Raw genomic sequence first — 140,094 nt, forward strand, 5'->3', positions numbered from 1 at the left:
CTGCCACTGGCTCCTCTGTCTTCCTCCTCATCCCTCCTCCCATTTCCTAAGAGAAAAGCATTCTTATCTCCATCCCACCACTCTGTTACCCCAGGCACAATGGGCCACACTTGAGCATGTGTACGCATGCACACACACATCCCCACATGCCCCTGCCCATACAAAGAAACACACTTGCCTGTACACCATGGCCTAGTTGTTGATTCCAAAAGCAAAGTCATCATGTCATTGCTTTCTCTCTGTCTCTCTCACACACACACACTTCTGTGTTTATGCACACTCTCCCTGCCTCTCACCACATCCCAACAGACACATCCTTCTCCACCAAACAGCCCTCCCCACCACACCTCTTCCTCTCCTGGACAGGAGGGATATTCCGGGTTCTTGCTTTAAGGCTGAAGTAACAGTGGTGGGAGTGGGGACCGAACCCCAGATTGAGGAGGGGTCAGGGATCCCTATCAGACAGAGAGACTGGAACTGATAGAGGATGCTACCGTTTCTCTTTTTGTTTTTAAAAATCTTTTTCCACATGTTCTAAGATACTCAGTTTTTCTTCCTTTTTTTTTTTTTTTTTTTTTTTTTTTGAGACAGAGTCTCGCTCTGTCGCCCAGGCTGGAGTGCAGTGGTGCCATCTCGGCTCACTGCAAGCTCCGCCTCCCGGGTTCACACCATTCTCCTGCCTCAGCCTCCTGAGTAGCTGAGACTACAGGCGCCCGCCACCACGCCCGGCTAATTTTTTGATTTTTAGTAGAGATGGGCTTTCACCGTGTTAGCCAGGACGGTCTTGATCTCCTAACATCGTGATCCGCCCGCCTCGGCCTCCCAAAGTGCTGGGATTACAGGCGTGAGCCGCTGCACCCGGCCTTTTCTTTCTTTTTTTTAAAAAAAGTCATTTTCTGCAACAAAACCCACATTCTTTTTTTTTTTGTTTGTTTGTTTTTTTAAGGCAGGGTCTTGCTCTGTCACCCAAGGTAGAGTGCAGTAGCTCAATCACAGCTCACTGCAGCCTCGACTTGCCTGACTCGAGGGATCCTTCCACCTCTGCCTCTGCAGTAGCTGGGACCACAGGTGCACACCACCACAACGAGCTAATTTAAGAAAAATTTTTTTTGGTAGAGATGGTGTCTCCCTATGCTGCCTAGGCTGGTCTGGAATTCCTGGGCTCAAGCAATCCTCCCACCCAACCTCCCAAAGTGCTGGGATAACAGGCTGAGCCACTGCCCCCAGCCAGTTACTCAGTTTTTCTAAAACTTGGGTGCCCGGGGGAGGCTGACACCCTTCCCACTCCTCTGAAAGGCAGTTTCCTAAGGGAAGGGTCTTCTGCTGCTCACCACCCTTGACAGCCCTGTGTCCCCAGTGCTCAGCCCCTGAGGAAGCGAAGGCATGCTGACAGGGTCCATGTGATCCATGTCCAGTGGCTCTGGCGACAGCAGTCTGAAGTCAGCTGGCTGAGAACTCGAGTAAGGCCAGTCCCGATCTGGTCCTCAGGGATGGAGAAAAGCCCCTCTTAACCTCCAATTCAATGATCCTAAAAGAGCAGGTGCTTCGGGGGTGCTGAAACTGCGCTTTTGGAGGGGGCTTTTGGGAAGGCCGGGCTGGGGACTCAGGTCTGGAGGGTGACAGAGCCGACCTCCCGTAAACCAGGGAGGAGGAAGGTGGGGGTGGGTGGGCCTAGGATCTGGGGGCGCCTCCTCGCTGCGGGGAGCTGGCTTGGGGCTAGGGCGTGACTGTCTCCCTGCCACCATCACCGCCCGCCGGCCGTGACTGCAATAAGAGAAGTCCGAGGCGGCTTCCTCCTCCCTGCCCAGCAGGGGCGGCGGTCAGAGGCGGGCAGCACCCCAGTTCTCCCCGCACGCCGGCACTCGCGGCTGCTGGAGCCCCGGCTGGCTCACCCCGGGGCCGGGCAGAATTGGGCTCCAGGTAAGCGACAGCGTCGGGTGGGGACTGGGCAGGTCAAGCAGTGCCCTCCCCCTCGAGGCTCTGGAGAGAGGACTGGGGGTACAGGGGAAGAGAAGCCTGAACCTGGGGGTGGGGGGACACCTGAGCAAGATGACAGCCAAAGGGACCCCAGCCCGAAAAGGCCTAAGGAGGAAAACGGGCGACCTGGAAAGCAAGGCTGATAAACCTGGGGGAGAGGGCGGAGGGGAGCACGGGGGAAGCCGACCAAAGGGACCCCCAAAAAGGTCTAGTGGGTAAAATGGAGGGGACTGATAAGAGTTTAGGAAGGGGGCTAAGGAGGGGGAGAAGGACTAAGGGGAATCCCCAGGAGGGTCTGGGGGAGAAACTGAAGGGATCGTGAGAGTGGGACTTTGGGGAGAAGCCGACGGGTCTGATGGGTCCGGGAGAGGGGAAATGGGTGGGGGTGCTGGAGGGAGCTGGCGGGAAGGGGGTTGAGGAGAACGACTTCTGGAGGACGGAGAACCTGGGGTGCAATTGCGGGTCCAGGAAGTTCCCCTCTTCCGAGCCGGCCGAAGTCGGGGTGAAGCCCACAGCCCGCAGGGTAACATTAGCGGCCGCGACCGCGGCCCCGCGACCCTCTCGGCCCGCCCTTGCGGTAGGTTCCGCGCTGCAGGGGACTCCTGCCCGGCGCGCGAGGCGTGGGTCCCCGCTTCCTGGGGAAGTCCCCGCCCTCGGCAGGGACTGGCCTCTCCGGGCGCCCCCTCCGCGCCCGCGGCGGTCTCGGCCCGCGCTCCCCGCGGGATCCGGGAATTGCTGCCGCCCCGACGGAAATCCTGCCTTTGACCGCGAGTGCCCGCAGGGGCTGCCTCCAAGGCAACGAGAGGGCGGGCCGCGCTGGGCCGCCGCGGGGCTCCTGGTGGGCGCAGCCCCCTTTGCTCTCCGCCTTCGCCCCCTTTTTGAATCCTCGGTCTGGTGGGTGGGGGGTGGGCTTCCCGACCGAGGTAGGAGGCGATGCCGCTGTATTCAGGGATCCTGGGGTGGAGGATCTGCTGTTTGAGAGACCTGGGTTCTTAGCAAGACTGGGCCCTTAATTGCTGTGTGACTGTAGGCAAGTTACAGGGCTTCTCTGGGCCTCATTTTCCTCATCTGAACTATGGTGAGAAATGATCCTTGTGTCCACCCTTCCCCCACGAGAATCAGGTGCAGAAAGCAGTTTTTGCTGAGTGTCCTGAAGGGTTAAGGGCTATCCCTGACTCAGCGAGCCTCCCCTTCACCTTCTCAAAAGCATGCAGAGGAGACCAGCCTGGGCAGCACAGGGAGACCCCCGTCCTGTCTCTACAAAAAAATATAGTTAGCCAGAAGGCTGGAAGTGGTGGCACCTGCCTGTAGTCCCAGCTACTCCAGAGGCTGAGGCAGGAGGATTGCTGGAGCCCACGAGTTCAAGGCTGCAGTGAGAGCTCCTGGATGAGAGAGTGAGATTTTGTCTGTAAACAACAACAACAACACAAAGCATGGAGGGGGACCAGACTGCCCGGCTCTCACTGACAGGGCCTCCAGGGACCAGCACACAGTTGGCGTCTAAATAGTTTATGGCTCTGATGAGAGCCCATACTGGGGAGGTCAGCAGAGTTGAAATCTGTCTCACACCCTCTCTGGTGCTGCATCCAGTTGGCCGCCCCTCGGGTGTGTACTCTCAGGGGCCCTGATGTCCTTGGCATCCTTCCGACTGTGGTGATGATGGGAGAGTAGGACCCTGTTCCCACTTCACAGATGGGAAGATGGAGGTTTGGGAGTTGGCAACCTGCCGGGCCAACAGTAGGGACCAGAAGTCCAGGACATCTCGTCTCTGATGTAGCCTGAGCTGAGGCCTGAATCCTTACCTCATCCCTACCAAGTTTCATGTACCCTCCGGGGAGGAGGGTGTGGGGTTTAGGGGCTTCATGACTACTTCCTGTTCCAGTGAGTAGGTGCTCTCACACCCTCCTCCAGTGAGGGTGTGAGTGTTTGTATGTTTTAGGCTCTGAGTGAATGAGCATGAACCCTTGAGCATATGAGTGGATGTTTGGGTGTTCTCTGCAGCCACCTGGGGCTGATGTGGCAAAGGAAGTGGCCAGACCTCAGGAGGCTGGGTAGGGAACCCCAGAGCTGGGGAAGTAGGGGCCAGGGCTCTTCCCACACAGAGCAGACTGGGCTGACCTAAGGTGGGAAAAGGCAGGATGTCCCCCTCACCGCCCCACTCCCCTGAGGGACCAGGGAGGGGGCTTCCTGTCTGGCCACACCGTGAAATCTAGACTCCCATCCCTTGGCTGCCCCTGGACCCCCGCCCCCCGCCGCCATGGCTTCCATCTCCTGAAAATCCTGAGTCCCAGGCCAGATGGCATCTAAAGAGCTGTGTTTTAGAGGCTGGTGGGTGGTTTTCAGCAACAGGTGGAAAACCACTTTTACCCACAAGAAGTGGAAAAAACTGCTGATGGCCTCGGGACCACATGGAGGGTAAAGGCCACCCCCGATCCTGCACACACCTGGCCTCACCACGGTGGTGGTGGAGTCAGACAGGGTTGGGTGGGTATGTCTTCTTCAGGAGGCAGTTTCGAGGCCTCAAGAAAGGATGGTGTGAGATGAAAGGGGGTTAATGAAGGCCGGGCACAGTGGCTCACACCTGTAATCCCAGCACTTTAGGAGGCCGAGGTGGGTGGATCACCTGAGGTCAGAAGTTCAAGAACAGCCTGGCCAACATGACTAAACCCCATCTCTACTAAAAATACAAAAATTTAGCTGGGCATGGTGGCAGACGCCTGTAATCCCAGCTACTCAGGAGGCTGAGGCAGGAGAATTGCTTGAACCTGGGAGGCAGAGGTTGCAGTGAGCCGAGATCGAACCATCGCGTTCCAGGCTTGGCGACAGAATGAGACACTGTTTCAAAAAAAAAAAAAGTAGAAGAAGAAGAAGAAAGAAAGAAAGAAAGAAAGGGAGTTAATGAGCAGTGAGGGCCTCAGCAAAGGCACTGGCATTCAGCCAGGTGGAGGGTCTCAGTGAGAGGACTGGGGGTGAGGGATGGAAGCCCGCCCGGTCTGAGGGATAGGGCCTAGTGAGAGATGCGGCACAGTGGGATGGGAGTCACCTGCAGACCTCAGCCTTGCTCCCTGCCCCTCCAGCCCTGGCCTGCCCCCGGCCAGCCCAGAGCCTGGAGGAGAAGCCGGAACTCTTGCAGGATGGTGGTTTCCTGCCCCTGCCCAAAGTCCCAGTTCCCTTTTGATGAAATCCCCCAGGCGGCTGGGTCAGCTCAGCCCTCTCACCTCACCCTGGGAACTTCTCTTTCTTCTCAGCCCTGCCCAGTCCTGTACCCTCTGGTCCCACACTGTCACTGCCACGGAGGACCTTCCTCAAGGGAAAGGAGGGAAGTGAAAGTTCACTGGGCACTTACTGTATGTCTGATGCTTTCAGTGATGTGACCCTATTTGATGCTGAGAAGCAACCCCAGGAGGTGGACATTTGTATTCTTATTTTATAGGCCAAGATGCTGCCGCTCAGGGAGATGAACTGACTTGCCCAATGCCTTAAGCTAGTTGTCAGGCAGGCTAGAATTTGAGCCTAAATCTGCCTCTAGATCCCACAGATACTTGGTGAGGGTTGCGGGGGCAGGACATCCTGTGTCTACATCAAAGAACTGGCATAGCTTTGGGAAGTGTGGGCCTCGAAAAAGGATGGGTGGACCTGGGGTTCCTATGTCCAGCAGTAGGGGTGAGTGGGAGGCAGGGTCCCTCCCTGCTGGGTGACCAGCTGCCATATGACAGGGGTGGTGTGTTCGACCGGAAGTATGACATTCACTAGTTAGGAACAGCATGATCTCCTGCTCAGGCTTTGGAGAACACAGCAGTGGGGGAGGGAACAGAACTCTGGACTTGAATTAATAGTCCTGACTTTGAATCCCTTGTCTGGCTGTGTGATCCTGGGAAAGTAACTTCCCCCTATGCAAAAGAGAAGGTGGAGTGGTAAATGGTCCCTGGGGGCCATTCTGGTTTTGGTTATTGGTCACACTTGGCCGCTGCACATCGGGCAAGAGCCACATGTCATGAAGCCCTCACAACAACTACTCAGAAGGTGCAGATGCAACAACTAAGGCTCAGAGGCTTATGTCAAAGATCCAAGGTCATAGAGCTACTGAAGAATGGAGCTGGGGAGGGCCACATGGCAGATGTTGAAGTGAGGAGCACTGCGGTCCAGGGTTGGACCTCAGTTTGATACTCGTAACCTGATTTTGACCCTGATGGGGATCTCGGAGGCAACTCCTGTAAACCAGATGTTCAAGAGACATATTTATAAACAGAACGAAGTGCCCAGAATGATGCTGTGGCTACTCTCTGAGCTGCCCCCTTTCTGGTATTAGCAGGCAGCAAAGTTCAGTGCTGAGAAAAGAGAGACCTGGCTTCTTCAGATTCAGTGACTGCCTGAGAAAATCTAGGTAGATATGGCTCTCTCTCTCTCTCCTGCACCCCTCCCTCCCCCCACCTGCGCCCTGCCTGCTGTATCAAGGATTTAGAGCATGAGGCACAGGGCTCAGTACACTAGGTGCTCCTTAAGAGACACACGTTATTGCAGGGGTGTCCAATCTTTTGGCTTCCCTGGGCCGCATTGGAAGAAGAAACATTGTCTTGAGCCACACATAAAATACACTAACACTAATGATAGCTGATGAGCTTTTAAAAATTGCAAAAAAGGCCGGGTGCGGTGGCTCATGCCTGTAATCCCAGCGCTTTGGGAGGCCGAGGCGGGCAGATCACGAGGTCAGGAGATCGAGACCATCCGGGCTAACATGGTGAAACCCCGTCTCTACTCAAAATACAAAAAATTAGCCAGGCGTGTTGGCAGCGCGCCTGTAGTCCCAGCCACTCAGGAGGCTGAGGCAGAAGAATCACTTGAACCCAGGAGGTGGAGGTTGCAGTGAGCCAAGATTGTGCCACTGCACTCCAGCCTGGGCAACAGAGTGAGACCCCGTCTCAAAAAAAAAATCACAAAAAAAATCTCATAATGTTTTCAGAAAGTTTACTAATATGTGTTGGGCCACATTCAAAGCTGTCCTGGGCTGCATATGGCCCATGGACCATGGGATGGACAAGCTTGCATTATTGCTTCTACTAGGATTACAGAATGGGCTAGTGGTTACAGTGGTTTTTGGCAACCAGTTGATCAGCATTGCATTTTAGTATCCTTTACTCACAATGTAATCTTGGGCAAGTTACTTAACATCTCTGTGCCTCAGTTTCTTCATCTGTAAAATAAGGGTAGTCATAAACCCACCTCACAGGTTCACCAAATAAGACCATGACTGGGAATTACTTGGCAAGATGCTAGTCACTGTGTAACTGTTTAATAAATTAGCTCATTTTTACTGCCACCTGGATTTCTAGGAAGTCAAATTACTCTCCAAAGAATTGGTGGCACATAGAGATCAGAGCAAGAGGAGGATGAAGAGTCCTAGGGCTATTTTCATGCAGATGTCTGAGCAGAGTGAACCCAATCTGCTCTCCCTCCGTCTTTTTCCCTCCTTGTCTCTTTAGCTCTCTCTCTCTCTTTCTCTTCATCTCTGCCTCTCTCTGTTTCTATCTCTTTCTGTCTCTCGGTTACTCTTTCTCCTTAATTCTCATTTCTGCCTCTGTCTCTTTGTCTCTGTTTCTTTCTGGCAGTGTGTGCTGGAGCCAGCTAGTTACTGGCTCAGGGGAGTTCATTCTGTGTGTCTCTTCCACTCCAGCTTTCAGGAAGTCACTTTGGTAGCTTTAAATCAGCCATTGTGGGAATATTTACACCATGGAAATCAGAAAATGTGACAAATCAGGGCTTTTTCTTCTCTTTTCTTTTCTTTTTTTTTTTTTTTTTGAGAGTCAGTTTACCAGCATACCACGCTGTGTTTCTCTGTCTCTGTCCCTTCCTTCAATCTCTCTGTCTTTCTGTCTCTCTGGCTCTTTCTCTTTATCTCCCTGTATCTCTCAAACTCTGCCTCTCTCTCTCTTTCTTTCTGCCTCTCCTTTTTCTGTCTTTCCCCATCTCTTTCTTTCCTCTGACAAAACAGGATGAACATGGCTACATGCAGTGTGGCCCCTCCCTGCCTTGGGCCATGCAGATGTCATACCCTGTGCCCTACATCCCCTGACCCCTCAGCATACTGGTCCCCAGAGAGCCAGGCCTGGCTAGGGCTTTGGTCTGCATCAAGTCTGGAAGTGATAAGACCCAAGAGCTGCCTACCTCTGCCTGCTGACGACACTGTCAGCCCTGCCAGGGCTCTTCCTGAGCCCACAGAGCTTCCTTCTCAGATGCTGATAGTCTCTCCCTTCCAGCCATACTGGGCGTGCAGAATTCAGGGATCCCCTCCATCTGATATAGATATGTTGTGGCAATATATACGTGGGTATTATTGGAAGTGGCAACATTGTATCTGTGTGTGAACATGAGAGATTGTATAAGTCTATGTTCTCCTATAGAGGAGAGCTCTATGTGGGTCCATGTCACCGGCGAGGGCTGCGTATATCTGTGTGTGTGTGTGTGCGCGTGTGTGTGTGTGTGTGTGTCCCTACATGGGGGCGGGGGGACAGTGTGGGGGCATCCGCATTTGTGCATGCTAGCAGGAATGGCTGCATCTGTCTGTATCTGTGATAGGCAATGGAGAGAAATGCTTGAAAGCTCAGATTCTGGAGCCAAACACCAGGATACATCATGTCTGTGGCCTTCTTTTTTGAGACAGAGTTTCACTATGTTGCTCAGGCTGGAGTACACTGGCATGATCATAGCTCACTGCAGCCTCTATCTCCCGGTCTTGAGTGGTCCTCCTGCCTCAGCCTCTCGGGGCACGTGCCACCATGCCAAGCTAATTTTTGGAGTTTTTTGGGGGTTTTTTTTGTTTTTTTTTTTTTTGAGACAGAGCTTCACTGTCACTCAGGCTGGAGTGCAGTGACAGGTGTAAGCCACCGTGCCTGGCCAATTTTTGTATTTTTTGTAGAGATGGGATTTGCCATATTGCCCAGGTTGGTCTCGAATTCCTGGACCCAAGCAATTCTCTTGCCTTGGCCTCCCAAAGTTCTGGGATTACAGATATGAGCCACTGTGACTGGCCAACCCTGGGCAGGTTTCCAAACCTCTCTGTGCCTCAGTTGCCTCATCAATAACAATAATACTTAGGCCGGGTGCAGTGGCTCACACCTGTAATCCCAATACTTTGGGAGGCCAAGGCAGGTGGATCACTTGAGGTCAGGAGTTCAAGACCAGCCTGGCCAACATAGTGAAAACCCATCTCTACTAAAAATACAGAAATTAGCCCGGCATGGTGTTGGGCGCCTGTAATCCCAGCTACTCAGGAGGCTGAGGCAAGAGAATGGCTTGAACCCAGGAGGCGGAAGTTGCAGTGAGCCAAGATCATGCCATTGCACTCCAGCCTGGGTGACAAGAGTGAAACTCCCTCTCAAAATAAATAAATTAATAATAATAATACTTAAATCATAGGGTTGTATGGATAAAATGAGATAATATAGGTAAAGTGCTTAATGCAGTGGCCAGCACATAGTAAGTGCTATAAATTTTGTATTTGCTATTCTTTTATAGAGGATGTCTGTGTGTGTGTGTGTGTGTGTGTGTGTGTGTGTGTGTGTGTGTGCGCACGCGCATGCGCATCTATGTGCAGACGGATGAGGGCTGGAGGTGTGTGTATATGGGGTGTGTGTACACTAGAAGATGTTTGTGCTAGGAATCTGTGCAGAGGAGCCTGGAGCCTGTGCATGAGGCAGCTGAGGTAATGTGCCAACTGAGAAGGGGTCTGAAGGGCTGTGTGGATCTGGGTATCAGCATGGTGCGCCATTTGAGGTGTGTATGTGTGTCTTCCTGTGAGAAGGCTTTATTCTCACCCTTGGTTTTTCTGTTTTCTTTTTAAAATAGAGACAGGGTCTTACTCTGTCTCCCAGGCTGGAGTGCAGCGGTGCAATCACAGCTCCTGCAGCCTCGAACTCCCAGCCTTAAGCAATCCTCCCACCTCAGCCTCCCGAGTAGCTGGGACTACAGGTGGGTGCCATCAGGACTGGCTAATTTAAAAAAAAATTTTTTTTGTAGAGACGGGGTGTCCCTATGTTGCTCAGGCTGGTCTCAAGCTCCTGGGCTCAAGCAATCATCCTGCCTCGGCCTACCAAAGTCCTGGGATAGCAGGTGTGAGCCACTGTGCCTGGCCTCACCCTTGTTTTTGTATCAGCCCCATCTCTCTTTTCACCAGTCCCTGAAATCCCTCCCGCTGGGCCCTGGATGGCTTCCAGTCCTCCACCTCTATTTTCTGCCCTGGCTCTAACTAGCCCTGTAGCATCCTGGGGCGTTTTAGACACAGTGGTTTCATCCCAGGGAGGGGTCCCGGGGCAAAGGTCTCAGGCAGGGCCCAGTGAACAGGGGCTATTTTAGGGCAGGCTTCTCACCACAGCCCGCCCCACAGTTCACCACATGGGTGTGATGCCCCCACCCCCACCCAACACACACATGAGAGATCACTTACAGCAAAGGGTGAGAGGGGCAGGTGGGGCTAGGGTGGAGACCAAAGCACTGATGTGACAGAACCATCAGCCAGGCAACTGGACCTGGTGGATCCAGGAGGACTTTCTGGAAGAGGTGAGTGGTGCTAGGTAGGAAGGATAGGACACAGAGAGAAGAGGAAGAGAACATCTGTAAGGATGACTGGACTGGGGATCGAGAGAGAGAAGCTGGGGGCCCTTGCTTCTAGGACCTTGGGGCCCCTCTGGGGCAAATCAGGGTTCACAAGGTTGGCCCCACCCTAAACTCTCCATTCTTCTCACATCTTAGGAAACCAAGCCCTCTCACCAGTCAGTTCCTCTCTGAGTGTTGCAATGGCAAAGTTTCTGGCAGGGTGTGGGGGACCCTTGCTCAATGACCTCCTGCCCTGTTGCTCAGAGGATACCGCTGCCAGAAAAGGGTTGGCTCATTGTGGGGCTTCCCAGGGTACTCTGGTAGCCCCAGCTTCTGACCTGGTCCTTTCTCTGGTATGGGGATAGGAGGAGAGCTCCGGAGGCAGGTATCCACTGTCACTCACCCACCACATGGAACCCTAGGGTGGCTGGGAGCACAGCAGGGTTCAGAGGAAGGACTTTTGTTTGTTTGTTTGTTTGTTTTTAAGATGGAGTCTCACTCTGTCACCCAGGCTGGAGTGCAGTGGTGCGATCTCGGCTCACTGCAAGCTCCACCTCCCAGGTTCAAGTGATTCTGCTGCCTCAGCCTCCCAAGTAGCTGGGACTACAGGCGCCCACCTCCACGTCTGGCTAATTTTTGTATTTTTAGTAGAGACGGGGTTTCACCATATTGACCAGGCTGGTCTCGAACTCCTGACCTTGTGATCCACTCACCTCGGTCTCCCAAAGTGCTGGGATTACAGGCGTGAGCCACCGCGCCCGGCCGGAAGAACTGGTTTTTAGGAGATGGTGACTGGGGACTGTGAGGGAGCTGAGCATGGCTTGATAGAAATCCCGTTAGAGAGATGATTATAATGTACAAAATCATGCGTGTCTGAGTGTGTTCATCTGTTAACCTGGCAGGCACCACATGTATATGTGCATGTGTATGTGTGTGTGCTAGTGTGAGCTTGGGCTTGTTAGAGCCTGTATTGGCGTGTGATGGGGTTGGCACGCACACTCATGCAGATATATGCTGTGAGTGTTATTGTGTGACTGTGCTGGTGGGTCAGGTGAGTATGAGTGTGAAAGAGAGCTGGTGTGGGTGGTTTGCCCTATGTGACGGGGGTTGTGTAAGTGTGCCAGGGGTGATAGGAAGGAAAGTGAAGGCAGAAGTCATGCTGGGGCAGAGCCCAGGCCTTCTGGCTTCCTGAAGAGGGCAGGAGCTGGGCAGCTGCTGACAGAAACATTGGCAGAGACTTCATCTTCCTTGTCCTTCTGTCTCACCCTCAGGTCTCTGACCCCTCCCAAGGATCATGCCGCAGCCCCACTGACCCAGGAGTAGGGGCCTAAGGGGTGAGTGGGGTACACTGAGGGCTTTCAGGGTCAGGAAACAGGGTGGGGGTGGCCTTCCTGAACCCCACAACTCCTCACAGCCCCCTCCTCCTACAAGGACCCTGTTGCTAGGTAACGGATGGGGGAGCCAGAATGAGGCAGCTTGAGAGGCTGAAGGCTGGACCCACGACAGGAAATGGCCTTGATCCCCCTCTGCAGTGACTCTCCAGGTGCAGACACACAGCCTCACACACACTCACACACAAACATGCGCAGATATATAGACATACATGCAGAGATACACACATCCAGAGACAGGCACACTGCTCCCACACAGAGATAGGTGCACATTCATAGACACACAGACACAGAGACACCCACTCACACAGACAGGCACATACATACTCACACAGAAACATGTGCACACAAACACGGTCTTACAGACATATACACATGCAGCCAAACACATACACAGAGACTTTTATACACTCTCATATACACACAAACATGCACACACAGACAGACATCCACAAAGAGCTGCACACACACGCATACCCACACAGGCAAACTCACCCATACTTAGAGACACACAAAGACGCACATGTACAAGCACACTGAAAGAGTCACAGAAACACAACGTATCAAAGCAATAGGACCCAACCTGAGCAATATAGCAAGACCTTGTCTCTACTAAAAATCAAACAAATTAGCCAGGGGTACTGGCACGCACCTGTAGTCCCAGTTCTTGGGAGGCTGAGACCAGAGGATCACTTGAGCCCAGGAGATCAAGGCTGCAGCAAGCTATGATTGTGCCACTGCACTCAAGCCTGGGCAACAGAGTGCGATCTTGTCTCAAAACAGAACAAAAAAAGCAAAGCAATAGGAGGCAAAAATATGCAAATAAGCATAGCAATATCCCAATGTAGAAAGCCAGCCCCAGAGATATAGACATGAGCCAATGGGAAGAGAAGCACTGAGGGGGGACATACTGTGAGGCAGACTGAACGGTACAGTAGGTGGCCCAGTTCCGCCTTTATCCCTTACAGGGAGGACCCCAATCTAGGCCCAAGAGGGAAAGCCACGTGCTTGTATGAGCTTATGAGCATGTGCATGCACGTGTGTGCACAGGGTGGTGCACCTGGCAGGGGCCCTTGAGTGAGGCATGCCCCATTCTGTAGCAGGGAACCTGGAATGGGCTGTGTGTTCTGCAAGAAATTGGAGCCGGTGGCCACGGCCAAGGAGGATGCTGGCCTGGAAGGGGACTTCAGAAGCTACGGGGCAGCAGACCACTATGGGCCTGACCCCACTAAGGCCCGGCCTGCATCCTCATTTGCCCACATCCCCAACTACAGCAACTTCTCCTCTCAGGCCATCAACCCTGGCTTCCTTGATAGTGGCACCATCAGGGGTGTGTCAGGTGAGTCCAAGGGGTCGGAGGCAGGAGCTGCCTGGATCCTGGGAGAAACTGAGGGAAGAAGAAGAGATGCGAACTTGCCCTTAGGAGCCTCCAGGAGGATGTGGCAGATACAACCCCGCTTTCAAGATCACATGGGCTGAGGGAGTCTGTACAGCCCTACCATCAGAAACCACAGTCTGCAGGGGAGGGTCAAGAAGCTCTACTCCCAGTCTGAGAGGGGCAGGATCCTGTGACAGATGCAAGTGACAAAGAGAAACTTCTCGCCCTTTTAGGTGCCACTTCCCAGATGGGAAGTCTTCTTGGTGGGGAAGAGGAGGAGTGGGCAACAAGGGGATCCTCCATGGTGGGAGGAATGGGCTTGAAGTTGTGTGTCCTAAGCTGTGGAGACCAAATCAGAAATTCCTTGGACCCCAAAGGCCTTTGGGAACCGGAGCACTAAAGGAGTGGGGAGGTGCAGCACCTGGCTGGGGAACAGGAATTTGGGGTGCAGCCCCCTTGGTGCTTCTGCCCCATGCCCTACCCTGCTGAGTAGCCCTGACTCTGCAGGGATTGGGGTGACCCTGTTCATTGCCCTGTATGACTATGAGGCTCGAACTGAGGATGACCTCACCTTCACCAAGGGCGAGAAGTTCCACATCCTGAACAATACGTAAGTGACCAGGCCACCTAGTTAGAACATTGCCTGGGCTGGGAGCAGGACACAGACAGGAATCCCACCTGGTCCCTAGCCTCAGAATGCTCCAGCCTAGTTGGGAACACATATACATAACAATAAAAACCCTGGGTGACTGCAACTGTGTGCTGGTTTGGGGGGGTGGTGTTGGGCCACTGCACCCGGCCTAGAGGAGATGATTTTTAAGCTGAGGCTATAAAAATGAAATAGACGGCCGGGTGCAGTGGCTCATGCCTGTAATCCCAGCACTTTGGGAGGCCAAGGCGGGTGGATCACCTGAGGTCAGGAATTCGAGACCAGCCTGGCCAACATGGTGAAACCCTGTCTCTATTAAAAATACAAAAATTAGCGGGGCATGGTGGCGCATGCCTGTAATCCCAGCTACTTGAGAGGCTGAGGCAGGAGAATCACTTGAACCCGGGAGGCGGAGATTGCAGTGAGCTGAGATTGCACTACTGCACTCCAGCCTAGGCAACAGAGGGAGACTCCATTTCAAAAAAATAAATAAATAATTAAAAAATAAAAAATAAAAATGAATAGACAGCGAAGGAAGAGGTAAGAAAAGAGGAAGAGAGTGAGAGAGAATGAGAATAAATGATGACTTCTGAAAACCACAAAGTGGTTCACCTTAGGTGGTTCATAAAATATGGGATGCAGAATGGGAGAGAACAGAGGCTAGAGAGGTAGGCAGAGGCAGATTCTGCCAGGCTTTTTTTTTTTTTTTTTGAGTTGGAGTCTCGCTCTGTCTCCCAGGCTGGAGTGCAGTGGTGCAATCTTGGCTCATTGTAACCCCCGCCTCCTGGGTTCCAGTGATCCTGGGACTACAGGCAAGAGCCACCACGCCTGGCTAATTTTTTGTATTTTCAGTAAAGATGGGGTTTCACCATGTTGGCCAGGCTGGTCTCAAACTCCTGACCTCAGGAGATCTGCCTGCCTGGGTCTCCCAAACTGCTGGAATTACAGGCATGAGCCACCACACCTGGTCTCTGTCAGGCTTTTTAAGCCACATTGAGAAGTCTAGATTTTATCCAGAAGGAAATCTGTAGCCATTTTCTGTGGGGAAGTGACCTAGTCAGCTGTCCACTGTATTCCCCATCCCCAGCCCAGCCCAGCTTGGGAGCCCAAGGAAGAAGCTAAGAGCCCTAAGTGCTCCCGAGCTTATTCCTTCTGCAGGGACAAGCCCTCCCAGGGAAGGTGCAGTGGCTGGGGCAGAGCAGACAAAAGCCCCAGTGGTGGGGGGTGTCCAAGATGAGGGTTTGGCAGGATTCATCTCTGCAGACCTGTGTGGCTCCACCTGGCCTCAGGGTGCCTTGGGGGCTGGGGGTGCTGCTGACCATGCCCTGTTCTGTGCCTACAGTGAAGGTGACTGGTGGGAGGCACGGTCTCTCAGCTCCGGAAAAACTGGCTGCATTCCCAGCAACTATGTGGCCCCTGTTGACTCCATCCAGGCTGAAGAGTAAGTAGGGATTGGGGCAAGACCAGCCCTATGGACAGGACCCTGGAGTCCAGACTCCAAGGCCACCTCTTGGACAAGTCATTGCTCCAGTCTGAGCCTGTCTCCTTATCTAATAATTTTGTAAGGTCATTGTGAGAACAAAAGAAGATTGTACTGATAATAATAATAGTAGATAATACTTATAGAGCATGTACTATGTTCTGGGCACTATTCGAAGTACTGTCTGTGTATTAACGGGGTTAGAAATTACTACTATCCTATTTTACAAATGAGGAAGTTGAGGCACAGAGAAAGTAAATATCCTGTGCAAGTTCACATGGCTAGTGAGTGGTGGAGCTGATGTATGAACCCAGATAATTGGGCTGCATTTGCTAAGCATTACACATATTGCCTCCCAGTAAAAACAACAGTGTATGAGCTTTAAAAAATTATAAAGTGCTGAAAAAGTGCAAGGGAGCATTACTAGGAATTAATTCTATTAAGGAGGCAAGAATTTTTCTTTTTCTTTTTCTTTTCTTTCTTTTTCTTTCTTTCTTTTTTTTTTTTTTTTTTGAGACAGGGTCCTACTCTGTTGCCTAGGCTAGAGTGTAGTGTAGTGGCACAATCTCAGCTCACCGCAGCTTTGACCTCCCTGGCTCAGATGATTCTTTCACCATGCCTGGCTAATATTTTTTTTTTAAGTAGAGATGGTGTTTCGCCATATTGCCCAGGCTGGTCTTGAACTCCTGAGTTCAAGCCATCCGCCCATCTTGGCCTCCCAAAGTTCAGGGATTACAGCCATGAGCCACCGAGGCCTGGCCCAAGAGGCAGGAATTTATCATTCATTGAATACCTTTATATACTTGAGCAAGTATACTACAGCAAGTATTTATCGCCTTGGTTCACTTAATTCTCACAATAACACCGTTAATATTATTAGTTTTTTAAGAGACAGGGGCGCGCTCTGATGCCCAGGCTGGGGTACAGTAACATGATTTTAGCTTACTACAGCCTCAAACTCCTGAGCTCAAGTGATCCTCCCACCTCAGCCTCCTGAGTAGCTGATACTACCGGTGTGTGCCACCATGCCTGGCTAATTTTTATATATTTTTTTATAGAAGCAGAATCTTGCTATGTTGCTCAGGCTGGTCTCAAACTTCTGAGCTCAAGCAGTCCTCTCATCTTGGCTTCCCAAAGTGCTGGGATTTCAGGCATGAGTCACCATGCCTGGCCTTGATATTATTATTTTAGACAGAGTCTTGCTCTGTTGCCCAGGCTGGAGGGCAGTGGCGTAATCTTGGCTCACTGCAACCTCCACCTCCTGAGTTCAAGCAATTCTCGTGCCTCAGCCTTCCAAGTACCTGGGACTACAGGTGCACGCCACCACACCTGGCTAATTTTTATAATTTTAGTAGAGACGGGGTTTCAGCATGTTGGCCAGGCTGGTCTCAAACTCCTGACCTCAAGTGATCTTCCTGCCTCAGACTCCCGAAGTGCTGAGATTACAGGCATGAGCCACCGTGTCCGGCCCCTTGATATTATTATTGTTCCCATTTTACAGATGAGAAAACTGAGGCTCAAAAAGCTTTTAAAAATCTATCCTCACAAATGTCATACATATATGAGAAAAGAAAGGATTGAAGAGACTTTGCAGAGTGAGAATCCAGGACTCTGTGACTGATTTGGGTTATGGGGAGTGGGAGGAATCAAGGGTGACTCAAAGTCTCCTTAAGGAGCTGGGTGGATGATGGCACCATTTGCTAAGGCGGGAAACACAGGAGCAGGTATAAGTTCATGAGTTCTAGGGGGTACTTGTTGGATTGTGGTTTGTGGAGAGGAACATCCAGGTGGACGAGGCTGCCAGCAATTCGATTAGGTTGTGCTTTGTATGGCAGGCAACCAGCCCATGCTAATCCATGCCCCTGAATCGGCCCAGAGGAAGGGACACCTTTTCTTAATTGCCACTAAAACTCCTCAGTTTGTTTGCTGTGGCCCTTGCAGAGGGCACAACAGGCTAGGGCAGAAATTTGGGACTCATGAGAGTAAAGATGATCATTAAGGCTATATAGGAGGGGGCTGGGAGCGGTGACACATGCATGTAATCCCAGCACTTTGGGAGGCCGAGGCGGGCGGATCACATGAGGTCAGGAGTTCAAGACCAGCCTGGCCAATGTGGTGAAACCTTATCTCTACTAAAAATACAAAAATTAGCTGGGTGTAGTGGCAGGCACCTGTAGTTCCAGCTACTCAGAAGGCTGAGGCAAGAGAATCACTTGAACCTGGGAGGTGGAGGTTGCAGTGAGCTGAGATCGAGCCACTGCACTCCAGCCTGGGTGACAGAGCAAGATTCCGTCTCAAAAAAAATTAATTAATTAAAAATTTTTAAAAAAGCTATATAGACGGTTAAGGAAGAGAGTGAAGAGTGCAAAAGGTTGGCCCTAGGACCCCACTTTGGGGAAAGCTGCCCTCGAAGGAGAAGGAGCCACTGGAGAAGAGAGGAAATCCAGACCAGGCCAAGTCAGAACAACCGAGAGAGCGGAGAAGCTTCAGGAAACAAGAGAGGGCGTGTCAGAGGCTACCGCTGGATTTGGCAGTGGGGGTGACCTTGGTGAGAGATTTCTCTGTGTGAGGGTGGGAGGTGGAGGCCAGACAGCAGAGCCTGGGAGGGAGTGGGAGGTGAGGAAGTGGAGACCCAAGTGTGAAGCACTTTTTCAAGTGAAGGGAAGGCGAGAAGATACAGCAGAATGTTGATGGCAAGATGGAACTTAGAATAGTTTCCTTTGGGGAAGGGAGAAATGTGGGCATGTTTAGGGGTTGTTGGAATAGACAGGCTGCATGCAGGTGGAGGCTGCTGGCAGGAAGTGGGTATCACTGAGCAGGAGCGGGTAGGCGAGGTTCAGAGGTCAAGTGCGGTGAGGCCCAAGTCTGGGGAGGTGGTAGGAGGCGTGAAGGAGAGGACGGACAATTATGCAGAGGACAGGAGGTTTGTGGGGAGCTTCATGCTTGTGTCCACATCTTGGAGCCAGTGTCAGCAAGCACTGAGAGGTGCTCAGTGCAGTGTTGTGGTTACGGGTAGTGTGGTTAGGAGCACAGGCCCTAAAGCAGACAGCCTGGGTTCCTGTTCTAGCAACTGCTGCCCTGACTGTCTAATGGGGGTTAACAATAGTAGCTATCTCACAACATTGTTAGGAGAATTAAGTGAATACATACGTGTATTAAGGCAGACCCTAACACGAAATATGTGTGTTATTATTATAGTGATTATTAAGGAAGTAGCTAATGTCATGAGTGTGGGACGGGGGAGGGCTTTGAAAAAACTTGACAATGTGTCCTGTCTATACAGTCCCTCAACACTTCCTCCGTCCCCCTCCTGCCTGCCCTCCTGGACACACCACTTGCCAATGCCTTCCCCTGTTTCCTGAACTGTGCCTAGTACCCAGGGGCGGACTGACCTTCCCAGGGTCCACCGAGACTTCCACCACCCTTGGTTTGAAAACACGAGGCTCCTTTAATTCAACCCAAGATGGCCACAGGCCAGTTTCATGATCATCTGAGTCTTCTATGGCACCTGTGGTCACTTCAGCTCCCCCATTGTACCTGCACAGTTGGTTTAGGGCTACGGTTCAATCCCAGAAAGAATCCCCAAGGGAGAGGAGTGATTGAGGCCTGAGGTTGAAGTTTAGACTTAGGACAACATCCAAGTCTAAGAGAGTGCAGGAAGAGCAGTAGCTGGGGTGGGAGCAGCCAGAGAGAAGAGAAGCAGGAGACTGTGTTGCTCTGGAGGCCAAAGGAGGAAAGAGTTTGGAGGTGGAGGTGGGAGAAGGATCTGAGTGATCTGATTACTGGAGTGGTGAAAAAAGAACTAGGGAGAGCGGCAGAGGATTTTAGGTAGAGCTCATTAGCCAGCCTGTGGACAGGTCACTTTCCCTCTCTGAGCCTCAACTTCCTCATCTGTAAAATGAGTGCACAGAGGGGCTACAGTGAGATGAACTGAGGCTCCATGGCACCCTGATGACTGGGACTGTAGCAATTTTAATTCAAGAGAAACCTAACGAGAAGAGATGCTAACCTTTGCTGGGCACCTACTGTGTGCCAGGCATTTTACACTCCCCTTCTCTGTAATCCTCCCAGCCAGGATGTGAAGCAGATGTACCAGCCCCATTGTACACATGGGGAAAATGGAGTCTTGACTTGTGAGGTGACTGTGCAGGAGGCTGAGGTGAGGTTTGAGCAGAGCGTACCTGACTCTTGCCTGCCTTTCCCGACAGGTGGTACTTTGGAAAGATTGGGAGAAAGGATGCAGAGAGGCAGCTGCTTTCACCAGGCAACCCCCAGGGGGCCTTTCTCATTCGGGAAAGCGAGACCACCAAAGGTAGGGGTGGTGCCACGCACCAAGGCGACTGGGAGGCCCAGCCGTTGGGGTAGGGCTAGGAGCGGTAGGCTGCTTGGGTCAAGGCCAAGACTGGGACCAGGTCCTAGGGATGCTGCTGTCGGGCCTCTCCCAGCTCCCAGACTAGGGCAGAGGAGAACAGCAGATCAAAAGTGATCCTTCTCCACAGGTGCCTACTCCCTGTCCATCCGGGACTGGGATCAGACCAGAGGCGATCATGTGAAGCATTACAAGATCCGCAAACTGGACATGGGCGGCTACTACATCACCACACGGGTTCAGTTCAACTCGGTGCAGGAGCTGGTGCAGCACTACATGGGTGAGGGCAGGGGCCTCAGATCCCTGAACCAAACACCTGAAGCATTGTCCAGATGGGGAGACTGAGGCCCAGAGAAGGGAAGGGACTACCAAGCAGTATTGGCCAGACAGAAACCAGAACCCAAGGATGGGGTCTGCCAGCCCAGGATCCAGCTCTGTGAGCTTCTGGAGGAAAGCAGTCCTTCACCAAGCAGCACCCCCTAATGACTGAGCAAGGCATTGGCCAGTTTCTTGCCTCAAGGCCTCAATTTGTGGAAACTTGATGGAGTGTTTGTGCCGCCTGAATGCCCCACCAAGGCACCAGGACTGCCCTGTGGGCAGACAGGGAGCCATCATCACAGGGCCCTGAGCAGGGGGTAACAGAGGCTGGTCTCACTTTTGTGAGAAACTCTGGCTGCTGGTGGAGCTTGGATGCTAGGGGACAAGGCAGAGTGAGGGGTCCATTAGAAGGCAGTGGCCGTTGTCCAGGTGAGAGGTGGTGGAGGCCAGACTAAATCGATGGCAGTGGAGTAAAGATGAAGCAGACGATTCTGAAGCTGGGTAGGAGGCAGAATAGGCCTGACTTGGTGGAGAATTGGCTGTGGGGTTGAAGGGAAGGCAGGAGTCAATGCCCACGTTTCTGCCTTGATTGGTTATGCCAAGGATGAAGTCCACGGAAGACCATGGGCCTCATGTCCACACCTTTGCCTGGAATCCCAACCCCATTTCCACCTGTGAGAATCCCACCTTATCCTTCAAGGCCCAGCTGGAGGCTACCTCCTATGGGAGGCCCCCAGTCCTTACAGAAGGTTTACAGGGATCATCTCTCCCTCTGGGTGCCACCCCCTTCTTTGGGCACCAACATGTTCCCCTATTTAGTGGGTCAGGTTGCCTTTCTTCCTGGCCTGTGACCTCACTTGGGGCCTAGTTCCTTATAACTGATCTTAGGGTCTGGCACCAGGCTGGGATAGGATAAGGAGTGGAGGGGGGTGTCCTGGCCCACCTGTGACTCTACTTCATGACCCCTCCCCTAGAGGTGAATGACGGGCTGTGCAACCTGCTCATCGCGCCCTGCACCATCATGAAGCCGCAGACGCTGGGCCTGGCCAAGGACGCCTGGGAGATCAGCCGCAGCTCCATCACGCTGGAGCGCCGGCTGGGCACCGGCTGCTTCGGGGATGTGTGGCTGGGTACGGAGCTCCCGGGGGCCGGGGCGAGGGCCTGGGCTCGGGGGAGAGGGTCCTGACAAGACAGCCTCCAAGCAGGCACGTGGAACGGCAGCACTAAGGTGGCGGTGAAGACGCTGAAGCCGGGCACCATGTCCCCGAAGGCCTTCCTGGAGGAGGCGCAGGTCATGAAGCTGCTGCGGCACGACAAGCTGGTGCAGCTGTACGCCGTGGTGTCGGAGGAGCCCATCTACATCGTGACCGAGTTCATGTGTCACGGTCAGGAGGCGGAGCCTGGTCGGGCGGGATTCGGGGTGAAGTTAAGAGGGGAGTTTTCAGGCGTGGGACCTGGGACGCGATCTGTGAGGGACAAGGGACAATGGGCAGAGTCCCACTAAGGGACCAGGTGTGTAAAACGACTGGAGGGCTGAGGTGGGAGCCGGGCCGAGTGAGACCACTAGGGAGCTGGGGCGGGGGGCGGTGCCTCCGGTGTTAGGCGGGTAGGGCTTGGGCTAAAGAAGGCAGAATCGGGAATGAGGGAGGGTCTGGGGCGGAGTCTGGGTGGGTCGTGTCCGGGACACCAAGGAACAGAAGAAACGAGATGTGGGCAGAGTCCGTGTCTGGCAGCAGGGCCAGGACGAGACAAGTGAGGGGTTGAGGCACCCGCGGGGTCCTAAGTGAGGGGCGGGTCCAGGTGGGAGGGGCTGAGGGGCGGGGCCAAGCAAGAGGAGGAGGGGCTGGGGCCCGGGGTAGGGCTTTGCCGCTGACTTTCTGGCTTCTTCCCAGGCAGCTTGCTGGATTTTCTCAAGAACCCAGAGGGCCAGGATTTGAGGCTGCCCCAATTGGTGGACATGGCAGCCCAGGTAACTGGGCCAGCAGCCTTTACCTCCCGGACCTCCCACCTATTAACTGTTCACAAATTCGCTGTCCCCTCAAACGCCTGGGAGGGCGGCCCCGCCCCCTGCATCAGCTGTGCCTCCAGCTGTGCCTGAGAGGTACTGCCTCTCTTTCTGGGTCTCAGTCTCCCCCTCTGGAAAGTGGGTTTTTCAAATGGTCCCTCACCCCTCAAACAGGCCACGGTGTTGTGAGTCCACATGAGCTCCCATCTCTCCACACTTTGGTCCCCCAGGTAGCTGAGGGCATGGCCTACATGGAACGCATGAACTACATTCACCGCGACCTGAGGGCAGCCAACATCCTGGTTGGGGAGCGGCTGGCGTGCAAGATCGCAGACTTTGGCTTGGCGCGTCTCATCAAGGACGATGAGTACAACCCCTGCCAAGGTGCCCTGCTTCACCCCACCTTCCAAGAGCTCCCCATGCAACAAGGGACTTCCATGGGGCCCCACGCATTCAGGAACCCTTCTTCACTCCACGTCGCCCGAGTCACCCCATCCTGATGTAGTATGAGAGGCAATTCTGGGCTCAAATCCCAGGTCGGCCACTTACCAGCCATGTGGCCTTGGGCAAGTCACCTAACCTCTGGGAGCTGCCGTTTCTCTTCTGTAAAGTGACAATATTCAGATAACACCAAATCAGCAGATGTTTACCAGGCACCTGCTATGTGACAGGCACAGCTATAATTCTTGAATGAAAGACAATGGCGTGTAACAGTGGGAATTCTGTAGCCAGAATGCCTGAGTATGAATCCCAGCCAGGTATTAACTCTGTGATCTGGGCAAGTTACCTAACTACTCAGTGCCTCCTTTTCCTCATCTGTAAAATGAGTCTCTATCTCATGGGGGTTTTGTGAGGGTTAAATGAGTTAATGCATGCATATCACTTAAAACAGTGTCTGGCACACAGGAAAGGCTAGCCAAGTATTGGCCGTTATTAGGATAAGAATTATTGCAATTTTTGGAAAGTGCCCATCACTATACTAGACACATAGTACGTGTTGACTAGATACCATGTCCTTTCTACTATGCCCAGAGACCCTTGTGCTCAGGATCCCCAAAATCCTCATCCCTAGAGTCCCCATTCTCTCTCTCTCTTTTTTTTTTTTTTTGAGATGGAGTCTCACTGTCACCCAGGCTGAAGTGCAGTGGTGCGATCTCAGGTTATTGAAGCCTCCCAGGTTCAGGCAATTCTCCTGCCGCAGCCTCCCTAGTAGCTGGGATTACAGGCACCCGCCACCATGCCCGGCTAATTTTTGTATTTTTAGTAGAGACAGGGTTTCGCCATGTTGGCCAGGCTGGTCTCAAACTCCTGACCTCAAGTGATCCGCCTGCCTTGGCCTCCCAAAGTGCTGGGATTACAGACGTGAGCCACTGCGCCCAGACCCCATTCTCTTAATCCAGCTGTTTCCAGGGACACCCTCACTAACTTTCCCTGCTCCCCCATCCTCTCCAGGTTCCAAGTTCCCCATCAAGTGGACAGCCCCAGAAGCTGCCCTCTTTGGCAGATTCACCATCAAGTCAGACGTGTGGTCCTTTGGGATCCTGCTCACTGAGCTCATCACCAAGGGCCGAATCCCCTACCCAGGTTTGCCTCGCCAGGGGTAGGGCTGGGGTGGGGGATGGTCATGGGGAAGGGCTTCCACCTGGCTGTCCCTTTGACTGACAGAGTCCCATCCTTCAGGCATGAATAAACGGGAAGTGTTGGAACAGGTGGAGCACGGCTACCACATGCCGTGCCCTCCAGGCTGCCCAGCATCCCTGTACGAGGCCATGGAACAGACCTGGCGTCTGGACCCGGAGGAGAGGCCTACCTTCGAGTACCTGCAGTCCTTCCTGGAGGACTACTTCACCTCCGCTGAACCACAGTACCAGCCCGGGGATCAGACATAGCCTGTCCGGGCAGCAACCCTCTCTGGCGGTGGCCACCAGTCCTTGCCAATCCCCAGAGCTGTTATTCCAAAGCCCCCAGGCTGGCTTAGAACCCCATAGAGTCCTAGCATCTCCGAGGAGGTGGCTGCTCTGACACCACCTAGGGCAACCTACTTGTTTTACAGATGGGGCAAAAGGAGGCCCAGAGCTGATCTCTCATCCGCTCTGGCCCCAAGCACTATTTCTTCCTTTTCCACTTAGGCCCCTACACGCCTCTAGCCTTTCTCACTCCATCCCCACCCAAAGTGCTCAGACCTTGTCTAGTTATTTATAAAACTGTATGTACCTCCCTCACTTCTCTCCTATCACTGCTTTCCTACTCTCCTTTTATCTCACTCTAGTCCAGGTGCCAAGAATTTCCCTTCTACCCTCTATTCTCTTGTGTCTGTAAGTTACAAAGTCAGGAAAAGTCTTGGCTGGACCCCTTTCCTGCTGGGTGGATGCAGTGGTCCAGGACTGGGGTCTGGGCCCAGGTTTGAGGGAGAAGGTTGCAGAGCACTTCCCACCTCTCTGAATAGTGTGTATGTGTTGGTTTATTGATTCTGTAAATAAGTAAAATGACAATATGAATCCTCAAACCATGAAATACCCTTGAACCTTCCTTTGGGAGGCGGGGTGGTCAATAGGGGGTGAACGGACAGATATGGCTACAGGCAGCAGCAGGGGAAGCTGGAGAGGGCCCTAATGCCTACCAAGCACGGGGCATCCAAGGTGTGGAGTTTTAGAACACCCAGAGTCCCACTGCTCATCTGCATGTGAGTTTAGAAGACAAGCAACTGAAGATACATTAAAATGTCCCCGTCGTTGCTGATATGGCCTTCAATCTGTGTATAATAGGTTTGCTAATTCTTTATCTGAGTTCATCAGATTTGCCATTCATCACAGGCGCAATGGGACAACCTTAGGCCTCCTTTGCCAGGGCAGGGAGGAAGACCACAGTGGACCCTCTGGAGCTGTCAGACTCTCCAAAAGAGGACAGAAGAGAGGGGAGGAGAGAGAAGAGGCCTGAGGGTTAGTCTAACTCACTGGATCTCATTAGGGGAGTTTTGCCCCCAAGGGAGCTTTTGGAGAGGTTTGGAGGCAGTTTGATTTGTTTGGATCCTACAGGTAGGGATCAGGGATGCTGAACAATCTGCAGTGCACCTGCGCGATGATGAATCTTCCCACTCCCTCGTTCCCCTTAGAGAAACTCTGGAAGCTGACATGCCTCCGTGTGGAAACAAGTGGAGCAGGGAATAAAGATTCCCACCTCTCCCATCAGAAAATGTTTGTTGACCATCTGACTTACTAAGGGAATGGACAGAGAAGGAATCTGGGAGCTGGGAATCACTGCAGCAATTGGCAAATCATTACTGAGCATTGACTCTGCAAAGCATTGACTCTTTGCTAAGGAGGACCCTGGGAACACAAACATGAATAAGACCTGTCCCTGCCCTGGAGGAGGAGTTCATAGTCAAGCAGAGGAGGAAAATTATAATAATAATAACTCACTTATTAAGTGTCTTCTGAATGTCAGATGTATTTACAGCCATCTTTTCAATTTAATCCAGTACTGAGCCTGGTTCTGTGATTAGCCCCATTTGTAGGTGAGAAAACTGAGGCTCAGGGGTTACATGATGTACCAAGAGCATGCAGTGTATGTGACAGCGCTAGGATTTGAACCTAGATCTTACACCAAAGCTCATGGTCTTTTCACTAGACTTCATTGCCTCTAGGCTTTGGGAAGAGAGCCTCTGTGGAGTGTGTGTGTGTGTGCGTGTGCGTGTGTGTGTGATCCTTCCTCCTCTAGTTATTGGTAGAAAGATTCCCTGGAAATCCTCCTATGCTGGGTGACCTAAAGGAAAGAAAGATAAGACAATCAATGCAGATTGAGAGTTCCCTGTGTCCTGCCCTGTGCTGGGGGTTGCTGAATGAGAGCAATAAGATGGAGAGAAGCCAAATGGCTGCTCACAGGGGTTGTCATAGGGGTGGGAGCCTTAGCTCCACAGAAAAAGTCTCAGGGGCCAAGGCTTCCCAAGGGCCACAGTTTCTGGCTGACCAAACTCACAAGATCCTGATGTATAAGCCAGAGGCCAGTGATTCTACCTGCCATGAAATAAGCAGAGAAGAGCACGGCTCTGGAGCTGTAGTGCCTGGTGTGAATCCTGCCTCCGCCACTCACTAGCTGTGTGGTTTAGTGCAAGTTTTTCACCTCTCGAAGCCTCAATTTCCTCATCTGTGAAATAGTAATCAAATGATCAATACATGTGAGCTCTCTCTGTCACTACCGTTTGCAAATTGTTGACTGTGTGCCAGGCATCCTGCTGAGTGCATGCATGCTGCGATTTTATCCTCGCAGATCCCTATGAGGAGGAGTTTGTTGTATCTTCATGTTGCTAATGAGGAAACTGAGGCACAGTGAAGTGAATCAGCAGGACAGAAGTGGCAGAGCAGGGGCTTACACCAAGTCTTCTGACTCCAAAATCAGTGCTCTCAGTCTCCATAGCCTTTTTCTGGGACCAGAATATTCTTGTCTGCCCTACAGGGCTCTGTCTGGTACCGGGATCCCCGTTTGGTTTCAACGAAAGCCCAGCAGGGCAGTGAACCACCTGGAGTTCACCAGGCCCCTCGCTGCTCCACAGTAGAGACCAGAGCCTCCTGAGCCTGGAATCCCTGTGTCTACTGGTGCCTTCCTTGTCTCTCCCTCTGAAACAGCTAGATGAATTCTCCCTTGCACCCCGTTTTCTGTGCAGCCTTCTGTTCCCTTCAGATAGAGCACAATGCAATTGATTAGGCTTCTGCTTTCTCAATTTCAATCACATCCTCGCCCTGCCTCCCTGAGATTACAGGCGGGTCACCTTGATTGCGGTTTGCACCGTTCACAAAACTCTTCAGTCGTTTACAAAACCATCTCTCGCCTCATTCACTCCCCCACCTGGCTCTTCTCCTCCGTGATGCGTGGATTTTACTGGTTTAAGACTCAGAGGGCAATTTTATTTCCAAGTTCATGGTGGGGGAGGAGGACACCTAATTGACTAATGCTGGGTATTTCACATGCATCATCTAATTTGATCTTCACCACAAGGCAGCGCAGATGTGTGATTATCCCCATTTTACAAAAGAGGAAACAAGACTCTGAGAGGCTACAACACTGGCTCAAGGTCATACAGGTAGATGGTACAGCCAGGATTTGAACTCAGAGTCTCATGTGTTCCCCGGGTCACATTTCTTTATTTGAAGGAGCAGCATGGGAAAGTGTCATATTGACCCAGAGTCAGGTCCAGGAAGGGCCTGGTGCAAATAGGGCTCAGGGGTAGCTCCCTACATGCTGAGGATTGTACTCGTAAAAGAACTAAGTCATTTATTAATTTCACACACATCTACTGATGTCTCCTGTAGGCTGGTCCTGTCTAGGAGGCAGAACAGTAAACAATGACAACACTTAGGGGCAAGGTCAGTCTGGGACCCAAGTCTGGGGGATTTCTTGGAGTCTGTGAAATAAAAGTCTGCCTGATGAAGCAGCCAGAGGGTGAGGTCATCTCCAGCAGAGGGAACAGCATGTGCAAAGGCCCAGAGGTATGGTAGAATAAGGCCCATTCAGGCCAGGCAAGTGCCAATAATTAGGCATGGGAGGGCTGAGGGTGCAGATGAGGCATGGAAGACGAGGGATGGAGAGTCAGAGGCAAGAAGCAGGAGGGGGAAAACCAAGGGGTATGGGCTCTGAGTTGTGGGGAAAAGAAAGAAGAAATCTGGGGGACCCAGGACTTATTGTGGGGAATGGAGTCTAGTCTGGATCCCACTGCTCTGGGACTGAGCTGAGTGGATCCTCTCTCCACTCCACCAGGTACAGTATCGAAGACACACACACACACACACACACACACACACACACACACACACACCCAGGTACAGTATCGAAGACACACACACACACACATACACACACCTCAGGTACAGTATTGAAGACACACACACACACACACACACACACACCCCACCAGGTACAGTATCGAAGACACACACACACACAGAGAGAGCCTGGATGGTCCTGCAGTGATGTTCACACCCTCTCTAGTGGTGACTCTGAGTACTACATCCAAAACTGCGAGAAACTTTCCCCCCCGGGGATGGGAGAACCAGGTCTCTTCAGAAACTTGCCACCACAGGACAGGAGATATGGCACAGTTCCTGCTCTCAAAGAGGTCACAGTTTAATGGTGATGGGTGCTAACGGGACAGATGCGGGCAGAAAATGACAATAAAGCTATGTGGGAGAACAGGGGAGAGTCCTAACTCAACTGGGCAGGGGGAAGTCTGGGAGGCTTCTCAGAGGCGGTGTTGATTCATCAGAAACAAGAGTAAGAGTTTGCTTGGTAAAGAAAGAAGCAACAGAAGGACATTCCAGACTGGACAGAATTAAGTGAGCTCAAAGGCAAGAAATGAGACTGCTCAGGGATTTACAATTAGGTAGGTGTGCTAGGAATGTGAAATTTCAGAGGGGTTAGTGGCTAAAGATGAAGATGGCAAAAGCAGGCATGGGTCTTGTCTACCATGCACTCGAGCTGGGATCCTAAGCCTTGGACAATGGGGAGCCACTGAAGGGTTTTGAGCAGGTCAGATTCACTTTTTTTTTTTTTTTTTTTAGACGGAGTCTCACTGTTGCCCAGGCTGGAGTGCAGTGGTGCCATCTCAGCTCACTGCAACCTCTGCCTCCTGGGTTCAAGTGATTCTCCTGCCTCAGCCTACCAAGTAGCTGGGACTACAGGCGGGAGCCACCATGCCTGGCTTATTTTTGTATATTTAGTAGACACGGGGTTTTGCCATATTGGCCAGGATTATCTCAAACTCCTGACCTCAAGTGATCCACCCGCCTCGGCCTCCCAAACTGCTGGGATTACAGGCATGAGCCACTGCGCCCAGCCAGATTCACTTTCGGAAGGAACCCTTTGGTGACAATGGAGAGGAAAGATAGGAGGCGAAGAGGCAGGAGAGGGACACCCCTCTTGGACACAAAGAACCATACCAGGTCACACTCATAGGACACACAGCTTTGACCACGCCTATGAACCAGACATAGCGATACAAGTAATGGCACCTACAGACATGTCAGTGGGATCCCAGGCTGAGCGCCCACAGACAAACATGCACTGCCTCACACTCAGACACAGAAGTCAGGCCTGCAAGCGAAAGCAAACCTAGGACACAGGGTTACCCCCCAGACACAGGCGCACAGCGGGAACCACACAACCCTGATGGCCACAGGAATTCACACACACTCAGTGTGGCTGTCAAGGGCCCGACCCTGCTCCCCCTCTGTCTCCCCCAGGTCCCTCACCACCTCCGGCAGGAACAAAGCTGACCTTTGCCCTCTGGCCTCTGGCCTCTCCTCCCACACCCCCTGCCCCAGAGGGAGGAGCTGTTTGAAGTCTGGGCTGCAGCTGGGGTTTCCTGTGGCCTAGAGGAATGTGGGAGGACTTGCACGGGGGAGGGGAAAGGGGCTGGCCCAGGAGGAGGGCTAACAGAGCCTGGGGGCCTTAGTCCCCACTGTACCACAATGAGGGAGGCTTCCTGCTTGCGTGGTCTCTTGGGCTCCAGCTTTGAGCTGTTCCCATCCAAAGAAGGGGAAAACCAGGGCCATAATGGCTCCAGTCCAATGGGCCTCCTGTTCCTGGATCTGCAGCTCAATAGCTTAGGATAGGCCCGCAACCTCTCTAAGCCTCCATCTCCTCTTCTGCATACTGGGCTGAAGCACCCTCTAGCAGTCCACACCTCTCCTGAGCAGCCCCAGGAGTAGGGCCACCCCCAGAACTTCTATATTCAGGGAGGGCCGTGCTAGTCCCTACCCAAGACTCACTTCATCCTGCCCTTTCCATGAGGTCTGGGGGCCTGGCTCCAGGCTGCTGGGACCTGTCAGTTATTGTCATTATTAGTGTGACTCATCATCTCTCTCCCCATGCCCTTGCCAGTTTTCACAGTGCTTTTACATCTATATGCTCAGTTAATCTTCTCAACAGCTCTGCTTCTATTTTACACATGGGAAAACTGAGACTCACACAGATTGAGGACACACAAGTAAAATCAAGATCAGGACCAGGCCTGTCTAGCTCCTGCTCCACATGGCCTCTCAAACCCAAGGCCCCATTCCAGACTCTCATCTTTATTTTCCAGGGTCTAGCTACACCACCTTCTGCTTACACTGAAACAAAAGCGGCTGGAGGGAGCTGAGCCCAGAGAGGGATGATGCAGGCTCTTCCAGAACCTGTGTCCTCTGCCTCAAGCCTCCTTTCCCTCCTGCTCGCCGACAACTGCTGAAGCAGAAACGAAGATTAGACACTAGGTGGCAGCAGCAGCCCACGGGAAGACAGCTTGAGTTTGGGGAGACCCCCCCCCCCCCAAACTCAACACAATTTGGAGAGGCTCCACGAAAAAGACCAGCCCCCAAATAACAGGGAGACTCTGCAATGCTTGGTTTCCAGTGATGATCAACACTTTAAGGGCCAGTGGAATTCACCCTCACAGGGGAAGGGGACCGCTGAAGTAGCCTGGGGTGGGAGGCGCATGCTCGGGAAACCCTACCTAACTTCTATTTCCTTCTAACTCATAGAGCCACGGGCCCTACTAATCTTGCCCTCTGCATCTCATTACTTAACCTCCCCCTCCCATGCTTTTCCCAAACTTCCCTTCATCTCAACCTACTGGGGCTCTCCACACCCCAGAAACCATCCTATATTATCCCACCCAACTCCCTCCTAAAACTTGATTCAAACTGAGTAGAGTCTTCATGACTACAGGCAGAATCTAATGGGTAATGGGGGAAGGGAGAGAAAGGAGGAGGAACCTGGGTCTCTTTCACCCTCCCCAACGCCGAAGTCTGTCTGTCCTATAGGGGGCCAGCTAGGGCAAGGTGCCAAAGCCTCATCTATTTGGGATCACTTCAGGCCCAGGCTTTGGAGCTGCAGACTCTCTAATGACTTTAGCCACTACTTTTATGAGCATCTGACCTTATATTTCCCATTCAATGAATAAATCTTTGAACCCAAGTCCTAACTTGTCTGCAAGGAGAAGCTGCTCCAAGATGAGGGCCTCTCCAGTCGGTCATGGCAGCCCCATGATGCCAAATCAATAGTGTCCCGTTTAGAGCCCTAGACCTCTCCTATTACTGCTGCACACACCCTCTGCCAAGGGCCAATAGAGAGTGTTCCCCAGATCTCCTCTCTTGTCCTCTGGGGGTACTGGACTGCCATAGAGAAGGAGCTTGGAAGGAGTGAAGGTGTGGGGAAGATAGTGACCAGGGAGTTGCAGTTGGCAAAATGTCACCAGCTGCCTTTGTCACACACTGGCCAACACTCTGCAAGGCCAAAGGAAGAGTCAGAAACAGGTAGGCCAGAGACAAAGGCACTGCTCTAGGAACTTCAGACCTGGAGCAAGATAGACAAGGCCAGCAGACGCAGGGTGTGGAACGTCAGACACACAAATGAGGTGGTCCAGTGAGGTGGGACCGCCGCAGGGCCAGTCAGGGCCGGCGTTGGTAGACACCTAGGACACAGGACACGACAGCCACTATGCATTATTCATCTCCGTGTCCCTTGCAAGCCCTGCATACCTCAGTTAACATTTGTTGAAGTGCCAAGAAAGGACACACAGACACAGGGAGAGAAGGTCAGTTACAGAAATGGAGGGAGTCACAACTCCCTGTCATAGCCCAGGGGTTAAGCTTGTGGGGTTTGGAGTTGGTCAGACCCTGGTTCAAATCCAGCTGGGTTCAGCCACTTGCTAACTGGAGAACCTGGACCTCAGTGCCCCCATCTCTAAAATGGAAATAACAGCACTATTTTACCGCAGCAGTTCAGCGATCTCTGGGGGCGGTAACAAGGCCCTCAAGCAGCGCACATTCCCATCTGTGGGATAGGCTAGGCAGGGGGCCCAGGAGCCAGGGGCTGGAGAACACATGTGACCTGAAGAGGAGGTAGGTGAAAGTGCTGAGCCCAGGCCCCGGCCGCGGCAGGAGGTCAGCACCGTTCAATCTGAATCCTTCTTCCTGACACAACGCAAATGCTCAGCAGAATTCGGAAAAGGGTGTGTGTGTTCTATCTGCGGATTATCCAGGACTTTTGAGCCCTCGCCGCCCTTGGACATATAGGAAAGCTGGGAGTTGCAAGGGCGAAACCCAGAGGTCGGAGTTTGAGAGGAGGGGTCACTGAGTGAGGAAGCAGCGCTGGCTGGGTCTCCCCCGCTCCCCCGCCCCAGCAGCCCTCCCGCCATATATACTTGAGCTTTACTCAATAAGAAACCTTTTCAGAAAAGGATAACGTCCCCAGATTGAGAGAGCCGGTCCTCTCCTCTGTCCTCTCCCCCTCCCATTTAATTGGGACGCCCCAGAAAGTCGCAGCCCCTTTGGCTAATCCCCTGGTTCCCTATTCCACTCCCATTCCACTCTCAGACCCCGCCCCTTCACTCCCACCCGCAACCTCCGCTCGATCCAGAGCCCCCCGGTGGAGACAAGGAACACGGGGACCATTCTTAACCCTTGGGGAGGATCTTTGCCCGTTGGTAAACGAGGACGCGCTCCAGCCAGACGCGCCCCAGGCGCGGGGTCCCCGGGGCTCCTGGCCGCGCCGTCGGAGCAGCCGGCGCGGCCCCGCCCTCCCCGCGCGCGGAGCGGCCGGGGCGGGGACTACAAGTCCCGGCGTGCCGCGCGCGCGCTCCCCCCTGGGGTTCCGGATGGTGAGCGGCGAAGGTAAGGCGAGCTCGCAGAGGCAGCGGCGGCGGCGGCGGAGACGGAGAGAGGCAGGCAGGCAGGGCGAGGGCGAGAGACGGAGGGAGGGAGCGAGCGAGGCGGACCAGACAGACAGACAGGCGGGCGGGCGGGCAGAGCGAGCCACCCGCCAGGCTGCGCTCAGCCCCGCTCGCAGCGGAGAGAGCAGAAGGCAGGAGGAGGGAGGGGAGGAGGGGGAGGGAGGGAGAGAGGGAATCCAGCTACCACCACCCAAAGCCAGCGTCTGCTTTCTGTCCTCATTTCCTTTTCCCACCCAGCTTGGAGAGCAGAGAAAGGCAGAGAGAGCGAGAAATAGAGACAGTCTGAGAGACAGACAGACAGCCAGAGAGAGCGGGAGGGAGGAGGGCGGAGGAGGAGGAGCAGGAGGACTACGCGGGGCGCGTTCCCTCCCAGGTTTGCTATTGGGGGGGTGGGGGCGGGGGTGTCCAGGGCTGGGAGAGTGTGTGCGCGGCGGGAGGGCGAGGGGGGCGCAGAGAGAGCGAAGGAGTGATCGAGGTGGGGGGGCGCCGCGGGAGCGAGGGGCCGTGTCCAGCGGAGTTAGCGGCGGAGAATGTGAGCCGAGGCGCGAGCCATGCTGTCAGCGACGGCGGGCGGCTCAGGGCTCCTCCACGACTCCTCTCCTCAGCAGCCGGGCGCCCGCGTCGCTGCCACCGCCGGAAGACAGACGTCCCCCAAAACCCCTCGCCTGGCTCGGACCCACGGAGCCGGCAGCCCAGCACTCCGGTGAGTGGCGCCTCCTCCCCAGCCCCAGACCCCCGCTGGGGACCGGCCGGCCAGGCTCTTTTGTGCAGCGCACGGGGGGGGGCCTGCGTCCCCCGGTCCGGTCCGCTGGACCCGGTGGCTGCGGTGCCCGCGGTGCGATCGGTCTTTGTTTCCACCGGGGCCCGCGGCTCGGCTGGGCTCGGCTCGAAGCCTGGCAGGCAGAGCCGGGAAGGGGGAGGGGGAGGTGGACGGGGAGGGGGGGCGGGGAGGGGGGGTTCTCGGGTTTCCTGGCCGCCCCGCGGCTCCCCCGGCTCGGGGGCGAGGTGCGCGCCCAGCGCTGCCGCGCGCCCCCTCCTCCTTCCCCCTCCCTCCGCCTTTGGATTTAAAACTGCAATTTGCTCTCCAGCTTGCTGAGAATGGGGGGGGGGAATGAAGGGGGGACCGTGGGAGCGGAGAACAAGGCTGGATTTTAGGATCGGCGCTGGGAAAAGGGGAGACTGCGGAGGGAGGAGCCCCTCCCCTCCAACCCCCAAATCCCTAGGATCCACTGGCTCTCGGGGAGTTGAGGGGCGGGGACCTAATGACCCGGAGGGGGTGTGGGGCGGAGGAGGGATTTGGGGGCGGCTAGGGCTGGAGGGGTTGGGCCGCGTGCCCGGTTACCTGGCGAACAAAGTCGGCTCACTTTTGCATAAATAAATAAATAATCGCCTATCAATGCGTTTCCTCTGGGGCTCTGATTGAATCGGCCCCCTCTTCCCCAGGGGGTGGGGTGCTGAGTGACAGCTGTCAGCCCCCTAGGCAGGGAGCTGGGGTGAATTGCTGAATCTCTGCTCGCTGCTTGAGGGCGCCTTCCCCTGCTGGGTCTGGGTCCCCGGGCAGAGCCAGAGGGGCAGGGGGCTGGCTCTGAGTCTAGGAAATAACCTTGTTTCCTGTTCTACAGGAAAAGGGACAGCAACCCAGAGTTTGGGGGCTGGGGATGAGGACTGATGGGAGCTTGGGGGGGTTCCCCAGCAGCCTGACCCCCCAGCCTCCTGCCAGGCGAAGGGGCCAGCTGAGGGAGGAAGGATGTGGGCCTTGCTGGCCGGAGGCGGGAGCTGGGGCTGTCCCTGAGGCGGGCAGCGGGCACAGAGCGGGAGGAGGGAGAGAGAGAAGCGGGGGCGGGAATTCTCTACCGCAGACCCTGGGGGCCCGGGCCAGATGTGGAGGGGTGGGGAGTCTCCCCTCCCTCCCAGCTTGGGGGCCCTGGGGCTGGGCTGGGAGGGGCTGAGCCTGGTGCCCTCGGTTCTGCACCAGTGCCTGACTGGCAGGGCCAGCTGAATTTGGGCCCAGGCGTCACCCTGGGAGGCAGGGCCGGACTGCACCAGCCTGGTCCCTGAGCACAAGGAGGGACCCTTGGGGGGCCTGTGCCTGTCTGGCTGGGCAGGCGTTTCCCGCCGGACCAGTTGGTGTCAGGCGGGACTTGGCCCCAGCTCCCTGGGCAGAGCTCAGGGTGTGAGGACAAGCTTTGCCTCCGGGTCAGGGTGGCCACATTTTGTCCGCTGCTGCTGTCGCCGCCGGCTGGGCGGGGGCATGTGCCCGGGCCTGGGCAGAGTCCTGCCAGGGGCATTTGGGGTGTTTCTATTGTTGGCTTGTTCCTGTTCTGTGTGGCCCGGTGTGTGTGGCTGTGTGAGCTGGGGCTGTAAGTGAAAGATTACCAGTCTGTCCCCCAACGTGGGGTGGGGGGGCAGGCAGGCTGGGTTGTGGGGGGACCCCCCAGGTGGCATGTGCATGCTGCTTGCCATCTCCCTCCTTTGAGCAGATGTATATTTATTTTTATAGTAATGGAAAATCAAACTGGATAGTAAGTTGAATTCATTTTTTTCTCCTGCTGTGTCAATAGTTGGAGTAATCCCCAGAGACTGGTGAACTTCTGGCCCCAGAGCTCCCACTCTTCAGGGGATGCAAAGACCAGTAAGGGCATAAGCTTTGGGGGACCAGTGGCTACCAGCCCGAGTTGTCCTTCTTCATCCGGCTTTGGGGCAGATGCCCAGGTGGGCAGGCATTGCCCCCTCCCCAGGAATCCCCCACAAGCCCAAGGTGTAGTCTGGCCTTTCTAGTCTGGTCAGTGCCTAACTGTGCCCAAGCCCTCAGGGATGTTCCCCTGGTGGGCGCTCTCCTCCGCCTGGGCTCCCAGCCCACGTGCCGATATTTATTTTCTGTAGTAAAATCCATTTTTAATGCCGTTACTTTTGAAATAATATAGAGAGAAACAAATGTGATGTGTTTAAGTTGCCCTCTGTGAGTTTTTAATGTGATCTATGGCTGAGGTAGTGATGGAAGGAGCTGTTGGGCTTGGAGAAATTTGGTGTCATAAAGAAAAAGAGCTTGCTGTTTATTATTGTTGCTGGGCTGGGGGGTCTGGAACAGGGTCGTGGGGGCAGGGAGCCCCTACCACCCTCAGGCGCTGTGAATGGACAGCATAGCTTCTCAGTTTCAATGCGTGAGGGTTCTGGGGTTATTTTGCATTGCTCCCCAGACCTTGATGGGACCTTTGGGGAAGGGGTTTGGGAGCTGGGGGACTTTGTTACCCCCACTGCATGGGCTTAGATCTGGGCTGGGAGGCTTCTGGAACCCCCTGCTGAGCTAAGTGGAGGTGTACAGTAGGGAAGTTGGACTTGGATTCAAAAGATTAAAAGATGGGGTCTCCACTTGATTGCTGTGGTTGTGCTGGAGGCTTGAGGGGCAGACTGCCCCTGGCAGAAGACATTTGGGTAGGGGGAGCTGTTCTGGACTGGCAGAGCCCCAGAGGGACATTGTTGTTCTCCAATCAGCCTGGAGCACTGACTTTGAACCACTCCCACCTCTATGCTTCTTTTCCCCATTGGACAGGGGCTTCCTCCAGGCAAACCTGATCTCCCTCATTTCCCCCTTCCCCTCTTCTGTCCCACCCCCAGGTCAATTTCAATTTTTTTTTTTTTTTGGTTTGTAGAACACAGAGCTCTGTGTCTCATGCCAGCCACCCAAGACCAGGGGGTGCCATGCCTGTGTACCAGATGCCCAGGCCCTTCTGGTCTGGCTTGGTGAGGTCAAGCAGACTCACTATTATGGGATGGAGCCCAGCTCTGTCTCTGGGTCCCCTGGGTCTCTTGGGACAGAGTGGGGAGGCGGAAGCCAGGATGGAGTGGAGCTGGGGACTATGGGAGGAAGCAAGGGTAACATTGTTGCTAATGCCTGCAGATGGGCCCCCCCAGGGAGGGGGGCAGGGGAGCGACCCACAACCACATGCATGGTGAAGAGAGAGAAAGATGGAGACCAAAGCCAGTGATGAGAGTGAAAGAGAAAACAGGCAAGAAGAGCTGGGATTACAGCCCCTGGAGGTGGGGGCCGAGGACCAAGAAGGCCTAGGAATATACCACTCCCCTCCCTGGAGCCAGAGAGGAGGCAGCACTGAGGGCCTCTCACCCAAGATCAGATTCTGGGGTTGTTTTTGGAGGAGAGACAAGCAGATGTTTGGGAAGAGGGAGGAGGACAGGTGGGAGAGAGAGAGAGACTCTCACAGGAGGAGGGAGAATGGGGAGACAGAGGGATTCCAGGGTTTTCAACAAATGTTTCAGGTCCCAGGGTAGCATCTCCCTTCTGCCCTCCCCAAATGCCTGGAACAGAGCTGAGCTTTTCTTGGGACCGGGGGGGCGTGGCCTGCGGCAGGTACTGCACCCTACAGGTTGTCAGGTGCTCTGTGCCAAAAGACACCCAGGTTATAAAAGTGGGAAACATTAGGGTCCCAGAGGTGCCAGGAGCGTCATCCAGTTGGACGCCCCCCACTTGTTTGACGAGACAAAGCCAAGTCTAGGGAGAGGAGCCACTTGCTCAGGGTCACAGATACCTTTGGCAAGGCCAGGCTGGGACCTGGGCTGTTTGCACTCCACCTCACTGTAGTTAGAGAATTGGAACAGCTGCAGGGGGCCTCCTGGGAGTGGAGGGGGCCGGAGCCTGGGGAGAGAAGCAGGCGGGCACCCTTGTGGCCAGAGCCCCCCCAGGGGAGGGGGAGGCGCCACTGCTGCCGGGAGAGAGAGGGAGGGAGGCGAGAGAGGAGGGGAAACAGTGAGTCAGGCTTCCAAGAGCTGAGGATGAGAGAGCCAGAGCTGGGAGGGAGAGGGCAGGGAGGGCTGCTCAGAAGGGAGGAGAGGGAGGGGGCCCAACCAGGGGCAAGGAGAGCTCGAGAGGGAGGGAGCCAGCCCCTGGCCCTGGCCCTGGCCCTGGCCCTGTGGTAGGGCTGTGTGGAGGGTGTAGCCAATATGGACTTTGCCCGTGGTAGGTCAGGAAGGAGCCTGATTCTGCCCCTGCAGCATCTCTTTCTTCTTTCCTCATTTATGATCCTACCCCAGGGTCTCAGGAGGGATGACTGTGTCCTCCCATCCCTTCCTCTTGGGCCTCAGTTTCCCCATCCATTGTGGGATTTGGACTGTGAGCTATTGGAGAGGGAGTGGGGGACAGGGACAGAGTAGCCAGGGAGAATGTTAAGGGATGCTGTCTGAAGCTGCTGGCTTTGTGACGGGGGCGCTGTCACCAGTGCAAGGTAGGGTGCTGGTCTCTGCGTTCATGTCTTGACGGTGGATGCTGGTGTTGGGGGGCTTGGGCAGGCGGTGAGCACTGGGATGCACTGTATATATGTGTGTGTGAGGTGCTAGATTCAGGATGGCCAGTGCCTAGACAGGGCCAGGGTCACTACATGGCCAAAACCAGCCTCCACTGTTGTGGGGGTGACACTGGTGTGATCCCCCCACGTCCCTATGGGTAGATGGAGGTGGGAATGGCCCCAGTGCAGTTGGCAAGAACAACCCCTCATGCCTGGAACTGGGACCAGAGCAGGAGGGGTCCCCAGGGACTGCCTGGAAAGGAGGAGGGAAGGAGCCCCCCTCCAGCCCAGCTGACAGGAAGCCCTGGCTCCCAGCCCCTCCTTCCCCCAAGGCCTGGCCTCTCCTGGCCCCTCCCTCCTGGATCCCAGCATCTCTTCCATTGGCCAGGGGATGAGGAAGGTGGGCATCAAGTATCCCTCTCCTGCAGGGCCTGGCTCCGGGGGCAATGGTGAAGTGAGAGTAAAGTGAGGCCCTGCCTCCCTCCAGCCCCCTTCCAGCCCCCTCCACCACACACACAAACCCAACTGCAATGAGGCCCTGTTTTCTCTCCTCTTCTGCTCTGGGGTCCTTGGCCTGGGAGCCCAGGGGAGGGGCTGCTTCTGCAGCTGGCTGGCCCCGAACTCCCAATTCAGCCCAGCTGCTACTGAAGCTTCCAGAAGCTGCAGCTCTGCACCCCCTCCCCACCCCCTGAGCCAGGAGAGGCCTTGCTGACCTGGGGGAGGGTGCCTTGGGGAGCGAGTGGGCACCCTTGGAAGGACTAACACAGACAGCCAGACAGATGGGTGGTGGAACAGATGGACAGAGACACCCACACACAGACAGACGGAGAGAGACGGACAGATGGACTGGGACAGGGAGAGACGGACAGACAGAGGTGCTGGCAGAGAGAGGAGGAGGCAGAAAAATGGAAGACAGAGACTTAGAGAAAAGAAAGGAGACAGAGTGACTGAGATGGAGAAGGAGAGAGATGGGGAGGCTGAGAGACAGGAAGAGATAAAGAAAGGGGGAAACCCAGACAGACAGAGAGAGGGAGGGAGAGGGAGGGAGAAGACTGCAGGCTGCAAACCACAAACAGGGATTTGATGAGAATCTGGAAGGTGTTTTCTCCCTCTTCCCTCCCCAAACCCCCAGGCCAGCCAAGTCTCCATTCCTTCCACCCCCGGCTCAGTTTCCAGCTGCTAAAGAGGTCAGGGAGAAAGAGCAAGAGAGAGAAGCCGCCCAGAGCCCCTTGCTCCCTGCTCCTCTTTTCATAGGGGGAGGGGGTTGCTGAGAGGCCTGCAGCCCTGACCCCTGCACCAGATGCACATGTGCACCTCTCTTGTCTTGGGAAACACCCCCTCACATACACCCGGGGGATGCCCCTCGTATAAACGCAGCCCCCATGGTCACACCTGTCTACACAGGCCCTGCGTCTCTCTCTCTCTCTCTCACACACACACACACACACACACTCTCACACTGTCACACACACACACACAAATTTGTGACATGTAAATCTCCACCCTCACACTCATTCTGCATCTCACGAGCATAGCTGGTGAACACGCACCTGTGCTTCCTTCCCTGTACAGGTGTTGACTCACAGGCCCTGTCATGGGACACCCTCTCACATACAGTGGCAGTCACACCAGAGCACACAGAACCTCCCCCTGCCACCTGCCCCCCACCCCCATACTCTAACCTGGCTGGCAAGGTGGGGAGGCAGAAGGTCCTCTCAGTTGGTGAGAGCCCTTCTGGAAAGCTTCAGGGCCTGGCCTGGACACAGAGAAATGCCCAGTGGCTTGGGTAGGGGGGAGCTGTCTCAAAGGTGGTGAGGCATGTGTGTATAAACATGTGCTTGCATGTGCAGGTAGAAGGGATGGCGAGTGTCCTCATGGAGTGTGAGAGAGACTGGGTGTATGTGAGATAGGATACGGGTGTGACAGGGAGCTCCAAGGTGTGTGGAGTGTGTGGGTGTATGTGTGAGAGTGACTTGTCAGGTATGTATGTGTGGATGCACATTTATGTGATAGGTGTGTGTGTAAGATGGGTGTGTGTAACTGTGGGTTTTGCAGGGTGGGGTATGTGTGATGGGGGTACATATATGAAGGTTTAAGGGCATGGGGCAAACTGCATCTGTGAGCGTGCAGTGGCAGGCATGCATGTGGGAAGGTGTATGAGTGCGTGTGAGTGTAGGGACTATGCAGATATGAGGGTGTAGTTCAGGTGTGAGGCTGGGAGCCTGTTGCCTGGATTGGAGCAGTGTTTTCCAAGGCCTGAGTGCTACCTGAACAGGAACATCCAGCACAAGCACGTGGGAAGGGGCCCCCGGCCTGGAAGTTGGGCACTGACCCACACAGATGCACAAGGACAGACATACCCGCCCCTGTCCTCCCTCTTCCTCTCTTCTGGCGTCAGTGGTTTTTAAAGGAGCCTCCGTGAGGACTGTTTGCTGTGCAGTTCCCCCACCCCCAGCCTGTGTCTCTTCAAACACAGTGCTGCCCTCCAGGCAGCTTTGTGGAGGCTCCTGCCTCGACCATCTGAAGGCAGATGGGTGGGCTTGGATCCGCTGCTGCCCCCCAGGGAGCGAGGAGGCAGCTCTGCTCCTTGGGCCTGGGCACAGGCTGAGACAGATGGACTGCCTGTCTCAACACCCCCGCACAGGCATCCCATACCATAGGGGTTCTAGCGGGTAGCCCCCAGTTAGGCCCCGGAGCAAGGGCCAGGATGCTGCCCTGCATTCTCCCAGAGGGGCATCCCCCCTAACACACACACACCCTGCAGCCCCATCACCTCTCTGGGGTCCAGGGACTCAATTACAGCTCCCAACACCTAAATAGACAACTGCCCCACATACACACTCACAGCTCTAACACCTCTAAAACACAACTGCTCCACCTACAACACCCAGCCCACACACTTCCACAAACACACACACTCTACATACAGATACCCCCCGACATCCAGCTACCTCACATGCACATACCCCCAAACACACAACCACCACATGCTTACCCACAACCTGCAACACCTCCCTGACACCAGGAACCTGGTTACAGCCCTCATACCTGTGCATGCACGGACGATAGCCTGTGGCACATCTCTGATATCAGAGACCCATTCTTCCCTTCCCATGTATGGAGGGACCTCAGGTCTCTAACGCCTCCCCAGACCCTTGCAGGTACCCAATTAAAATCCCAATAACCTTTCTAGAGACACTCCCCAGCTCCTCCCCAAAACCACAGTGCATCCTCCACCAACCACAACACCTTTCCAGGCACATGTTCACAGCCCTAGTACTTAACCAAAACCCACATTTTTATGACCCCCCAATACATCCCTAAACACCCCAACACACACACACACACACACACACACACAGCTATCACACCCTCAGCAAATCAACCCCCTATCCAACCCCAACACTGCCAGATACACCCAGGACCCAGCTACAACCCTGCTACCTTCCCACTGACTCATACCCTCAAAGCCCTGACACCTCCCCAGACACACACACTCTGCCCACAGCCCCCAGCGTTTCTCCCAGCTATAGCTCAGCACTTCCCCAAACACCGGTATCATCCCCTATACCTTTCCAAACATACAGCCTCCCCCTACAACACACATACACTCACTGCTTCAAACACCCACTCAAACAAGAACACCCTCTGTAGCCACAACATTTGCCTCAAACACACAGACATGGCTTCGGTTCTAGTATATCTCTAACAGACCAGGCCCCGAAGCTTCTAATACCTCCTGAAGCTTGTGCACACTGCCTCCTGGATCCCGGCACCTCCTCGACAGGCAGTCCTAATGGCCCGGCCCCACCGCTTCCCAGACAGTCTCAGCTCCGGTACTTTTCCTCAGCCACCTAAGGGCCCAGGGACACCCCTACACCTCTCCAAACACCCCGATACCACACCTGTACACAAAGACAGCCTCAGCTAGTCACAACCCTGCACCCATTCTGTGCTCCGCCTGCACCCCACGGCACCCTGTCACATACCCCGCCTAATCCTTCTGCAGCCCTCACTCCCACCGTTGGCACATTCCAGCACACCCTCTCCCCCACCTTGTTCCCCTAGACAGCCTCAGCCTGTCACACACATTGCTCACTCTTGTGTGCTCTCGCTCTCTCTCTCTGCTGCCCAGGCCTCCCCCTCTTCCCAGAGCCTCCTCTGCCTGGGGAGGCATCTCCACCCCTTCACCGCCCCAGGCCTTTCATTCCTGGACAGTGAGGCTGGACATCTGGTTCAAAGCTGCCCCACCCAAGACCCTGTGCTCTGGGCACCCTGGCCTGGGCTTAAAGGTTTAGGGCCCCTTGGCACCTGGTCATCCTGGTCTTTCAGCCAGGAACTCTCAGTACCCAGCCCTGCCCTGGCTCTGGCATGTATGTGGGAGAGAGGGACAGGGGGAGTTGCCCCCAGCCCACACTTTTTCAAGTGCTTGCCAAATCACTGCCTCCCTCCCCCAACCCCTTGGCTCACCTGAGAGGGACATGGGGCCTGGGGCTTCAGGGAGAGGGATGGGGAAGGTGCTGGATTGACATACTCCCCCCCACCCCCAAATCCAGGCTGCTGGGCTTGGTCTCCCTGGGAGTTAGTTCCGACAGTGAAGGTTACTTTACTAGATGCATGATTTTAAACGGAATCTCCACCATCTGTTCCACCCCCTAATTACAGATGCACAGAATCCGCCTCAGAGGGCAGCATGAGGGGAGTGATTTAGAGGCTGAGCTGCTTCTGCCTGCATTAGGACTGGGGAGATAGGGGGGCTCTGGGTATTGTTCACAGCCCCCAAATCCCTTCTCTTTCCTAGGGGTCCCTCGTGCCTCCTCTCTTGCTGAGGGAAGGCTCACAGAAGGGCTCCACTGATCCCCAAGACCCTAAAGAAGAAGCAACTGCAGTGCTGTGGGAAGGGTCCCCAAGACATCGCCTGTGTCCCAGCCCAGCAAGTCCTGGGATGCAGGCTCCATTAGGGCCTTAAAAAATTCAGTGAATCGATCTCCTGCCTGCCTCTTGTGCCCTGGGGAGCCGCAGGCACTGGCTTAGCCCAGCTGTCTGCCCACCCTGGGGGGATAGCAGGGATTGGTGAGATAGGGGTTCAGAGCAGAGGTGGGGCAGCCAGGTTCTGGCAGCAAAGCCCATGGGCAGGCATGCCAAGACCCACCGGGGGTGTTTGCACATATGTGCCCATCCGCCCTGGCACAGCTGGCATGCCTGACCCCAGCTGGAGCCATGGCTGTGGGACTGGGGCAGCACCAAGGGCCAGAGGGAATGGGCCAGGGCCTGGGTCTTAGAGGGTTCTGAGGGACACAGGGCTACACCCTGAGAATGGGTCCATCTTTGCCCATGGACACCAGGGACCTGGGTCCCAGCCTGCCTGGGGGTAGTGGTGGCGGCAGCAGTGGGCACACTGCGGTAGACTCTGGAGCATTCACTGCAGGGAGAGAGGGAGAGAGGTTGGGCTGGAGGAATTTTAAAGATTGCTGCAGGCAGGAGGGTCTCTGGAACCCTGTGGAGCGGGCAGTCATGCAGAAGTAATCCTATCGCTGCCTGCCTGGAGGAGTGGAGGGGGAGGGGAGGGACGGAGCTGCTCCCCCTTCCCCACCTCAGCCCCTGCCCCAGCCAGCCCTGGAGGGAGCCCGGGACCCTAGGGGCCTTCCCTGAGGAGACACCGTGTCTTCTCCGTTCCACCGAGGCCTGTGTCCCCTGGAGGGGCAGCACCGCAGCTGTTGCTCAGCTCCTTGCTCTGGGTTTTATAAATAATGCAGCTCGGAGGTGGGGCCAACTCTGCCCCTGGTCACCTTGGGTCACCCAGTATGGCATCTCCAGCTGGCAGTCCTTTGGCAGAGCCCCTCTCCCGTCCAGCCTGCGCCTCCTCATCTGCTGTGTGAGCTTGGGCCAGGGACCCAAGCCTCTCTGAGCTGGGCCCAAGGTAGAGGAGTGCGGAAGAACCCAGAAACCCTGGGTCCTTTCGTCCCACCCCCAGCCCTCACAGGTTAACCGGCAGCCGGCTCAGCCAATCCAGGCTGGAGAGGGATGGCCTGTCTACAGGGGCCTCCTGCGTTCCGGCCCCTCCATTTTGCAGATGGAGTAACCGAGTCCAGAGGGGCGCAAGGGTGGTCAAGGCCAGCCAGCTGGGGAGCCCCCTCCTTCCTGCCCCATTCTGCTGTCACTCAGGCTCTTCTCAGCCTCAGCTCAGCTAAGAGCAGGGCCTGGGGGGGGTGAGGGCGGGGGATGTTTGGGAAAGTGGTTGCGGCTGAGAGGTTGCCATGGCGATGCTGCAGGATGCCGAGCTGAAGTGGGGGTCCCACAGGGTCTCTGGGGCCCCCAGCTCCGCACCCCTGTGGTCTTCTCCTCCCCATCTCCTGTCCCCCACCCAGATGTCTGTCAGGCGGCTCCGGTGACAGGCTGGGTGGGTGACAGGTGGTGCAGGTGATGGGCTGGGTGGGTGACGAGCTGGGTGGGTGACAGGTGGTGCGGGTGCGAGGCAGGCAGGTGACAAGCTGGGTGGTGACGGGCTCTGCGGATGACAGGCAGGGGGTGTGGTTGGCGAGGATGCTGTCTCCTGGCTGGTGGCCTGTTGCAGCCCCCTACCCTCATGTGTGTGCACACACATAGACTCTGGGCTCAGAGCTTGGGGCTAAGATACTAATGAGGCTTATTACTCATGGAGGGGCAGGTGCCTAGGCTCACTAATGAGAGGCCTTTAACAAATAGGGGAGACAGCTGGGGGGCTTCGAGGAATTCGGCTGGCCCTTCTGGGCTGAGACCCTGGGGGTCCTGACCTGGCTCAAGGATGAAGCTGGATCGCCTCCAGCCAGGTCGGGGATCCCTCTTCCCCCTTCTCCCTGGCCACTGGATTTGTGTTAATACTAACCACAATTATGATCACTACCATTGTTCAAGCACTTATTATGTGTCAGGCACTGTGCCAAGGCCTTTGCATGCATTTTCTCATTTCAACTCAACAGTCCTAGGAGGGAGGCACTATTACCCCATTTTACAGATGGGGAATCTGAGGCTGAGAAAAGGCACAGGACTTCATATAACAAGTTACTGGTGCAGCTAGGGCATTAATCCGGGTCTGTATGTCCCTAGAACATGTGCTCTTAACCACCCCACCAGTAAAACTCAGGTCTTGGTGCAGACTCCAGATCCTCTCTCAGGGACTGGAAAATGGGCATGTGGTGGAGGGGTGATCACCATAAACTCTTCAGCTCTGACTTGGGTGGCTGTGAGGACTCCTCCAGGTAGCTGCTGTGACCTTACCCCATCTGGGCCAGATTCTGGACAGAGGGCAGGGCTTAATGCTAAGGGGGGTGAGCCGAAAGGGGGTCACCTGGGATATCTGAGCCACTTTCTGCATTGTGCAGTGGGAAGGCTGAGGCCCAGAGAGGAGCAGTCACCACCCAAGGTCACACACCCTGTGAGCTGCAGGGCCCCGTGGGATCCCAGGTCTCCTGGCCTCTTGAAAGGGCAGGGCTGGGTGTGGTGCCAGAGCGGGGAGGCTACCTCCTCCTGGGCCCCACCCACCAGCCTAGTTTCCTCCCTGGATGTTGTGAGCACCCAGCTTCTAGGAGGGTGCAGGGGTCTGTTGGCAGACTCCTTAGGGCCATGCTCCCTCCCCATCAATCTGAGCCCCTAGTGTCAGTTGTGCCCCTCCCTTTGGAACCCAATGGGGTGGAAACTCCCTGGCAACAGCTGATGGATGGGTTAGGGCTTTGACATTGGCCTGGGGCCACAGCATGGCCCTGGAGGGACCAGGCTGGGGCTGGGAGGTGGGGGTTGGAGGGGAATTTAAGGGAAAAGAATTAGGCTCATAAATCATGGAGCATCTCGTTTCTCCTCCTCAACCTTAATCTCTTAGCAAACCTGCTCTCCAACTGCTCATCCAAGGTGCTGGGGGTTGAGGGAGCCCACCTGCCTGTTCCCCACTCCCTCCAGCTGATGCTCATCCCCTCCGGAAATTGCACCCTCCCACGAGAAAGAAAGAGCTGCAGCCACTATTGCTAGGCAGCATTAAGACAAGTCCAGATGACTGGATTTTGCCTCTGACTCATTGTGATGAGTAGGGCGGAGGGCTTCACTGCCTCAGTTTCCCCAACTTTGGACCTTAAATCCTCTCCTGGTGCCTCTCAGCCCAGCCAGGAAGGAGAGCTAAGACCAAGAGGGATTTAACAGATGCAGGACACACAGCCTTGTCCTCAGACCCCCCAAGTCTGAGAGAAGCAAAACACTCACCTTGAGAGCCCTCGGACTTGGAGGTGAGGTGCAGAACCCAGGCTGGGTGTGTGCTGAGGGGTGGTGGGGGTGGGTGGTGCTGGGTGGCTGGCCTGGGAATACTTTCTTAAGCTAAGGCTGGGGCTTAGGGGAGGCCAGAGGAAGGGTAATAGTTTGCCTGGGGGTGCTGGGAAGCCATCTTTGGTTGGGAGGTGTGGGCCTGGAAGGGTCTGGCCTTCCCACAGACCCAGGCAAACAGTAGGTTGGAGTTGTGGGCCTCCCCGCCCAGCTCCCCAGGGAACCCGCTGCTGCCTGGCCCCAGGGACCCAGGCATCCTGGCGGGTGAGGGCGGGTCTCCAGCAGGCGCCCTGCCAAACCCTGCAGCCTGCTCACCAGGAATCTTGTTGCTGAGAGATGGAAAATCCCGGCTGGGCCTGCAGCTCATCCCTCCCCTCCAGGAGAAGGAGGGGCCCGAAGAGTCCTTCCTGTACCCCCAGCTCTCATCTCAGGGCAGGGCTCTCCTCAGCAGTGGGTGGGGCAGGGGGCCCAGGACAGGCCTCTAAGGCCCAGTCACATGTCCTGGAGCCCTGCCCAGCCCACAGTGGGCACTAGGGCACTCTGGAGGCAGAATGAGCCTGGTGCAGCAGAGGAGGGGGTGGGGGTGCTGAGGCCAGAAGGCGGCCTGGGTGGGGGCCGGTGCCTGGCCCTGGCCCCACTGGCTCCCCCAGGGCGGAGGGTGAAGGGTTGGTTCTCTCCTTGGACAGGAAGACGAATGATCCCATTATGGGAGCGTGATTTTATTCCACGTGTCACGGAGTCTGAGATTAACTTGCTCACCAGTCTGTGACAAACCCCTCACACCCAACACACAGATACAGACACACACATATCCTTGGTCTCACAAACATCACACAGACCTAGATAAGCATCTCCATACTACAACACATGGCATAGTCTCCCATACAGAAACACAAGCACATGCTTAGATACACCGAGGCCTAGACCTACAGTCTCAAAAGCACAATGTGCCCTCACTCACACCGAGGCCGCATGGACCCACAAATGCAAACAGTAGTCCAGCAGGATGCTGGCACTCTCTACTTAGACATGCATGGAGTCTAGGACACACATAGACACCCACAAAACCAGACACTGCCATGCAGACAGGCATAGATCACCAGCCACACACACTGAGACAAAGGCCCAGAAACATATAGAGACAGAGACAGGCATAGACACACAGCCAGTGGTACTCACACGAGCACAGGCGTGCACACCCGGACACAGACAAAGACAAAGAAATGCCCAGAGGTTTTACTGTGGACAGATGTAGAGGCACACACACATCTGGGCCTCGTCCTCGACCTCCCTGCCTAGGGACATGGTAATCTGGCGCGTGTGGCTCCAGGGAGGACTCTGAGGAATCTTCTGCTCTGTCAGAACCCCCCACCCTGGGCCCAGGGCCAGCCCCCACCTCTGGCACCAGGCCTGTGGTCGAGGCCATGGCAGCTGCACCCTCAGCAGAGCCCTGAAACCTCTTACCTACCTTCCCCACTGGTCACACTCACAGGGACACCATCTCCTCATGCACATGTTCACAACAACAGCCCCCCCATACATAGTTTCTCACTCACTCACCCTTCCTTCATGTGTTCCCTCTTGTCTTTCTCAATCACTCCCTCCTAGCAGAAGTGCACAACCTCCATCATGTACACACACGGCATCCTGTGCACACACAGCCTTCCTCACACACACTCATACATACCCAAGCCGTCATGGCATGCGTACACAGCCCCCCTACAAACACACGCGTACATGTTTGCATACTTCCCTGCCTTCTCACACAGGCCAATTCACAAATGCAGCACACACATGCGTCCTCACCTCTTCTTGCCCATGTGCACACACACACACTGAGAGCCGCCCTCACACCATCATTTTCCTTCCTCTGTCTCTCATAAACACTCTCTCTGCCAAGAGTGTGGCCTGCTGCAGATTAGCCCTGACGGTATTTGTTACTGCTCTTCACCATGTCCTTGCCCTTCCTGGCCTCAGTCTCTCCCCGTCTACCTCCGGCCCTGCCTGCTGTGGCCTTGTATTCTTTTGTCATTCCTCTGTTTAGTCAGCAGGTCTATACAGAGCATTCATTGATTCATTCAACAAATATTGATTGAGCATTGATGATGAGTTAAGCCCTGGGGATACTGTGGTGACCAAGATGGACATGAGCCCTTCCCTCACAGGGCTCTCAGTTTTGTGACCAGCCTATTTGTTGCCTGTCTCTTCCAACTCCATTGTAAAGTAACCCTTGATCTTGGATGTTGAGAGATATGTAGGAATTCATAAGAGGAAGCGTGGAAGGGTGTTCCAGGCAGTGGGAATAGCATATGCAAAGCCTGGAAGTGAATCAAGTGTGTTATGCTGAGAAAACGGAGGGACGTTCACAGACCAGAGGAGACACTGCAAAGAGGCCAGAAGGCAGATGTCACGGCGTGTAGATGCCATGCTCTGGGGCTTCAGTTTTATCCAGTGGGCTTCAAGGGGTTATGGGAAATCTTTGCTGGCAGGACCAGGGGAGGGAGAGACTGGAGGCAGGAAGGCTAGTTGAGGGGCTTTGGAAGCACAAGTGGGAGATGATGGTCTAACCTAGAAGTGGTGAGTAGGATGGAGAGGAGATTCAATTAGGGTTAAGGATCAGTGGGGTTCCAGTTCCTGAGCTGAGTGACCTTAGGCAAGTCACACAACCTCTATGAGCAAGGTTCATCGTGCAAGGATGGGGCAGTACAGGTGTTGGGCTTGTAGTAGCTGCTCAATAAATAATAGCCATTATTGTCAGTTATCACTTGGACATGGGGGGACATCAGATGAAGAGATTTACTGAGCATCTTCTGAGGGCTGGGTACTGTGCCAGCTGCTGGGGCCCAGACTCTTTTCTTAGTCTACAGAAATCTCACCTGATAACCATATCACACAGACAGCAGAGAGGGAATCTTCACCTTCACCTCCACCCCAGAAGCTTAACGGAAATTGTCAGGGTTCTGGGTGGCTCATGGAGGAACTGGTATTGAGCTGGCTGGTAGAATTTGGGCAGGGAGAAGTTGGGGAAGGAGCTTCCAAGCAAGCTATGTGAACAGCAAGCCCGAGGGCAGGAACTGAGGTTGGTTGAGGTCTAACCAGTTGCTGCGTAGGACAGAAGGGAAAGTTGTGGAATGGGCCTATGGAGGCGAGGCCTCAGAGGCTAGGCTGGGAGAGGGCAGTGTGGAACTGAGCCGCCCTCTGAAAATCCAGTGTTGTAGTGTGACATGGAATGTACCCCTTAGAGAGTCAGCTTCAGGCTCTCCTACTAGGTCACTGGGTGACCACAAACAAAATGCCTTGTCTTCCCCGGCCTCAGTTTCCCCATCTGTGCAATGAGCCGATTAGTCTTGTGTAGGAGGGAATTCTGGCATCACGTCCTAGGGGTTGGTTGGTCTAGCCAACTGGGTCAGGCATTTTTCTGGCTTGGGATTCTGGGCCTCAGCAGTACTTTCTTCCAGAGCATCCTAAGCCAAAAGTGGAGGAAAGTGAGGGGTCCTCAGAGATGGATTTTGGGGCACTCCAAATGAGGGGCCAGGGACTCAGCACAGAAGAGGGGGGTCTTGCCGAGACCTGACTCCAAGCCCCAGAGGGGACCCAGAAGAGAGGACCAGGGTGCCTCTTTTCTTCTGCTCTGACCTGTGTGGTGGTAGATGTGGCCCAGTGTCCAACCCCCCGACCTAGAGGGTGTCAGGACCCTTCCTGCCCACTGACTGGGGAGAGGGCTTGGAGTGCCCTGGGGATAAGGAGCCAGGAGGCCAATCTGGGGTGGCAGAGCCAGGTGGATGCCTATGGGTAGCTGGGCTCTGCCGTTGATATTTGGGTTGCCGGGAGTTGTGGTGTAAGGCAGGTTTTGGTGACACACGCCCCCAGCCCAAGCTGCCCTGGATCCTGGCTTCAAGGGCCCCTTTAAGCATCTCACCTGTGAGGTAGGGCTAGGAGAGAATTAATTTCCTGTGCTATTTTAATTTTGCTGTATTTAATCTGCTGTTTATTTTAATTAATTAATGACGGGTAATCGCCTATCATAACTTACTGCCGCTGGCTCCTCTTCCTTTTCAAATGGGTGGAAGGCTGGGCCAGGTGATTACCGGGTTAGCTGTGGGGGAGAGGGAGGTCCTTGGAGGCCTGTCCCTCTCCCCTTCTGCCTGTCTCATCCCAGGGGTCCTCCCCACCAGGGGTCCTCTCCTCCCATCTCACCTGTGGCTCCTCCTTTCCCTCCCTCTTCTCGCCCAGGTCTGCTTCAGGGCCTTGGAAGTAGTGACTGTGGCGATGAGGGGCCTGACCTGAGGCCCCTGCCTGTCTCTCAAGAAACAGTATTTTGATGTCATAGGATGGTGGTTGGAAGGATGGGGAACTTGCCTTGGATGGTGCTTAGGCACCCTTGGGGAAACTTTTGAAGTTGGGGGTCAGTTTTTAACAGCAGCCCCTTTCCCCTCTCCCCCACCCCAGTGCCCAAACAGCATGCCCATCCACATTGTCAGGCCTGTGGGACACCGGCATGTCTTAGTATCTATGGACATATCTGGGGGTATGATTTCAGTTATTCATTAATCCCTAGGACAGACCTCCAGGGGCATTAACCCCTTGTATAGAGGAGATCGCTGAGGCTCAGAGAGGCTAAGTAACTTGCCCAGGGTCACACAGCAACTAAGCAGCAGGGCCTGAATTCTGGCCACAGTCTGATTGCATGGAAAGAGTTAACAGTTGGAGGAAGGGGAGGGGAAGTGGCTTGAGGACTAGGGTGGGGGGATTAGGTCAGAAGACTGATTAGGCCAGGAAATGGGGTCCTCTGCCTCTGGAGGATGTGGGGAGGAGGAGGGGGTCCCTGCCACAAGGGGCTTCTCGAAGGTGTGCAGTCTCTGCTACCTCTTCCCGTTTCCTTGTGTGTCTTCAGTTATCTGTTTGGAACAGGGGCTTTGTCACTAGCTCTGTACCCTACCACGGGGACCTTTCTAGAGCTAGGTGGAGCTCAACTTTTATTTATTTAACAAACACGTATATAGTGTTCACCATGTTCCAGATACTATTCCAACTTTATAAACAGATCTTCACTTAATTATTATTGCAGCCCTTTTATTAGTGTCTTTGTTTCATATATCAGAAAACTGAGGCATAAAAAGGTAAAGTGACTTGCCCAAGGTCACACAGTCAGTATGTGGTGGAGCCGCCCTTTGAACTTGGAAGGCTAGGATCCAGAGTCCTCGTTTGTTCATTTGTTCCTTCTTTTTTTTTTTTTTTTTTTTTTTTTTTTGAGACAGGGTCTTACTCCTGTTGCCCAGGTTGGAGTGCAGTGGAGCAGTCACGGCTCACTGCAGCCTCGACTTCCCAGGGTCAGGTGATTCTCTTCTCAAGTAGCTGGGACTACAGGTGTGTGCCACCACACCTGCCTAATTTTTTGTGTTTTTAGTAGAGACGAGGTTTTGCCATGTTGCCCAGACCGAGTAGCTGGGATTACAGGCACCTGCCACCACACCCGGCTAATTTTTGTATTTTTAGTAGAGACAGGGTTTTACCATGTTGGCCAGGCTGGTCTCGAACTCCTGACCTCAGGTGATCTGCCCACCTCGGCCTCCCAAAGTGCTGGGATTACAGGCGTGAGCCACCACGCCTGTCCTGTCCTGCCCCCTTGATGCCGTAAGTAGGAGATGGGAGCCCTGAATTCCTGGGAGATAAGGCATCTCTGGGGAGCCTCTAGTCTAGGCCGAAGGGGAGACCTAGCCCTGCCCTTCCCAACACTAAGTTTGATGGGGTGATAAGGCAGAGTGCTGTGGGGGAAACAGGCAGAGTGTCAGGCTGTGCCTCGCTAGGAGTGTGCAGATCAGTGGTTCAGAAGCCTCTATAGAGCACAGCTCACCCCGCTACAGTGCTGGCCACCAGTGGGAGAGGTGGAAGGGTTGGCCTCAGAGAGCTTGCTGCCCAACTAACTGGAAAAACAAGGCTGATATGTGTGGTCAATTCTCAACAGTGGGATAAAACAATAAGAGAAAAACATTGCAAAAAAATCATGTCATTTAAAGAATTTGGGCTTTGAATCCTGTGTGTCCTTAGTTACTTGACTCCTCTCTGAGCCTCAGTTTCCTCACCTGTTGAGGGGAAATAATAATAGCATTGATGCTATAGGGTTTTGTGAGGCTCAAATGAGATAAAACATGAAGGTTTAGCTTTGGAGCAGGGGCTCAGTGAGCATCCATCTCGATGCTAAGATCCAATACCTGGAGAAAGAAAGGGTCCCTCCCTGGGGTTGGCATCAGAGCAGAGAAGGATGGGAATGGTGAGGATGGAATGGGCAGTGAGCGTCCCGACTTTGGAGTCAGACTGCTTGGGTTTAAATCCCAGCCTCTGGGAGCTGCTTTCCCTCTCTGGGCCTTGATTTCCTTGTCTGTAAAATGAGTATAATACTAGTTCTCCTCTCCTCCATAGGGTGTTGTGAGGATTAAATTAGCTAATTAATTTATTCAACAACTAATATGAAGCACCTGCTGGGTGCCAGACATGTTTCCAGTCACTGCAGATCATAAGGGGTCATGTTAGCAATCTTATTGTTACCACCATAATCTGGAAAGAGGGGACAACTGCTTGGGAAGGAGGCAGAGAGGAGGCTGAAGCCTTCAGAATGGAGATAAGTGACATGATAAGATGCTATAGAAATAATAAAGAGCTGATACTTAGTGCTTACTATATGCCAGGCACATTTGCTAATGAAGCAGGGGCTCATATTATCCTTATTTCATAGATAGGAATCGGGTTCAGAGAGGTACAGTGACATGCCCAAGGAGACACAGCTAATAGGGAGAGGGTGGAGCTGCAGTGTGAGAGACTCAAAAGCCATACTATTAGTCACAAAGCTTTAAACCTGATTAAGAGACGGGTTAGGGGTGAGGGCATTGATCCAGCAGAGGAAGGAGGGAGAGACCTGGCCAGGAGAGGGACAGGGGGAATAGAAAGGAAGGACAGAGGTGGGCAAGGCCTTCAACTTCAGGAAACAATTAGAGAATGAACCAAATCAACATACACTCCCCGAGTGGGTTTTCTCAGCAATAAACAACAAGACATGAGCTCAGGGAAGGGAACAAGTGAAGTCTGGAGGGAGGGCTTCGCAGAAGAGGTGAATCTTGAGAAATGGGTGGTCGAAAGAGATGGGGGAGCCAGAGCATTCCAGGCAGGGTGCAGGGCGCCAGCAACGGCCCTGAGGTGAAAATGAACGCGGCTTAGGGCTCAGAAGCCGGAGGAAATTGCTGAGTGAGATCAGGATGAGGATTGGGAGGGCTGGTGGCCTCAAGGACATAGGGAGGGTGACAGATTCGAGAGGCTTAGCTAATGTAGAAATAGAAATAAACGGCCAGGCACGGTGGCTCACGCCTGTAATCCCAGCACTTTGGGAGGTCGAGGTGGGCGGATTACCGGAGGTCAGGAGTTCGAAACCAGCCTGGCCAACATGGTGAAACCCCATGTGGTGGCGGGCACCTGTAATCCCAGCTACTCGGGAGTCACTTGAACCCGGGAGGCGGAGGTTGCAGTGAGCCGAGAGTGCGCTACTGCACTGCAGCCTGGGTGACAGAGGAAGACTCCGTCTCAAAAAAAAAAAGTGAAATAGAAATAAACCCCCATCTGGACAGAAACTACAGTATAGTGATCAAGAAGGCAGGCTCTGCAATCCAATCCTAGCTAAGTTGTGTCCCACCACGTGACCAGGGCAAGTCAACTGAACATCACATCTCCAAAACACAGGGTCATCAAAGTACCTGACCCCTCCGATGAGTTGCTCTGTGAGGAGTGCTTAGCACAGTGCCTGCCATGCAGTAAGCACTTGACTCATGCGTTCATTCCTTAACCATCAAGTGCACACTTGATGTCAGGCACTTTTCTAGGACACACAGCAGTGAACAAAACAGACACAAATCCCTGCCCTCAAGGAGCTTACATTTAGAGGGTAAAACAGACAGTTAATGTAAAAACAAGTGAAATAAATGGTCGTTAGATGGTGATATGTACCAAGGAGGAAAATGAATCAGAGAAGGGGCATTGGGCATGCCCACATTACAGGGTTACTGCAGTTTTAAATCAATGTACAGATGGAGGCTGTTGTTACTCTTATTTGTATAGCAGGTTTTAGTAGAAAAAGCACCTTCCAGTTTACAAGGCAGTTATTCCTTGTGAGAATCAAGTGAGATACAGGTATTGCGATCCCCATTTTATAGATAAGGACACTGTGGCTTGAAGACAACAATCTGACTGAGTCAAGAGTCATGACTTTGAGGACAGTGCTATACCTGCTAACTCCCTATGGGATTCGCTGTTCTGTTCCTGAAAGTCTAGAGGATAGATGAAAAGAGATGGGAATTGGAGGGGTGTGGGCAGTGCCAAGGTGGGTCAATGTCCAGGGATGGAGCTGCGCTGGAGAGCAGGGGCAGAGGCCTGTTTCCTGGAGCCAAGCCTGGCCAGCTTCTGCTGGTCTGGCGGAATCAGGGTGAGTTCAGAGGTTGGCTGGACCCAGAGGCAATCCCAAGGGCATAGCAGGGGAGGCCTGAGACACTGTGTGATTGAGCAAAGGGGCAGAATCTGTCCAGAAGGGAGTGAGTGTGTGGGTGGTGTTGAGACTCAGGGGAGGGGAAGAGAGGAGAGGAAGAAGTCAGCCCCGCTGACCAGATGAGAGAGAACAGCCAGGAGGTTGGTGGGGCCAAAGCTGGCTCTGAAGGCCCTTGAATGTCAGGCTAAAGACCTTGGCCTTGATGTTGTCGTCAGCAGTAGGGAGCTGTTAAAGGTTTCAGGGCAGAGACGCAGAGTCATGAGAATGGGATTTGAGGCAGATGTAGCTAGCTTGAGGTGGAGGAGATTCAGAGGAGGCGACTGGAGGTGGGGAGCCCACCGGGAAGCTGTCATGGCCAAGTAGGTGAGACATGATGAGGTCAGATCAGAGAGACCACTTGGACTGGAGGAAGGAGTAGGGCCTGGGAGAGGATACCCCTGGGTTCTAGCCTTGGATCTGCCCAGATTTTCTGAGGGTCCCTTCTTTATTATGCACCTCTGTTTTCCCATTTGGATTGAACTAAAGGCGTGCCTGCCTTTTTTTTTTTTCTCTTGGTTACCATTTTGGCTAAGGACCCATTTTGAGAAGATGATGAGACCTAGGGGCTTTCTTTCCAGAAAAATTTAAAAAAAAAAAAATTTTTTTTTAAGTTTTGAGCCTGGGCAACATAAAACATTAAGTAGCCAGGTGTGATGGCACATGCCTATGGTCCCAGCTACTTGGGAGGCTGAGGTGGGAGGATTGCTTGGGCCCAGGAGGTTGAAGCTGCAGTGAGCTATGATCACGCCACTACACTCCACCCTGGGATACAGAGCGAGACCCTGTCTCAAAAACAAAAACAGGCGGGACGTGGTGGCTTACACCTGTAATCCCAGCATTTTGGGAGGCTGAGGTGGACAGATCACCTGAGGTCAGGAGCTCGAGATCAGCCTGGCCAACATGTGAAACCTCGTCTCTACTAATACAAAAATTAGCTGGGCATGGTGGCATGCACCTGTAATCCTAGCTACTCGGGAGTCTAAGGCAGGAGAATCGCTTGAACCCGGGAGGCGGAGGTTGCAATGAGCTGAGATCGCACCGCTGCACTCCAGCCTGGCGACAGAGCGAGACTCCATCTCAAAAAAAAAAAAAAACCCAAGTTTTTGGTTGGTTAAAATGTTGTGAGGTTTATAAACCTGTGAAGTCCATCTACGGAACTAAGCTAGATGATCAATAGTAACAAAATAGCAGCTAGCATTAAATGCTTATTATGTGCCAGGTACTGGGCAGAGCGATATACCTCATGATCTTGTTAAACCTATACAACAACCTGTGAAATAGTTACCATTTTACAGACGAGAAAACTGAGGAGGCCTAGAGAGATGAAGTGGCTTGCCCAGAGTCAGGGTTGGAAGTTAAGCCTGGGCTTGTCAGATCCAGACCCTGAGATCTTAACCACAAAGGTTAGCCAAGGATTCTAGGATTCAGGAAGAAGAAATGGCAGGGAAGGGGACAGGTATGGGAGAGTTTTCAAAGAAAGCCGTGGAGATAGCAGAGCAGGAGAAAAGGGAAGAGGGGTAGTGGTGCCAGCTCAGCTCTGAGGGGAGACGCATCAGGTAGTTGGAGGTAAGGGGCTGGAGATGCGGATTTCATTTAGAGCCCCCTGGCCTGGCTTCCAGAGGGCTTGGTATCTGTCCCACATGACCCCCAGCTAAGTGACCTGCTCTGGAGCCTGCTGGGAAGGGGTGGAGGTGGGGCCACTCTATCTCTTGGCCTCATTATATTTTGCCCCCTTGTTCTGGAAGGGCTTACCCCTGACTCTTTGACTCAGCCTCCAGTGCTGTCTCTGGAATCTACCCTCCCTCCCACATCCCAAGGCCATCAAGAAGGGCCCATGGGCCTTGATCTCTCTAGGGGAGTTAAGAAGTAGAGACACCCTTTCCATCCCAGAGAGGAGTCCTGGGGCCCATCTGCCGAGATCAGAGTAGGATTTGGAACCCAAGCACCAGGGAACCAATGTTAGGCTCTGGTTTTAGATCCTGGCGGGCAGCACTGTCTAGAACCACAGCAGGAGGTGATCTAGATTAGACTAGGCCATGGTCTTGGGCTGGAATCTAAATTTATAGTGGGTTGGATTTGTTGCTCATCTAAAATGGTCATTCTGGAAAGTAAAAATTTTAGACTTTGTAAGCATTCAGTCTCTGTCATGAGTAGTACTTAACTCTGCCATTGCATCTTGAAAGCAGTCATAGACAGTGCATAAGCAAATGAGCATGGCTGTGTTCCAATCAAACCTGAATTATAAAAACAGACAACAGGCCATGGACCATAGTTTGCCAACCTCTGATCTAGAACCTTATTCCTCCTGAGGGGTGTGTAGATTTTAAACCTAATTAGACAGTGATCTAAGCAAACAGTGTTGACATGTCAGGCTGGAACCTAGATCCATGGCAAGTTAACATGAAAGGTGATCTATAGTCACACTCTTGCTGGGATCTAGATATTGGGGATTGATGAATAAGAAATGCACTAAATAGTGTGTATAAAGCAGACTAAGCCATCATCTCTGGCTGAACCTAGATTCACGGAAAACTGGGGTGGGGTGGTGTGGGGTGGTGAGATTTAGACTAACACATAAGGCTGTGGTCTAGATATGAGAAAGTGAGTGAGCTAAAGTCACACAGATGTTGATCCAGAGAAGGCAAAGCTTTAGTCCAAAGCCAGAACCCACAAGACCTAGAACACCAGCCTGGGCAGCGTAGTGAGGCCCTGTCTCTACAAAAACGTTAAAAAGTTAGTTGGGCATGGTAGCATGTAGTCCCAGCTATGCAAGAGGCTGAGGTGGGAAGATTGCTTGAGCCCAGAAGATTGAGGCTGCAGTGAGCTGTGATTATACCACTGCACTCTAGCCTGAGCAACAAAGCCAGACACTGTCTCAAAAAAAAAAAAAAAAAAAAATAGATTTAGAACAGGACTATCCAGTAGACACGTAATAGAAGCCATATATGTGTCCGGGTGTGGTGGCTCACGCCTGTAATCCCAGCACTTTGGGAGACCGAGGCAGGTGAATCACAAGGTCAGGAGTTCAAGACCAGCCTGGCCAACATAGTAAAACCCCGTCTCTACTAAAAATACAAAAAATTAGCTGGGCATGGTGGCAGGCACCTATAATCCCAGCTACTCGGAAGACTGAGGCGGGAGAATCGCTTGAACCTGGGAGGTGGAGGTTGCAGTGAGCCGAGATCGCGCCATTTCACTCCAGCCTGGGTGACAGTGTAAGACTCCGTGTCAAAAAAAAAAAAAGAGAAGCCACATATGTAATTTAAAATTTTCAAGTAGCCACATTAAACAAAGTAAAAAGACATAAAAGGAAGTAAGTGGAATTAATTTTAACAATTTTTTTTTTTTTTTTGAGAGGGAGTCTTGCTCTGTTGCCCTCACTGGAGTGCAGTGGCACAATCTCAGCTCACTGCAACCTCCACCTCCCAAGTTGAAGCAATTCTCCTGCCTCAGCCCCCCAAGTAGCTGGGATTACAGGTGCCCACCACCACACCCAGCTAATTTTTGTATTTTTTGTAGAGATGGGGTTTCACCGTGTTGGCCAGGCTGGTCTCGAACTCCCGACCTCAGGTGATCCGCCCGCCTTGGCCTCCCAAAGTGTGGGATTACAGGCATGAGCCACTGTGCCTGGCCCAACAATTTATCTTATATAACCCAATATATCCAAAGTACTAGCATTTTAATGTATAAGCCTTATAAAAATTATTAATGAGGTATTTTACATTTAAAAAATACATTAAGACTTCAGAATCTGGTGTATATTTTGTACTTACAGCGCATTCCAGTTCTGACTAGCCACACTCACATGTGGCTAGTGGCTACCATGTTGGACAGCACAGATTTAGAAACAGGCTTTTCTTTGGGACCAGGGTCCAGAGGAGTTATGAACCAGAATAATCTGGAACAAGTAGGGTTGTACTCGCCAGAGGTTACACCCTTAGCAGACTTGAACTGGGTGTAGTCTGACTGCCTGGGAGAACATCTGGGCTGTGGGCTGGGGAGTCAGGGGTTCCCTCCCCTGGAGTCTTAACTCCCTGGCCTCAGGTGGAATCTCTGTTGGGGCTCTGGCCTCTCAGGGTATTCAGTATCACCTCTGAGCACTGGCCCCCAGTTCCTGTCCCTTATCCCAGTGTCACCTCAGTCTTGTCTGGCCTGGCAGGTCAGGGGGAGGGGAGCAGGGTGGCAGCTGGACCCTTGAGAGAGCAGGAGCTCCACCCCTCCGAGCCAGCTGCTGCCAGCCTTCCTGGACTGACTCTGTGGAAACAGGGGGCCCAGAGACAGAAATAAACTGCCAGGTTTCCGGGGCGGAGTGGGGGGCCTGCCAGTCTCTGTGCTTCCTTGCTTGGGAGTGGGGGGAGCAGGAAGCAGCTCCAAGCCCTGTCCTAGGCTGTTCCCCCTGTATGCCATCTCCCCTCACCCCCAGATGCCCCTGCCCCCATGGCTCTGAGGCTAGGCTGAGTCTAGAATTTGATGGATTAGTGAAACCTAGGGGCCCATAGTCTGGGACTGACACTTGGGAGCAGAGAGTGGTCCTTAGGACTCTGGTCCCAGCTTGGTGCCCATTTCTAGAATCCTGTCCTGGGGGCCCCTCTAGCTGCCGCACGGCAGGAGCTGAACAGATTCAGAGGGCTGCAGTGGGGCAACTGACCAGGAGCTGAATGATTTGTATTGGATGCCCACATCTGTCATTCACTGGCCAAAGGCAATTTTCTTTCCTCATTTATGATCCTATCCCCGGGTCTCAGGAGGGATGACTGTGTCCTCCCATCCCTTCCTCTTGGGCCTAAGCTTCCCCATCCATTGTGGGATTTGGACTGTGAGCTACTGGAGAGGGAGTGAGGGACAGGGAAAGAGTAGCCAGGAAGAATGTTGAGGGATGCTGTCTGAAGCTGCTGGCTTTGTGACAGGGGCGCTGTCACCAGTGCAAGGTAGGGTACTGGTCTCTGTGTTCATGTCATGACGGTGGGTGCTGGCGTTGGTGGGTGTGGGCAGGCGGTGAGCACTGGGATGCACTGTATTTATGTGTGTGTGTGAGGTGCTAGACTCAGGATGGCCAGTGCCTAGACAGGGCCAGGGTCACGGGTCACCACATGCCCAAAAGCAGCCCCCACTGTTGTAAGGGTGACACTGGTGTGATCCCCCCCATGTCCCTACGGGTAGATGGAGGTGGGAATGGCCCCAGTGGAGCTGTTGAGAACAGCCCCTCATGCCTGGAACTGGGACCAGAGCAGAAGGGGTCCCCAGGGACTGCCTGGAAGGGAGGAGGGAAGCAGCAATGCTTGTCCTGCCTGTGTCAGGGTAAACACTGTGTTCAGTAGTTAACGGGTTCTGGAACCAGAGTTTTTCTGACTTTAGGCTCTGACATTGTGTGACCTTTGGTGGGTCACTTAACCTTCGTGAACTTCAGCTTTCTCATTAACAAAAAGGGGATAATATTACCTACTTTATGGAGGCCTTATAATTGAGTTAGCGCATGCTAATAATGCAGGGCAGGTGCCCTGTGTTAGCAGTGACCATTGGGTAGTCGCTAGGCACAAATAGGTGGTCAGTGAAAACGCATTGTTCAGATGTCCGGACGCTTTCCCTGCAGAGGGCCTTTTCAGACCCCGTCGTTTTAATAAGGAAAACGGAGGCCCCCAATTGTGACAGCGTTTTGCCCAAGGAGAGGCACACAGCAAACAAAACCTTTATATGGCACCTACCCTACAAAGCCGGGTAGCTCATCCCCAATTTACAGGTAAGGAAATCGAGGCCTGTGATTGGCCGCCGGTTCACGGTGGCGCTATCCAGTTAGGCCTCAGTCCGCCGCTGCGGAGGGAGCGCCGGGCCGCCACTGCTCTCTGGAGGAGGGGCGTGCAGGTAGCGGGCGCCCTGGAGCCACTGCCCGAGCCAGGCACGCTATTAATAACCCCGCCACTCAGCCCCGTCCGAGAGCGCAGGTCCGGACCGCTGCCGGGCGCCTCCAGTCCCCGGGCCGGGGCAGAGCCCGAGCCCGAGCCCGAGCCCGAGCCCGACCCGGATCGCGACGGCCCTCCCCTCCCCCCGCCACGTGACCCCGCCCCCCCCTCCCATTCAGCGGGCAGCCGAGGGCCCGGCCTGGCGGGCCGGGGGCCAGGAAAAAACCGAAAACACCGAGGCCGGGCCGCTCCCCTCCCGCTCAAAATAGCCCCCGGTCGGGGCTGCCACGCATTCCGCCGGGCCCGGGGCGCGGGAAGGGGCGGCCGGCTTGGCCCCCGCCCGGCCAGACGTGGCTACCCGGCCGGGTTGGACCGGGTGGGGGCCGAGGGCGGGCCGCGCGGCCGGCCGGCATGTGGCTCTCCTTCGGGGAGCCTTGGCAGCCCGGGCTGCGCGCTGCGCGCTGCGCGCTGCGCGGGGATGATGGAGAGCTTCTGGAATTTCCTGCAGCTGGAGAGCGCGGCCGGCCGGGGGAGCGAGCTAAGAGCGCAGCTCGGGCAGGGGCGCCTGGCGCACGACCCTAGGGGGCGCCTCCGCGGCGAGGGTGGTGGGGGGAGACCTCGCCGCCCGGCCCCAGACTGCGGGAGTGGAGAGAGCACCCCTCGCCTCCTCGGCCTGTCTTTTCGGGTCTGGCGGGGGTCCAGTCCCGCCCCTCCCGGCTTGCGCGGCGGAGAAGGGCCAGGTGCAGGCAACGCCCCTCCCCCAGCCGCCTGGTTTCCCTCTCGGCCCGTCACCTCCTCCAGGAGCCAGAAACTCTGCGGCCTCATCTGGGAGGGGGGCGGAGGTGGCAGGGATCAGTGGGCAGCTTAGCCTGCCAGGTAGCCCCAGAGGCGGCGGCGGCGGCGGCGGGAAAACTCGGAGGCGGGCTGTTCGGGCCCTGAGAAGTGCTGGGCCTGCGGACTGGAGCTTCTTGCTCGAGCCAGAGGAATCTGAGGGCTGCCAGGAGGGAGGCAAGGCAGTCTTCTCCCAGCATGCAGCACCCCCGCCCCGCCTCCCAACTGCGGAGCCGATGTGGGGGCAGATGTGCTGGGAAAATCCTGGATAATTTTCCCGACGGCGACAGTAGCTTTCTTTGAGAGCATTTCTGCACCTTGCAGGCCCCAGAGTCCAGAGAAGGGCCCCGGGATGGGAGGGGCTTCCTTTTACAAGAGCCCTGAGAATCCAGGAGTAGGTATGTGACCTCTCAGGGCTCACTCTTGGCACTATGGCTTGGGGAAGGAAAGAGGTCTACCCTGCCATTTGTTGGGGAGGGGAAGGGACGCTTTCCCACAACTTTGTTCCCTTCCAGCACCATTTGGTGCTCCGTAAACTGATGAACCTTTTGGCAACTCAGCAGGCATCTTCCCCATCTGATGGTGGACCCTTCTCCCCCTGCCAGTGGCCCTTGTTCAGTTCTGTTTCCTGCCCCCACCTAGCATACTCTCACCATGGTAAACAAAAGCAGTCGGGATAGGCACGCTTCACCTATGCCACAGTTGCCACTCGCTGGCTGTGTGACCTTGAACAAGTTCTTTTACTCCTGAGTTTCCCTTTCCTCACATGAAAAACTAGATAACACTAGATAGGCCATGGCCTTGTGGTGGGGCTTGAAGTTGCACATCATTTCAATCAGTTAGCATAGCATCTGCACATAGTAAGGGTGGGAAATGAAGGGCACCCGTGTGACATCCAGCCCCATCCTGAGGAATAGAGGTAGCCCCCAAAACATTTGAATTCCCTTCCCCTGCACCAAGCCTGTGAGATTTCACTTCCCAAGGTCTCTGTCACACTAGTCTCCTCACAGTGCTCCTTTTGCCTTCCACTGGGGGTGGGGTGGGGTCTGGCAGAGAGCTCCAGGCTGGCTCCCCAGGGGATGGTCCAGGCAGGCTGCGAGGCTGGTGGAATTCTGCTTTCCTCTTCCTCTCATCTCCTTGCTGACCTTTCACTCCATCACTGCCAGATACCCAGATTCAAATTCAGATGCCTCGGGGTTCCTCCTTAGCCCAGGATGTTGGGCCTGGGCCTGTGTCAACTCCCAACCTCTCCTATTCCCAGTTCTCCCTGTTTCCTGTTTGATTGGCCTTCCATGTCCACTGGGAAAGACCCTGGTGTACTGGAAGGAGCTCAAGGCCCCATTTGTCGTCTGTGTGAACTTGAGCAAATTACCCTACCTCTTGTGAGCCTCAGTTTGCTTTTCTGCAAAATGGAGTTGAAATAAAAACTACCTGGCAGAACACCTCTTTACTCATGTATCGCAGAGGCTTCCTGGCAGAGATCTACGTAAATAATAAAAGGCAGGGATGCCCTGGCCCACAGAGGGAACTTGCATTCAAGGCCAGGTATAGGGAACTTTGTAACCTTCCCTTGCCTTTGGTTTGGGGAGACAGCTCTCTGGGGCCCTGGGATAGGAAGTGGAGCAGGAATGAGCATCCACCAGCTCTTTTTGGCAAAGCCTGGATCCCACCAAATTTATGTGGCCCAGATTCCAGGGCTGCGAGGTGCTCATGGCTTTGGATGCACTGTTGGGCAGTTCTCATAAACTCCTCTCTAGGACTACAGATTCCCCTCCCAACTAGTCCAGTCCCACCTCCCTCTGCCTCAGAAAAGGCTTCCTGGGCTAACTGTACCCTACTCCCCAGTGTCTCTACCACCCATAGAGGGCTCCCATTGGGGAACTATGAAAGAAAAAGGGGCTGGCAACCAGCAGTTGGGCTGTGTGACGTCAGGCAGGCTGCTTCCCCTCTCTGGGCTTTGGTTTCCTTCCTCCTGCATAGCGAAGGAGGTTGGATTAGTGGCTCCCTAAGGCACCTTCTAGCTCTGACAGGCTCCAAGCCTGTGTTGACTGATGTATCCTAGGAGATAGGCGCACACAGAGAACCAAGTCAGCTTGGAGATTCCTGTCAAGGTATCCCCACCCCACCCCCAGAAGGCTGGAGTGCCTCCCTTCCTGAGACACACCCTTCAGGGGTACTGGTGGAGGTTGTGGTGGATGGAGGGGGCATATCACCCAAGCCAGTGGCACCGCTGCTTCCCCGGGTCTCTGTTGTCTGTGGAGAGGCCTGTGCATAGGAATAAGAGCTTGTGTCAGGCGGGGCTGTGAGACTGTGTGCTTCTAGGGGAAGGGGATGTGTGTGTCAGTGACCAGTCGGCCTCCAGGGAATGGGGGCACGGCGCACAAGACAGCTAGCTCATGGGATGGTGTCTCCAGAAGAGCGATCGCAGGGGCGGTGTGTTGAGGTGTATGCAGGACAAGGAGGCTGGCAGTGGGAGGGAGGAAGAAACATCCATGAAGCAGAGAGCCGGGCTTTGGGTCAGGACAGGCTCCTCAGAGAGGCTCCAGCCTCCTGGGGAAGCGGCTGGAGTCAGGACAGTCCCACACTGCATGGTTTTGCCTGCACCTGGGTTTGTCAGTTGTTTATGGATGTTGAGCTGAGTGGCACTGTTTGGAATTGGAGTTGTCATGTACTGTTGTGGGGGTATCTGTAGGGATGTTGTCAGGGCCTCTGAACAGTGCATGTGTGGCTGGCTGGGGTACGACGCGTAGCTGTCCAGAACAGTGTTGTAAGGCAGTAGGCAGCTCCTGGCCGTTTGGGTTGACTATCAGATGTCAGGTTGTACTGGGACCATCCGGTGGTGTTTTCAGGCTGTGAGTGAATCCTGGCCATGTTTTGGGTGCCTCTTCCCCTCTATCTTTGTACAGAGGGGGGCCCCAGGACACCTGGAGGGAGGTCTCCTGTCTTAATCAGTCCTTCCACAGGTAAGCAGGCAGGCAGCCTCAAGCCCCCCTCACTCTCAGTAATTTTACCACGGTGCCTAATCAGGAACAGGCATGAATTGACCTTTTAACCCCTTCCCCACCACGGGATTAGACTCTGTTTCCTGTTCAATCTCCTCCAGAACCAGTTCCACCCCGTCTGGACCACCCCCCAAAATGGATAAGCAACCCCCTCCATTTCTTTTCTCCCCCACCCCTGTCGGGCCTTGAGTTGGGGGGCTGAAGGCCAGGCTGGTGCAGGGTCTGGCAGGAGCTGAGGGCCCAGGCGGGAGTGATAAATATTGAAGAGGAGGGATTTCGGTGTGGGCTGGAGCAGCTGCAGTGGTTCGAGTGTCACACTATCTCTCCCCAGGTTTACTGACCCATTTCCATTCACGCGGCTGCTGGTTTCCTAGCAACGGCAACAGTCCCCCCAGAACAGGCGGAGTGTGTGTCTGCCATTAGCGACTGCCGCAACTGTGTCAAGGTTACCCCGCTCCCTGCAAACCCACCCTGGCGGGTTTGTTTTCTGCCAGCGCCTGGCACACACCATGCCAGCCTGGGAGGGGGAGGGGAGGGGGCTGGGGGCCAGCCCCAGGGCTTGGGTGAAGTAGGGGGCCGAGGAGGAGCTGCTGTTCCCGGTCCAGTGGGAGCCAACTTGGACTGAGGCCGAAGCAGCCACCCCCCTCTCCTTGGCTGGTGGAATTCCTGAGCCTGAGGGGAGCAGGGGGTGGGGCTGTCCCTCAGCCCTGACCCCCGAGATTCCAGAGCCTGGGGGGAGGGCTGTGGGCCGAGGGGGCCTCCAGGAAGCCTGTCCGGTCTGACCCCACCTGACTTGTTCTGCTCCTGCCCTGGCTTCTTCCTCCTCCTGCTGCAGCTCAGGGTTCTGCTCCGCTCCAGGCTCTTTGTCCCAGCCTGCCTCTGTGCCTGGTCTCCCCCATCAGACTCCCCAGGGCAGGGTTGTATTTCTCCTGTTGGACTAGGGGTTCCTGAGGTTGGGGTTCATAATGCCTCCTTTCCTTCTCCACCCTCAGCACTAGCTCATGACTATTTTTCCAAATGGCATGGGAGATGAGATGGGACATTTGGGGTGGCAGAGAATACTAGTGGGGACTCTCTGGATACCCTCATTCCACCACCGCTCGCTAAAGGAGATTCTTCCTACACTCCCTCCACCTGGCAGCCCACACTGGTCTGGCCACAGGAAGTAGAGTACCCTGCCTTTTCTTCCTGAAAGTCAGGCTGCAAAGGGTTAAAGGAGCTCTCCCACCCCTTGCCTTGGTATGTGAGCTCCCCCAGGCTGGGGGGATGGGAGAGTGGGGGGGTCTGTCACCTTATAGCCACTCATGTGGTCAGCTCAGACCTGACCAGTCACATTCCTGCCCAGGAGGGCTGGGGCTTGAGGCAGAGGGGCAGGGGCAGGGGCCTGGAGGGGGCTGGTTTGCAGGAATGGAAAGCGGGGAGCCAAGAAGCTGGGGCAAGGGGCTGCTGGGAAGTATTAAGATACATAAAGCTTGAGTCCATCTCCTCATTCCTCTAGGCCTCAATCTCCCTATCTTTCCTCCCAGTTTGCACCCCCTAAAACCTTCCAGTGGTGCACATGCCTGTGACACATGTACAGACCTGGTCCCAGTTCTAAACAAAGAGAAGAGTGTGGCCAAGGCAGTTTCTGACATGCAGGGCAGCTCAGGGACTTGTTGGTAGCCTGCAGTGTGACTTTCTGGTGCTTAGGGGAGGTTGGCTAGGTTTTTGGCTGGGTCAGAGGATTTGAGATCTAGGGTACGGATCAAGCTGTGCTAGACAGTAGAAAGAGACCTGGGCGGGGACCCAGGAAACTTGGTTCTTTGCCCAGCCCTGTGCCTGACTCCTCATGGCCTCAGTATCCCCATTTGAAGGGTTTAGGCCAGTGGTCTCTAAAAGCCCTCCTGTCCTGTTAGTCAGTAGCCCTGGGTGAGGGATGAGGGGTGGGGGGCGATGGTCTGGAGGGGTGTGGGAAGCTGCCAGCTCAAGGGGGAGTTTGCAACGTGATCCCAGAGCGAAAATAGCCCAGGTCATTTTCAGCTGCTTGGGCGGAGGTATCTGATCCCGGCAGGGCAGCTTGGGCAGGGGGCAGGGAGGAGCATTCTGTAAAGCTCTCTGGGAAACCAGACCCTAGGATGGGAGGGTAGGGAAAGGTTGGCATGCCCAGCTGGGCTTCCTGAGACCCGCTGGGGGCCCAGGAATGGAAAGATGAGGAATGCAGAGGGTTAACAGGAGGTGAAGGCTGGACTCCAGCCCCCTTTGGGTCCTGGCCTGGCTGAGGTGAAAGGTCAGCTCCAGGGAGTCTAGGCACAGCTGGGGAAAGAGTAACCCGATCCTTCTCCCTAGCCAGACTCAGGGCATCACAGTGCCGCCTCCCCCAGGAAAGGTGCTTTGACATCCCCAGGAAGGAGTTTGTTTCTACTTGTTCTCAGCAGGGGTTGGGGGCTAGGGGAGGGTCCAGGCCTGTCGGGTCAGGGAGAGAGCTACAGGCCAGGCGCCCCAACCAATATGGCAGTGCTTTGTCATCCGGGGGTCAGGGGAGGTGGAGGTGAGCCTGCTGGAAAGGTTAGAGGTAGCCTGTTCTGGCCCTGCTGTCACGCTGCCCCATTTATGACTCCTGACGGCCAGCATCAGGGCTGGGGAAGCTTAGAGGTAGGAGACGTTCCTCCCTTCTCCAAACACACTGAGTAGTGAGAGAACCTGCCTGGTACTAGACTGTGACAGCGAGGTATGTTTGGGGTGGAGAATTAGACCTCAACTCTGAGATAGATGGCTTTGCTGTCTGCAGTTGTGTGTGTGGTGGGGTGCTAGGGTGTAAGGTGGTGTGATGGGAGGCTGAGATGATGTGACATGGAAGAACATGGGGTTCAAATCCTTGCCTGTCTTAGGCAGGCTATTTTACCCAAGCCTCGGTTCCCCCATCTACAAAATAAGACTAATAGTACTCACCATGTGGGGTGATGATGAGGATTGGCACAGAGTAAGTGCTCAGTAAAAAGTAACCTTAACAAGCCTTATTGGATGCCAAGGTCACACACAGTGTGGAGCCAGGATTGCAACTGGCAGTCTGACTCCAGAGCAGGGGTTGGTGAGCTATAGACCATATGAGGGAGAAGACAGTTTCCAGAATGTGACTGCGTCAGTGTCCCCAGGGCTGCGCACTGGGCGATGGGGGGTAGTATCCAGATGATTTGGGGTGGGATGGGGTGAGGGGGCTTTGAGTATGTGGCAAGTGGGCGGGGGGGTTTGGGGCAGGGCTCTTCTGACGGCCGACTTCTGGGGCTTTCGCCAGCCCCCCGCGCCCCACCCTGGCAGACTTTGTGCGGCTGTGTGGGTGTAGCTGTCCCTGGAGTGCGGCTGTAGGTATGTTTGAGAAGGCGCAGGCATCCCGAGAAAGAACAAGTCGCCTTTTGTACGCGTCCAGCCCCAGGCTGGGCTGGGCGCTCTCTGGGGGATCCCCTGTTTCCGCGCCCAGCTCCCCGCCCACGGAGAGCGCCCCGGCCCGGCCCGGCCCGCCGCAGGCCCCCACCTGAGGGGCGCAGCGAGCGGAGCGCCCCCTCCCGGGGACCCGCGCCGCGGCCGGGGGAAAGGGTCCGGGGAAGAGGGCGTGTCCGAAGCCCCGACCCCGCCCCTATCGACATCACTCCAGGTGCTACCAATCTCCGGGAGCCCGGCCCGCGCGGCCCGCCCCCTCGCCGGCACCGCTCCTGGTGTTCGGGACGCGCCGTGGGTGGAGTCGGCGGGAGGTGGAGGAAAAGGCAGGGCCGGCCTAAGGGGCGGGGAGACCGTTGAAGGCCTCGCCCTTCCAAGTCTGGGAGAGGCTGAACACGCGAGCGACCTGAGACCGAGCTGCTCTGCTCCCGTGAAGCTCCTCACAAGACCTCTCTCCTGGAGTGCTCCACCTTCCTGCCCACCTGCCCCAAGATCTTGCCAAGTACCACTTTCTGCAGGAAGCCTTCCTAGAACCTACCCTCCGATCTTTTCTGATTACCTGCACCTTCTAGGACCCTCTGTATTTAAGGGCAGTACCAGCACTACTGCCAGCGCTAGCTGCCATCCACTGAGCAGTTTGCTCAGTGTACCCCACACTGCTCTATGGAATGGCTTACCGGCTGCATTTCTGCGGGCTGTCCACCTTGTACTATCGGGCCCTTCTCACCCCACAGGGTTGGGTGTGCCTCTGGTCAGGCGTTACAGACACCGGCCCGCCTCAGAATAGCCACCACTGCATCCAAAGTCACACAGAGCAAGGAGGTAGGAGCATCAAAGCTGGAAACCAGGTTTCCCAGCTTCCTTCAGGCCTTTGGTTCAGGTGTGTGACTAAGAGCAGGGAGTTGCACAGAGACTTGCTTTAGGCCTCACCTTTCCCCATAGGAGGCCTCTGCCCTTCCCTGTCCCTCCCCACAGACTGGAAGAGCCCTAGGCCTACCTTCCTCTGCAATCCACAAATCTGGACGAGAACCCCAACTTCTGTGAAGAGGGAGAGATGTTGGGGGAGCTGGGAGGGGTTTTGCAAGCCAAAGGGGCAGTTCTGGGCTACAAGGAGTATTGTGGGCCCAGTGATTTGGGGGTGCTTGTGTTGGGGACATAATGATTTAGCTTGCAGGTGGGAGGTTCCAAGTTGAGCAAAGAGGAGGGTTAGGAGCCACAAGTATGTGGGGTTCAGTGCAGTGCAAGGGAGGCAGGGATTATGCTGGGCCAGCACTGCCCCCACCAACAGCCTGGCCCGGTGGAATGCTGGGAGGCCCCAGGGATGGGGCCAGGCAGCCAAGGTGTCTCCGGTGGCACGGAAGCAGTTAAGAGCTGCCTCAGCCTGTTCCTTCAGACAATTAGTGACATCTCGCTTGACAACACCACACTGAGCCGATGCAGACCTCAGCCCCCCTCCCGGCCCCCCGACGGCCGCTTCAGCTGTTTATTCTTGGGCTTTAACAATTGGGATTCTGACTTGGAGGAGCGGGCGCCCCGCGCTGCCCTCTGACCCACCGTCGCCTTGGCAACTGGAGCCCGGTAGGCCTGGGCTCTGCGTTAGGATTACAGATCCTGAATTCACAATCTTGCTGCTTCCCTGCAAGCAGCAGTGGCAGCAAGCAGCAGCATGCAGGATCTTCAGCTAGACTGGAGGGGACAGAGAGGAGGAGGGTCCCCAGGGCCAGCCTGAGGCGCATGCAGGAAGCTGGGACGCCCACAGACGGCCTGGAGAGCAGTGCACCCTCCACAGCCTCCCTAGGATTGGGCAGGGCCTAGAGCCATGCTCTACTCCCAGCATCTCTGTGGCTCTCTGGAAACTTTCTTCCTGGTAGAGCCCCGAGGGCAGGGGCGAGGCTTCTTCCTTACCCTGCCTTTCTGCCTCAGCCCCCTACCATGCCCAGAGCTCCAAGTGCCAGCAGACTGTGCCCCTGCCGTGCCCGCCTCCATGGCAACAGGCCCCCCTCCCTCGACAGCTCTGCTCCTTCTTCCCCCTACCCTAGCAGCCAACTGCCCCAGCTGAAACCAGAGCCGATGCATCTGTGAGCCTCATGCCCAGACCCACATTCCATTTCTGTCCTCTGTCCCCCCCAGTTCTGGCAATGACATCCCTCCTCCTCCTCCTCCTCCTCCCCCCTCCCTCCTCACCTCTGCCTACTGCTGTTCCCCCCACACTCTAACACTTAGTGTCACCCCCTCTTCCCACCCCATCTGAGTGTGTCTCACCCTCCGACTGTCGCTGTGGGGCTCTGGGTGTGTCAGTCCCTCTGTCTGTCTCCGGCTCCCGGGTCGCTGGTGCTCTGTGCCTCCGCCTGTCTGTGCAGACTCCTCAGGTTCCTTCTCCATCTCTTCCCCCCTGTGCGTGTGTCTTTGTCTCTGCATCACCCTGCCTGTCTCTCTCTTTTGTCTTTTTCTTTCTCCTTGTCTCTCTCTCTTCCTGAATCTCTTTCTTGCTGTTTTCCTTCCTCTGGCATGGTCGCCCTCTCTCTCCCTCTCTGGCTCTCGCCCCCTCCCTCCAGATCTTTTTCTCCTTCTGCCTCTTTCTGCCCTGTTTCTCTTGCCTCAGTGTCCTTCGTCTTTCTGTCTCTCTTCCTGGATCTGAATCTCTGCCTTGATTTCTCTGGCCCCCTGTCTTTCTTCTGACTTTCTCCTTCTAAACACATATCTTTCTTTCAGAGCTGGGCCTTTCAGGTCTCCTTACTCTATTTCCTACCAGGTTGTTTCCTTCCCAGGCCTATGAAGATTGGGGAGCTGGTGCAGGGGGCAGGGCTCCAGAGTCACCCCAAAGGATCCCTCTTTTTAGTAGGGTCCAGATGTCCTGGAAGCCCCACTGGGCTTATGTGGTTGAACCTGAAATGGAGGGTGCAAGGTTGAAGAGCCTACAGAGAGTGTGGCACCAGGAAACAAGAGTGTGAGTCTGCCTTTCCAGGGTTTTAGGGGATGGGCTCCATCCATCTAGTCTACCTTCCACTAGCCCAGGGTAGGAACAGAAGATAGTTCCAGGAGCTAAACTGGCCCAAGAAGCTCTCTAGAGAACAGGCCTCACTGATTCTTGGGATTTGTCCCTTCCCTTGCTAAAATGATGGCAATTTCAGACTATGCCTCAGTTTCCCCAGATGGTATAGGGATACTATCCTTGCTTCATGTCTGACTTCTTTAAAGTGCTTTGAGTTCCTGGAACAAACTCAAAGTTATGAGGAACAAGGAAGGACTAGAGTGACTCCCGCCCCTTGCTCACCAGCGCCGGGGGACACCAGACAGAATGTTTGTCCAGGGCATGGGTGGAATCAGGGTCCTGTCTCCTTAAGGGTTGGGTGGAGGACAGTGCCTCGCCTCCCTTCAAGACTGGCAGCCCCTGCTGTCTGGCCCGCCCTCCCTGTCTGGGCAGTGGCCTCTGTCCTTCCTCTCTCGCCCATCTTCATGGAATGAGCTTGGAGTCGTGGGCAAACAGGCCCTGGGGTAGGGGAGTCAGGCCTCACCTCTGGGTGTGGTGAGGCCTGGTCAGGCAGACCGTTCTAGGATCCTGGGGTCTGGGCACTACTCACCAAGGGGCCAGGCGGGGGAGTAGGGGTGCCTGGGGGAGGCAGGTTGCACGCAAGGCATGCTGGGCCCCCTCGGCGGGTGGGTGGGGGGAACAAAGCTGGCATCGAGGCCTCAGCTAAAATTAGCCGCTTCCCTGCGCGGGAGCGAGCATGCCTGCCAGCCGCCCAGATCGCCGCTGCCTCGGCAGGCCATCTGTCGCCACGCTTTACTCAGTCCCCCAGGGCCCCCCAGCTCCAGCCACCCCCAGGGGCTAGAGGGACTCTGCTCTGAGGCTGTCCCTGGCCAGGACTCTAGGCTCTTGTGCTGTCGTGCTGTGTGACCTCAGGCTAGGCCTTTCCCTCTCTGGGCTCCTGTAAAACGAGGGGCCCTAGACACTGACATCTCAGATCCTCTAGTCCTTCCAAGCACCAGGTGCTGCTGCTGGTCATGATGGGGTGGGAGGTGGGGTGCCTCCCTCCCCTTAGAGCCACTCCTCTTGTCCAAGTGGGGTTTAGGGTAAAGGTAGGGTATGGTGGACTCCTGTCAGATTCATTGGTCTTCATCGGGCGGCAGGGAGGCACTGCATCCAACAACACCCCAACATCTCCCCTGTCCCCCTCCACACTTGACCTCCAAGCAGTCTTAAAGAAACAGCTCCAGGTGGGGAGCCAGGAGATGGAGGCTGAGTTCAGCTGATCCTAATTTGCTCTGTGGCTTGGGCAAGTCTCTTAGTCTATTTCTCCCTCTCTTCAATCAGAAGCTTCCCATTTCTTGAGGAGCGGCCCACTTTATGCTACCTTGTCTCGTGAGGCTGGCACTCTTGTCCCTATTGTACAGATGAGGAAGATGAGGTTCCTTGTGAGGAAGCAGGGGAGCAGGGGAGGCGGGCTGGAGCCCTCTGTGGCCTGAAGTTCTGCCTGCTGGTCTCCAGCTTCAGCTTCTTCTTTCTGACCCTGGCACTTCTCTCACTGCGGCCCCTTCCCCCCTCCCCGAAGCCAAAGAGGCTGAGCTGCTGCTCCAAGGTCACCCAGCTTGGCCCTGGAGGAGCTCAGACTGGAACCCAGGCCTCTTGGCTCTTGGCCTCCCTCACCACTATGGCCAGCAGGCTGGGCCTGTTCCCTGGGTGAGTCATGTTCCTGGACTTTGGCCTCCTTGTCCCCAGCTCTGTGGCCTGAAGTTTGGAGAGGGGGCCTTTGTAAGGAAGAAGGGCTCCCTTGGAAGCTATGGGGGTCTCAAGCCATTATCCCATACCCTTCCCACTGAGCACATGGTGATAGCAACCCCTAACCGCCCTACTCCCCACTGATCTCTAAGCGGTCTCATAGTAACAGCGCCTCAGGACAGCCCTCCTTCCACCACTCATTCAGCCCCCTCCCTAGATACACAACTGCAGTGAATAAGAAATGGAGTGGAGTGGGGGCTGGGGGAGGTGGCATTTCCAGGTAGTGAGTGTGTCCAGGCAGCTTCCTCCCCAGCCCTCCTCTCCCCCAGCACCCGCCACTGGGCGGGAAGCCACAGAACCTCCCCTCCTGGTGTCCAGAGGCCAAGGTCACACCAGAGCCCTGTGTGCCTTCACCTCCTCTGGGGCCAGTGGTGTTTGTCACTGGGGCAATGTGTGGCTGTGCCCGGCTCTGGCAGTGCTGGGGTGACATTCATGCCGTGTGAGCTGTGACGCCTCTGCAGGCAGAGGGACGGCACCACCCAGGCTGGTGACAGTGATGGGGGAGGGGTGAGGTGGGCTGTCACCTGTCCAAGGCAGCCGGGGAGGTGACATGTTGTGTACCCATCCCACAGTCTGCAGGGAGGATTCCCAGGCAGGGGCGAGGTTATGTCCCTGCCTCATGCTGTGTGGTGGGTGGAGGGGTCCGTGCCTTCCTCACACCTGGAAGATGGGACTTGTCCCACGTGTGTATGTGTGTGTGTGTCTTGGTCAGCTGTGTGACAGGTTCTGTGTGTGTGTGCATGTGTGTGTGTCTTGGTCAACTATGTGACAGGTTCTTTGTGTGGGTGTGTGCGTGCGTATGTGTGTGTCTTGGTCAGCTGTGTAACAGGTTCTCTGTGCATTAGTGGGTGTGGGGGTGCCTGGTTGCGTGTCAGTTATGCCATTGTGAGGGGTAACAGACGCCTGCCCCATGCTGTCGAGGGTGTGTCAGGTGTGCCCATCTCATGTTTGGAGGAAGCGACAGGTTATGTGCTTAGTTCATCCCGTTAGGAGGGTTGTCACCAACTTGTGCGCCTGTCTCTGGCTGTTGTGTGTGTGAGATGTCACCATGTGCCCGTCGCAGGCTGTTGTGGGGAGTGGCATGTGTGATTCTCTCATGCTGTTGGGAAGTTGTCAGTAACTTGGGAGCTCGTGTCTCACTCTAAAGAGACGACATGTTTTCTGGTGATATGGGGCTGCAGCTGGTGGGGCCTTCCCATGCAGACCACAGAGCCCCAAAGGGCTGGCCAGAGGAAATGCTTAGGGCCCTGAGCAGAGGGACAAGTGGGGGCTGGGGGGTGCTCAGTCCCGCATGATCTACCCTCTCACCCATATGTCAGCCCGTGGGACTGTTCCCCAGGGGGAGGGACCCAGCATTCTTCAGATGGTGTGGAGAAGGGCCTTTAGGGCCAGGGCAGGTGTGTGTCTGTGAGGTGGGGCACCAAGGCAGGGTTTGCATGGGGGGCAGGGGGCTGTGTCCCTGAGGGCCTGGGGACCCTATTTCCTGCCTCTCCTGCCCCTGAAACTGTTAAACTAATTAAGGCTCTGGAGCCACAGGATTAATCGGGGCAGCTCTGCGTGGGCCAGGAGCTCAGGTAGTCGATCAGTGCACTGGGGAGGATATTGGATTTCTGAACCGCAAGTCAGCACTATTCGGGCCTGTTATCTCTCCCAGGCTCGGGGGTCAGGAGGCGGGAGGCTTGGCGCGCTGGCCGCCCCAGCCCAGCCAGCTCGGGCGCGTCCACTCCCCCTGCCCACACATCCCAGCTCTGGCCTGTCTACTGCCCACACAGGCCTCCCCTCGGCCCTTCTCCCCGGCCCACCCTGCCTCTGCCTCGCTGCCTCTTTCTCAGGCTCCTGCAGAAATCCCTGGTCCCTGCTCTCTCCTGCCTTTCCCATCTCTGCCTGGCTCGCTTCCCCCATGCCCCTCTCCCCTCTGGGGCTCTTCCCTGGTCCTTACTGGCCTCAGACTCACTCTGGGCCTGAGCTACCCCCTCCCCTCAGCCTCTGACAAGGTCTCACCCGCCTCTCTCTACCTTCCTCTCCATCTGCCTTCTTCCATGAGCCCCTCATCACCAGTCCGTCTCTGCTTTTGTGTTTGTGCGTGCCCGTCTCCCAGTTTCTGTCTTTCTCTGTCTCTCTGTCTCTGTTTCTCTCCCCATGTCTCTGTGTCTCCCTGTGTATCTTTCTCCCTCTTCCTCTCTGTCTTTTCCTCTCTCCCTCTGGCACGCTCTCTCTCTCTGTCTTTTCCTCTCTCTCTCTTGTGTGGTCTCGGCTGGTGTCTGCAACCAGAACAAATCTCCCCCAGCCAACACCCCCTGAACAAGGAGGCCAGAGCAGCTAATGGGAAACATGTGATTCTGCCTTGCGCCTGGAGCACCGTGAAGGGAGCCTTAGTCCCAGCCCAGCCCCTGCACCCCTCCTTGCTGTGTTCCCCCCACCACACTGTCCTCTGCCTCCCAGCAGCTCCCCCAGCCTGTGTGGGCACTGTTGGAAGTTCATTTACACTGGGTGGGGGCCTGACGTTTATCTGCTGGGGAGTATCAGCTTGTGGAGGGGCTAAGGGCAGCTTTGCTCCTGAAGTCCCCCCAACCCTCAGGGCCAGGCAGACCCCATGCAGACTCCCCCCACCCACCACCACCATATGTAGGAGAACAGGGCCAAGATGAGCCGAGCTGTGGGGGCCTGAATGGGGGGCAGCCAATCTACCCCCAGTGGAGGGCTCTAGGGCCACCCAGATTTCCATCTTTTCCTTCCTCCTGGGCCTCTGGGGAGCTGCAAAGGTGGGGGCTCCCCAAGGGCTTGGGAGCTGCCGGGCTGTGTTTCTGTGCCCACCCAACCACAGGGAAAGGGGGAACAGATCAGAGGAGGGAGGCTCTGGCAGGTTGGAATTCTCCTTCTCTGCCTGTGGATAAATTGTCCCTAATCCAGGCTTGGGGAGTTGTCTGGCTCCTACAGAGAGAGAGAGAGAGGAAGGGAGGGAGAGGGAGGGAAGAGGGAAGCAGGCACACACAAACACAGTGACACAGACACACACACACCGTCTCACAAAGGGTATCTCACATGCATGCGCACACGCACTCACACACTGAGCCCTTCACAAAGGTACCACACAAACCCTGGGGCACCGTTGTGCTGACACACCATGGCACACAGACCTGCTCACACATGTTGACGCTGACACACGGCCATACTGGCACAATCATACAGTGACATAGCACAAGGACCCACTGACATACACAGAGACACGCTGTGGTACACAGACACACAATAAGGTCACACAAATCCACACATGCATGGACACACACACGAGCACATACTGACCCATGGTGAAAGAGACCCACAGGGACACGGTGGCCAGTCACATTGCCACACCATGACCCTGAAAACCCAGAGAAAGGCAGAGGTGGGAGGGAGGCAACACTGATCCACAGTGACACCAGTGCCTGCAGTCACAGGCCTCGAGATTGGAAACCGGCAGGGACAGCAGAGGATCAGCCTCACGCCCCCACCCCCTGCCAAACACACATCCAGAGAGCTCTGAGACAGGCAGGAGCCGGTTTGGCTCCTGACACAGCGAGATGCAGAGAGCCAGGCAAAGCGTGTGCACACCCAGGCATGCTCACACCCAGCCACGGCTGGGCTCACCTGGCTACACACAGGCACACATGCACCCGTGTCCTCACACACAAACAGGCTTAGCTAGACTCACACACACACACACACACACACACACACACACACAAAATGAATAGAAAGAAACGTGAAAAGTGCACATACCCACATGTATGACTGAAGACACCAAATCCAGGCACACACTTAAGCTGGCATCACACATACACACACACAGCTGACCACAGCAGCCACAACTGAGCAAATGCGTGATCCCACACATGGACACGCTTAAGCCCACATGTACCCACACGGACATACAGAAATACAGAGAAGCACACGAACAGGCTAAATAGACCCAGGAACCCACATACAGGTATATTTACCCAGACAGCTGAGCCTTGACAGATATGCATTTGCACAGGCAGAATCTCGATCACACGCATACAAACTCCCAGGCAACCAGAACCTACAAGCAGTCCGTGAGGCCTGGTTCCCAGACCCCCTCTGGGCTCCAGTACAGACCTCGAGGAGGCAGACAAATGGGCAGGAAGCAGGGGGGTGGTGAGGAGGGCCATGGTTATTAAAGAAAACAAGAGACATAACTAGTTACTGATGGAGATGGGTAAACGCCAGCTGCATATACACCCTTGTGGAAATTCGCATCCACCATCACTCTGAACAGCACCTCTCACACCTGCATTGTCAATAACCTCTTTGCATTATAGTTTCCCCACATGTTCCTCCCCATTCATAAGATCTCACTTTTCCTATTTTATAGATGAGAAAACTGAGAGCCAGAAAAGTTAACTGACTTGCCCAGAGTCACACAGTTATGAAGGTTGAGCCAAGGACTGTCTGACTCCCAAAGGCCAGGTTCCTTCCACTATAGTATATGTGCATGTATATGCATGTGTGTACATAGATGTGCAAAAACATTGCTTCTCAGTAGGAGCCTGGGGTTTCAAGAAACAGGTTTGGCTGGTGCAGTGGCTCATACCTGCAATCCCAGCACTTTGGGAGGCTGAGGCTGGAGGATTGCTTCAGCCCAGGAGTTCAAGACCAGCCTGGGCAAGATGGTGAGACCCTGTCCCTACAAAAAATTTAAAAAAAAAATAGCCAGGCATGGTGGTACATACCTGTAGCCCCAGCTACTCGGGAGGCTGAGGTGGGAGGATCACTTGAGCCCAGGAATTCAAGGTGGCAGTGAGCTGTGATCATGCCACTGCACTCCAACCTGGGCCACAAAACGAGATGAGGCCCTGTCTCTCTTATTTTTTTTTTTTTTTTTTAAAAGAGTCTCACAGTTCCCTGGTGGGATAATGCGACGAGGTTGGAGGTGGATGGGACTCCATGTAGGAGAGCTTCCTGGCTCAGTGTCCCTCTGCACCCTGCTGTCTGGCTGGCTTACCCTGTGTCCATGCTTATCTCTGTGGTGCTGTGTTTGCTTCCACAGATGGGAGCTTGCCTGATTGTCAACCCATCGGCCTGGACCCCAGAGCCCACCCAGCTGAGCGTGTGCAGAGGGCCCCGAGTGCGGGGCGACGCTCAGGCCGTTGCAGAGACCACCCTGGAGATGCTGATGAAGACAGGCCTTTCCTGCTGAGCCCGGCCTATCTTTGCAGCCTGCTCAGGTAACAGTGTGCAGGGAAGTCAGGCTTGGGCCTGGGCACCCCCAGGAAGTGGGGATCAGGGGAACTTGCCTCCCAGTCCCAACAGGGATCCCCTCCCAGCTTAGGTCAAAAAGAGCTTCTTCACAGAATCAAAACATATTAACCCAACATTTACTCAAACTCCCCATTATCCAGAAAGGGGAACTGAGGCTCATGGATATACAGTGAGTCCTACCTCCTAGCCTGAGGACTCTTCCCTGCGCCTTGATGACCTGAGAGAACTGGGAGGAGAAAGGGGTTGTGACAATGACCAGGACTCAGGGCAGAGGTGGAAACCAGAGTGCCTGATGTGTGCAGCTGCTGACCCCCCAGGACACCTCTCTACCGGAGTCTGTGGAAGCAGAGAACTGGGAGGCCAAGGTGAGGTGCTGGGAGGGCCTGGGTAGCCCAGGTATGCTAAGGTGCCCTTGCAGGACAGGGAGGGGGCGGGGGCAGTGGCAGGACCCACCTCCCTACTCCTGGCCCAGGTTAGCCCACCCAGGCTCAGGAGCTGCAGAGCCAGGTGAAGCTGCCCTGCCCTGCAGAGGCAACTCCCTGAACTGACACATGAAGCCTGCGGCTCCAGGAAGCTCCCTAGAGCTGAGCCTGCCTGGGGACCCCACCCTACTTCCAAAGGAGCATTCCTGGGGCCTGAGGTCTGGGGGTGGAGTCTCCTGGGATTGTAAGGGTGGGGAGGTACAGCTGTGGGAGGATGCGAGGCTGTGTGTATCCGAATGTAAATGTACAGGGCACTCAAGCTTGTGTGCAAGCAGGTGTGTGTGGAAGGCCCTGTCCTTCCATGCACATGGGGTAATATACAAGAGTTGTGTAAGTGGACTGGGCTGGGGAGCATTCAAGGGCTGTGTATGTGGTACACGGAAGTATGAATATGCAGGATTCTGGGTGTGTACTGGGCAGGTGTGGGGATACTGTGTGTGCCACACTGGATGGCGTGTGTGCAAGGGTGCTAGTGTACACTGGAGAGATGTGTGTATAGACAAGATCTGAATACACTGCGATGGTATGGTGTATGCACACGGGGATCTGTGTGTACACTGGCTAAGTGTGTGCTCAGGGTTCTGGGTGCACAGTGGGAGTGATGTGCACATGTGGCTCCATTTGTGCTTTGGAGGTGGGTTGGGCAAGCCTTGAGCTGAGCTGGGCTCAGCAGTGCCCAGCCTTGTGGCCAAATCGCTGAAGTCACTTCCTTTCCAGCAGCAACTTTCCAGGAGGAGGAGTTCTTCAGACCTGGGCGGGGAGGGGGGGGGCGTGGAACAAGGAGCTCTCTGGGGAAGGAGGTGGGCGGGGGTGAGAGGCTGCAGGGAGGGCCTAGTGGGGCTGGAGGAGGGGAGTCCTCCGGGAGACAGAAGGAAAGACAAGGACGGGAGTCTGGAAGGGCCAAGGGCAGGAGGGGAGGGGGGCGGAGCAGGGCGGGAAGCTTAGTCCCTGGGTGACCTCGGAGGGAGGAAGGGAGGGCCGCCGGCAGGGTGACCCTCGGGTCCAGCCAGAGCTGGCGGTGGCGCCCGCACACCTGGCACCCAGGGCAGGGGGCTGGCAGGGGGCGGTTCTGGGGCAGACCTGCTTGCCAGGTGCCCTGCTCCAGGGAGGAAGGGGGTGGGCGAGGGTTGCACAAAGGAGCTCTGTGTGGCTGGGGGTAGGGTGGGGTGGGGTGTGCAGTGCTGTGCTGTGCTGTGGGGGGGCCCTGGTGGCCCCAGGGGGCGGGGCAGGGCCAGCTCCCCTTGGGGGCATCAGTGGCTCCAAGGGGACACCTAGTGGCGAGGGAGAGTAGTGCATCTAGTTGGATGGCTGTTGGTGGGAGGTGGTGACTAGAAGCTGAGAGGAGGATAGATTAGAAGTCAAAAATTAGAACTGATGGTTGGGACTAGGACCATTGTAGGAGGCTGCAGGGGAGGTGACTGAATCTCTGGACACCAAAGAAGTTTGATTTACAGAAGCCCAACCTAAATTCAGACACCAGCTTAATTGAATGAGATGGCTGTTTGTTCTTAAGGGCATAACTTAACCTCTCTGTGCCTCTATTTAAATGATGCCAAATGAGTGACAGCTGCCATTATTATTGCCATCATTGTTATTTGTATTATGATATTGTGCCTGGGATCAGGTTGAAAGAAGATCTTCAGGTGTTACTGTGTGGGCAGGTAGGCAGCTGAAGGGAAGGAGGTGGAGAGAGGTGATGACTAGTCCCTGAGGGACAGATCCTGAGAGATAAGGCCCCTGGAGGAAAAGGGAGGTGATGGGAAGGTCTCAGAGCAGCAGTAATGGCCCCTTTGATGCAGTGTTTTCCATTTGAGGACATCCCAGGGCCTTCGAACCAGGCTGGGAGGGAAATGGTGGGGGAGGAGGAGTGTGCAAGCTGGAGAGAGGGTCATGAGGCCGGAAGTGAGAGCTGGGGCTGGCAGCCTGGCTCCCCTGGGGAGGCAGTGGGTGGGGGAGGGGAAGGAGGGCTGGGGAAGGGGTGGGGTGGTCATAGCCACAGCCGGGGAGGGTGGGGCTGGGGACTCAAGGATGTGGGCTGGCGCTTCCCGGCACTGTGCACAGCAGGTTGGGGCCCCCAGCCCCCTCCCAACCAGCTGGTGTCCCTATGGGCAAGCTCAGACACACTGACCCAACAGCAGACAGGCAGACAGAAGTACCCCTTTGACTTTGTCCACAGACCAGGGCTAGGTGGTACCCTTGGGAGGGGTCCAAGAGAATGGCCGCCGGGGTGTGGTGAGGAGGGGAGCCAGCTGCTTCCCTTAGATCCTGGAGGCTGCAAAAGAGAGCAGTGGCCAGCCTCAGGAGGCCTGGCAGGAGGACGTGCCCAGAGGTCTTCACGGGTGGGTTGAACAGAAGCCACCACCGGAGAGGAGGTTTTTCTCTTCTGCCAAGATCACACCCTCAGGCCCCAGCTGGGAGGTCTCCAGAGCGGGGAAGGCTCGGCTAGCCTGACCCTCAGTAAGGGAGGGAGGGAGGGGGCTTCTGGTGGGCATCTCCAAGTGGGTGCCAGGAGCCACGGCGCAACCACACTGTTGGAAATTGGACTTGGAGGTTCCAGAGTCTGAGCCCCTTTTCTCGTTTGTGAGGGTGTCACCCACTGTCCTCTCTGTGAGGGCAACAGTGTTCCAAGTTCTTGGACTAGAGAGATCCTGACCTGGGAGGGGCCAGGTCCACAGCCAAGCCTGGGAGAGAGCAAAGTAGGTGGGACCAGTAGGTGGGACAATGAGGAGCAGCTGAGTCCTGGAACCTGCAGAGAGAGAAGGAACAGTGGATAGAGGGATGTTCCACCTGGGTGGGCAACCAAAGGGCCCCTTCCTGTGCCATTTTGTGACCTCGGACAAAGTCTCTTTCCCTCTTCAAGTCTCAGTTTCCTCATCTGTAAAATGGGAGGGGCATGAGATGGCACTAGAAAGTGTCCCCACTGGGGTAGCTGGTTAAAAATACAGATTCCCAGATGTCCCTTCACATCTATGAGTCACATTCCCCTGGACTAGGGCCTGGGTATCTGGAATGTTACACAGCTCCCCCAGGCCCAGGCTTTGGAAGCCAATGGGTTAGATAATTTTAAGGTTCCTCCCAGCCTTAAATTAGACCACAGCGCTAGAAGGAGCATTTTCAGAAGTGGCTGAAGGACTGTTACAGGAGCTGGGAGTGGAAGGAGGCTTTGGACTTAAGGCAGAATTAGAAATCCTGCCACTTAGCAGCTATGTGACTTCAGACAAGTTACACATCCACTCTGAGCCAGTTTCCCCTGTAACATGGGGATGATAAATCATGCCTCCCAGGCTGCTGTGAGGATTCAGTGGGTCACAGATGTGTAGGTGCTTTGTAGATTGCAAATCGCCGTCCCCCAAAGGCGAGTAGAGAAGTGTCTCTTTCTACTTTATCCTGTCCCCGAGTCAGCTCTGCAGTCTTCCTGTGGGGTGACAGCATGGGTAGGTGGGGAGAATCTACATGGGTCTGTGGCACATAGGTCCCAGGGATCCAGTACTAGGTCAGAGCCAAACATTAGGCAGTGAACAAGGTCAGTCTTTAAGACCCTCACAGTGTTGGGGTCCATTCAGCTCCCTGCTCCCTGAGATCCCAGCTCCTGGGATCAGCCATGGCCCTGAGTCCTCAGGCTTCTTTGGGAGTCAGACATGCCTGGATCTAAATCCCAGCTTTGCCCTGACCAGCTCAGGGAGTCAGTCGGTAAATATTTATGTAGCATTCATAGCCCAGGCCCCAGGGTCAGGTGATACAGCGATAAACAAGACAGATGTGATCCCTGCTCCTGAAGAGCCCACACTCTTGTGGGGGACACACTAAACAGCCAGTCACACAAGTAATTGATTATAGTTGCGATGAATACTATGAAGGTGAAATACATAGGGCTCTGAGAGGATGTAGCAGGGGCCAGGACAAGGCCAGAGGTAGGATGGAGCAGCAGAGTTTTTCCGATGAAGGTGGAAGAAGGATCAGAGAATGCCCCTTTTCACATTCTTAGGTCCCTCCCTCAGCATCCTTCTTGGGTCTGGAGAAGAAGAAAGAGCCTCAAGGGAAAAGGCAGGGTTGATTGCTTTGCGTACCTCATTTGTGTGTGCGTTCATTCATTCAACAAACTTTTTTAATTTAATGTTTTGGAGAAAGGATCTCACTCTGCTGCCCAGGCTGGAGAACAATGGCACGATCATAGCTCAGAGCAGCCAGCCTCAACCTCCTGGGCTCAAGTGATCCTCCCACCTCAGCCTCTTGAGTAGCTGGGACTACAGGTGTGCACCACCATGCCCAGCTAATTTTTAAATTTTTGTAAGGACGAGGTCACGCTATGTTACCCAGGCTGGTCTCGAACTCCTGGACTCAAGCGATCCTCCTGCCTCAGCCTCCCAAAGTGCTGGGATTACAGGTGTGAGCCCCTGCGCCTGGCCAAACAGCTGTTTTTTTTTAAACGCTGCTGTAGGCCATGTGTTGTTCTGAGTGTTGGGAAATACATATAGTGGTGAATAGGACAGATATCCTTGCTTTTATGGTGTTTACCATCTTCCAGGGAGTAGTTTCTGTAAGACTGGGGAGGATAATCATATTGATCTCATGTTTGTCTGGGGAATTTGATGAGATAATCTATATAAAGTGCTTGGCCCAGTGTTTGGCAACAGAAAATGTCCCCAAACTATGGGCTTTTATTGTTGACTCCCGGTGTGATTGCTCTGACCTCAGGCATCTTCACTTTTTCTTTGCAGCTCTTATCCCACTAGTAATTAAGTCATTTATAATGATCTGATCAGTGTCTGTCTGTCCAGTCCTTGTCCAAAGTAGGTACTTTATAACTAATGAGTGTCTGAATGAATGATGTTACTTTTATCTCTGAGCCTCCATTTCTTCATCTGCAAAATGGGGTTATTAATAGCCCCTACCTCACAGGATTGGTATGAAGAATTAAATGAAACGATGCCTGGACAGCTTCCAGCCCAGTACCTGGCGCGCAGTAGGTGCTCACTAAACCTGAGCTGCGATGGTCCTTTCCAGGCGCTGTCCACGCCCCGAGGCCTGGGCTCAGGCCGAAGTTGCTCCACAGCACCCCCAGCTGACAGCCAGCGACTGGCAGAGCCCCCAGGCACGGGGGCCCTCTCTCTTCCAGGTCAGCCGGGTGTCTGCGCTGGACAGAGCGCTGAGGGAGCCGGGGGTGGTACCTGGAGGAGGCCGGGCTGGTGGGCAGGGGTTGAGCTGTGGCCACCAGACCATTTGGGGAATTCAGATCTATTGCCCGTCTTGTTGCCCACAGAGATCTCCAGTGTGACAGCCCAGGCGGCAGAGCCGAGGGTGAGTGGTGGGGGTTCTCCTGGAGCCCTTTCGGGGTAAGAAGGAGGGAGGCCGTGCCCTTGTTAGAACTTCCTGGCCTTCTTAAGTTTGATCACCCTACTGATGTGCTTCCCTCTCAAAGGCAGGGGTCCTGTTCTTCCTGAGTGCATAGCCAGATTCCCAAAGGGGATGAGCTGTCAATAAGTGAAACTGGGCCGGGCATGGTGGCTCACGCCTGTAATCCCAGTATTTTGGGAGGCTGAGGCGAGTGGATCATCTGAGGTCAGGAGCTCCAGACCAGCCTGGCCAACTTGGTGAAACCCCGTCTCTACTAAAATACAAAAATTAGCCAGGTGTGGTGGCGCATGCCTGTAATCCCAGGTGCTTGGGAGGCTGACACCTGAGAATCGCTTGCACTAGGAGGCGGAGGTTGCAGTGAGCTGAGATCACGCTGCTTCACTCTAGCCTGGGCGACAGAGTGAGACTCTCTTCCAAAAAACAAAAAAAAAAAGTGAAACTGGGCCCATGAGGGGCTCACTATACACATGGTGGTTTGAGAAAGGCTGGGAGTCAGCAAGGGGATTGGGCTTGGGGTGGGGGAGGGGAGCTTGGTAAGGAGATGAGACCTCAGGAGGGAGGGGTCCAGGAGCTCATCAAGGATATGGGAAGCTGATGAGGATGTAGGTGTTCAGTAAGGGACCTCCTGCTCTTCCTGCCTGGCAGGTCCTGGTCCCGGCTTCTCGCACCCTCATGTCAGCCCCGGCCCCGCCCGGCGGCCTGCGGAGGACAAGGTCAGGATGCGTGTGAAGCCCCAGGGCCTGGTGGTGACTTCCAGTGCCGTGTGCAGCTCTCCTGACTACCTCCGGGAACCCAAGTACTACCCCGGCGGCCCCCCCACCCCCCGGCCCCTGCTTCCCACCCGGCCCCCTGCCAGCCCACCTGACAAGGCCTTCTCCACCCACGCCTTCTCCGAGAACCCACGCCCACCCCCACGCCGGGACCCCAGCACCCGGCGCCCACCAGTCCTTGCCAAGGGGGACGACCCGCTGCCCCCACGGGCAGCCCGTCCTGTCTCACAGGCCCGCTGCCCCACACCGGCCGGAGACGGCAGCAGCTCCCGACGCTGCTGGGACAACGGGCGGGTGAACCTGCGACCAGTGGTGCAGCTGATTGACATCATGAAGGACCTGACACGCCTCTCCCAGGACCTGCAGCACAGTGGTGTACACCTGGACTGTGGTGGGCTCCGACTGAGCCGCCCGCCTGCACCGCCACCCGGCGACCTACAGTACAGCTTCTTCTCCTCACCCAGTTTGGCCAACAGCATCCGTAGCCCTGAGGAGCGGGCCACCCCACACGCCAAGTCGGAGCGGCCCAGCCATCCCCTCTACGAGCCTGAGCCTGAGCCTAGGGACAGTCCCCAGCCTGGCCAAGGTCATAGTCCCGGAGCCACGGCTGCGGCCACGGGTCTGCCCCCAGAGCCTGAGCCAGACAGCACTGATTACTCAGAACTTGCTGACGCCGACATCCTTAGTGAGCTGGCCTCCCTCACTTGCCCAGAGGCCCAGCTGCTAGAGGCCCAGGCCCTCGAGCCACCATCGCCCGAGCCGGAGCCTCAGCTCCTGGACCCCCAGCCCCGCTTCCTGGACCCGCAGGCACTAGAGCCGCTCGGGGAAGCTCTGGAGCTGCCACCCCTGCAACCTCTTGCTGATCCTCTGGGGCTGCCAGGCCTGGCTCTCCAGGCCCTGGACACCCTGCCTGACTCCTTGGAGTCGCAGCTGCTTGACCCCCAGGCACTTGACCCCCTGCCCAAGCTGCTTGACGTCCCAGGTCGCCGTCTGGAGCCCCAGCAGCCCCTGGGGCACTGCCCACTGGCCGAGCCCTTGCGCCTGGACTTGTGCTCACCGCACGGCCCCCCCGGGCCTGAGGGTCACCCCAAGTACGCCTTGCGGCGCACTGATAGGCCAAAGATCCTGTGTCGCCGGCGGAAAGCCGGACGGGGACGCAAGGCAGACGCCGGACCCGAGGGCCGCCTACTGCCCCTGCCTATGCCCACAGGGCTGGTGGCCGCCCTGGCCGAACCCCCACCGCCACCGCCTCCTCCACCCCCTGCCCTGCCAGGCCCAGGCCCGGTCTCAGTCCCAGAGCTGAAGCCGGAATCTTCCCAGACCCCAGTGGCCTCTACCCGCAAAGGCAAGTGCCGGGGCGTGCGGCGCATGGTGGTGAAGATGGCCAAGATCCCCGTATCGCTGGGGCGGCGGAACAAGACCACATACAAAGTGTCTTCCTTGAGCAGCAGCCTGAGCGTGGAGGGCAAGGAGCTGGGCCTGCGCGTGTCGGCTGAGCCCACCCCGCTGCTGAAGATGAAGAACAACGGGCGGAACGTGGTAGTGGTCTTCCCACCCGGTGAGATGCCCATTATTCTCAAACGTAAGCGCGGCCGCCCTCCTAAGAACCTGCTGCTGGGTCCCGGCAAGCCCAAGGAGCCAGCTGTGGTGGCGGCTGAGGCAGCCACTGTGGCAGCGGCCACCATGGCCATGCCAGAGGTAAAAAAACGACGGCGGCGGAAGCAGAAGCTGGCATCTCCCCAGCCATCCTATGCAGCAGACGCCAACGACAGCAAGGCCGAGTACTCAGACGTCCTGGCCAAGCTGGCCTTCCTGAACCGCCAGAGCCAGTGCGCTGGACGGTGCTCACCGCCCCGCTGCTGGACACCCAGTGAGCCGGAGTCGGTGCACCAGGCCCCCGACACCCAGAGCATCTCCCACTTCCTGCATCGTGTGCAGGGCTTCCGGCGGCGTGGGGGCAAAGCAGGCGGTTTTGGTGGCCGGGGTGGGGGCCACGCGGCCAAGTCAGCCCGATGCTCCTTCAGTGACTTCTTTGAGGGCATTGGCAAGAAAAAGAAGGTGGTGGCCGTAGCAGCCGCTGGGGTCGGGGGCCCTGGCCTTACTGAGTTGGGGCACCCACGCAAACGGGGCCGGGGGGAGGTAGACGCTGTGACTGGGAAGCCAAAGCGCAAGAGACGGTCCCGGAAGAATGGGACTCTGTTCCCAGAGCAGGTGCCCAGTGGCCCAGGCTTTGGGGAGGCAGGTGCTGAGTGGGCCGGGGATAAGGGTGGTGGCTGGGCCCCTCACCATGGGCACCCAGGTGGGCAAGCTGGCCGAAACTGTGGGTTTCAGGGGACCGAGGCCCGGGCCTTTGCCTCCACTGGGCTGGAGAGTGGAGCCTCAGGCCGTGGCAGCTACTACAGCACGGGCGCACCCTCAGGCCAGACCGAGCTCAGCCAGGAGCGCCAAAACCTCTTCACCGGCTACTTTCGCTCGCTGCTCGATTCGGATGACTCCTCCGATCTCTTGGACTTTGCCCTCTCAGCCTCTCGCCCAGAGTCCCGGAAGGCATCGGGCACCTATGCAGGGCCACCCACCAGCGCCCTGCCTGCCCAGCGGGGCCTGGCCACCTTCCCTAGCCGGGGAGCCAAGGCCAGCCCAGTGGCAGTGGGTAGCGGCGGGGCTGGGGTGGACCCCTCCTTTCAGCCTGTCCTGTCCGCGCGCCAGACCTTCCCACCAGGACGGGCAGCAAGCTATGGGCTAACTCCAGCCACTTCAGACTGCCGGGCAGCCGAGACCTTCCCCAAGCTGGCTCCCCCGCCCTCAGCCGTGGCCCGCTCACCTACCACCCACCCGCCTGCCAACACCTACCTGCCCCAGTATGGCGGCTATGGGGCTGGACAAAGCGTATTCGCCCCAACTAAGCCCTTTACAGGCCAGGACTGTGCTAACAGCAAGGACTGCAGCTTCGCCTATGGCAGCGGCAACAGCCTCCCTGCCTCACCCAGCAGCGCCCACAGCGCTGGCTATGCCCCACCGCCTACCGGGGGCCCCTGCCTGCCACCAAGCAAGGCCTCCTTCTTCAGCAGCTCTGAGGGGGCCCCCTTCTCTGGTTCAGCCCCCACGCCCCTGCGCTGTGACAGCCGGGCCAGCACAGTCTCGCCCGGTGGCTACATGGTGCCCAAGGGCACCACAGCCTCTGCCACCTCTGCAGCCTCTGCCGCCTCCTCCTCCTCCTCCTCCTTCCAGCCCTCGCCCGAGAACTGTCGGCAGTTTGCGGGGGCTTCTCAGTGGCCTTTCCGGCAGGGCTATGGAGGCCTGGACTGGGCCTCAGAGGCCTTTAGTCAGCTCTACAATCCGAGTTTTGACTGCCACGTCAGCGAGCCCAACGTGATCCTGGACATCTCCAACTACACACCGCAGAAGGTGAAGCAGCAGACGGCTGTGTCGGAGACCTTCTCTGAGTCATCCTCCGACAGCACCCAGTTCAATCAGCCGGTCGGTGGCGGGGGGTTTCGGCGTGCCAACAGCGAGGCCTCAAGTAGTGAGGGCCAGTCGAGCCTGTCCAGCCTGGAGAAACTGATGATGGACTGGAACGAGGCATCATCTGCCCCCGGCTACAACTGGAACCAGAGTGTCCTCTTTCAGAGTAGCTCCAAGCCGGGCCGTGGACGGCGGAAGAAGGTGGACCTGTTCGAGGCCTCACATCTGGGCTTCCCGACATCCGCCTCTGCCGCTGCCTCAGGCTACCCATCCAAACGGAGCACCGGGCCCCGGCAGCCGCGAGGTGGACGGGGCGGTGGGGCCTGCTCAGCCAAGAAGGAGCGGGGTGGCGCAGCGGCCAAAGCCAAGTTCATCCCCAAGCCACAGCCAGTCAACCCACTGTTCCAGGACAGTCCTGACCTCGGCCTGGACTACTATAGCGGGGACAGCAGCATGTCACCACTGCCCTCACAGTCGAGGGCCTTTAGCGTGGGAGAGCGAGACCCCTGTGACTTCATAGGACCCTACTCCATGAACCCGTCCACGCCTTCCGATGGCACCTTTGGCCAAGGCTTCCACTGCGACTCGCCCAGCCTGGGTGCTCCCGAGCTTGATGGCAAGCATTTCCCACCGCTGGCCCACCCACCCACGGTGTTTGACGCCGGCCTGCAGAAGGCATACTCGCCCACCTGCTCGCCTACACTGGGCTTCAAGGAAGAGCTGCGGCCACCGCCCACAAAGCTGGCTGCCTGCGAGCCCCTCAAGCATGGACTCCAGGGGGCCAGCCTGGGCCATGCAGCTGCAGCCCAGGCCCACCTGAGCTGCCGGGACCTGCCGCTGGGCCAGCCCCACTACGATTCCCCCAGCTGCAAGGGCACAGCGTATTGGTACCCTCCAGGCTCAGCTGCCCGCAGCCCGCCCTATGAAGGCAAGGTGGGTACAGGGCTGCTGGCTGACTTCCTGGGCAGGACGGAGGCCGCGTGCCTCAGTGCCCCTCACCTGGCTAGCCCACCAGCCACGCCCAAGGCCGACAAGGAGCCACTGGAAATGGCCCGGCCCCCTGGCCCACCCCGTGGCCCTGCTGCAGCCGCTGCTGGCTATGGTTGTCCACTTCTTAGTGACTTGACCCTGTCCCCCGTGCCGAGGGACTCGCTGCTGCCCCTGCAGGACACCGCCTACAGGTACCCAGGCTTTATGCCCCAGGCGCATCCTGGCCTGGGTGGGGGCCCCAAGAGCGGCTTCCTGGGGCCCATGGCGGAACCTCACCCCGAGGACACATTCACCGTCACATCCCTGTAGTGCCAACTGAAGTGCCGACTGGACCGCGAGGTTTTGTTCCTGGGTGAGTCTGGGGATGTGGGCGCAGTGGGCAGAGGCCTGGGGGTGGGAAGAGGACATCAGAGCTTAGGCAAGGACAGAGGTATGGAGTGCAGGAAGCAAATGCAGGATTTAAGGGCAAGGCTGGGGACTGAGAGCAGGGTGTAGGGATTCAGGATTCGCTGTTGTGGACAGTCTCAGGAGGAGATGGGGTGCTTGGGCTGGGAACTCAGCAGGGGGCTTGAATGTTCAGGGGGGTCTTGTGAATTGAAATGGCCAGAGGACTACACACTGGATGGGACCCTGTAGTTTGGCTTATTAAGCTTTCAATTATTTGTTCATGCTATGTCTTGGGCAGGAAGTGAGTATTTCCCAGGAAATACGCTGATAAGGGTGGGCATTTGTATCGCCCTGTGTGAGACAGGTGAAGGGAGAAGCAGGTTGGACGGTCGTCTACCCAGGGCCTATCCAGAGGACCAGCCCTGCTGGCACCCCCATTTCCCTGGGAGCTTCACTGATTCTAAGAGGCAGCCTGGTGAGGGCCAGGCCAAGAGTGGCCAGTATGGCGTGGTCACACACTCTGCAAGGGCTTCACAGGATGGCCCAAAATGTCCTCTCTTGGCCTCCCAAGGTACCCCCAAAGGCTATTTTCCAACATCTTTGGTCTGAGATAGGCTAGGTGTGGCCAGGAGCATGTGGGGTAGGGACCCAGAAGTGGAGAAGGGGTGCTGGGGTCCCACTGTCCCTGCAAACCTGCAGCCAGTGAGGCTATCTTCAGGCAAAGATATTTTGACCCTAGAAAAGCCAGTCCCTTTCCTGAAGCCAAAGACTTTTCTGAGAGTTCAGTTAAAGAGTGTTAAATGTTTTGATACTGTTTTTATCAGGTACTGTGACCTCATTAGTTGGAGTCAATTTTAGTATTCTCAAGATTTGGTGTTTTAAAAAAGGAAAATAAAAGACAGAAAATGCCCCCAAAATGATCAAAGGGAACAAGGTTGAAGGAGCCATCTTCTTGAAGAACAGCCTGCTCCAGAAATACAGCCGCCACTGGCCCCACTTTTGGACAACAGATCTGTCACAAAATTGGCCCAGATGTGGTGGTTGGTGATGGGGCAGACTGGGGGCATGCCTGCGTCCCTCACCCTTCACCTCTGCTGCCACTGAAGCTTCCTGGGAGTTTCTCTTCCTAGAGGAGTAGCTGGGCTCCTGGAAAGTCCCATCCGTGCTCTGGGAGGCCATTCAAGGCCAGGGTGACTCAGGGTCCTGAAGTCATGTCAGTGGAAACTTGTTGCCCCCTCTCTGCCAGACCCCAGCTCCCCTGGTGCCTGAAGGTGACAAAGGGCAGCATGCAGGAGTCAGAAGGCCTCCGGGAGGACCATTCCCAGATTGGCCACCAACTTCCCACATGCCCTTGACCAAGCTTTTGCCCCTCTCTGGGCCTCAGTTTCCCCATCTTTTCAAGGAAATTTACTTTGATAATCCCTTAGGCTCTCGCAGCTCTGCATGGCAGAGACAATGAAGCAAACTTTTTTTTTTTTTTTTTTTGGCAGCATCTTTTCCTTCCTAATGAAGCCAGGCCAAGATTAAAATGGCCTTCCATTCCCCATGTATCTCATTGCAAGCAGCAGAGCCTCAGATCTGAAGCAGGCCAGGGAGAAGCTGCTTAGGGTTTAAAATGTCAAACTCTTGATCCTTCTCACTGGCGTGGAGATGTCTCATGGATAATCCAGAAATGTGAAATAATCCAAAAACCGTTCCTCCCAGGCTCTGGGTGGGAAAATGGACGGGTGTGGGGGCTGGGTGTTTGGGCAGGTCACAGCTCAGTGAAATACATAATGGAACCACCCAGTGAGGCCTGAACGCAGGAGGAACTGGGATGCCATCCAGCCCCACATTCTGGCCCTGCTCCCCACTCAGGGCTGGGAGTTAACTGCGCTGTCCTCAAACCAATGCATTCCATTGTTCTAGAGACATCTGTCCAGAACCCACTAGAAGCCAGGCATTGGGGGCACCACAGTGAACACCACAAATGAGGTACTGGTCCTCAGGGGGCTTCCCATTTAGAGGGAAAGACAGCAAACAGTGGCATTAAGCATGTGATGATTCCAGCTATGGGAAGCACTGTACAAGAGAAAAAAGCTAGAAGCTTGTGGGCACACACAGCATGCTGACCGGACCTTGAAGCTGAGGCCTGAGGAATGATGGGGCTGAACAGCTGGCGGGGAGGGAGAAGAACATTCTGGGCAGAGGGAACAGCAGTGTGGAAAGCCTGGAGGCAGGAAGGGGCTCAGCTTTAAGAAACTGCCTATGGGAAGGCAGTAAAGCTAAGTGAGGGGATGAGGCAAGCGAGGCCAGATCATGCGGGGCATTAGAAGGAGTCTGAATTTCATTCCCAGACACATGGGGATCCACTGAAGAGTTCCCTGCTGGAATTCCCCAGGCCACCGTGGAGCAGGGCTAGTGTTGAAGCAGGGAGACCAGCTGCAGTAGTCCACACATGCAGTGATGATGGCCCAGGCCAAGGTGGTGGGACGGCTGCCCCCTCTATCTAAGATGACCCACAGGCTCTAGGGCAACCCCCCAGTGCCAGGGGATGATCAAAATCACCACGGGAATGAGAAAGAGTTGGAGATACAGAGAAGGAGAGTGGCAAGGAAAAAGTTCATAGAGGGAGTTTCCACTCTCAACAGAGGGCTTAAGCAGAGAGGACAAGGACATGCTCATTCACCAATAGCAGTGAGCAGTTTTGACGCCAGGCACTGGAGAAGCAGCAGTTGAGCTTAGTTTCCCAACTTGAGCCCCTGTGTGTCCATCCAGTGCTGGGTACTGGGGAGACAAAGCAGGCATGACCCCTGTCCTCCAGTTCAGCCTCCACCCCAGGAAACTAAAACAAGTACACAAAGAACCTGAAAACACCTGGCAGAGAGTGGCAGGTGCCCAGAGGCAGTGAGAAACAAAGATTTGCTGGACAGCTGGGTGTTGTGGTCAGAAGTCAGCCCTCTGTCCCCTTGATGAGAAAAGGGACATTTGTGCTGGGCCCTTTATGTAACGCTGCCTCACTGACCCTTCACAGCAGACTATGAGGTGGGGTGTGTCTCCCCACCACAACCCCCTGCCTCCCGCCCTATCCCACATTAGAGTTGAGGAAATGGGTGCAGCTCTGAACCTTGCCCAGGGGATCCATTAGCAGATAGTGGAGCCAGGATTAGAACCCAGTACTGTCCCTCCTGAGCCTGGGTGCTCTGCCATATGGCTGCCTCTCATCTCCCCACGCCTGATTCCCCATCTGCAAAAGGATAGGTTGGATTGGACAATCCCTACACTTTTTTTTTTTTTTCTTTTTGAGATGGAGTCTCACTGTGTCGCCGAGGCTGGAGTGCAGTGGCACGATCTCGGCTCACTGCAGCCTCTGCCTCCTGGGTTCAAGCGATTCTCCTGCCTCAGCCTCCTGTAGCTGGGATTACAGGGGCGCACCACTGTGCCCAGCTAATTTTTTTGTATTTTTAGTAGAGATGGGGTTTCACCACATTGATCAGGCTGTTCTCGAACTCCTGACCTTGTGAATCACCTGCCTCAGCCTCCCAAAGTGCTGGGATTACAGGTGTGAGCCACCGCACCCGGCCCAGTCCCCACAACTCTTGCTGGGTCTGACATCTTAAATGGATTTTGAGGTTCTGTGGAAGAAGCTGCACTGGAGCTCAACCTTCAAGAATAAGCAAGGTTTGCACACATGGAGACCGGGGGAAGGGCATTCTGGGCAGAGGGAGCTGTGGGCAAAGGCAGGTCACATCCCAATGTGGATTAGAAGATAAAAGCTCAGAGGAGACAGAATGGGGAATGTGGAGCCTGACTGATCTGAGAGCTGTGGCTGATGGGACGGGGAACAGAACGGGTCAAGCAAGGAGGGGGCCTTGGCCCTGTGCAGACATCTTCTCTGGGCCTCTAGATGGAAAGTAGAGCCAGACAGACTGGCTCCACGTTGGGCCCTGTGGGCTAAAGATCGACCCTATCAGACCCTGGGGACAGGGGTGGGAGGGTATGAAGGGCCCTCCAAGGTGTTCAGGATTCTCGAGTGCCTCTCCCCTCCCTACTCCCTCTCAGGCCTGACCTGAGGCCAAGAGAAATGTCACAGGTCCTCCAAGGTTACGCCGGCTAGGGCCTGACTGAAGCAGGAAGCAGTTTCCAAGGCCACTATCCAGCCGGGGTCAGCAGGCATGCCCGGGCCTGGACCAGGCCGCAGCTGCTCTGGGCTTTGTCTCTTCGTGTCTTGAAACCTCGAGAGGTCACTTGATCTTGCCTGTGACTCTGAGTGAGAGGCCTTACGTCAGGGCCCAGCCAGTCCTGCCCTGACTCTTCTGGGCACAAGTTCTTCCCCACACTCTCTGAGGCCATCCTCCCTCTGATCCTATCTCTTGCCACTCCTGCAGCCATGTTTAGGCCAGGCCTTGTTCTGAGCCCTCATTTCCTGAAAATGTAATCTCTCCACGACCATACCGACTCACCCTCCTTCTTTCTTATCTTCCCACGTCCCAGAGCAGGGCCACGGAACTGGAGGGTGGTGGCTGGGAGCCTGCCTGTGGACACAGATAGGCCTCTATGCACAACCCAGTTCCATCCCTTACCAGCTAGGTGACCTGGTGAGTCATGTCACCTGATGAGTCACGTCACCTCTCTGCATCTCTTGTGAGAATTAAATGAGATTACACGTGAAGCCCTTGGCCAGGTCCCTGGTACACAGTGAGCACGTAGTCAGTGGCTGGTGATGGGTAGGTAAATACCCCACAGAGGCTGAACTCTGGGGCCTCTGACCAGCCTGTGTGAGTCACACACCTCCAACCCTCGCCTCTTGTACCTTCATGCAGGACCACAGAGCCGGCCCTCCCTCGCCTGTGCCCCTCCTAGGAAGGAGCTTGTATTCTAGTGTGGATTTGGGGCCTTGGGGGAGGCTTTGTGATAGCACCTAGTTCTTTGCTTTAGCAATTGGGCCGAGTCCTCCCTGGAGGACCCAAGGACAAAGTGACCCGGCTCAGCTAGAAATGCTGTCATCACAGTTATGCACACCAGTCCTCTCCCCCACTGCAAATATGAAAAATATTTTCTTGTGACTGTAATATGTCATGATTTTTCCCCTGGCAGTTGTGCCATCTTTGTCAGCATAACCTTTGCTGCCATAGTGCACTGCGTTTGTGCTGGAAGGCTGGGTGAAGTAGATGAATTCTGTGTTGACACACATGAGCTAGTGACCTGCTTGGGGCCAGGCATTGTATCCAGTGCTGCAGGTATCACTGAGCAAGACACACAGTGCCCTGCCCCCACAGGGCTTGCAGCCTTTTACAGGTGTTTATTTAAAACCTCCTTGCCAGGCACGGTGGCTCACGCCTGTAATCCCAGCACTTTGGGAGGCCGAGGGAAGAGGATCACCTGAGGTTGGGAGTTCGAGACCAGCCTGGCTAACGTGGTGAAACCCTGTCTCTACTAAAAATACGAAAATTAGCAGGGCATGATGGCAGGTGCCTGTAGTGCCAGCTACTCAGGAAGCTGAGGCAGGAGAACTGCTTGATCCCGGGAGGCGGAGGTTGCAGTGAGCCAAGATCATGCCACTGCACTCCAGCCTGGGTGACAAGAGCAAAAACTCTGTCTCAAAAAAAAAAAAAACCTCCACATGGGCCGGGCACAGTGGCTGATGCCTGTAATTCCAGCACTTTCAGAGGCCGAGGCGGGCAGATCACTTGAGGCCAGGAGTTTGAGACCAGCCTGGCCAACATGGTGAAACCCTGTCTCTACTAAAAACACAAAAGTTAGCCAGTTGTGGTGGTGTGTGCCTGTAGTCCCAGCTACGTGGGAGGCTGAGGCAGGAGAATTGCTTGAACCCTGGAGCTGGAGGTTGCAGTGAACTACGATCGTACCACTGCACTCCAGCCTGGGTGACAGAGCAAGACTCCGTCTCAAAAAAAATAAAAAATAAAAATCCTCCACATGAGCATCACTCTCTAGAACAGGGCCTGGGACACTCCCATGAGAAGGATCAGGGACCACCCTCTAAAACCGTTGTGAGCAGGGCAGGCAGCAGGAGATTCCTGGAGGCAGGAAATGGGTCTTGACAAATTTGAGACTTCAGAGGCTTTAGCTCCAGCTCAGCCACCTGGGTTTCTGGCCCCACTCCCTCCCTGCTCCAAGCACGCACCCCACCCCCAGCCCCCCAGTTCATTCTCCCCATTATGGCCACCAAAGTGCTTGGGTTTTTTGTTTTTTGTTTTTTTTTTTTTTAGCATTTTTAGATGCACAGTGTCTGGAGTCCCTAAAATATTTATTGGATGAATTGATTAAAACACATCTGCTCCTGTGACTCCATTGCTCTACACCTTCTGATTGCTTCCTTCCCTCTCCAGCCTCCTTCCTTGCCTATAAAATCAAGGCCCAGCTTCCCAGCATGGTATTCAAGGTATTCCAGGCTTCCGTCCTGGCACCCAACCTTTTTTTCAGCCCCATCTTCCTCACACACACCCTCCCTTAACAGCCAGGAGCATGTGTGGAAACAGGAGGGAGCTGTGGGAGGGCTGGCTCCCAAAGGTGCCCCGTGCTTTTGCTGTTCCTGGCCTGGGTGGCCCTTTCCTACCCCATCTCCCACCTGTCAGTTCCTATCTTTCACTCAGACATCACTTCCTCCAAGAAGCATTCCAGGGTCCTTCTCAGGTCCAATGAATCTCTCACCCTTTCTGCATCCGTGACAGCCCTTCCTGGGAATGCCCTCCTTGCCACGCCATCAACTCCTTTAGGGCAATTACTCATCTCTGGGCACCGTCCTCCCCTCCCCCACCCAGTGTCTCATCATGCCTGGGACATTTCAGGTTTTTTTGTTTTTTTTTTTTTAACTTGAGTTGAAGAAAAGCATGTAGAATAGGGAGAATTCTAAGAGGAAAGGTTAAGCCCTGGGGAACGGGATGGGACAATTTCACCCTGTCATCAGGAAGTGCTCCTAATAGAAGGGCAGGGACAGGGTGTGTAAATAAACCAGTTCAAATTCTCAGAGCTCACTGGGCCTGTGGACCTCTCCAAGCACAATCCGTCCGGTTTACAAAGAGGGAAAGGTCCTCGCCGGAGGACTCAGAGCCACCTGGTATTGAAGCACAGAAGGTAGAGCCAGGAAGGGCCCCTGGGGATCGCCTGGTTCCATGGTTCTTGCTCTTTCCTCAGCCTCCACTTCAGTTGCGTGTCCAACACAAACCCATCAGGAATGCCTGTCTTTACATATGGCATCTCCAGCTGGAGGGTGGAGAGTGGGGGAGAGAGAGAGAGAGAGAGAGAGAGATGGAGGAGGTGAGGCTAGCCTCCTCCCAGGACAGGTAAGGAATGTGAGGCTCTGAGAGGTGGTAGAGACACAGGGTCACACAAGGCTGGGGAACCCCATTTGGTCCTACTGCCCCACAGCTGGGGAGACGGGAAGAACCTTAAGGAGGGAATGGCTGGCAGAGCTAGAGTTTTAGGAGCACCTCTGGTCAGTAGTGGACTCACATTTGAAAAAATTCTCAGGCCGGGTGCGGTGGCTTACGCCTGTAATCCCAGCACTTTGGGAGGGCGAGGTGGGTGGATCACGAGGTCAGGAGTTCGAGACCAGCCTGACCAACAAGGCGAAACCCTGTCTCTACTAAAAATACAAAAATTAGCCGGGCATGGTGGCGCGCACCTGTAATCCCAGCTACTCGGGAGGCTGAGGCCGGAAAATTGCTTGAACCCAGTAGGCAGAGGTTGCAGTAAGCCAAGATTGCACTGCTGTACTCCAGCCTGGGCAACAGAGCAAGACTCCATCTCAAAAAAAAAAAAAAAAAATTATCTAGGCCTGGCATGGTGGCTCACCACACGTGCAATCCAGCACTTTGGGGTGCCGAGGTGGGAGGATCGCTTGAGCCCAGGAGTTTGAGACCAGCCTGGGCAACACAGTAAGACCCCATCTCTACAAAAATACAAACTAGACAGATGTGGTAGCATGCACATGTAGTCCCAGCTACTCAGGAGGCTGAGGTGGGAGGATCGCTTGAGCCCAGGAGTTTGAGGCTGCGGTGACCCACGATCATGACACTGCACTGCAGCCTGGGTGACAGAGTGAGACCCTGTCTCCAAAAAAAAAAAAAAAGAAAAGAAAAAAAGCTTCTCTGGAGTAGAGGGAGACACAAACACAGCCTCCCCATCCCTGATTGGGAGCCTCATCGATAATTCAGTGAATTCCAGGTCCAACGATACTTCTGCATACCAGTTGTGGGCTGAGCCCCCAGGAAGCAGTATCCTCTCCACATGGAGATGACTCACAGGCCTGGCTGCCTAAAAATGTTACAGGGATGGATCAGGCTTTGGGCCTCTGTGGTTTGCCTGTGACCCTTTGTCTTTGGGGCACCATCCCAGTGCCGGAAGATGTCTCCCATCACCTGTTCAGCTCCCTTATTTTATAGAATAGAAACTCAGGCTGCCGCAGTGGCTCACACCTGTAATCCCAGCACTTCGGGAGGCCAAGGCAGGTGGTTTGTTTGAGTTCAGGAGGTCGAGTCTAGCCTGGGCAACATGATGAAACCTTGTCTTTACAAAAAATAAAATAATTAGCCAGGTGTGGTGATGTGCGCCTGTAGTACCAGCTACTCAAGGGGCTGAGATGGGAGGATCTCATGGGCCTGGAAGGTGGAGGTTGCAGTGAGCCGTGATTGTGCCACTGCACTCTAGCCTGGGTGATAGAGTGAGAACCTGTCTCAAAAAAAAAAAAAAAACGAAAAACAAAAAAAAACTGAAGCCCAGAGAGGGAAGGGACTTACTCTGGGTCACACAGGAAATCAGTCTCTCAAATTCTAATGCACTTTTTCTTTTCTGTTTTTTTTTTTTTTTTTTGAGACAGTCTTGCTCTGTCACCCAGGCTGGAGTGGAGTGGCACGATCTCAGCTCACTGCAACCTCCGCTTCCTGGGTTCAAGCAATTCTCATGCCTCGGCCTCCCGAGTAGCTGGGATTACAGGGTGTGTGCCACCACACCTGGCTAGTTTTTGTATTTTTTGTAGAGACGGGGTTTCTCCATGTTGGCCAGACTGGCCTTGAACTCCTGACCTCAAGAGATCCACCCACCTCGGCCTCCCAAAGTGCTGGGATTACAGGCGTGAGTCACCCTGCCTGGCCTCATGCACTCTTTTTTGCCTTCTGCTCTACTGCCTTGTTTGACATTGGACCCTTTCAAGAGAGTAGAGACTAGAGAGTAGAGGTTAGACCTTAACTCATGCCCTGGCAGCCAGTGGGCGTGAATACATGTTTGCTGTTCACTTAAATGAAAGCACAAATATATATTCCTTTTTGGAGGAGAGCAGCCCCCTCTGGACAACCTGATTTATATGTGCTCTGCAGCACTTTGAATCTCTGCTCAGCTGTCCCTCACTGCTGCCAGTGCCAGTCCCCCCCTTGACAGGCAGAGACCACTTAATGCCCTGGCACCTCAGATGGTGAAACCACCGGAGCATGAGGACTCAGAGGAATGTGGCTCTGCAGTTGTGTGTCACGGAGGCACTAAAAGGTGAAGTCTGCGGAACAGTGGTTGGTGTGCTGGGGGCCGGTGCGTGCTAGCCCTGGGTGTGCAGCAGTACCACATATAGGTTCCTGCCCTGGAGGAGCCAGGTCGGGATGACAAGGGTATCGTAGCTATGGTAACAGGGTGGTCTAAGGAGGTGTTCTGAAGGTGTGCAAGGCCGGAGCTGGACCTTGACATGCTGACCAGACTCAGGTCAGTCCCCGCTCTGTCACTCAGTCAGCGTACGTCTCGGCCCCAGCATGTGCTGGGTAGTGTTCAGCAGTGGTTGAAGAGCCACAGTCTCTCCTGCCACGACCAGGTTAGCTGCCTCCCCAGGACCTTCCGTGGCACAGCCCCTGTCTCCCTGCATGGTAATTACCTGGTTTGGGGTCTGCTTTGCTTTCCCCTCTATCTGTGAGCCTCTCAAAGACAGGAACCAGATCGGTCTTGGTCTCTGCTTTGTCCCCAGTGCCTAGCACTGGGCTGCCTGGCACGTTAGTGTCTGGTCCTGCTTTGTGGAGAGCTGAACCTGGTGAGGTCAGGGTTCCACACAGCCACAGCATTCTCCCCCACCTCCATGAGAACCCTGGGGCTTTTGGGCTTTGATTTCCCCCCTCCCCCGCTCCTTCCCATCCCGAAAATTCTGCCAAAGTCTCTGGCTGGCCAAGTCCTGAAAGCTGGGGAGGGTAGTGGGAGGAGGAAGGTGAGACGCGATGGGCGGCTTAGCCGAGGGTGAGAAAGCCTCCTGCTGCCTGGCCGCAGGCACCGCGGGAATGGTTCTGGCAGGAGCCGCCTGCTGGGCTGAGATCACCATGGAGACCTGGCTTAGAGAGGGTCACTGGCAGTGGCTAAGGGCCTGGGGTGGGGGTGGGGGTGCAGGGATTTGTGCAGAGGCTCCCAGCCTGCCCCGGGGCCCTTGGAGGGAGCAGGGGAGGCTGGCGTTGGACAATATCAGTTTGCCAGTGGTTTGGAGCAGCCCATCCTAAAGTCCCCTTCCCTTGTCACCCCCAACACCCCAACAGAGGTTCTTTAGCTTGGCAACTGTTCTTCAACCGCAATAGAGCAGTCCTCTGGATAGATGCCCCCAGCCCTCTGGCTCAAGCAGTTACCCCAGATAAAATCATTCTGCTCCCTAATAGACACCCCTCTTGTCTCTGCAGCCTGTTTACCGCCTGACTGTGGAGAGCTTGCATTCATCCCAGCAGCAGCCCTTGCCCCAAGAGCTGCTTTTCTACCTATCACCCCATTGCAGCACAGCTGTCACCCTCCCAGGCACACCGCTCGCCCCTACGGCTAGTATTCCATCCTCCTGCAACTGCAGGCAACCTGACAGCTTAACAAAGATGCAGCTCTTCTCCTCTCCTATGCCTCTGCCTGCCACCTGGTCTGATCCACCAGGATGAGGTGCTGCCCTGCCTCTGCAGGAGCCCACCTGGTTCCCCTGGACCTTGGGGGAGTCCTGGCAAGTCCAGCCTCAGGACAAAAGTCGTCCCCGGGGCTGACTGCCCAGCAGACAGCAGCCGAGGCTGAGCAGAATTTAAATGTGGCTCTGGTAGAAAGGGAAGCCAAGAAAGTACAAGGGAGGAGAGGCTTTCTGCCGCCGCCTGATTCCTGCTGGTGTGGGGGAGGACGGATGGGCTCCTAAGGAACCTGAGGAGGCCCTTTCAGCATCCTCACCTCGCCCCTTAATTCGGATGGAGATGGTCGCACACTGAGGGTGGGAGATGTGTGTCTCAGGGCTCTGAGAGGACAGAAGTCTGAAAGGACCAGGCTAATGACTGGAGGTCTTAGGAAGTCCCGAGCCCATCCCTGTCCTTCAGGGGACCTTCTCACTCACCCTAGCAGAGCTGTGAATCCAGGAGGTCTAGCCAAGCTGGGGGTCTGGGTAGGGAAGTCAGATCCCCAGGGCCCCGCAAGCATAATGAGAACTGTCTGGGGAAAAAGGGGTACTTCCAATCTCGAGTGTCTGGCGATGGGAGGAACTGGGAACTTGGGAGTGTCTGAGCTTCAGGAAGGCAGGGTTAAGCCAAACACAGATGGCATTGTGTTGGGCAGTTTCTCTGTTCTTTCACTGAGAAAGACTTCCTCCTCACCTCACCTCTCTAAGGAACAGAATGGCATTGGTAAGAAGAGGATTGGATTTAGAAGAAATAAAAGCAGTTGTTCACACCTGTGCTGTGTGCTGAGGCCCTGCCCTCCCCATGATGTCATTCCTCAGAACAGCCTAAGTTGGAGGAATTACTAAACTCATCATGACATAAGGAGGCAGGTTTGGAGAGCCTAACTGCCCCAGAAAAATAATAATGAATAATAATCAGTATAATTTATTATGCACTTAAGGACCAGGCTTCATCTGTCCTATACCGCTGAATCCTCCCAGCAAACCAATGGGGTAGTTCAGTTATCTTCTTTTTACAGATGGGCAAACTGAGGCTCACAGAAGTTCAACAACATGCCCAAGGTCATAGCACTATTAAAGGGTGGCACTGGTATTTGAACTCAGCTGTGTCTGATTCCAGAGCCCAAGCTCTTAACAAATTCCACTGCCTGGAACCCCAACTCCTCACCCAGCACCTGCTTCACCCTGTGTTTTGGGGCTTGGACACGCATATTTTACAGATGGGGAAACTGGGCTCAGAGAAGGCAGGTCTGAGTTTTTGTGAGAAAGAACAATGGTTAGCTTTCCCCCTCACCCCGCTGAATCCTGGGAGGAGCTGGGTGGGGGTCACCCTCTTCACTTCCCTGATCTCAGAGCACAGTCGATGCCTGCCGCTCACTCCTGCCTCTTCTCTTGTGTTTCTTTGCAGCTTTCAGAAAACCAACGCCAAGATCCCTCCCAGCGTCCACATCGTCCTCTGGCAGGAGCTCCTGCCCCTCTGCCTCCCACCCTGCCCCCTACACCCCCTGCAGACCCATCTCCCTCCACCCCCTCCCACCCATCTCCTCCACGCAGAAGCCGAAGGTGAGCCCTTTCTGCACAAAACCAGCAATTGTAAATACTTTTTAAAAATGTACAAAACTTAAAAACAAAACACAGTTTTAGAAAAAGACAAAAAAAAAAAGAGAGAGAGCGAGCGAGAGAGCGAGCGTGTGCAAGAGGTTGCGAGCGGGGCCCCGAGGTGTCCAGAGCCCCTGCAAGTATGCACTGAGAAATTTATCTACAGGTCGTTTGACAAAAATGAACAATATCCTATTTATTGTATATACTGTTTTATTATAAATCGTGGATTGTATATTGCATTCTGTAAACCTGCTGTGGTCCCGTGGTGTGCAAATTCGCATGGTCGGGGGGAGGGAGAAGAACCTCTTGCGGGAGCTTTTTTTTTCTTTCTTATTTTTCACTCTTTTGGGTTTTCTCTTCTGTTGTTGTTGTTGTTGTTTTCTGTTGGCAGGACACACCCAAAGATCCAAGTTTGTATTAAAAAGAAATGAAAAAAAGCAAAAAAAAAAAAAAAAAAAAAACCAACCTTGTGTCTTGTGAAAGGGGGAGTGAGGGTGGAGGGAATGGAAGGGACACTGCTGGGTTTTGTCACCAGCTACTGGTTCTCCAGAGGAGTTGAAATACCTACACGTGTTCCTGGCCACTGAGTTTTCCCTTCTGCCTGAGATCTGGGTCACCCTTGCATCTGGGTTCCCCCTCATTTCACTCCAGGCCCTGCGTCTCCCCTGCCTCTGAGCTCCCCACTCTGCTCCGAGGACATCCTGGCCCTTGATCATGCGTTCAGTCCCAGGTCCAGGGATTCTGCCTCTTGGACCTCCATTTTGTCCTAGGTCCTGGGTCTCCTCTGACTCTCCCTATATTCTATCCCAAGTCCAAGGTCTCCCCAAATGCTGGGTTTCCTCTCCCTGAGGAACCTCCATCATGGGGCTCCTGCTTCTGGACCCCCTTATTCCATCCAAGGTCCCAGGTCTCTGCCTCAAGTCCCTTTGTGTGTCCTGTGTATTCATGGCCTTTGGGCCTCACAGTTCTACTCTGGTTCAGGGACATCTCTCTTGGCGACACTCATTCCATCCTAAGTCCCGGAACCCTCATGGGGCCTCCCTTTCCCACTAGGAATGGAGTGCCCCCCGTCTATGTATCTCCCATTTGCCCCAGGTCATCAGTCTTCTCTGCTTCCAGGCCCCTCATTTTACCCCAACACCCCCACATCTGCTTATGCAGAACCTGGGATATGACCAGGCCAGTCACCCCAGTGTTGCTCTGCCCTCCCCTTTCTGTCTACCCTGAACTCCAAATGTTTCCTCCCTGCTTTGGTAAACTTTGGAAAAAGAAAACTCCTAACCCTGTGCCTGCGTCTGGTGGGCCTGGAAGAGCTGAGCTGTTTCCTGATCCCTGACTTTGGGGACCTCTTGGGTGTCCTTGCCCAAATGATGCCCACTTTAGCCTCCCTGGTCTTTGGGAAGCAGTTTTTCCCATAGACCCATTTTATGTTTAAGTTCTGCTGAGTGTGGCTTCATATCCCTCCTCAGTGAAGCTCAGGGAGATGCCAAGGGATCGTGCCACGGGGCCTGCCCTCCCTGACCCAGCCAGCTAGGCCCTGGCCTCAGGAGAGTCAGAGGAGCCCGTGGTCTGAGGAGGAAACACACCTTCTGGGCACATCTGTCTGGAAGAGGCAGGAGGACTCAGGTCACAGTCCCCTGAAACTGTAGCCTCTGTGCTAGATGCAAAAAGCTCATCCACCCACCAGGCCCGCTCCCTGCATCCCCCAGACTCAGAGATGAAGACATTACCCGACGCTTCCTGACTGCTGACGGGGAAGACAACACTACACTCAAGCTAACGATGCAGTATGAGCTGGGAGTGGGGGCAAGAAGCAGTGAGACCCCCTGAGAGGTAGGCAGGAGGGCTCCTCTGAGCAGAAAGCTTCTACAGAGCCAAGCCTAAGGTGCTGGGCAGAAAAGTGAGGGAGTTCCTGGAGGAGGAAGAGGATGTGCAAAGGCCCAGAGATGCGAAAGGGTAACAGGAGGCAGGAGCCACAAGCAGTTAGCTCTGTTGGGCACACGCTGTGTTTAGGGAGGGGAGAGGGCTTTGGCAAGGTCGCTCTGGGTAAGGTGGAGGCTGGTTGGAGCGGGTGGACAGCATCAGAGAAAACAGTGGGTGAGGCTCAGATAGGCCAACCGCAGAGAAACCTGTGTTCAGCCTCAAGAATCACCCGCAGGGAGAAAATGCCTGTGTTCAGCGGCTGCTGAGGAAGAAGAAGAGACTCGGGGAGGCTGTCCAGGTGGGGCAGGCCGGGCCCAGTTGGCTTCAAGGGAATCAGAGTGGGGCCTGATGAGTCCGGCTGAGGGCTCAGAGGAGTGGCGGCCCAGAGGAGGTTTCGGGGAGGGGAGGAGACAGTGGTGGATTGCTCAGTGGAAGGGACTGGGGCTCAACATGAGATAGGTCTTGAGAAGGGGAGGAAGGGCAGTGAAGGGTTGTGGGCCCCAGGGCTCTGGAACTGGGGCAGAGAGAGGAGACCCAGGAAGGAAATGGGAGTTTGACGGGTTGATTATGGCACAGTGAAGGGGCCCCTTAACTCGAAGGGAAGATGGGGGTTCACTATGAAGAGAGGGGCATAGGGAGAGGGAAGTGATGGGAGGAAGGCTTGGTGAGAACAGGGGCTCCAGGAGATGGGAACGGAGGGGCAGCAAGAGAATGGGCGCTCAGGGAGGGGAGGGGTTTCAGCCTAGGGTCTGCTGCTTAGTAAGGGGTGAGGCAGGCTGTGGTGTATTTTGGAGACCAGACTCGGGAGATGGACCAGGGCCTCTGGGATGGAAGGTTCTCTGTGCCCTTAGTTAAGGGCAGCAGAGACCCTGCACAGTGTATGGTGCAGGTTTGGGGCACACCCTGTTTTGATCTGTTCTTTTCAGAGGTCAGGGCCCTACCACTGCCCCAGTGCCACACCTGATCCCAGAATGCATCAGGGCAATGTGGCTCTCAGATGCGTGGGTTTCGCCATCATTTATTAAACACTTCCCTGAGGTGTTTATTCTTCAGAACAATCTTTGAGGTAGAGAAAGATGCTCACTTGGTTTACAGATGAGAAGACAGGTTCCCAGACACAGAGTAAGGGACTGGTGCAAAGCTCACGTGGAAAGTGGCAGAAGTAGGTTGGCCTAGGCTTTAGGCCCTTCCTTTATTTTTTTCCCCCTTTTTGTATTTTTCTTTTATTTCTGCTTTTTAGAGATGGTGTCTTGCCATGTTCCCCAGGCTGGTCTCAAACCCCTGACCTCAAGCAATTCTCCAGCCTTGGCCTCCCAAAGTGCTGGGATTACAGGCGCGAGCCACCACGCCCAGCCTTTTTTTGTTTGTTAAATTTTTTTCCTGCCTGGTGCGGTGGCTCACGCCTGTAATCCCAGCACTTTGGGAGGCCGAGGCGGGCAGATCACCTGAGGTCAGGAGATCGAGACCATCCTGGCTAACATGGTGAAACCCCGTCACTACTAAAAACACAAAAAATTAGCCGGGCATAGGCACTGGCGCCTGTAGTCCCAGCTACTCAGGAGGCTGAGGCAGGAGAATGGTGTGAACCCAGGAGGCGGAGCTTGCAGTGAGCCAAGAGCGCGCCACTGCACTCCAGCCTGAGCAACAGAGCGAAACTTCGTCTAAAAAAAATTTTTCCCCTTTCCTTTTTCTTTTTCTTTTTCTTTTTTTTTTTTTTTTTAATCCCGAGACAGAGTCTTGCTCTGTCTCCCAGGCTGGAGTGCAGTGGCGCAATCTCGGCTCACTGCAACCTCCGCAGTTGCAGCAATTCTCCTGCTTCAGCCTCCCAAGTAGCTGGGATTACAGGTGCCCGCACGCCCAGCTAATTTTTGTGTTTTTAGTAGAGACAGGGTTTCACCATGTTGGCCAGGCTGGTCTTGAACTCCTGACCTCGTGATCCGCCCACCTTGGCCTCCCAAAGTGCTGGGATTACAGGCGTGAGCCACTGCACCTGGCCTTTCTTGCTTTTTCATAACAGTTTTAAGGCGGGGGGCAGGGGGCGGAATCTGCTTATACAATCCAAAAATTAATCCATTCTATAATTTAAAATTTTTTAATAATAGATATATGGCACTTATGTATGCCAGCTGTTCCAAACGCTTTGCATATGTATTAATGCATTTGGTCTCCACCAGAATCCTATGAGGCTTCGTTGTAATGATTATTATCCCCATTTTACAGACAAGAGACTCAAGTGCAGAGAGGTAATTTATGAAGACCACTCAGTGAGTACATTCAAACCAGAACTTACTAAGTGGTGACACCAGAGTTCAGACCAAGCAGTCTGGCTCAGAAGTCTGTGCTTCACTGTACAGTTAAAAGTGAAAATCCTTGGGCGCGGTGGCGCGCGCCTGTGGTTCCAGTTCCTTGGGAGGCCGAGGCAGGAGAATCGCTTGACCCGGGAGGCACAGGTTGCAGTGAGCTGAGATCGCGCGACTGCACTCCAGCCTGCGTGACAGATCCAGACTCCATCTCAAAAGCGAAAAACAAACAAAAAAAAAGTGAAAATCCTCTCTACCCCCATCCCTGGCTATAACCCCTGTGTCAACACTTGTTAGTCTATTCATGTACATAAGGGGTTCTAGATCCTAGAAAGGAATTGCCTGGAGAGCTTCAAAATGCCGATGCCCAAGTCCTACCCCAAAATATTCCGATTTTATGGGTCTGGGGTGGGGCCTGGGCATGGGGATTTTTGAAAGCTTCTTGAGTGGTTCCACCGCACAGCCCACTGGATAACCTCTAATTGAGCTGTTGAGCTGAGTGTCACACACACCTGTATTTAGTGTACTGTCCTAGGTGTGTGTATGTGTACACTGTGATATCCATTAGTGTTTTTCACTCTGAGTGGCTGTCAATTACTATGGGTTCTCCCCCACACCAGAGACCTGGTATGAACATATTTATTCAAACATTTCTTAAGCACCTTCCAGGCACCGTCGAAGGCACTTGGGGACTCAACAGTGAGCAGGATAGTCAGGGGGGCGCCTTTGAGTGTCTAATCTGATGGAATTGACAAATTTAGTCATGCGTTTTTCCCTGTGAGTGGCAGGGGTTCGAGCCCCTCGAGGGTTGCTGAGAGGGGGAAAGAGGGGTGGACATCTGACCCTCAGACCTTAGGACGGGGAGAGACTTTCTGGTGTGGCCGTGTATGCTGGGTCTTCTGGCCCTGTGTGGATGAGATTGAGAGAGGGAGGCCCAGGGCATGTTTCTGGGCTTGAATGAGTGTGGCTGGCTGTGTGGCATGTGTGTAAAGGTGTGCATGATTTGGGCCTGTGAAAATGTGGACGGTGGTGGTGGGGAGAGGAGGTTTTGAATGGAGGAGGGCTGTGTACAAGGCAGGCACTAGTCCAGTGCGTCACACAGATGCGCACATGCATGTACACGTGTCCACACACACACAGCCAGCTGTGAGGAGGAGGCTGGCTTCCAGTCCCAGGGCCAGGAGAACTCTGCTTTGGGTATGTGGGGGAGGCACAGCTGGGGCTGGAAACTCTAGAGTGGGAGGGAGGGAGAGAGGAAGGGAGGGAGGGAGGAAGGGAGGCTGAGGAGCCGCATCCTTGATCTCTTCTGTTTCTGCAGTTCCGGACGCCGTGCTCTGGGTCTCTGTGTGCCTCTGAGTCTCCCTCTCTCTAATGTCCGGATCTTGGCATCTCTGTGCCTCTCTTCTCCGTCTTGGGCTTTGAGGCTGATCACGTGACTGGATCTCCACCTCTCCAGCCTACTTGGCTGTGTCTCCCTCCATGTCTCTGTCTCTACCTCCATGTCTGCCTCTGCCTCTGCCTCCGTGTCCTTCCGTGTCCTTGCCAGGTGGGGGGAGGGGGGGCCAGTGCTCAGGGAGCAGGTGTCGGCTCACTCAGGCAGCAGGGAGTGAAGCCGAGGAGGGCAAAGAGCCAGCAGCCCCTGGACACACAGCCACACTCCAGGAGACGTGGGGCACTCACAGGAACACACAGTGATATGCATGGAGAGAGGGGCTCCTGAGGGCACTTACAGGGACATAGACGTACAAAAGTCCACACACAGCCACACCCGAAACACTCAGGGATGCCAGACGGATATCCACGGGCCACACACAGACACAAAGGCGCACACACAGGTACTCATTCAGGCACACACGGACATCCAGAGTCGCCGACACACCCAGGGCGTTCCTCCTGGGGAAAACCCAGAGACATGGACGCGCACACGGACACACACACACCCCTTGGGCTCGTACAGACACAGATACAGAGGCACAGGTACGCTCGGTTAACTGGCAGTCACACTCAGGCACTCGGGGCTAAGGAGGCAGATGAGCACAGACAGGCACAGACCCTCCAGGACAATCGGAGACCGACATAAAAGCACAGCAGGCCGGCCGAGGGACCCACTGAGGGGCACACCCAGGCGCGGGCAGAACGTCCTCAAGGACACACTCCTCCCTCGGGCCTCACTCTGGAGCACCTGGGGACACGCCCATGGGCGGCTGCACGGGCGGCAGGACGCCCCAGCGCACCTGGCGCCCCCGGCGTTCCCCTAGGCGCCCGAGCCGAGTGTGCGTGCGTGCCCGTGCGCGCCGCCACCTGTGGGAGGAGAGGTGCGCGCTGCGCCCGGGGCTGCCCGCCTAGCGCTGCGCGGGGGGAGCCGTTGCCATGGCGCGCAGAGCGCGGCCGCATACTAATGGGGCGGCCACGGGCGCTGCCCCCACAGCTGCCCCCCTGCCGGCCGGGCTCCCTCCTCCAACTCCTTCCTCCGGCTCCAGCCAAGTCACCCCGGGGCTGGCGGCCCTGGCCCACGCACCCCACCCGGTGGGCCTGAGCCCCTTGCCTAAGGCATGGGGGCCCTCGCCTCCCCTTTCCCGGCAGAGAAGTCCCAGGCCGGGCAAAGGGCGGCGCTGGGGCCGGCGAGGGCGAGGGCCTGGGCGCTGCGGGGGCTGCCTGGCCCGGACTCAGGCACCAAGCGGGCACGGCAGCTGGGAGCGCAGGTGCTGCCCTGGAAATGGGGTGGTTGTCCTGGGAGGGGGCGGGACAGGGGAAATAAAGGGGGAATTTAACCCTTCCTTCCCCCAGGCTTGGCTGCGGAGGGGAGAGGCCTTGACCAAGCCCTGCGCCATCTGCCTCCAGCATCTCTCCAGTCCTGGTTGTGGCTGCTCTGAGGGTCCCCATCCCTCAAGACCTGCTCCTCATCACTCCAGGCCCTAAAGTGACTGGTGAAGATAGGGGTGTGTGAAGTGCCCCAGGACTAGGTGGAGGGGGTGGTGGCACGTGAAGGGTTAATACGTCCTCATACCTTGATTCCAGTCCCGGAGCTGCCCTGACCCCCTACCCCCTCAGTCCCGCTGTGTTAATTGGCGCGGAGGGGTGAGGCCTATCCTGGCGTAGGGGGAGCCAGCAGAGGGTTTGCAGGTAGAGGCAGTGGGAGGGGGCCTAATGGAGGGGGGAGCCAGGCGGTTGCCTAGCAACCCCACAGCTGTCTGTTGACCTAGAAGAAGCTGCGCCGTCTTGACACAGCTGGTGTTTACATGTAACCGAGGCTCTGGCTTAGCGCTTGCTTGGAGGAAAGCTGAGGTAGGGCCCTCGTGGCAGCCTGGCCCCGGCCCCCGGCTGTCGTGGGCTCCCTGCCTGCCTGCCCTCTTTGCTTCAGCTCCCACCTGAAGTCCAACGGAGAAAGAGTGGGAGAGCAGATCTCAGGGTTGCAGGCTTTGGGGCTGGGGAAAGTTGCTGAACACACACACACATACACACACACACACACACACACACACACACACACACACACACACACACAATGCCTGAGGCCTTCCACACAGAAATGGTGGGAGATTAGGAAAAGCAGAGGCAGATTCCAACCCACATGGAAAACACCAACATACAGAGGGACACGTGGCCCTACAGACCTGCAAAATCAAACTGACCTAGGCACGCAACACAGGCACGGAGGTACCGCAGACAGAATGACAACCAGGAAGACAGACACACAGACACACAGAAACACGGTAATCGAAACACTGACACACAGATGCACCCACATACACCTCCATACACAGAACAAACAGGCACCGACCTTCTGACAGAGACACACACCCGAGCACACTGACACACAAAGAGAAACCCCACATGGTGACATCAGCAACTCCCACATGAATGCAGAGTCCATCCCTGCTAGTATCTGCAGGCCTGCACAATGAAAGGCAGAAACCCACATAACACAGTCATCCATGTGCACACACAAGAACACAGAGAAGGTCAGGTGTGGTGGCTCACACCTGTAATCCCAGCACTTTGGGAGGCCGAGGCGGGCAGATCACCTGAGGTCAGGAGATGGAGACCATCCTGGCTAACATGATGAAACCCTCTTGCTACTAAAAATACAAAAACTTAGCCGGGTGTGGTGGCACACGCCTGTAGTCTCAGCTACTAGGGAGGTGTCAGAGCGAGACTCCGTCCCAAAAAAAAAAGAACACAGAGAAACATACAATACACTCAACTTGTACTGATTGACCACAGTGCCCAAGGCAGGCAGTCGCTGACACCACTGATGCAGGCAGGAGCCTGACATGTGGAGAGGCACAGGTCCTCAGAGGACCACGGGCCCTGACATGTCCCACCTGCACCCACACAAGTACCCATAGCACAAACACGTGCCAGCCTAGGGTGTGGTGTGGGCAGAGCTGAGACTCCTCCCTACCCACAAGCTCATCATCACAGCAGATCTGCCCTGGGGTCAGAGGGCCCTAGTGGCCCCAGAACCAGAGCCCAGTGAAGCCCTGTCTGGCCTGGGCTGCATCCGTAACCCTCAGGCTTAGGGAGGAGACAGCACCAGCCTTTTCCCTGGGAGCCCCTGGTCTGAAGGAGACAGAGCTCTGTCCCCTGGAGTCCCTGGATGAGCAGAAGAGGCACAGACCTGCTCTGTGGAGCTCCAGTCTGATGGGGGCCATATCTCCTTGCCAGGTAGACAGACACACAGACACACACAGCTCCTGGGGGGTTCTTGAGGGCTTCCTGAAAGAGGTGAGCCTGAAGCCTGGCTTTGGAGCCCAAGAGGAAAGGGGGAAGGGTGTGTACTGAGGAGGGCCTCCCTTCCTTCCCCTGTAACCCGCCCCCTCATCCAGCAGTTCCTCCTCCCCGCAGGGCCCAAGGGGCCGGCTGGGGCCCCACAGTCCCATCAGCCCAAGCAGTGAGCAGAAGGAGGAGAGCAGATATTTTTAGCTTCTCTGCCACTGACATTTCGCAGCAGGCGACCTGGGGTGAAGCTGAGTGAGTGCTGAAGGCTGGGAGAAGCCGACAGCGCCTTCCCACCCCCATGTACAAGCACACACAACTGTGCACACACACAGTTGTGTGCAATGCTCACAGACGTGGCCCAGCTTCAGGTACACAGTCACACGCCTAGACACACATGCACCTGTGCACGTACTTGGTTCATAGGCCACTTATGCTAGAAACCTCACACACTCAAGACACAAAAAATTTATCCATTCACACACCCAGACACACAAGCACGATTCATACACCTAACACACTTCCCACACCTGCCAAGCATGCACACTTTCATTCATCATTCATTGGAGAAATACGTATACAGTGCCTACTAAGTGTTGGGCCCTATTCTGGACACTAGGAATAGATTAGCAAAATAGTTAGCAAAATAGATAAAAATTTCAGTCCTAATAGAGTTTACATTCTGACAGGGGAAGTTTGACAATAAACAAAAAATAAAAAATAAAGTATAGCCTTAAGAACCACAAATATAGGCCAGGCATGGTGGCTCGCACCTGTGATCGCAGCCCTTTGGGAGGTCGAGGTGGACAGATCACTTGAGGCCAGGAGTTCAAGACCAGCCTGGGCAACATGGCAAAACCCCGTCTCTGCTAAAAATACAAAAAGTAGCCAGGCATGGTGGCACACACCTGTGATCCCAGCTACTCGGGAGGCTGAGGCACGAGAATTGCTTGAACTCAGGAGGCAGAGGTTGCAGTGAGCCGGGATCCTGACACTACACTCCAGCCTGGGTGACAAGAGTGAAACTCCATCCAAAAAGAACCACACATATAACCTAATCCCCCAAAATACACAACCGCACATGTGAACAGCTTCCTAATATTCACTGCTCCACAAATACACACGACTGCACACACAACCTACAGGCAAGACTCATACAGGTAACTCCACACATATACCTCAAGACAATTACAAACATGTATACACATCCACACATATATGCAGTTACACATTTAACATGTAAATACTTAAGCAATTCAAACACATGATACATATTCATCCAGGCACACACACACACACACACACACACACACACACCACACACAATTGTACAGAGCTATACAGTTCACCTGCCTACATACACAGGATACAGCCTCCCCAAGAACATGTAAGGCAGGTTCACACAAATCCTTCCACACATATACAACCACTCCCTGCCGGTCATAGACACACATTCCTGCAGTCCTTCCCCTCCCCACTGAAATCCCAGCTTGTCTGCCACTGGGTCATGTATGTTCACAGGTGTCCACACAGAGTCCTAGCATACTCGCAACCTCACGCGCACTCTCAACAACCCTGCTGCAAAGAGACCACACACACTAAGTCAACGCATGCCCAGGTTCATGCCCCCTAGGTACCTGCAATCCCCTCCCTCCTTTTCCCATGAGGGCAGTTCAGTCACTGCACCCCACACCTGCACCCCGAATACTGACCCCAGGACTCCAACCCAGCTGCCCCCAGGGTTTGGGGGTTGGGCCCAGACCCTACAGGAGACCTGGGGTCCCCTCCCCAAGGCCCCAAGAGGCAGGACTCAGAGTCTCTGAGCTCAGAGCTCGCCCCTGTGCCCAGGCTGGAGGTGGAGGTAAAGGGCAGCCTGGGCTTCTCAGCTCTGCCGCCAGTGCCCTCCCCTTGCTCTTCTCTCCTCCTTCCTCTGGTCTCAAATTCCTTTCGTTCTGTTTCTCTGTCTCCGCATCCCACCCCTATCTCTCCAATAGCCCTTGGCCAAAAACCAAGCCCTCTTCTCTTCCATATTCTGCCAGAGGGTATTGAAGCCCTGCGACAAACAGATGGACTAACAGGCAGACAGACATATCACTTGGGCAACAAAAGCAACACAAAAAAGAGGTCGTTGTCATATCCCGAAGACCCGGGAGGAAGAAAAGATAAACGGACCAAGGGAAAGATAAGACTAAGTGGCCCATGGGCCAACATGCACAGTTAGGAGAAGGAGCCCCGGATTCCAGTCCTGGTTCTGCTGTGTGACCCTGGATCAGCTGCTGCTCCTCTCTGGGTCTTTTCTGCCTCTGTACAAACAGGGAGTTGCAGTAGGTGTTTTTTGAGGCAACAGGACTCTCAAAGACACTGCAGCAGTTGTATAAACAGGGAGAGGAGCTGGGGGCCTTGAGGGCCTGGTTAGAGCCATAAAAGCCCCTCCCCAGAGGCTCTCCGCAGCCTCTTCCCCGCCCTAGGCCTGGGCTCCAGTCTGGGTTGAAGCACCAGAGGCCAACAGCACCCCCTGCCCCCAACATGCATAAACACATGTGCTCCTCCGAGACTCAGCTACTTCCTTTGCCCTCTCTGGACCTCAGTGTCCAGGCTTGTGCATTTAGGGGCTCAGGTTTGGGCTCTGTGCCTATGAGCCAGTCTATGTGTGCACTGTCTGTCTGTCTGTCCGTCTGCCAGCAGCCTTCAGGCGCCAGGAGGGGAGGCAGCAGTGGAAGGTGGGGGCAGGGAAGGAGGTAGCGTTGACAAGTTCCAATGTCTGGCTTTCCCTCCTGGAAACCCCAAGCTGGGGCTGGCCCCCCCTTCCCTTCCTGTCTCTCTCGCTCAAGCACGTCCCTTCTAAGAGCCCCTCTCTGCAGACGCCCCCAGTGGAACCAAGCCCAGATTCGCTGCCAAGAAGGCCGACATTTCTTAGACTTGCCACGTTAAAGGGGCCTGCACAGGCACGCACTCAAATCCCCCCCTCCATGTCCTCCGCCTGTGCACATTCAGGCGACCCAAAACACACAAAGACACGGTTGGACACAGCGGCCACCTGTGCACACAGGAGGTAGCACATGGAGCGCATCTGACCCCAGGCTCACGGACAAGTACAAACATAGCCATGGACTCCCTCCGCCCTCCTCCATTCAGCCTGCCACAGACCCAAGCACGCAGTTTCCAGCGCACCGCGCTCACAGACACGCACAAACGCAGTCACACGCAGGGCCTTGCCACATAGAGAAACAAGTGCAAACCTGTAGCACAGCACCGTCACCATCACCACCACCGCCGCCGCCACCGCCCTGTGTAAATGCAACCACAGAAACACAATGCCTGTGCTGCCTGTTCCCTGTACACACAGCCAAGCATATACAGTCACACAGTGTTCCCCTGAGTCACTCTCAACAACCACACAGACAAAGTCTGTTGGGCACAGAGGCGCCCATACCCACCCTCTGGACATTTGGACTAGCCCACACCACCAGTACTGTGCCTTCCTGGGCACAAGACATGCACAAAATCCCAGCCACCTGCAGAGTTCCCTTCTGCACACACACTGTCCCTTGCACATACACAGACAAGCTCAAACCCACAGTTATGCTGTTATCCTCTTGTACACCATAAAATCACAGGGGCTCCCAACACACCCAGATGTGACATACACAAACTCAGGCACACGTACCGACTCTTTTGTGCATACAAAGATTTATTGGCACTGACGTGGTGCCCATCCGCTACCATGTGCACACACTGCTAGATCTCGCACGTCTCTGTACACAGGCCTGCGTTCAAACTCAGGGCACACAGCTTTCCCTTGTGCTTACACAAACACACAGTGGCCCCCGATGTCGGCACAAACCCACACACATAGCATCATCACCTGTGCACATTGAGGCAAACACAGACTCACAAACCACCCCAACGTGCTCTTCCATGCACACACATATGTGTGCATGCTCCCACAGACAGACCCAGCTATCGGAACCTCATTCTCAGACACTGCAGTCCCCTGGCCCCCAACCCCAGCTTCCTGCCTCCTTCCCTTGGCCGGCGAGGGTGGGGAAGGGCTGGGAAGGCTGGGGGCTGGCTCAGCCCTTGTTCCCTCCCTCCACCAGCTGGCTCGCTCCCTCCTGTCTGGCAGAGTCAGCCAGCCAGCCCAGCCCCGGCTCCGGCAGCCCTGACTGCTCTGGGCAAACTCTCGGCGGGTTGGTCTCGGCTGATGCCGCATCAGCAGCAGCAGCAGCAGGGGCGAGAAGGCTGAGGGTGGATGCCAACGTGGCAGACGGCAGGCAGGGCGGCAGGAAGGAAGCTGGGCCCGTTCTGCGCCCACTCACTGGGGGAGACAAAACCAAGGGGGCTGGATGAGCAAGCGAGGCAGCTGGGCAGGGGACCTCGTGCACAGCCTGGCTCTGGGCCCACACTGGCCCCAGACTCACGGAGTGACCTTGGGGAACTTGCTCCCCCTCTCTGGCTCTATTTGCCCCTTCAGCAAGTGAATAGTATGGACTGGACACTCCTCCAGGTCCAAATCCTTGCATCCAATTCAGTGCTCTGTGGCCTCGGGCTAGTCCCTTCCCCTCTGGAATCTTAGCCTTTCAGCCCAACAATAAAAATTCTTCACCTCTGTATGGCTACCACTATTGATAAAAGGTTTTCAATCTACAAAATTAGCACCATTTTATAAATAAGAAAACTAAGGTTCAGAGAGGTCAAACAGTCCACCCAAGGTTACCCAGCAAGAGAGTGACAGAGCTGGAACAAGACCTCAGGGCTTCTGCTTTAGTCTCCAAAATCAGTACTGCCTCCCTTCTCTTCCAGCCATCCCATGCCCCAACTCACCCTTCAGGGTTGTCTGCCCACACCACCTCCCAGCCCTGGGCCCCACTAGAGCCACCTGGCTCTGCCCTGGGGAGTCAGGGTGCAAAGGCCAGACAGGCCTCCCACCAGCATTCCAGCTGCCACTGGGAACACAGCTGTCAGCAGGGCTGGGAGAGCCAAAAGCCGCCTCCCCAGCAGGCCCGCATAATTGGTACATTGTCAGCTCAAAAACAGAGCTGCTATGGGATCTTGGGCTCTCCAGGCCTCAGTTTCTTCATCTGGCTGGCTGTCGTGGATCGGAGGAGATGATCTCCAAGGGCCTTTTCAGCTTGGAGTGTTGCCTAAGGAGTGACCGAGGGAGGAGGCAGCTGTGCCAAGGTCCCCAGCCAGCCACGGGTGTGCCTCAGGTGTCCAGAGCCCTGGAATTGGGCCTCTGCCTCACCTTTAGTTTGGGGTGGGATCTGCATCCTCTCTGAGGTCCCACAAAAGGGAAGGGCTTGGAGAGAGTTTGCAGGCCGGATGGATAGACACACAGATGGAGGAACAAAGGTCTGAAGGAGAGAAGGAAAGAAAGTCTTCAACCTGCACTGAAGGAGGGTGCAAAGGCAGAAGACCGAGGGAGGCCCCCATGCCCCTCCTTTGTTTCTTTCGCCACCCTCTCCTGAGGCTCACTCTGCCCAACCCCACAGGGCTCAGTCTGTGGGAAGGACAAATGTGGGACAGTCACAGGCGGGTGCAGCATGCTGTGGGATGAGCCCGGGGACTGTGGAGGAGGCCCTGCTGGTTTGTGGGGGTGAAGAAGATTCTGGGGGAGGCATCACAGGTAATGAGCTCAGGTTTCCAGGAAGAGGAAGAGTTAGCCTGTATGTGCAATGATTACCCCCATTTTACAGATGGGGAAATCAATGCTTAGAGGTAGAGAAACAGAGTCAGGCCTTGCACCCAAGGCTGCTTGACTGCAAAACCAGTGTTTTTTGTGCTATGCCATGCTGCGTCCCGAAGGAGTGCATTGCTAATGGTGGCATTTCAGATGTAGTGACAGTGCACCGGGAAGAGGTTCTGGACAGATGGTTCCCAACTGGGCCCCTGCCTCAGGCTAGCAGAGCAGAGGGTTGTCAGGGCAGGCAAAGCACGCCCTCCTCCACTCTGCTAGTGTGTGGGCTGTGGGCAGGTCCCCGCTCCACTCCTCACCATCCCCCTCCAGCCCTTTGGCCTTGCCTGGGTGACCTGCATGAGCTCAGCTTCCCAGCAGCCCTGCAGAGGAGTCAGCCTGGGCAGAGGCTGCCTCTGCCCTCTCGCTGCTTGGCAGTGCCAGGGGAGGCGGGGCCACGGAGGGATTGGGGAGATTTCCAGCCACCAGACCTCCGGTCCTGTCCCCCAGCTCTGGTGCCCCTGAGGTCTTCTGCAGAGGGCCAGGCTGGGACAGGTAGTGTGGAGCTGGGCACGCTGGTCAGGCCCGTCCCTGTTGCTGCAGCCTTGTTGAGCTGCCATTAACAAGTGGCCGGAGGTTGCCGTGTCTCCATGGAGACCAGACAGTTAGTGCGGCTCCGGGGTGAGGGCCGTGATTAGTGAGTGTCAGCTTTGCCAGCCCTGCTCTTCCCACCGCCCGCCTGCCGCTGGGCTCAGAGACAACAGGCCTGGCAGGGGGATGGGGAAGGACTGGGAGGGGGCTCAGGGCCCTCACAGGCAGGGGGGCTCCCAGGCCCAGCCCCAAGTGCTATGTCTTTGTCTCCCCCAGTGGCTCCTCAACTCCCCCTCCTCTAGTCTCCCGCGTTCCTTCCCCAGTCCATCTTCCACACAGCGACCAGGGTGAGCTTTCTAAAATACAAGCTGCATCCTGACACTGCCTTCCTTTAGAACTTTCCATGGATCCCCGTCTCCTGGAGGCTAAGAGTCAAATTCTTTATCATGGCATTCAAAGAATTCATTCATTCATTCATTCATCACTCATTCATTCAACAAATATTTTTTGAGCACCTACTATGTGCCAGGGAGCCTGCCAGGTATACACGGTCAATAAAACCAGCGAGATCCCTGCCTTCATGGAACTTCCAATCTAGTGAGGAAGACACACTGAGAATAAAATACAAGTCAAGGGATACACGATTACAATCATGAGAGTTGGGAGGAAGTGGAGAGAGTGCATTGGTAAAGAATAATTTGTAGGGGAGGCAGCCTAGTTAGAGTGGTCAAGGTGGCAGCATTTGGACAGTCACAGACATTGCTGAGGATCCATCAGTGTGCACAGCATCCCAGAAGGGAAGAACACTCCAAGGAACGGCCTGGGCCAGGGCCCCAGTCTCCTACCAAGGTAAGGCTCCGCCCTGCCCCTCTGCCCTGGCCTACTCCTCCCTCCCTCCCTCCAACCCCCTCCTCCATGGCTCCTATCTTGGTTAGAGGCACAGGGCTTAGCCAGGTGAAAAAAAAAAACCTCTGAGTCATCACCAACTCCTTCTTCTCTCCCTGTGTTCTCCTTTCATGACTCTTGGGCCCCGTCAATTCTATCGTGTCTCTTCTCTCCTCGCTGCCACCGCAGACCCTGTCACTTTCACTCAAACTATCACACCTGCCCCAACAGGCTTAGCCATTCATTCGTTCCCTCCCGATCATGGATTGAGGCTCCAGGCATTATGCCTTAGGGCCTTGTGGATACAGCAGTGAGCAGTGCCACACAGTCCCTGCCCTTGGCCAGAGTCCAGTCGGCGAGGCAGGCAGGTGGGCAGGTCTGCAAGCACAGAGGAGGAGTAAGTAGGAGGATCTAATCTGGACTGGGAGGGGTGTCTAGTAGAGCTTCCGGGTGGAAGTGCTGGCTAAACTGAGACCTGAAGGCGGACAAGGAGTTAGCCAGGCAAAGTCAAGGGAAAGATACTCTAAGCAGAGGCAAGAGCACGTGGGAAGGCAGGAAGTCAGAGAGGTCCGAGCCTGAGCTAGGGCTGGGGAGGAGCATGCTCAGATCTGCTCCCCGACAGCCAGGCTCTCCTCGTACAGCTCACGCTCCACACTGCGGCTAGAATCACCTTTCTAAAATAGGCACAATAAGGCCAGGCACCGTGGCTCACGCCTGTAATCCCAACACTTTGAGAGGCCGTGGAGGGTAGATCACGAGGTCAGGAGGTCGAGACCCAGCCTGCCCCACACGGCAAAACCCGGTCTCTACTAAAGATACAAAAAAATTAGGTGGGCGTGGTGGTGCATGCCTATAATCCCAGCTACTTGGGAGGCTGAGGCAGGAGAATCGCTTGAAGCTGGGAGGAGGAGGTTGCAGTGAGCAGATTGCACCACTGCACTCCAGCCTGGGCAACAGGGCAAGACTCCATCTCTAAATAAATAAATAATAAAAATAAAATAGGTACAATCCTGTCCCTTCCCAGCCCTTAAACTCCTGCTCCGTTTCCCCAGTCCTTTAAAGTCTGCCCTCAATAGCAAGGCACTGGAGGCCCTCAAAACTGCCTTTCGAACCTCATTTCCTACCACTCCTCTCAGCCAACTCTGTGTTCAGCCACACCCAAACAGGTCATATCCTTCCATATCCCTGGGCCTTTGTCCACAAAATACATTCCTCCTGGAATGCCCTCTGCCACTTTTCCAGGTGAACTCTTCATCCTTCAGAGCCCAGCACAGATGTTCCTTTTCTCTAAGAAGCCTCTCTGGACCCCCACCTCCCCAACAAAAATGAGTTTCTCTTCTATACCCCATTACAATTTATTTTTATTTATTTATTTTTTGAAACACAGTCTTGCTCTGTTGCCCAGGCGGGAGTACAGTGGTGGGATCTCGGCTCACTGCAACCACTGCCTCCCAGGTTCAAGCAATTCTCCTGCCTCAGCCTCCTGAGTAGCTGGGATTACAGATGCACTCCACCATGCCTGGCTAATTTTTGCATTTTTAGTAGAGACGAGGTTTCGTCATGTTGCCCAGGCTGGTCTCGAACTCCTGACCTCAGGTAATCCGCCCGCCTTGGCCTCCCAAAGTGCTGGAATTATAGGCGTGAGCCACTGTGCCCAGCCTATGCCCCATTACATTTAATTCCAGATAGCTAATACTCACTGAATGCTTCTTTCTACATGCTAGGCTTTACATAAGCATTCCATGTTCGTGATCATATTTAACCTTCATGGTTATATTATTAGAAAGTATCTTGTCATCACTCCCATTTTGCTCATGTGAAACTGAGACTCAGAAAGGTTAAGTAACTAGCTCATTTCACAAACATAATCAGTGATAGAGCTGGGATTTGAACCCAGGCAATTTGTTGCCACCATTTATATGCTTAATCCTTATTCCACACTGCTCTACAGTAAGGTGTTCTAGCAATGTATTTGCCTCCCCTACCAGACTAGCAGCACTTGGAGGACAGAGGCCTAGACTAACTCATCCAGGGTCTCCAGGTCCCAGCACAGGGCTCCACACACAAGTCACGGTGTGCAAATGTGTGTAGAATGAATAAATAACTTTAGCTAGAATGCTGCCGGAGATTGAGATGGGCTTAAAGGTTACTTAGGGCAAATTGAGCCTCCGTATCCTGTGTGGGTCTGGTCATTATCCTGGGACAGATACCACACCCACTCCAGCACCTAGCTCTGGCACAGCCCCAAAAAGGATCTGCTGGTGGCTTTGGGATTCCCATCCCTTGGCTAGCAGCCCCGTTGGAGTCAGACAGATTCGGCTTTGAGTCCCAGTTCTCCCCTTAGATATAGCAAATGACTTCACCTCTCTGAGTCTTAGCTCTTCATCTTCAAAATGAGCTCAACAGTACCTGCCTTTCAGGGTTGTTGTGAAGATAATGAATGGCAGCCATTTTTACTATTTCCCAAGTGTCAGCTATGTGCTGTGCCAGGGTTTGTCATTTACTCTTAATTAGTACAGACCTTAGGCCCAGGCAACCGTGGAGACGGGGCCCCAGTGTTTTAGAAGGCCACCCTAGCCCTCCTCCACTAGGTGCCTCCCCATGGAGTGAGGAGTCAGAGAGGCCAAGAGGACATAACCACCCAGAGACCACCCTTACCTCTTTCTAGACCACCTCTGAGTACCCAGGATCCTAAATTTCGCTGAGCTAGTTTCCAAGGCCTGGGTGGGCCCTTCCCTCATCCAAACCACACTTCCAGGGTAGATTCCTAGGCCTGAGGGGTGGCCAAGGGCAGCAGGGGTGGGTGGATACAGCTTGACACGCAGGCAATGGGGCAGGCAGGGAATGTGGGAGGAGAAGGGCCTCTGGTGTACTCTTTTTTTTCTTTTTGTTTTTGAGACAAGGTCTAGCTCTGTCACCCAGGCTGGAGTAACATGCCTGGCTTATTTTTGTATTTTTTGTAGAGACAGGGTTTCACCATGTAGCTCAGGCTGGTCTCAAACTCCTGGGCTCAAGTGATTCACCTGTCTCAGCCTCCCAAAGTGCTGGGATTACAGGCATGAGCCACTGTGCCCGGCCTGGTGCTATACTCTTATTAGGGATGAGTTTGCCCTCACTAATCTTCACAAATGCCCTGAAAGGCAGGAATTATTAGCTCCATTTTATCTATTATCTTCTATCTATCTATCTATCTATCTATCTATCTATCTATCTATCCATTTATTTATTTTTTTAGAGACAGGGTCTTGCTCTGTCACCCAGGCTGGACAGGGTGGAGTGTAGTGGTGTGACCATAGCCCACTGCAGTCTCAAATTCCTGGGCTCAAACAATCCTCCCACCTCAGCCTCCTGAGTAGAGGGTTTTTTGTTTTGTTTGTTTGTTTGTATTGACGGGGTCTCACTATTTTGACCAAGATGGTCTCAAACTCCTGCACTCAAGTGATCCTCCTACCTTAGCCTCCCAAAGTGCTGGAATTACAGGCATGAGCCACTGAGCCCTGCCTTGCCCTATTTTATTTTATTTATTTATTTTTTGAGATGGAGTCTCTCTCTGTTGCCCAGGCTGGAGTGCAGTGGCATGATCTCGGCTCACTGCAACCTCCGCCTCCCAGGTTCAAGTGATTCTCCTGCTTCAGCCTCCCGAGTAGCTGAGACTATCGGCGCATTCCACCATGCCTGGCTAATTTTCGTATTTTTAATAGAGACAGGGTTTCACCATGTTGGCCAGGCTGGTTTCGAACTCCTGACCCCAAGTGATCCACCCGCCTTGGCCTCCCAAAGTGCTGGGATTACAGGTGTGAGCTACTGCGCTTGGCCCTGGCACCCCATTTTAAAGATAAAGAAACTAAGGCTCATCTAGAGGAGTGACTCCAAAGCCTGTTCATTTTACTCCCTCTGAGGAGGCTTTAGATCTAAATGTTTTACATATATTTTCTCATTTAATCCTCACAATGACCCTATGATGTAAGCAATATTATTATCTCACTTTTCAGATGATGAGACTGAGGCACAGAAAGGTTAAGAAACTTGCCTACAATTGCATAGCTCATGAGTGGCAGAGCTGGGAGTTGAACCCTGATAGTCAAGCTCTTAACCATGGGCTCTGCTGCCTGTTACCATGATCACAGTTATAACTCAGTTCCTTAACTTGGCTAGCAACCCCCTGCCTCAAACATCTGCCTGAGGACAGGAATACAGTGAAGGTGCTCTGGGTGCGCTCTGGGCAAAAAGCCAGAAAGAGGTAGAAATGAAATCCAATCTGAAGGCACCTGGGCAGAACATGTGGAAGGAGCTAGGGACTGGGGCTTGACCCTGCTCCTCAGCCTCTGTCCTGCAGTGCCAGGAGAGCTGGGCAGGGCCCCGGGGGCCGTTCAGAGAGAGGGACCTCTGGCCTGAGCCTGACGCTATGTCCTCCTTCCCAGTCTGTGGCTTGAGAAGATGGCACTTTCCCAGGACCGAGGCAGAGGCTGCCCCCCCACTTCCCCTCCAAGGCCCAGCTGTGAGGCGCCTGCCCAAGCTCCCACCAGCCCCGCCTCTCCCACTCCCTGGCCAAGCTGCTGCTGCTCTGTGGTCACCTGGACCCAATTTTCTTCTTCCTGCCTCCTCCCATCTCTGGGAAGCACCCCTTGGTTGCCCTGCCAATTTCCAAAGGCTTCTCCCCCAGGAAGCCATCTCTGCCTTCGCCCCAGTCTTACCCCCAGGTCCCCTACCCCCACTCGGAACACTCAGGCTCCTGTCCTTTCACCCCCACACACAGATAATCACTTGGACCATCAGCCCATTTTCCATTTGGTTCCTGGCGGAACACCGGGTCCACCTGGCCAAACTATGAGTTCCCTTTCCCTGGGCGGTATCACTTCCTGTGCTTCCCTCTCCCCCAACAGTGCCTGGCAGGGAGGAGGCCACAGCCAGAGGGTTGCCCATGCATCAGGAACTGAACCTTAGCACTGAGAGGCCTAGAGTCAGCATGACTATTCTTCAAGCTTTGGAGGTCAACCTCCCTGTCACTTGCTAAATGAGAAAACCCAAGAGGCCCAGGGAGGAGAAGAGACTTGCCTAAGGTCACCCAGAGGCCAGGCCAGGACTCAAATCCAGGTCTTCCAACTCTCAGACCCAGGCTTCTCACACTGTGTGAGATCAAGTTTCCAACCCTCCCAGGTACTCCTCATTTTCAGACAGATGACCAGAATAGTACCTGAGAATGTACTGTCAGAAACTCAGGAGTTAATTCTGCCCCAAAGGCCATATCTGGAAAAGTCCCAAAGAGATTGTTAGTCCAATCACCCTCCATCCACTCCCATCTTTTTTTTTTTTTTTTTTTTTGAGACGGAGTTTCGTACCTGTAGCCCAGGCTGGAGTGCAATGGTGAGATCTTGGCTCACAGCAACCTCCGCCTCCCGAGTTCAAGCGATTCTCCTGCCTCAGACTCCTGAGTAGCTGGGATTACAGGCATCTGCCACCACGCCCGGCTAATTTTTGTATTTTTAGTAGAGATGAGGTTTCACTGTGTTGGCCAGGCTGGTCTGGAACTCCTGACCTCAGGTGATCTGCCTGCCTCAGCTTCCCAAAGTCTTAGGATTACAGGCGTGAGCCACCGCACCTGGCCATCCACTCCCATCTTACAGACAAGCACACTAAGACCTGAAAGCAGACTGTCTCTAAAGAAAACAAAAAGGGGGCAGGGCGCTGTGGCTCACGCCTGTAATCCCAGCACTTTGGGAGGCCGAGGCGGGCGGATCACGAGGTCAGGAGTTCGAGACCAGCCTGGCCAACATGGTGAAACCCCGTCTCTACTAAAAATACAAAAATTAGTCGGACATGGTCGTGGGCGCCTGTAATGCCTGCTACTCAGGGGGCTGAGGCAGGAGAATCGTTTGAACCTGGGAGGCAGAGCTCGCAGTGAGCTGATATCACGCCATTGCACTCCAGACTGGGCAACAAGAGCAAAACTCCGTCTCAAAAAAAAAGAAAGCAAGCAAGCAGAATGGACCTCCTCAAGGTCACACAAAGCTGGGGCTAGAGCTCAGACAGGATTCCAGGTCGAGTTCTTGGAAGAATTAAGCATGGCCACCCAACTCATTCATTCAACAACGATTTGTCTGAGAACCTACTAATTCCAGGCTCTGTTCCAAGTGCTGAGAATATAAGGGTAAGAAAGACAATCGTAAGGCCAGGTGTGGTGGCTCATGCCTGTAATCCCAGCACTCTGGGGGGCCGAGGTGGGTGGATCACCTGAGGTCAGGAGTTTGAGACCAACCTGGTCAACATGGCAAAACCCTGTCTCCACTAAAAATATAAAAATTAGCCAGGTGTGGTGGCACATGCTTGCAATCCCAGCTACTCAGGAAGCTGAGGCAGGGAGGATCACTTGAACCCGGGAGGCGGAGATTGCAGTGAGCAGAGATCACGCAACTGCGCTCCAGCCTGGGCCACAGAGCAAGACTCTTGTCTAAAAAAAAAAAAAAGAAAGCAAGAAAGAATCATTGCTGGAAGAAACAGGAGGGGGCTTTCTGGGTACAGGAAATGTTCTGCATCTTGATCTGGGGACTGGTTATATGAGTGTGTTCAGTTTGTGAAAATTCATATCAAAGTGTATGTTTTGATATGTGTACTTTTCTGCATGCATATTTCAGTTATATATTTTATTTTATTTTATTTTATTTTATGTTTTTGAGATGGAGTCTCGCTCTGTCGCCAGGCTGGAGTGCAGTGGCACAATCTCGGCTCACTGCAACCTCCACCTCCTGGGTTCAAGTGATTCTCCTGCCTCCAAGTGATTCTCCCGCCTCAGCCTCCCCAGTAGCTAGGACTACAGGTGCTTGCCACCAGGCACAGATAATTTTTGTATTTTTAGTAGAGACAGGGTTTCTCCATGTTGGCCAGGATGGTCTCGATCTCTTGACCTCGTGATCTGCCCGCCTCAGCCTCCCAAAGTGCTTGGATTTACAGGTGTGACCCACTACACCTGGCCTGATTTTTTTGTGTGTTTTTTTGAGACAGAGTCTTGCTCTGTCGCCCAGGCCAGGGTGCAGTGGCATGATCTCAGCTCACTGCAACCTTTGCCTCTTGGGTTCAAGTGATTCTCCTGCCTCAGCCTCCCAATTAGCTGGGACTACAGGCAGTTGCCACCACACCTGGCTAATTTTTGTATTTTTGGTAGAGATGGAGTTTTGCCATGTGGACCCGGCTGGTCTTGAACTCCTGACCTCAGGTGATACACCTGCCTCGGCCTCCCAAAGTGCTGGGATTACAGGCGTGAGCCACTGCGCCCAGCCTAAAATGGATTTTTTTTTATTTTGAGATGGAGTTTTGCTCTTGTTGTCCAGGCTGGAGTGCAATGGCATGATCTCCACTCACTGCAACCTCTGCCTCCTGGGTTCAAGTGATTCTCCTGCCTCAGCCTCCCGAGTAGCTGGGATTACAGACACGTGCCACCACGCCTGCCTAATTTTGTATTTTTAGTAGAGACATGGCTTCACCATGTTGGTCAGGCTGGTCTCGAACTCCTGATCTCAGGTGATCCGCCCACCTTGGCCTCCCAAAGTGCTGGGATTATAGGCGTGAGCCACCGCTCCCAGCCTAAAATGGATTTTTTAAAAAGACAGTCACAAGCACTGAGCTCACAGGGCTGTAGTATAGTAGGGAGGATGAGACATTAAACAAGGAATTACACAAATAATTGTTTAATTACAGTTGTGACAAGTGCTACAATCAAGTGGAAGGTGTTACGACGTATGGAGTAGGATGACCTGATCTAGTTTAGGAGTAGTCAAGGAAGACTTCTCAAAGGAGGTGGGGTATCAGCTGAACTGTAAAGAATAAGAGTTAACAGGGTGGGAATGATTCTCAACCCCTACCTCACACTGCACAAAAATTAATTCAACATGAATCATGCCCCTAAATGCGAACACAAACACTTTAAATCTTATAGAAGAAAACATACAGGGCTGGGCGCAGTGGCTCATGCCTGTAATCCCAGCATTTTGGGAAGCCAAGGCAGGTGGATCACCTCAGGTCAGAAGTTCGAGACCAGCCTGACCAATAGGGTGAAAACCTGTCTCTACTAAAAATACAAAAATTAGCCAGGTGTGGTGGCGTGTGCCTGTAGTCTCAGCTGCTTGGGAAGCTGAGGCACAAGAATCGCTTGAACCCAGGAGGCGGAGGTTGCAGTGAGCCAAGATCTCACCACTGCACTCCAGCCTGGGCGACAGAGCAAGATCTGTCTCAAAAAAAAAAAGAAAACATATGGGAATATTTTCATGACCTGGAGATAGGCAAAGATTTCTTTTTTTTTTTTTTTTTTTTTTTGAGATGGAGTCTCGCTCTGTTGCCCAGGCTGGAGTGCAGTGGCGCGATCTCGGCTCACTGCAAGCTGCGCCTCCCGGGTTCACGCCATTCTCCTGCCTCAGCCTCCCACATAGCTGGGACTACAGGCGCCCGCCACCACACCCAGCTAATTTTTTGTATTTTTTTAGTAGAGACGGGGTTTCACTGTGTTAGCCAGGATGGTCTCGATCTCCTGATCTCGTGATCCACCCGCCTCGGCCTCCCAAAGTGCTGGGATTACAGGCGTGAGCCACCGCGCCCGGCCAAAGATTTCTTTTGTTGTTGTTGTTGTTGCCGTGTTTTACAGACAAGAGTCTTGCTCTGTTGCCCAAACTGGAGTGCGGCGGCATAATCATGGTTGACTGCAGCCTTGGACTCCTGGGGTTAAGCAGTCCTCCTGCCTTGGCCTCCCAAAGTGCTATGACTACAGGTGTGAGCCACTCTTCCCGGCCTAAGCAAAGATTTCTGAGGCATTGAAAGCACTAACCATAAAACAAAATTATCAGGCAGTAGGGGAAACATTCAAGACAGAGAAAACAGTGTATGTGAAAGCCCAGAGGGGAGAAGGGGAAAGGTGTGTTGGAAGAGCTGAGGAAAGGCCAGAAGAAGCAAAGTCAGGGAGACAGTGAAGTGAGAGAAGGGCCAAGAGGTTGGAAACGAAGGTCAGGGATAATGTGACTTTAACCAGGGTTTGCAAAAACCTAGTATTACCCTCTTTGACGTGCTCAGGACTACAAGGTGTTGCCTACACAAAAAGGAGAATAAAAGGGAACACGCCCCCCTTCTCCCAGCTCAGCAACAAGGCAAGGCCAGGCTTGGATTCTGCTTCTTTGCAATCAAGGTATAGTTTCTTTACAACTTGAAAAGTCACTTAATCCAGGTGCCAGGATGAGGTGGGGCATTGCAGGTGGGGACTCGGGCTGTTAGGCCCCGTCCTGCCAGGCCCAGCCCTGGTCTTAGAGGAGCTGGAGTTTGCCAGCTCCCACCCACGCCTCAGCTCCTGCTATAGCCCCACCCCACCCCTGCTCAGCACCTGGACCTCCTCATCTCCTCTTCCCTCTCTCCCTCTCTTGGAGGGCTGACAAGTCCCACAGGAAAGAAAGAGCTCAGAGGTCAGGAGTTTCCTCCACCCACTCGCACTCCCACATACATCTCAATATACCCCAAACCAGAGCTGGAGGGGGGGCCTCAGGCAACCAAGTACCCACAGAGTTCAGCTGTCTCATCAGTCAGGCCTCTTCCCTGCAAGGCGCTCAGGAAAGACTGACGGTGGTGACTCCATTCAATTCAACCAACATTGAGTACCTGCTGCATGCCAGGCCCTGTGCCAGAGTTAAGAAGGGTGTTGTTCCCACTCTCTGGGAAGTCTTGGGGCAGTGGGGGAAAGATGGTGCACACAGCCAACAGTATTACACGTGCTTTATAGTGGTGCAAAGTGCAATTGAGTATACAAAGTGAGACTGATTTCACTTGGGGAATGGTGAGTGGATATCACGGAAAATTTCCTCTGAGCAGTGACATCTGAGCTGGGCCATAACAAATCAGTAAGACTGCCAGTAAGAAAAGGTCTTTGAGGCCAGGCATGGTGGCTCATGCCTTTAACCCTAGCACTTTGGGAGGCTGAGGTGGGAGGACTGCTTGAGGCCAGGAGTTCAAGAGCAACCTGGCCAACACAGCGAGACCATCTCTAAAGGAAACAAAAAGGAGCCAGGCGCGATGGCTCATGCCTGTAATCCCAGCACTTTGGGAGGCCAAGGCGGGCGGATCACGAGGTCAGAAGATCGAGACCATCCTGTCCAACATGGTGAAACCCCGTCTCTACTAAAATACAGGAAAAAAAAATTAGCAGGGCATGGTGGTGCGTGCCTTGTAGTCCCAGCTACTCGGGAGGCTGAGGCAGGGGAATCACTTGAACCTGGGAGGCAGAGGTTGCAACGAGCTGAGATCGTGCCACTGCACTCCAGCCTGGTGACAGAGCAAAACTCTGTCTCAAAAATTAAAAAAAAAAAAAAAAAAAAAAAAAAAAAGAAGTGCTCCTTTTGGCAGAGGAAAGTATAAGAATTATAGTGACTACCAGGAGTGTGAGGTAGTTTGCTCAGCACCTTATGTATTCATTTAATTGTCACGATGACTTTGTGAAATTGTGTAATTATGGCCATTCTCCAGATGTGGCAGCTGAGGCTTTGAGACACACAGCTAGTAAGCGGCAAAACTGGGATTTCAACTCAGTGCTATCTGCTTCCATGAGTTGAACTTCTGCCACCTAGAGTAGCCTGAGCAAAGGACATGTGGCAACTTGAGCAGAGGGCCATGAGGTGAGGGCTGGAGGGCCTCACCATGAGGTGAGGCAGGGGTTGGGTTGGGGGAGCCTTGCTTGAGGAGTGTGGGCTTTATCCAGAGAGTAATGGCAGTAGGGGGTGGTATGGGAGGTTCACTAATGGGGGTGTGGGGTAAAGAAAGATGATGCTTACGATTAGCTTTCTGTTTTCAGAGGCCCACTTTGAAGAGAAGAAATTAGAGGCAGAGAAACCTGTGTGGGAGTTGCTGCAAAAATCCAAGAGAAAGATGGGGGTTGAGGGATGAAGAGGAAGGTAGGCATCCGGGAGATACCGAGTGGAACCTGGGGACTGATTGGTTCCAGTGGACAAGTGGAGGGAGGAGTCCAAGCTGATGTCCCAGGATTTTGCCTGTGTGCTCCAAAAGGAAGCCCAATTATTAGGTTTTGTATTTCGTTTTGTTTTTTGTTTTTTGAGATAGGGTTTCACTCTGTCTCCCAGGCTGGAGCGCAGTGGCGCGATCAGGGCTCACTGCAGGCTCGACTTCTCCCCAGGCTCAGGTGATTCTCCCACATCAGCCTCCTGAGTAGCTGAGACTACAGGTGTGCTCCACCATGCTCGCTCATTTTTTGAACTTTTTGTAGAGATGGGGTCTTGCCATGTTGCCCAGGCTGTTCTGGAACTCCTGGGCTCGAGCAATCCGCCCACCTTGGTCTCCCAAAGTGCTCAGATTACAGGCATAAGCCACCATGCCCGGCCTTGGCTACTTTTTTTTATTTTTATTTTTATTTTTTTTTTGAGATGGAGTCTCGCTCTGTCACCCAGGCTGGAGTGCAATGGCGCGATCTCGGCCTCCCGGGTTCAAGCGATTCTCCTGCCTCAGCCACCTGAGTAGCTGGGATTACAGGCACGTGCCACCATGCCCAGCTAATTTTTGTATTTTTAGTAGAGATGGGGTTTCACCATGTAGGTCAGGCTGGTCTCAAACTCCTGACCTCATGATCCACCTGCCTTGGCCTCCCAAAATGCTGGGATTACAGGCGTGAGCCACTGCGTTCGGCCAATTCTCAAAATTTTTTGTAGAGATGGGGTCTCGTAGGCCAGGCGTGGTAGCACACACCTGTTGTTCCATCTACTCAGGAGACTGAGGTGGGAGCCTGGGAGGTTGAGGCTACAATGAACCCTGATTGTGCCACTGTACTCTAGCCTGTGCAAGACAGTGAGACTCTGTCTCAAAAAAAAAAAAAAAAAAGCCGGGTGCAGTGGCTCACACCTATAATCCCGGCACTTTGAGAGGCCAAGGCAGGCAGATCATTTAAGGTCAGGAGTTCAAGACCAGCCTGGTCAACATGAGAGATGGGGTCTATGTTGCCCAGACTGGTATTAAACTCCTGGGCTCAAGCAATCCTCCTGCCTTGGCCTCCCAAAATGCTGGGATGAGAGGCATAAGGCACTGCGTCCAGCTCCAGTAATTAGTTTTTAACAACATACTGGGCATCCCCTAGCTGCCTACCATGACTCAGCCCCACATGTGGCACCTGCAAAATTCACTCCTGATGGGTGCTTTATTCTCCTCCAGATACTCATTTATATTCATCACCTATTTGTGTATGCATTTATCTAACATATATGGAGCACCTACTGTATGCCAGATGCTGTGCCGGGAACCGGGGATACATCAGGGCGCAAACTAAACCCGTGTCATTAGTGATGTAATGGTTATAGCCGGCGGTCTGCATTTGAATCCTGATTTGCAACTTATTTGTGGTGAGTCCTGGCTCAGCCTCCAACTTGCTGTGACTTCAGGTGAGTGAGTGACCTCTCATTGTCTCAGTTTCTTCATCTGTAAGATGGGGATACCAACAGTACCTACCATGCAGGTTAAATGGGTTAAATGTAAAGTCCTGGGCCCCGGGTCAGCATTTGACATTAGCTATTATTAGACTTTACATTTTAACGAGGATCCAATTGCACAATTAATTATTTAATTCATTATTATTATTATTGAGACGGAGTCTTGCTCTGTCGCCCAGGCTAGAGTGCAGTGGCGCGATCTTGGCTCACTGCAACCTCCGTCTCCTGGATTCAAGCGACTCTCCTGCCTCAGCCTCCTGAGTAGCTGAGACTACAGGCGTGTGCCACCATGCCTGGCTAATTTTTGTACTTTTAGTAGAGACGGGGTTTCACCATTTTGGCCAGGCTGGTCTCAAACTCCTGGCCTCAGGTGATCTGTCTGCCTCAGCCTCCCAAAGTGCTGGGATTACAGGTGTGAGCCACCACCACCCCTGACCTATTTAATTTATTTTTATTTTTATGTTTGAGACAGGGCCTCACTCCGTCACCCAGGCTGGAGTTCAGTGGCACGGTTACAGCTCACTGCAGGTTACTCCTCGACCTCCGAGACTCAATCCATCCTACCACCTCAGCCTCCCGAGTAGCAGGGACTACAGGCACATGCCACCATGCCCAGCTAATTTATTTTTTGTAGAGACAGGGTTTTGCCATGTTGCCCAGGCTGGTCTCGAACACCTGGCTTCAAGTAATCTTCCCACCTCAGCCTCCCAAAGTGTTGGGATTACAGGCCTGAGGCACCACACTGGCCAATTATTTAATTATGTACAACCATGATAAATACAGCACTGCCGTCTTTTTTCTTCTGAAGGTGCCTCCTTCAGAAGTTGAGGGAAGGTTTCAGAGCAGGCGATGGTCCCACTGAGCTGAGCTGAGTGAGTTGGGGCTGGCCAGGGAAAGCATGAGGGAGGGAGGGGCGTTCGAGGCAAAGGGCACAGTGAGAAGGCAGACCCGCAGGTGGAAGGAGGCACTGAGAGCTTTGTATTTCCAGAACCTTACTTGGAGCCTCAAAACAGTGCTGAGAAGTAGGTCAGGCAGATACTATGCCCCCATTTTACAGAAACAGCACTAAGGCCCAGAGAGGAACAATGACTTAGCAGGTCTGTGACAGAGGAGGCTCCGTCAATGTTCTGCCAGCTGATCCAGGGGGCTGGAGAGGACAGGCCTGAGAAGAGGCCTTTGTCCCTTTGCCGGCTGGGGCGGGAGCAGCAGAAGCTGAGGCTGCAGCTGGCCACCAGCAGCTGTGGTGGCCAGAGCTGCATTCCTTCCCCTGCCAGCGAGCAAGTCCAGGCTTATGGCAGGGGCTGGGAATTTTCTTTTTGTCTTTTAAAAAAAAGCACTTTAGTCAACATTAAGTTGTGACTTCAAACAGACACAGCTCCTAAGTGTCCTCCCCAGCCCTAGTTCTCTCCAACTCCCCAGGGTAAGCCCCCAGGCAGCCAAGTTTCTGGGAAAGGCAGGAGGCCTGGACTTGGAGTCCAAAGACTGTGGTGAGCCTTGGCTCAGACTCCCGCTTGCTGTGTGACCTCAGGCAGGTCACCACCCTCTCTGGGCCTGAGTGTCCTCTGCAAAACAGGGAAGGGAGGGTTGGATGACATAAGGTGGGGTGGGGAGCCCAGCAGCTGGCTCCAGCCAGTGGCAACACAGCTCTGCTGCTCTCCAACTTTGAGGCAGTGGGGCCTTGGGGGTCCGGAAGCTGGGGACAGGCAGCCTTTCATCTCTGCTGGCCCAGGGTTGCTGCAGGTTGGCAGGCCCCACATCCCGAGATCGCGTTTCAGGCTGGAAGGGGCCTTCCTGTGACCTCAGCCGGCCAGGCCTGCCCCTGCCTCCCTCCTCCCCATTCTCACCAGAGGGAAGCAGGCAGTATCCCGCCCAAGGTCACCAGCCAGCAAGTGGCTGTCCTTCGGCCTGCCCTTCCCTCCCACCCGAGCCAGCCCCCACCGGCCTCCCACTGTAAAGCCTCAGGTCTCCTGGGCCATTAGGAATCTGCCAGGCGAGGCGTGGTCTTTTTCCTCTCTCGTTTCTTGGCTTGTTTTCCCAGTTCTCCAACAGCCGCCTCCTGCAAAAGCCTCTGGGTGCGTGTACAGGAACATTTTTCTTTAAAAAAAAAAAAAAGAGAGAGAGAGAGATTGAAGAAAGACAGAGAAATACAGCAGAGTTTGGGTAAAAAAGCAAGCAACTCCTTAATCCTTTCCCTGTAACCTCTGGCTTCTCAGCTGGGTTGGCCCCAGGCACTGGGAAGGCAGGCTTTGCTGGGGTGAGAGGCCTGGGCTTGTCCCCCACCGCCCCCTCCTCACCCGCCTCTGTTCTCCGGGGTTTGGTCTGACTTTTGGAGCCAGGAGGAGACGAGCTGCAGGGCTCAGCAGGGCTGGGAATACATGGGGGTGCTGAGGGGCTTGGCTGGGACTTTGCCCCCTGCCCACTTGGCCACCTTCTATGGAGGCTACAGGATCCGAATATTTCACCCATAACTCATTCCCTCTCTTCCTGCTTTCGTTCCTTTATCCTCTGTCTTCGGAATCACTGGCCTGTCCAGTGCTAGCTTCCTCAGTGCCGTCTCCCATCCCTGCACCCCGTCACCCCACACGGGGCTTGGCTTTCTTGTTTTGTGAAAGTCATACACTTTCACACTTTGTCTTTATCCAGTCAGACCCCTCTGTAGAGGTGGCACTCAGTGTCCTGCCCTTTGTCCTGTCTGAGGAACCAACCCCTAATTATCTGTTGTAGTCACAGTTCCTGGGTCCATGCCTGACATATAGGAGGTATGTTGGGGTGCTTCTCGAATGAATAAATTCAAATCATAAATAGGTTGCTCAAAATATTCAGAGTGAGCCGGGCGCGGTGGCTCACGCCTGTAATCCCAGCACTTTGGGAGGCCGAGGCAGGCAGATCACGAGGTCAAGAGATGGAGATCATCCTGGCCAACATGGTGAAACCCCGTCTCTACTAAAAATACAAAACTTAGCCAGGCGTGGTGATGCGCACCTGTAGTCCCAGCTACTTGGAAGGCTGAGGCAGGAGAATTGCTTGAACCCGGGAGGCGGAGATTGCAGTGAGCCGAGATCGTGCCACTGCATTCCAGCCTGGGCGACAGAGCCAGGCTCCATCTCAAAAAAAAAATAATAATTCAGGGTGATCCTGCAAAAGGGACATTTGATTGTGACATATCTCTGTTAAAACTCTTCCATGCCTCCCCAGCACCCCCGGAATCCCGTCCAATCCTCTATCTCCACCTCTCCCCACTCACCAGCCCTCATCAAAGGATGTCCTTTTCCCCCAGTGAGCCATCATTTTTTCTCTTGCCTCTGGGCCTTTGCACATGAAATTCCAACCACCTGCCTGCCTCTCCTGGCTGTCTCAAACCTGTTCCCTTGTCAGATTCAAGGAGCAGAACACACATGTGTTCAGAGCCCAGCAAAGCAGGGATACTCAAGACTTTTTTTTCAAATGGTTTGACATTCAATAATTTTTTAAAATCACTGAAATAGGCTGGGTGCGGTGGCTCATGCCTATAATCACAGCACTTTGGGAGGCGGGCGGATCACCTGAGGTTAGGAGTTCGAGACCAGCCTGGCAAACATGGTGACACCCCGTCTCTACTAAAAATACAAAAATTAGCCGGGCATGGTCGTGGGTGCCTATAATCCCAGCTACTCCAGTGGCTGAGGCAAGAGAATCGCTTGAACCCAGGAGGTGGGTGTTGCAGTGAGCCGAGATCCAGCCACTGCACTCACTCCGGCCTGGGCGACAGAGTGAGACTTCATCTCAATAAAACAAGCAAACAAAAAAACACTGAAATAGTGTTCATGGGAAAATTCAGAACTTTATTGGAGCTTCTTGGTCTTATTTTCTGGTGAGTTTTGTTTTTATATTGAATTTATACCTACGTTGGTATGGCACTAGGTGACAAGATCTGGCTCTGGTCTTTAAGTCTCAGCCTAGATGTCAACTACTCCTCTACTGACTCCTCCAGACCGGTTTAGGTCTCTTCCTGGTGCTCCCAAAGCCCTTCTTTTTTTTTTTTTTTTTTTTTTTTTTGTAGAGATGGGATTCTCGCTATGTGCTGGGATTACAGGCATGAGCTGCCACACCTAACCCCCTATGGATTTTTTATATCCATATTTTTGTTTTGCTTATTCCTTTTCATTTCCTTGCCCCAAGTCTGTAAGCTCCCTGAGGGCCTAATATTTTTCTTTTTCTTTTCTTTTTTTTTTTGAGACGGAGTTTTGCTCTTGTTGCCCAGGCTAGAGTGCAGTGGTGCGATCTCAGCTCACCCCAACCTCCACCTCCTGGGTTCAAGTGATTCTCCTGCCTCAGCCTCCTGAGTAGCTGGGATTATAGGCATGCGCCACCATGCCCAGCTAATTTTGTATTTTTTGTAGAGATGGGGTTTCTCCATGTTGGTCAGGCTGGTCTCGAACTCCCAACCTCAGGTGATCCACATGCCTTGGCCTCCCAAAGTGCTGGGATTTGGGATTACAGGCGTGAGCCACTGCACCCGGTCAATATTTTTCTACTTCTTTTTTTTTTTTTTTTTTTTGAGATGGAGTTTGCTCTTGTTGCCCAGGCTGGAGTGCAATGGCGTGATCTCGGCTCACCACAACCTCTGCCACGCGGGTTCAAGCGATTCTCCTGCCTCAGCCTCCCGACTAGCTGGGATTACAGGCGTGTGCCACCATGCCCGGCTAATTTTGTATTTTTAGTAGAGAATGGGGTTTCTCCATGTTTGTCAGGCTGGTCTTGAACTCCCGACCTCAGGTGATCCACCCGCCTCGGCCTCCCAAAGTGCTCGGATTACAGGCTTGAGCCACCGCGCCCAGCCATATTTTTCTACTTCTATACCTGCAGTGCCTAGTATGGAACCTAACATAAAACTGACCCAAGACATGTTACTCTCCAGTCATTTCTTTTTTTTTTTTTTAATTTCTTCTTAAAAAAATGGGATACATGTGCAGAACGTGCAGGTTTGTTACATAGGTATTCGTGTGCCACGGTGGTTTGCTGCACCTATTGACCCATCCTCTAAGTTCCCTCCCCTCACCCTCCGAACCTCAAACAGGCCCTGGTGTGTGCTATTCCCCTCTCTGTGTCCATGTGTTCTCAATGTTCAACTCCCACTTATGAGTGAGAACATGCGGTGTTTGGTTTTCTGTTCTTGTGTTAATTTGCTGAGGATGATGGCTTCCAGCTTCATCCATGTCCCTGCAAAGGACATGATCTCATTCCTTTTTATGGCTGCATAGTATTTCATGGTGTATATGTACCACATTTTCTTTATCCAGTCTATCATTGATGGGCATTTCAGTTGGTTCCATGTCTTTGCTATTGTAAATAGTGCTGCAATAAACATACATGTGCATGTGTCTTTATAGTAGGATGATTTATTTTATTTTATTTTATTTTTTGAGACGGAGTCTTGCTCTGTCACCCAGGCTGGAGTGCAGTGGCACGATCTCGGCTCACTGCAAGCTCCACCTCCTGGGTTCACGCCATTCTCCTGCCTCAGCCTGCAGAATAGCTGGGACTACAGGTGCCCGCTACCATGCCCAGCCAATTTTTTGTATTTTTAGTAGAGACAGGGTTTCACCGCGTTGGCCAGGATGGTCTCGATCTCCTGACCTCGTGATCCGCCTACCTCGGCCTGCCAAAGTGCTGGGATTACAGGCGTGAGCCACCGCACCCAGCCAGTAGAATGATTTATATTCCTTTGGGTATATACCCAGTAATGGGATTGCTGGGTCAAATGGTATTGCTGGTTCTAGATCCCTGAGGAATTGCCACAATATCTTCCACAATGGTTGAACTAATTAACATTCTCATCAACAATGTAAAAGCGTTCCTATTTCACCACAGCTTCACCAGCATCTATTGTTTCCTGACTTTTTAATAACTGCCATTCTGGCCAGGCGCAGTGGCTCATGCTTGTAATCCCAACACTGTGGGAGGCCAAGATGGGTGGATCATGAGGTCAGGAGATCGAGACCATCCTGGCTAACACAGTGAAACCCAGTCTCTACTAAAAATACAAAAAAAAAAAAAAAAAAATTAGCCAGGTGTGGTGGCAGGCGCCTGTAGTCCCAGCTACTCAGGAGGCTGAGGCAGAAGAATGGCGTGAACCTGGGAGGCGGAGCTTGCAGTGAGCCGAGATCGCACCACTGCACTCCAGCCTGAGTGACAGAGCGAGACTCTGTCAAAAAAAAAAAAAAAAAGTTAGCTGGGTGTGGTGGCATGCGCCTGTAGTCCCAGTTACTGGGGAGCCTGAGGCAGAAGGATCGCTTGAACCTGGGAGACAGAGGTTGCAGTGGGCTGAGATCACGTCACTGCACTCCAGCCTGGTGACAGAGATAGACTGCACTCCAACCTGGTGACACAGTGAGACTCCGTCTCAAAAATAAATAAATAAATAAATAAAAATAACTGCCATTCTGACTGGTGTGAGATGGTATCTCTTTGTGGTTTTGATTTGCATTTCTCTGATGGCCAGTGATGTTGAGCTTTTTTTCCTGCGTTTTTTGGCCATGTAAATATCTTCTTTTGAGAAGTGTTCATATCCTTAACTCACTTTTTGATGGGGTTGGTTTTTTCTTATAAATATGTTTAAGTTCCTTGTAGATTCCGGATATTAGACCTTTGTCAGATCAGTAGACTGAAAAAATTTTCTCCCATTCTGTAGGTTGCCTGTTCATTCTGATGATAGTTTCTTTTTTCTCTCTCTTTTTTTTTTTTTTTTTAAGACGGAGTCTCCCTCTGTCTCCCAGCCCGGTGTGTGCAGTGGTGTGATCTCGGCTCACTGCAAGCTCCGCCTCCCGGGTTCACGCCATTCTCCTGCCTCAGCCTCCCGAGTAGCTGGGACTACAGGCGCCCGCCACCACGACCAGCTGATTTTTTTGTATTTTTAGTAGAGATGGGGTTTCACTGTGTTAGCCAGGATGGTCTCAATCTCCTGACCTCGTGATCTGCCCATCTCAGCCTCCCAAAGTGCTGAGATTACAGGCGTGAGCCACTGCACCCAGCCGATAATAGTTTCTTCTGCTGTGCAGAAGCTCTTTAGTTTAATTAGATCCCACTTGTCAATTTTGGCTTTTGTTGCAATTGCTTTTGGTGTTTTTGCCCATGCCTATGTCCTGAATGGTGTTGCCTAGGTTTTCTTCTAGGGTTTTTATTCCTCAGGCTTTTTTTGTTCAGTCCACTTTGCAGGGTAGATCATATTCTGTTCCTACTTCCTAATTCTGCCTGAGGAACTCCTACTCACCCTTCAAAACCCCTTCCAAATGGCCCTTCCTCTGTAAGCCTGTCCCAATCTCCCAGTTAAGTTCTCTACTTCTATAAGCTCATAGCTCCTACTGCAATCAGTGTCTTCCGCTTTTACTGTAATTTTTATGTATATCTTCTCCCTCATCAGATTGGGAGCCACTCAAGGGCAGAGTCTGAGTGGACTGATCCCTCCGTCCCCAGTGCCCTGCACAAGCCTGGCCAGGGCAGGCAGCAATATATCCTTATTAAATGAATAGACTGGAAGATGTCACGAAGGGGGTAAAACTGAGGCAGGATTTTGGGCTGGATGCCGTGGCTCATACCTGTAATCCCAGCACTTTGGGAGGCCAAGGTGGGCAGATTGCTTGTGCTCAGGGGTTCAATACAAGCCTGGGAGGCTGGGCCGGGTGGCTCATGCTTGTAATCCTAGCACTTCGGGAGGCCAAGGCAGGAGGATTGCTTGAGGCCAAGAGTTAAAGACCAACCTGGCCAACATAGCAAGACCCCCCAGCCCCACCCCCATCTCTATTTAAAAAAAGAAGAAGAAGAAGAAGACCAGCCTGGGCAACATGGCAAAACCCCGTCTCTACAATAAATAAATAAATAAATAAATAAAAATTTGCCGAGCATGGTGGCACGCACCTGTAGTCCCAGCTACTTGGAGGCTGAGGTGGGAAAATCACTTGAGTCCAGGAGGTAGAGGCTGCAGTGAGCTGAGATAGCACCACTGCACTCCAGTCTGGCGACAGAGTGAGACCTTGTCTCAAAAAAATAAAAAAGAAAAATAAATAAATAATTCAGGCCGGGTGCAGTGGCTCACACCTGTAATCCCAGCACTTTGGGAGGCTGAGGTGGGAGGATCACCTGAGGTCGGGAGTTTAAGACCAGCCTGACCAACATGGAGAAACACTGTCTCTACTAAAAATTTAAAATTAGCCAGGCGTGGTGGCACATGCCTGTAATCCCAGCTACTCGGGAGCCTGAGGCAGGAGAATTGCTTGAACCCTGGAGGCGGAGGTTGTGGTGAGCCGAGATGGCACCATTGCACTCCAGCCTGGGCAACAAGAGTGAAACTCTGTCTCAAAAAAAAAGAAAAAAAAATTCAAGCAGGATTTTGAAGGTAGGAGGAAAGAGAATAACAGGTACTTACTGAGGGCATAGTACCAATAAAAACAGGCTGGACACGGTGGTTCACGCCTGTAATCCCAGCACTTTGGGAGGCCGAGGTGGGCAGATCACGAGGTCGGGAGTTCGAGATGAGCTTGGCCAACATGGTGAAACCCCATCTTCAAAAAATACAAAAATTAGCTGGGCATGGTGGTGCGTGTCTGCAATCTTAGCTACTCAGGAGGCTGAGACATGAGAATCACTTAAACCCAGGAGGCGGAGATTGCAGTGAGCTGAGATCATGCCACTGCACTCCAGCCTGGGTGACAGAGCGAGACTCCATCTCAAAAAAAAAAAAAAAAAAGAAAAATCATAATCATCAGCAGCAGCATCATCATCATGGGAACTATCACTAAATGTGCCATAGTGTGATGAGTAAGAGAACAGATTAAGCTCTACCCCTTACTGGCTGTGTGAGCATGTGCAAGTTATAGAAATCTCCTTGTGCCTCAGTTTCCTCATCTGCAAACTGGGGTTAGTAATAATATCTACCGTATCAGGAGTTAAATAGGTAAATATATGCAAGGTGCTGAGAGCTATGCCAGGTACACATGGGCACTGTGTATTTCCTATCACTGTTATTCTCTCGATTGCTGAACACTTTGGTCCTGCCAGGCAGTTTTATCTGCCATCTCACTTGGTCCTCACAGCAGCCTGAGAGACAGGGATTATTGTCCCCTTTTACAAAGAAATGAGGCGTAAACAGGCCAGGCAGCTTGCTAAGGTCACTTGCTGGGTAAGTGGCAGGAATGGGATTTGAACCTAGGTCTCTCTGCCCCTCCCACCCACCCCATTTCCCTGACTGTGGAACCTGCCTGAAGGAGGAGGAGGAGGAGGAGGAGGAGGAAGAGGAGGAGATGGCATAGTGGGAAGGCAGGGAGGCTTCACCGAGCTGGGGCCTCGGAAGCAGAGCAGCAGGCATTTTTTCCAGAGCTTTCATTTCCGTCTGCTTCTTCTAAGCAGGTGAAAAACCCCACAGAGGGCCCTTCCCTGAGTACCCCCGCCCCCACCCTATTTCCTC

At 54.4% G+C, this 140,094-nt stretch overlaps 2 protein-coding genes and 2 long non-coding RNA genes across 15 annotated transcripts; 3 read left to right on the forward strand and 1 right to left on the reverse strand.

The window, feature by feature from the left end:
- Positions 1-1,443: 1,443 nt before the first annotated feature.
- On the forward strand, positions 1,444-24,670 carry FGR (FGR proto-oncogene, Src family tyrosine kinase). 2 transcript variants are annotated; one of them, XM_055389267.2, is made up of 13 exons: positions 1,444-1,540; positions 11,838-11,900; positions 13,058-13,296; positions 13,843-13,945; positions 15,327-15,425; positions 19,673-19,776; positions 19,964-20,113; positions 21,126-21,281; positions 21,357-21,536; positions 22,044-22,120; positions 22,387-22,540; positions 23,609-23,740; positions 23,837-24,670. In XM_055389267.2, exons 3-13 carry the CDS (start codon positions 13,071-13,073, stop codon positions 24,043-24,045), a joined length of 1,590 nt encoding a protein of 529 aa, XP_055245242.1. In that variant the 5' UTR covers positions 1,444-1,540; positions 11,838-11,900; positions 13,058-13,070; the 3' UTR covers positions 24,046-24,670. The 2 variants fall into 2 exon arrangements, with proteins under 2 accessions (XP_055245242.1, XP_004025316.1); XM_004025267.4 differs by lacking the exon at positions 1,444-1,540 and adding an exon at positions 1,592-1,920.
- An 8,094-nt stretch (positions 24,671-32,764) lies between these two features.
- On the forward strand, positions 32,765-102,356 carry AHDC1 (AT-hook DNA binding motif containing 1). 9 transcript variants are annotated; one of them, XM_055389231.2, is made up of 9 exons: positions 32,815-32,853; positions 33,096-33,231; positions 33,464-33,561; positions 77,976-78,153; positions 78,328-78,552; positions 83,674-83,785; positions 83,930-83,967; positions 84,670-89,598; positions 101,915-102,356. In XM_055389231.2, exon 8 carries the CDS (start codon positions 84,744-84,746, stop codon positions 89,553-89,555), a length of 4,812 nt encoding a protein of 1,603 aa, XP_055245206.1. In that variant the 5' UTR covers positions 32,815-32,853; positions 33,096-33,231; positions 33,464-33,561; positions 77,976-78,153; positions 78,328-78,552; positions 83,674-83,785; positions 83,930-83,967; positions 84,670-84,743; the 3' UTR covers positions 89,556-89,598; positions 101,915-102,356. The 9 variants fall into 9 exon arrangements, with proteins under 9 accessions (XP_055245200.1, XP_063557319.1, XP_063557333.1 ...); XM_063701258.1 differs by having other exon boundaries at positions 33,467-33,561; XM_063701249.1 differs by lacking the exons at positions 32,815-32,853; positions 33,096-33,231 and adding an exon at positions 32,767-32,799.
- A 10-nt stretch (positions 102,357-102,366) lies between these two features.
- On the reverse strand, positions 102,367-114,381 carry LOC129533947 (uncharacterized). 2 transcript variants are annotated; one of them, XR_010131958.1, is made up of 3 exons: positions 114,290-114,381; positions 106,322-106,542; positions 102,367-102,489 (listed from the first exon to the last, which is right to left on the reverse strand). It is a non-coding gene; the product is annotated as an uncharacterized lncRNA (long non-coding RNA). The 2 variants fall into 2 exon arrangements; XR_008680369.2 differs by lacking the exon at positions 114,290-114,381 and adding an exon at positions 109,339-113,058.
- On the forward strand, positions 108,889-113,602 carry LOC129533948 (uncharacterized). 2 transcript variants are annotated; one of them, XR_008680373.2, is made up of 3 exons: positions 108,889-109,033; positions 109,119-109,270; positions 113,045-113,602. It is a non-coding gene; the product is annotated as an uncharacterized lncRNA (long non-coding RNA). The 2 variants fall into 2 exon arrangements; XR_010131959.1 differs by having other exon boundaries at positions 108,955-109,270.
- Positions 114,382-140,094: the final 25,713 nt, after the last annotated feature.

This window comes from Gorilla gorilla, chromosome 1 (assembly GCF_029281585.2).
Source record: "Gorilla gorilla gorilla isolate KB3781 chromosome 1, NHGRI_mGorGor1-v2.1_pri, whole genome shotgun sequence".
Classification (NCBI taxonomy): Eukaryota; Metazoa; Chordata; class Mammalia; order Primates; family Hominidae; genus Gorilla; species Gorilla gorilla.

Coding starts and splice junctions, on each gene's coding strand:
- FGR (XM_055389267.2), top strand. CDS start 13,071: ATGGGCTGTGTGTTCTGCAAGAAATTGGAGCCGGTGGCCACGGCCAAG. Junction 20,114..21,125: donor GCTGGTGCAGCACTACATGG/GTGAGGGCAGGG, acceptor CCCCTCCCCTAG/AGGTGAATGACGGGCTGTGC. Junction 21,282..21,356: donor CTTCGGGGATGTGTGGCTGG/GTACGGAGCTCC, acceptor GCCTCCAAGCAG/GCACGTGGAACGGCAGCACT.
- AHDC1 (XM_055389225.2), top strand. CDS start 84,744: ATGCGTGTGAAGCCCCAGGGCCTGGTGGTGACTTCCAGTGCCGTGTGC.